Source organism: Pogona vitticeps, chromosome 1 (genome assembly GCF_051106095.1).
Source record: "Pogona vitticeps strain Pit_001003342236 chromosome 1, PviZW2.1, whole genome shotgun sequence".
NCBI lineage: Eukaryota > Metazoa > Chordata > Lepidosauria > Squamata > Agamidae > Pogona > Pogona vitticeps.
The window spans coordinates 1,667,062-1,785,337 of NC_135783.1; the positions used below are offsets into that span (position 1 = coordinate 1,667,062).

At 53.4% G+C, this 118,276-nt stretch overlaps 5 protein-coding genes across 19 annotated transcripts in view; 1 reads left to right on the top strand and 4 right to left on the bottom strand.

The window, feature by feature from the left end:
• Positions 1-18,154, bottom strand: part of SCARA3 (scavenger receptor class A member 3) — a 22,148-nt gene extending 3,994 nt beyond the window's left edge. The window contains exons 1-5 of one of the 3 annotated variants that reach the window (XM_072985912.2): positions 17,493-18,154; positions 11,553-11,606; positions 10,755-10,874; positions 5,645-5,743; positions 2,017-3,060 (exon numbers count right to left, since the gene is read on the bottom strand). In XM_072985912.2, the coding sequence (XP_072842013.2) occupies positions 2,017-3,060; positions 5,645-5,743; positions 10,755-10,874; positions 11,553-11,606; positions 17,493-17,499 (1,324 nt within the window). In that variant the 5' untranslated portion in view covers positions 17,500-18,154. Of the gene's footprint in view, positions 1-2,016; positions 3,061-5,644; positions 5,744-10,754; positions 10,875-11,552; positions 11,610-15,855; positions 16,022-17,492 lie in introns of those variants that run through there. The other 2 variants (XM_072985906.2, XM_072985919.2) reach the window with 2 other exon arrangements.
• Positions 18,155-24,746: 6,592 nt separating this feature from the next.
• On the top strand, positions 24,747-50,352 carry CLU (clusterin). Of its 3 annotated transcripts, none has more exons than XM_072985932.2 (9): positions 24,747-24,853; positions 34,729-34,843; positions 39,666-39,814; positions 42,807-42,974; positions 43,643-44,099; positions 46,006-46,119; positions 47,601-47,827; positions 49,048-49,232; positions 50,101-50,352. In XM_072985932.2, exons 2-9 carry the CDS (start codon positions 34,756-34,758, stop codon positions 50,105-50,107), a joined length of 1,395 nt encoding a protein of 464 aa, XP_072842033.2. In that variant the 5' UTR covers positions 24,747-24,853; positions 34,729-34,755; the 3' UTR covers positions 50,108-50,352. The 3 variants fall into 3 exon arrangements, with proteins under 3 accessions (XP_072842033.2, XP_078237420.1, XP_078237415.1); XM_078381294.1 differs by lacking the exon at positions 24,747-24,853 and adding an exon at positions 32,965-32,997; XM_078381289.1 differs by lacking the exon at positions 24,747-24,853 and adding an exon at positions 33,619-33,720.
• Positions 50,353-52,446: 2,094 nt separating this feature from the next.
• LOC110070658 (uncharacterized) lies at positions 52,447-88,411 on the bottom strand. Of its 2 annotated transcripts, none has more exons than XM_078381347.1 (4): positions 87,822-88,411; positions 86,387-86,732; positions 84,323-84,520; positions 52,447-54,122 (listed from the first exon to the last, which is right to left on the bottom strand). In XM_078381347.1, exons 1-4 carry the CDS (start codon positions 88,230-88,232, stop codon positions 53,908-53,910), a joined length of 1,170 nt encoding a protein of 389 aa, XP_078237473.1. In that variant the 5' UTR covers positions 88,233-88,411; the 3' UTR covers positions 52,447-53,907. The 2 variants fall into 2 exon arrangements, with proteins under 2 accessions (XP_078237473.1, XP_078237470.1); XM_078381344.1 differs by lacking the exon at positions 52,447-54,122 and adding an exon at positions 79,238-82,327.
• LOC110090542 (uncharacterized) lies at positions 61,816-76,273 on the bottom strand. Of its 9 annotated transcripts, none has more exons than XM_078381320.1 (5): positions 75,623-76,273; positions 71,086-71,381; positions 68,834-70,896; positions 66,616-66,822; positions 61,816-63,111 (listed from the first exon to the last, which is right to left on the bottom strand). In XM_078381320.1, exons 1-5 carry the CDS (start codon positions 76,232-76,234, stop codon positions 62,897-62,899), a joined length of 3,393 nt encoding a protein of 1,130 aa, XP_078237446.1. In that variant the 5' UTR covers positions 76,235-76,273; the 3' UTR covers positions 61,816-62,896. The 9 variants fall into 9 exon arrangements, with proteins under 9 accessions (XP_078237446.1, XP_078237437.1, XP_078237431.1 ...); XM_078381311.1 differs by having other exon boundaries at positions 70,960-71,381; XM_078381305.1 differs by having other exon boundaries at positions 68,834-70,707; positions 70,771-71,381.
• Positions 88,412-91,427: 3,016 nt separating the features above from the next.
• On the bottom strand, positions 91,428-107,369 carry LOC110070656 (uncharacterized). 2 transcript variants are annotated; one of them, XM_078381352.1, is made up of 7 exons: positions 107,050-107,368; positions 105,322-105,759; positions 105,186-105,279; positions 103,333-103,542; positions 96,872-99,274; positions 95,376-95,610; positions 91,428-93,537 (listed from the first exon to the last, which is right to left on the bottom strand). In XM_078381352.1, the coding sequence occupies exons 1-5, from the start codon at positions 107,119-107,121 to the stop codon at positions 99,072-99,074; spliced, it is 1,017 nt and encodes a 338-aa protein (XP_078237478.1). In that variant the 5' UTR covers positions 107,122-107,368; the 3' UTR covers positions 91,428-93,537; positions 95,376-95,610; positions 96,872-99,071. The 2 variants fall into 2 exon arrangements, with proteins under 2 accessions (XP_078237478.1, XP_078237475.1); XM_078381349.1 differs by having other exon boundaries at positions 105,186-105,759; positions 107,050-107,369.
• Positions 107,370-118,276: the final 10,907 nt, after the last annotated feature.

A 118,276-nucleotide genomic window follows, 5' to 3' on the forward strand; every position in this document is an offset into this window, starting at 1 on the left:
CTGGGGAGCACGGGCTCCCCCCCAGGAAGACCAGCTGGAAAGGCTAGGTTTCCTCCATTCTTGGAGGGCACATGGGCTTGGCTGCCCAGGGGATTCTGGGATTTCTAGTCCAAACCAGCCCGATGCCACCCCAGACCTTTCCATGTGTTCGAGGACAGCTCCGTGCTCTGGAAAAAACAAAACAAAACACCCACCTTGGCAACCCATTTCAAAACCCAGAAACAGCCGACGTTGCCAAGAGCTCTAACAGCGCTGAGATCGTTTGCTGTTTATTTTCAAGCAAGATTTTGTAGCTCCTCCAGATTTAGCGAGTCTGGAACCAAAGAAGCCAATCTGGCTCAAACAAATATCTGACTTTTTTTTTTGGCCCCCAATGCCTCTGCCACTTGTCTGTTTAGGTTTTGCAGCTGAACGGCCGGAGCTCTGAAGGTTCAGACCTGCAACCTCTCAAAACCAAGAAGGGAAACACAGGAAAGGGCCCACCCCTGCCAGAAGGGTCATCCAGGGTCGTCTGGATCTTCTGTTGGCATCAGCTGGTCCCTCTCTGGAAAACCAGCCTTCTCAGAGAAGGAAGAGCAAAAGTTTTTGAAGGGTTTGAGACCCATGACGAACCAGGTCTTGTGTAATCATTCGCTTGTCGGCTTTCCCAAATGCCATTGGGACACAGAATTGTAAATCCTGGTTCACTTGTGGCTAGGAAAGCTCATTTGGAGCAACCAGATAAGGAATCTGGGCAGGTTAAGAATAGTAATTGCACCCTGTCAAGTCAATTCCAACTTTGCATGGTCTTCTAGGTAGGGAACACTCAGAAGTGGTTCTCCCCCCCCCTTCTTGTTCTGGGAGTTCCCTGGGGCTACTGGGCAGCTTGCCCAAGCCCACACAGGTTGGCTTTTCTCTCCAGAGGCCCAGTGGGGGGGGGGAGAATCAAACTCCCCTCCAGCAGTTTATAGTAATAATAATAATCTTAGAACAGCAGAGCTGGAAGGGACCTTTCAGCTCACGGAGTCCCGCCTCTGTCAAGGAGGCCCAGGTGGGGAATCGAACTCCCAGCTTCTGTCTCTACAGTCTACGAAACCACTTAGCTCCAAGCTTCCCCCCCCCATTCCTTTTCTTATGCTTTAGGCTAGCTTCTCCCAAGCCAATGCCCTTCTAGGTGGGTTGGTTGGAACCATGACATTCCTCACCCCCTAACCAGCCGCATGTTGAGGAACGGCATGCAGTCGACCCGACGGGCACCAACCAGGCTGGGAAAGGCTCTTGGCAGTGGGAGGGCAACGTTGGCGGTCCCGGGGCCAGATTTTCTGCCCTCATCCTCCCCTTGGAGCCACAAAAACCCCTTTCTCCCCAAATACCCCAACCAACGTGTAAAAAGCACACCTGGGAAACGGATGGAAGTTTGCTTCCCGTCTTGAGAAATCAGTGTTTGTGTGTTGTTAAAGAGTGTGGGGCGTCTGACCTATAAGCTACTTTGGGTCTCAGTTCTGGGTGGGAAATCGATAAATAAATGACCTGTTTAAAAATGGAATCACTGCTCTGGGAGACTTTCAGGTGTGGCTGAACCACCCTTTTTTTTTGCTAGGATTATTTTTGGATAAGGAAGAGGGGCTGCCTGCAACCCTACATCTGTAGTTTGTTCATTTTTTTCCTTCAGACTGTGAATTACCGCAAAGTTTAAAATGCTATTTGCTTTTTATTCTGAAAGCAATTTATCAAAAATCCATCTGATTTTTGTGGATTCTTACTATCCAGGTTGCGCCAGGTCAGGTTGCTGAACATACCTGGTGTTATGCTTAGTGAAGAGGTGGTCCTCAGTCCCATCGACTGACCAACCGACCAACCGACCAACTTTTGCTACCTGCATTTTTAACCAATGCCCACGTACATACGTCACTGAAACACAGGGACTGTGAACCTAGCTTGTGACGCTGTCCCTCTGAAGTCCCCCATGCTTTGGGAGCATGCCATTGAGTAACCCTTCTCATCCTCACACCTGCCCAGCTGTGTCTTATTCCTCACCTCGTAAGATGGTGATGTTCCGGAGGATCTCCCCATGGCGAGTGTCCACGGTCTTCATCTCTTCCATGACCATGGAAAGGTTGCGGATGTCAAAGTCCAGCCGGGCGTTGAGCAAGCTGAAGCGCTCCCGCAGGCGGTCTGTGCTGCTCAGCATGCCATTGACTGATTTGTTCAGGTTATAGAGTTCCTCAGCATGCATGTGGAAGCCCAACGTGCAAGAGAGCCGTACGTCATCCAGGTACTTGAGCATGCTGTGGACGTGGCTGTCGGTGGCATTGATGTTGGTGAAGATGGTGCTGATCTCGATCTCGTGGGAGGCCATGCGGCCTTCTAAGGTCTCAAAGCGCTCCGCCGTCCGGTTCTGCGTGTACCGGGTGTGGTACTGGAGGTCGTGCATGTTTTCCACGTGGTCATCCAGGAAGGAGGAGATATTGTCCAGTTGCCACTGCAAGCTGATCACCTGGACGACCAGGTCGTGCATGCCTTCGGAGTTCTGGCCGATCCTCTGCGAAGCAACGCTCACGCCGGTCTGGAGGCTCTTGACCAGCTCGGCCGTTTTGGAGGAGGTCACCCTCAGAGTGCCAAAAAGACGGGTGTAATCCTGCCAGTCCGTCACAATCTTCTGGAGCGTCAACGTCTCCTCGTTCGTCTTCCTCTGGATGATGTGGACCCAATCCGAGGTCTGACCGAGGGTGAAGTTCATCTGCTGTACAGCCGCTTCGATGTCAAAGCGCTCCTGGGACAGCTCCTTCAGGGAGCTTCCCAGCTCTGAGGTGGTCGCCTGCCATCCCCTCACTTGGCCCAGAAAGAGACCCAAACTCTGGTTGACCTGCTGGATGGCAGAGAAGCAAGAGTCCACCTCCCTGGTGGCTTCGTTGCTGGACGAGGACAGCCGCTGTTGGGTTTGTCCAGCCTGGTCCAGCAACACGTCCTGGGCCAAGAGCTTCTTCTGAATCTCCTCCAGCTCCTCCTGGAGTTTGCTGATTTCCTGTCCTAGCTGGCCCGTGTCGTGGCAAAAAGAGCAGTTGCCCACTGATTTCTGATCTGGACGTGGGGAAAAAAAAACAGGGAGAAGGAACATGAAGAGACGTGAGGCCCATGACATAAGAGACCCTTGAGGGCTACACTTTCACCCTCCTGACCAGCCGGATGATGGAGAACTATATTCTGTTCATAAGCATAATATACATCCTCAAAGGCTTTCACGGCCGGGATCCAATGGTTGTTGTGGGTTTTCCGGGCTGTTTGTCCGTGTTCTTAAGGTTTTTCTTCCCAATGTTTCGCCAGTCTCTGTGGACAACATCTTCAGAGGACAGGAGTAGCGCTCTGTGCTCTGGTGCAGTTTGTAGGATAGTTGAGTATTTGTAGCTGTGGGATCAGCTTTTTGTCTGGGTGCCCATAACAAAAAAACAGCTTGATCACCGTAGTGACCCAATCTCCTGAAAAGGACAAAAAGCTGACCCCACAGCTATAAATACTCAACTATCCTACAAACTGCACCAGAACACAGACAGAATTCTGACTCCCATCCTCTGAAGATGCCAGCCACAGAGACTGGAGAAACATTAGGAAGAAAAATCTTAAGAGCACAGCCAAACAGCCCGGAAAACCCACAACATCCATAATATATGTTGTTGTCACTGCTGCTCTGTGTTGTTGTTTCTGACTTAATAGGTTTTTCAATAGGCTGCATTAATTATCATCTCCAAATCCCATGAGGGGCTAGTCCCCCTCTGTTCAGCCCTGGTGAGGCCTCCCCTTGAGTCTTGTGTCCAGTTCTGGACACCACACTTCAAGATGGATGCTGACCGAATGAAACAAGTTCAGAGGAGGGCGATAAGGGTGATCAAGGGGGCTGGAAACCAAGCCTTAGGAGGAAAGGCTGAAAGAAATTGGCATGTTTAGCCTTGAGACAAGAAGGCTGAGGGGAGATACGATGACACTTTTCAAAGATTTGAAAGGCTGTCTTACAGGAGAGGGGCAGGATCTGTTCTCCGTCATCCCAGAGCGCAGGACTAGCAACTATGGGCTCAAGCTACAGGAAGCTGGATTTGGGCAGAATGTCAGGAAGAACGTCCTAACTGTTAGAGCTTTGCGACAGAGGAACCCATGACTTTGAGAGGTGGTGAGGGCTTCAACATGGGAGACACTCAAGAAAGAATGGAACGACTGTTGGATCTGCTTCGATTTGGATTCCTGCACTGACAGCCAGGGGGTTGGACTGGATGGCCTTAGTAGAGGTCCCTCCCAACTCGATTATACTCAAATGCAGGAGGTGTTCAAGGAATGGTTCACCACTGCCACCCCTGAGGGGAGTCTCCACTCAGCTCCCCTGAGTTTTAATCAGACTCAAGCTCTCTCTGTTGTGCTTCACTGACCCTCACAAAGTATAAATCCCGGGTTTCCACAGGATGGAACCGCAACGCCTAATGTGGGATTAAACTCCTGCCACTGTATCGTGTGGATGCACTTCAAGGCAATACCGAGAGGTAACAAAACGGATCGTGAGGGGACCACGACAATGACGGAATTGACAACCGTTCCGAAATGTGGCCTCTGTGAGGTTATTCTGGAAGCATGTGGGTTGAGCCCCACTGTGCCTGACCCCCCCTCCCGCATGCAAAGCCCACCCACCCCTGGGCTACGGCCCCTCCACACGAGGCGCTCCCTGGACAGCTGAGAACATCTGGCGAGGCTTCTTGGTTAAACACGGCGATGGAGGAATCAGCGCCAGCCAGAGCTTGGCTCGTTAATATCGAGAAGCTTCCTCAAAGTGACTTCCTAAAATCTGCCCCTGAACTTGCTTACGGCTGCATTGAGGTGTTTAGGATTGCACTTCAGATGCCTATTTTCTTCTCTCTCCTTTTCTTTTTCCTGACCGTGAGTCATCAGAGACACTCAAATCCCTTGCAGATGCTTGTAAAATTTTGCCCCGTCTTCTGCTGACTGGGCAAAAAAACTGGCCACAATTCGCTGACTGACTCACAATCAACGTCCTCGCTTGTTCGCTCCCAGGAAGGACATGCAAGTTTTCTTGCCCAGCAATCATGCTCGCCTTTGTGTCCTTTCCCCCTCATTCACAAACTAGCGTCCTTCTCCTCGTTTAGGCGTCTGGCTCATTTATTCTCTCCCCTGGAAAGCTCTTTTAACAAAGCCAGACACTGAACAAAGGGGCAAAGTTCTTGAATGCGGCCATTCTTGCCAGACCACATACGACTGTGTAAACTTTTACGTATACTTAATGCTGAGTGTTTTTATAAACATGTAGCTTCTCTGTGGTAAAAAAAAAAAAAGCATTGTGAAAATAGATTTAAAAGCAGCAACATGCAACCGATCTCATTTAAAAATTTTAGAGAGCTTGTCATCGTAGGAAAGCTTGCCTGAAGAGAAAGGTCTTTTAGCTGCTTATAGAAGGACAGCCAAGATGGGGCCAGACTGGCCTCCGGTGGCAGGGAGTTCCAGAGTCTAAAGGAGCAGCCACAGAGAAGGGCTTCTTTCCTGTGTCCCCACCAAATGTAGCTGTGACAGAAAGGTACGCCCTGATGATCTTAGCACCTGGACAGGCTCGTGCTTCAGAAAGCATCACCTGAACACAGGTGAAATGCACTCGAGATGGCCTCACGCTTACCCAGCTCTTGAAGGTTCTCCTGAACTGACTCAAGCGTCTTCTCGTAGTATGCCTGGGCAGAGTTCACATCATCAGAGATAGAATCCATCTTCTTAAAGACTGCAAGAAGGAGGTCAAAGGTGAGCATGGAAGACGTTTTCCCACCCCACCTGCTTAGTCACAATCACAACGACAGCACCACAGCTGACAACCACTTTGCTTGCAGGGTCGAAGTGCTGGACGGAGACCCACAAGGCCTGGGGTCAACTCCCCCCCTTGGACTCTGGAGCTCATGGGGCTAGTCACACTATGGCCTCCCTTGCAGGGTTATGGTGAGATTAAAGAGGGAAGGAGCTTATTTTGGGTGGGTGGGGTGTGGTGGGATCTCAACGTCATAGATAAGTAAGGAAAACAGAGTTGTGAGCAACAGATGGGTTTTTGGAAACTGTGCAGAGGGAGGCAGCCCCAAGCGAAGAGGAAAAGACCCATTTGGTAGTTCCTTGGCCACCTTGAAATATTTGAAGGGCTCTTCCTTGGCAGCTGGAGGAAGTTTTCTTATCCAAAGGAAGGACCTGAAGCAAAGGGTCCAGTTTTTGCTTTTTTTAAAAGAGGGAGATTTCAATTGAAGACAAGGAAGAACGTCCTGGAAATAAGAACTGCTTGGCCACGGAATGAGATCTCCCAGGCGGTTGGGAGATGCTACGGCTGGGGTGGGGGGGCCCTACCTCAGCAGGGTTTTGGACTCAATGACCACCTGGGTCCCTTCCAGCTCTACAGTTCTATAGGACCCCCTTTTTTAAATTTCTGCACCCTAAGCCTTCAAGACTTCCTCCACTTTGGGACTGGATCTGGCCGGTGAGCTTTCTGCGCGAAGTCGCCAAGCATTTCTCTCTTGTTAAGAGTGTGTGCTTAAGCAGAAGTTTGGATCGCCTTCCGATTCGTGCTGTTGTTGCGTAGTGGGCGGAATAAATATCAAAAGGAAACCGTGAGAAGCAACAGCACCAACGGTGAGGCAAATACTGGTGACTCCGAAAAGCGGAGGGACGTGGCCTGCAAGGATAACTGGGAGATTTACCCTTGAATGAGGAGGAACGTTTTGGAAACAAGCAGGGCGCGGGGAGAGTAACTTTGCTGGACTACAAATCCTGTCAGGTCCCAGCTGGTTGGTTAAGGGACTCTCGGAGTTGTAGTAAACAATGAGGATGGTTTCCGAGCCCTGCCTCTGAATGAGGTCAGACTCTGTTTTTCAGGGTGGAGCATCTTCCTCCTCTAGCCAAGTGCGAAGCAGAACGGAAATATTTCCAGCCCGTCAGCTAATAACCCCCCAGAGGAGCCTTCTCTTCTCTGGACTTGCCCCCGAGTCATGTCCAGCCCTCCGTCCTCCGTGTCCCCATCACTAGTTCCTTCTCTGGGCCAGCTGGTGGTTATCTGATCCTTCCATTCCTGGGGGGGGGGTCGATTGGGAGTGAGGGGTGGGGTGGAGGTGTTTTCCTTTCCTGCCGGCAACTCTTCCCCATAGGGAGGAGGATGAAAAATCACGACACGCAGCCTCGGTGGAGATGAGATGAGGAAGATTTTTTAACAGGCCTTTCAGTCAAGCCCAGTCGCTGGCTGATACACCCGTTTCTTTCCTTCGCTTCGTGTGTGAATGCAGCCTGCCCAGTTTGAGAGGGGGGAAAAGCCTACTTTTCTGGATTCCAAGAATGCCCAGAACCAGAACAGCCACTGGCTTACGGTCACCCACGGAAGATCAGAGTTTTGCCTCTAGATTTCCTCCCAGTTCCAAGGAGGTCAATCTCTCCTCTAGGAGAGCCCGGCTGCCCTTCGGCCACTCAGGGGACAGCTTAAGGAAAATGACTTCTCTGTACTCCGACTGATACCATCCCAGGAGTAGTGGCTCCGCTCGCTGTGGGATGCTGGGAGCTGTCATCCAAAAAGGGAACCTCCCAAAATTCGGGGAACTTGGCTGAACCAGTTTCTGTTCTGGCTTCCCTCTTCTCTCTCCGTTTGTGTCGTGTCTTAGTTTTTAATCTCTCTCTCTCTCTCTCTCCGTGGAAAAACTTGAAGCACAGAAGGACGAGGCGGAGGTGGCCAAGGAGAGCCACCCTCTGCCACCCTCCCTCTGCTGTATCGGTGCTGCCAGCTTCCAAGGGCTGGTCCCGCCGATCCAGCCCAGCTGCCGGCGGAAGGCCTCCCAACCCACTCGGCTCCCCTTGGACCTCCTTGCCACTTTTGCGGGACAAAGAGCGAGGCGAAGTGAGGACTGGACTGCACGGCTGCCCGTGCATGGTTGCACAGTCCACATGTGGCACCGCCCTCTCCTCCCCCTGAAGGAACGCTTCAGAATAAACACATGCCTTGCGCTGATGTGGGCACTGATGGACTGAAATGCCTTCTACGCTGCCTTTCTCCCCACGGGGGGACCCAAAGTGGCTTACAACAGATAAAATACAAAATTTGGATGAGGGGATTGTGCTGAAGGTTTCTGTGGAAAAGGCTAAATTTAGGAGCTGAGCAGGTGGACAGGCAGGGCTCAATCTCATGCCCTTCCCAAAGCAACCTCAGGTCATGGTGGGGATTGCCCATCATGGCCTGGCGTAGAAACTCGGGGGGGGGGGCATTTTTCTCTCTCCCTTCTCCTCCTCCAAAGGTGGCCTTTTGGGAGCTGCCACCGCAGAATCTCCACAACCTGAAAGATTCTGGAAGTTGTAGAGAAACACACCAGCGAGCGCATGGAAGCATCTGCTGTGGTGTGTGCCTTTTGCTAACCCTAACCGACCAACCAACCAATCAGCCAGTCAATCAATTGTTCTTTTCGTTAATCCGTCGGCTCTTCCCTCTTCCTGATGTGCTATCCTTTCCCATAACCTTGATCTGGTTCGACTTCTTTCTGTTGTGTTTGCCACCAAGATGCGCCGATGCTGGGAAGGGAGGAGACCAAAGAGGGAGCTTTGAAACAGCTTATTGGTGTTTCGCATTCGCTTCCTGGGCTCTGCTTCCTCGAACACGGGGAACGTGTCCTTTTCTCCCTTAAAAGCATTCTCGGGTTATGTTCCCCCCATCCCAGAATCTGATCCGGACTTCCTGAACGGCTGAAACCAAACACCGGAGCTTGCATGGTGGGGAAGGCAGCGCTTCCCGCTCTGCGCCTTGTGCTGCTGGGCAAGCTCTTCCACCACCCACCCACCCACCCACCCACATTGCCGCGGCAGACTTGGGAGGCAGATGTTGCGACTCTGCGGTGCCAAACGTTGCTGGGAGCCGACCCAAACCTCAAGCCGACAGCCCTGGCCCACAACCGCAGGGCGGCTTCCGGCCGCATGATCTCAAGACAGGGCAGCTTCTCCTCACTGCCCAAGAATAACAAGAGAGGAGAAGGCACCGATCGGTCACCTTGCGAGGGCAGGAAAGCCCCACCGAGTGCTCTCGGTCCAGAGCCGCTAGCCACCCACCGGTCCCTTCCCCTTCTTCCAAGAGGCCATCGCGGGTGGCCTTAGTCAGGCTCTAGAGAGAAGGACCTTCCTGGAGAGCCGGATCCTGGCTCAGAGGCCTGAATCCCTCTGCACCCTGTCGTGGGAGCCGCCACGGAAAGCATGCAATGGAGACTCTGCAGGGGACCCTTTCCCCTCTGCCTTTTCTCTTCCGGACCGTCTCCAGAACAGCCACGGGGGACCGTCCCACGCAGGCCAGTTCTGGCAACGGGTTCCCCTGCACAGCCTTGGCAAAGATTTTGTGGGGACAGGAGGGAGCGCAGAAGAAGCCTCCTGTTCTTATCACAAAGAAGGACTCCCACAAAGGGCGCGCGCGCACAGCGGGGAGAGAAACACCTTTCCAATGACTTGGATTCTATTTGTGACTCAAAACCCGCCCATCCTTCCCTTCCTTCTCTGTTAATCCCCCCCCCCCCGCCACCGCCGCTTTTAATAGAGACTCAGCCTCAGCCTTGGGATGGAAAGACTTGACCCAGAAGAAGACGGACAGGACGAGGCCAGAGTCTAAGCCTGCCGCCCTGAACCCCCTTTCAACCATCCGCGCTTCTTGGAGTCCCCGCTGGCAACTCGTGGAAAAAGACAAGAGCCTCTCGCCCTGGGGGGGGGGCTGAAGGTTGTCAGAGGATGGGCTGCAGTTATAAAACGGGCCGATTCAAAGAGTCCCGTTTTTCTGATCACCCGTTGCAAAGGCTGGTTCGAAGCGTTCAGGGCCTTTTTTGCTCCCAACACAGCCCCTCGCTCCCTCTCCCCCCCCCACCCCCGTTTCTGGGGACTTCTACTTTTTCCAGTCTGGAACCATTCAAATGGACTTTTCCCTGTGGGATCAATTCTTTCATTTTTTGGAAGATTGGGGCGAGGGCGGGTCTGTGGGCGGTGTTTCAGGGACATTCGCTGTTGGGACACGAAGTTCAGGAGTGGGACCATGCCTGACCCAAGTTCTTCCCTCTCCTGCCAGGGTCCTTTAGTTTACAATTTTTTTTTAAAATACATGAGATTAGCGCTAGTTTACTTTCTCCCTAGCATTAATTTGCTAGTTTAGCACTAGATGGTTTTTTCTCCTCCTCCCGCCTACCCTCTTCTCTTAGTTGTTCATAAAATAACTTCTTCTCATTCCTGTCCTACCAGAAGTTGGACCACATTTTGATTTTGAAAGCCGCGGTTCTAAACGAGGTTGTCATGGCGGGCTGTAGCCCGGACACCCACTCTGGTTCCTCAGCCAGTCCAGTCACCTCATTCCTGCACTTCTGCACACACACACACGTGTGTGTGTGTGTGTGTGTGTGTGTGTGTGTGTGTGTGTGTGTGTGTGTTTGTCTTGTGCCATCAAGTCAGTACTCTCAATTACTGGAGGTTTTTAAGCGAAGCAGACCTCAGAGTGGAAGTTGCTTTCTGGGGAGAGCCTTCACCCGAGGCTATAAGGCGAGGTCCATTTTGCAGAGTCGGCTGAAAACGTTTCGTGGAAAGCAGTGAAGCCACAAACAGAAGGGGCACAGACAGAACCGTGGCGGCTGAGCCCTGGAACACCTCTGTGAGCCCGGCCACTGGTTCCAGAAGATCAGGGCATGGCTCCCTCCAGGGATGGAGTCAGGATGACCGCGGGAAAGGACTCCTCTTAGGGATGACCTCTTGACCCCACTCACCCAAAGCCGCCAGGACCACCACGGCCACCACCAGCAGGAGGACAAAGACGCCGAGCACCTTCACGGACGTCTGGAGGGTCAGGGTCTTCTCGCACTGGCTGCAGTTGGTCCTCATTCGGCCTGCAGGGAGGGAGGCGAAGAAAGGATGGGCGACTGTGGTGTGGCAAGGGTGTGTGTGTGTGTCGCCCAGCAATGTTGTGCCCCAAACAAACTAACAAGCAAACTAACAGCCCCTCCCTCCCTAGCCTTGACTGTTTCCTCTGAGCATATACACAAGACTCTTAGTAGTGTGTGTGGGGGGGGGGGGTCGGCAAAACAGATTTTCACAGCAACATTTTATTGTCCAAGGTTACCTCTCTTGTCATACAGGGTTATTTTTGGGGGGCTTCTTAGGCAATCGAGACCCCTTAGTTTTGCAAGAGATCAGTTCCTGCTGGAGACAAAAAGGGGCAGAGCTGATTTCTTGACGCAGGTCAACACAGCTGCCTGTGTTTCGGATATTCTCCCTTAGAGGCACCACTACGGGGGACTGCCAGAAAGAGCGTGCCTGTGGCCGGCCTTAGCCCTGCTCCTTTCTCCATGCTCCTCCTGTTGCAAAGCATCAAAGGGCCGGGATAGCCCGGAATCTCTCTCTGGCCGGCCGATCGCAGCCTGTTGAGAAAGGGAAGGTGGAGGGAAAGAGGGTGGGTCTCCGTGGGGCTGGGCACAAACGGAAGGGAGGCTGGAGGTTTTGCAAAGGGAAGCCGAGACCTGTCCCCAGAACCTGGAATAAAAGGGGCAAAGTCAGCCGGCTCTTACCGTTCGGCCTGAATCGGAAGGGCGGCATCTCGTCTTCCTCTCCAGCGAGGTCTTCTGCTAGAAGGCGCAACGGAAAAGTGGAAAGAATAAACCCAAGTGCCCCACAGAGCCAAAACAGGCAGGCCAGCCAACACACTCTCTGGGAAGATGGAACGGGTTTGGGTGGGGGGAGGCTGGGGCGGAAGGAAGGTTCGTCTCCTTCTCTTCCTCCCGTCTCTCCCGTGGCTTCTCTTTGCAGGAGAGCTCCTTCTCCTGCCCTCCAGACCCTGTGGCTCGTTTCAGGGCAGGCCAGGGATTTCTTTGCCAGTGGCAGGCCGGGCACACCCACAAGACGGGCAAGGAGAGGGCCCCAGCCTTCCGGAGAGGCAGACAGGTGGAGGATTTGACGAGTAGCTACTCCAGGTCCCTGGTTTTCACCGGGAATCCTGCACGGCCACTGGTGTTCCACTGGTGTGAGAGAGGGACTCTGGGGCAAAAGGGTGCTGCAAACGTGACTGGTGGCTGCAGAAACATCTCACTCTTTCTTCTTCTTTTTAAATTAAATAATAAAAAGGAAAACTGCAAATAACAAAAATAAAACTAAAATATACATTAAACTTCTCCCCCCCCCCCCCGGGACTAGGTGACCCATACGATCAATTTGTACCCCTTTCCGGCTCTTTTGGAAAGATCGCCATGGAGGTCCACAGGGGCGTGGTGCGTTCTGCCGATCAGATGCTCCATGAGAAACCCCCAGGTGGAGAAATCCAGGCGCATGGCACGGTTCAGAGGGAGATGCCGGGACAAAAATCCGGAATGGAAGCTCAGTCAAGGCCTTAGCTGTGGGCTGTGGTGGAGGAGGCCAAGCGTTGACATGGGCTTTATTGTCTAACCAGCCCACAAGGCACAGGAGCTTCCCACCATCCTGCAGAATCTGGCCACCTCTGCCTCGGTGGCTCCCGAGAAGGAGGCCTCATGTTTCCCCCTTCCTTGCCATGTGATTCTGTTGCTGGTCACAGGCGGCCTGAAGGTCGGGCCATCCTTTCATGTGGGATGGATGGGGTCAGGCGCATAAACAGGTAGGCAAAGAGCTCTCTCTGTGTGCGCCTCAGCCTCTGGCGGGCTTCCTTAGGTCAACAGTTTATGAAACTCCCGTTTTCCCTTACGTCAACACAAGAGAGCCGGTACAGGACGTTTTCCAAAGCAGGAGAATGGGCAATGGAGAAGTTCTTCCCCTCTTTCAATCATCCTGCAGCTCAGAAGGAGACTCTCAGCCAGCCGTCCTCTGAAAAGGGTCAGATGCCGGTGGCACCCCTTGGGCCCTCCAGAATTTGAGGTGAGGGCAGGCATAAGGGCCAGCCTAAGGAATGGCCATGACGTTTCCGGCAGTCTTTACGGTGGTGGCCTTCTGCGCAGCTCCTGCTGGGGAAAGGGGACCCACAGCTCTCCAGCAGGAAGACGGCCACGGTAAAGGATGAGCCATCTAGGGGAAGGGCCGTTGTTTGGGGGTGGCGGAGCGGCTCCTTTGGCTAGTGCCCATTCTAGACAAGAGCATTTCAGGTGGCAGAGACAGGAGGACGCTTTTCTCTGCTGCTCAAGATCTTGGAGAGATCATTCAGAGTTTGCTGCACCAGCGGTTTCGAGGCGAGACATGATAAGACGGCTTGCTACGGACAAACTCGGGCAGAGAGCTTCTCGTGGCAAGCCAGGTTCTTGGCTTTGCAAGCCAATGATCCTGGGCAATCCCCCCCCCCAATTAGTTAGAGAACCCACCACAATCAGCAGGAGGAGCTGGCACAGTAGGGAGCCTGAGAGAGAAACCCTTTCACCCGATTAAGCCTACTTTGGCAGGGAAACGTGGGCATGGAAGCGATGCTCTCTGAGGGTGGCATTCAGGGTGGGTGGGGGTCTCTTGACTTATGCCATCTCTCCTGGTGTGCAAACGGCTCTCCCACAGTAGCTCACCCTTTGGGAATGACTGCCCCTGGGCCAACAGAAATTGCAAGGAAAACTGAATTTATTGCCAGAACACCCCTTTCCCCAACACACACACATGATTGTGGGCCTTAAATGTTTGTGTATTTTGCATTTTTGTTCCATTTGCAAGGATGCACACTCCCTCAGCCTCTTTCAATTGCACCGACACCCACACCCATGACAAGGAATCAGATTAACCAGAGTTATATGCACACGGATGCAGCACATCCGTGTGCCTAATAAGCCTAATAGACATGCATGCAAGGTGAAATCTTAAGAAATCAGGAGAGGACACAAAGACCCCACTACTACTGCTTTTTCTGCCCAAGCCCTAGAGACAGGAGAGGGCAGAAGCTGTGCCAGAGCGCCTCTCCCCCACTCCAGTGCCCTTCAGCGAGGCACGACCAGGAGAACCTCCTGGGGCTCCCTCGGCAGGCAACCTACCAATCAATCCATTAAAAAGCAGCCACGATTCTGATTCCACCCTCAACCCACTGCAACCAACTTTCCAATCAATGGATTCTGACCCTCCCCTTCTGGCTGAAATGGAATTTATCCTATGTAATTTGGTAAAACCTGAAGGCGTCCGGGAAAGAGCGGCCGTTCTCCAGCATGTATCCATCATCCCCTTGTTCCATGATGCAAAGTTTGTTTTGATTAACGGAACCCTATTATTACTGGAGTCTAACCGGGAGTTGAAAGAGAGCCCTCATGAACAGAAGGTGGCATTTAGCATTCCCCAGAACCTCGCAATCATCCCTATCCCGACAGGATGGGACGTTAGCTCCTCTGTTCATTACTTTCGAAAGCCCCTGTTTTTGTACCTTTAGCTACAGAGTGATCCCCCTCAAGGCTACAATTACTGAAAAGGAAGGAGAGATTCTGCAATTATGGGCTGAACCTGGATTTACCCCTGGAGTGTTTATGCAGCTCCTGGGCAAAGAAAGCAACATGACCCTCCCCAAAACTCACGGGGGGGGGTGTATCTCTCTCTTCTTCTTTTCTCAGAACTAGCTAAATAAATGCTGCCATAATAGGTAGCATCAGGAAGTTTCATAGTGAAGAGACTGGTGCTCCAGGGTGGTCCTACTCATGGGGCAGGATGGGCCGTGCCCACCTAGCCCCTCAACCCCCTCCCTGCGAGGAGGAAAGGCAAACGGCACCGTCTATTCCAACTTTGCAGGGAAAGAAGCTGCACAGCAACCAGATGGAGCCGGCTGTGCTTCTGGGGTGGGGGGTGGGGGGGAAACGCCCTCTCTGTTCCACCCACCCCAGCGGGCACCTGCAGCTCCTGGCACCCTTTCTTTTCCCGATGATTCACCAGTAAGCTGGCTCAAGACGCCGAGGCAGGAGTCACTTTCTAATAATGCTGGCAGAAGACCATCACATGCATTGGTACGAGACTTGGGGGGGGGTGTCTCCTTTGCACCCGCAATAAATGCCTCCTCACTCTGGGGTCTCTCACCCTTGAGATTGGCCAGATTATGGCTCCCATCACTCTCAGCCCCCATGGCTGCTCAAGCAGAATTTGTATTTTTTTTTAAACCTGCCACCGCCTCTTTTCTTGGTCCACTCAATGGGACTAGGCCAGAGGACAGAGCCAACATGGGCTTGGGGCTAGCCCGCATCATCCTAGCTGTACAGGACAGACAGAGGCCATGCCACGAGACGCCTGGGGAGGCGGAACCGGGCCTCACCCCTTCCAGAAGGCAAGAGTGTGCCTGACCGGACAACCTCTGAGAAACAGCCACTCAGGGAATCTTCGGACCCTTTTCCAGCCAGGAGCTGACCTGTGAAAAGTTCCTTTTCTGGAGAGTTCACATCCCCTCAGCCTACAAACAGGCAGCAGGGATGGCTGGAGGGAGACCCTTCGGGGAGTGGATGCCCCGGGAAATGAACGCGGCCAAGCTCCAGCCGAGAGAGCAGGCGGGAAGACGGCGTTTCTCCGACTTCCTGGGGAAGAACGAAGCCGCACACTCCACCGCCTGGTCAGCCTGGATCCCCCCCCCCCAAAAAAAGGGAGCTGGAAAGATCTGCTTCCTACGTTCCAGGCCCGCCCTTACGGGCACCAGTGTAAGGACATGCTGGGAGGAACACGGAAAACCCAACGCCTTTTGTCTGTTTTTGTGGACATGGGTGCTGTCTGAAATCTGAGATGCAACTGCCCCCCCCGCCAGCCTCTTTCTCCCCACATTCCTGCTTCTTCTGCAGTTTCTCAGCCTCCTTAAACTGCCCCCCCCCGCCAAAGTGAGGCTTCGTTGCTTTCTATGCATCCCCTCCCTGCCCCCTCCCACTAGGGAGACACCCCCCCCCACAAGCGCTTGAGAGAGAGAGAGAGAGGACTCACTTCACGCCATGCGCAGGGGAAAGGCTGCCAGGATGAGGGGAAGCCAGCCGTCCATGAAGAAAACCCGAACAGGAACAACTCCAGAACGGCCCCTCCCTGGAAGACCCTGGAGACAGACGGCCGGCCGTAGGGAGAGGAGGGCAGGCTGTGGATTTTCATGGCACAGCCCCCCCCCCCCCCACAACACGGATTGTGTTCTTCTGCCGTCCTGTGTCCGGTCTCAGAGGGGTGCCCAAGGCCCGCTGGCGGAGGCTGTTGGGGTTCAGCCCTTCGGCGGTTCAACACCGCTTGGGACCCACAAGGTGGGATCCAGCTTGGGCAAACCTCGAGCATCCTGGCACACCAAGCAGAAGACTTGAGTGGGGGGAGGGGGGAAACACACACACACACACATACAAACACAATTTGTCTACACCCATCCACGGACACAGGACACCATCCAAATCCACCAGGAAACTCTTTTGAGGAAGCTCTGGGGAAATTTTTTTGAAGGATGTCATTGTGACAAGGATTCAGTGGAGCCTCCAAGGGGAGAGGCAGGCTATCTCTGAAACGCAGCTAGAGTCGAGGACAAAAGGCAAGAGGCTCGGTTGTGCTTCTGAACATCCCGGGAGGCCCCCCCGCCTGCCCACTGCGAGAACGTGGATGTGGAGCTAGGTGGGAAGCTGACGGATCCGACAGGTCTCCTGCCAACGCCTTCCCTGCTTGCCTCCTATTTATTTCATGGGGGGGGAAGAAGAGAGAGATGGAAGCCCCCCAGCTGAGAGAGTCGCACAGGACAACAACAGAGGACACCAGCCTGCTTTACCTGGGACTCCAGGCTCTTCCCACCTGAGGCTTCCAGACATGAGGAACCATCATGGCTGATACTGGATGAGGACGATGGAAGCCGTAGTCTCCCACATCTGGAAGACCTCCGGTTGGGAAAGCCAGGTTTTCTGGGGGGTGTCTGTGTGGGGATCTCCCCAGACCTGAGAGCTACCGGGGTTAGAACCTCCGGACGTGATGATTCAGAGGGTCCCTTCCAGCTTTGCTCTTCCAACAGAAGTATTATTCTTCCTCTCATCCTTAAACAGATGTTTACTGCGGGTCCTTCCAGCCCAGGGGTCTCTGCCCCCCCCCCCAGCCTGAGAACCTAGTCTTGCTCCAGAAGAAAAATGAAACCCCCCCTCCAGGCTCACCTTTGCCAGGGAAGCGCCAGGTTCTTGCCACCGACCCCCCCCCCCCAATTATCTGTGCCCCGATAGGATCTCAAGCTCTCTCTCTCCGTGTTGTGTTGTGTTGGGCAGGGCCCCGGGCAGAAGGGGTTGCCTTCCGTTTGCCCGCGCGCGGTCGCCCCCCTCCAGGCAAGACCTGGGTTCCAATCTCCCCTTTGCCCCCCCCCCCCGGCAAGGAACCTGCTCTTGGCTAAAACGGGCGGCCCGGGGTCTCCTGAAGGACCCTCGCCCAAGTGTTGAGTGGGGGGGGGAGAGAGGAAGCAAGAGGAACGAAGGAGGCGGATTCCCCCCCCTGCACCGGGGGTGGGGGCCGAAGTCCCTGGCCGGGCAGCCGCGACAGATCCGAGGAAGGGGCTCCAGCCCCCCCAGCCCACCTTCCCCCCCCCGAGGCGTCGCCCACGCGCTTCCTCGCTCGCTCACCTTGCATGCTGCCTGCGCGTCTCCGCCGTCGCCCGGGGGGGGGGAAGGCGATGGTCGGGCCGGCGGATGCCTCTCCTCACCCGGGTGGGGGGCTCTCAGAGGCCGGCGCCCCATCCCGGCCCATGGCAGCCACGCTGGACCCGATCGCGCCGGCAAAGGCAAGGGCAAGGGAGCCCCCCGGGCGGGGAGCGGGTGGGCCCGGCGGGCATCTGCCTTGCTCCCCCGGGGATGCCCCGCCAGCCACGTCCAGCGCCCGGCGCACCGGGCTGGGCTCTGCGCGGCAGCGAGCAAGCCCTGGATCGCGCGCACCACCGCCGGCTGCCGGCCCCTTTAACGGCCCGCCGGGAGGGGGGCGGCGCGCTCCCGCCTGGCCCGCATCCCCCGCGCGCGCCCCCGCCTTCTTTTCTCTCCCCCCCCCCCGGGGCCCCCCGCCCCGCTCCTTGGCCGGCCTCCCCCCCCCGTCCTCCGGCTGGCGCTCTTGGGCGGGGGCCCACACCCACTTCCGCGAAGTTTCGGGACGGGGCGAGGGGCTCCGCTCGGTGCCAGCCGCCTCCGCTCCCAGGGCCGCCGCTGCCCCCCCCAACCCGGGGGCCCGCGGGGGGGGAAAGTGCGTGGGGGGGGAAAGAGAGGAGCCTGCCCGGCCGGCGCGCTTCCCTCCCTCCCGAAGGCGAACCAACATCCTCCTCGCAGCGCGGGGGCGCGAGGAGGCGGAGGGGGGGGCGAGCGCAGAGGGGCAGCCCCCCCCCAAAAAAAGAAAGGTCCCGCGGCAGCGCATTCCCCCTCCCCTCCCGCGCAAAAGGGAGCCAGCCCCCTGCTAGGCCACAGGTTGGCGCGCGAGCAGCTTCCCGGGAAAAGCGGGGAGGGGGGGGCGCTGGGGGGGGGGTCCCGCGGACGGGCCGAAACTGCGGCCAGGGTGGTCGCCCCTCCGCGGCATCCTTAGGCACAACGAGCCGGGCGCTTTCCAGTGCGAACAGGGCTCCTGGGCAGAGCAAGGTGTGAGTTACCCTACTACTGGTGTGCTGCTTATATACCGCTTATATACCCACTCTGTGGGCAGTTTACCATTCCTGGGTGCTGGCTCCCTATTGTGAGTTCACACAGCTCAGCGAGCGGGGCCCTCCGTCGACCAGCCTCCGAAGGATGGAAGGCTGAGCGAACCGAACCTCCCGCCGCCTCCCTGAGCCCCGTCCGGGTCACCCTGAAGTGGGTGAGCGGAGTCTTGACTGCAGTTCTGTGCCAGCTGCACTTTAACCCTGGTGCCAACTGCAAGCCTCCTTGCCATCTTATGGCCTGAGACCTGCAGAGCTGGAAGGGCCCCTATATGGACCACCGAGTCCAGCCCTTGCCGAGAAGGCACCCCGGGGGAATCGAACTCCCAACCACATGAAGAAGCCGCTGAGCCTTCCAGCAGCTCAGGCGAAGATGGTGTACAACCCGGGCATGAGAGAAGAAGCCTACAGGCCAAAACAGCTGGAACGTTTTGTCCCTTTCTCCCAGCTGAAGAGGCACACGCCCAGGGCCTTGCCTGCAGCCTGCATTCCAGGACCACATCTGGGCATCACATCTGGCCCAGCTTTTGGGGCCATTTCCCTTCTCTCTTGCCACCCAGGTTTTATATGCTCTTTGCCTCTTGAGGAATTCTGCCTGAACTAAAAATGCTCACTGGTTTGTGCCAGGTTGGGGGCTCCGGTAAAGATCCTACCCTAGACGCACCTTTGGGGAGAGGAAGACGCCTCCCGAGGAGGAATCCCACAGCAACGCGAGATTCGGAAGGAAAGGCTGTTATGTGCAGAATATTGTAAAGCGAGCGTCACGTCCGGCTCCCAGGCTGGCTCAGGGTTCTGGGAGTAGTTGCCTAAAACAGGCCAATTTTTCCAAGCTGCCTGGGTGTGGAGGTCATCCAGACCCTGGACACCTCTGAGCACGTTTACTCACCCATGCAGCCTCTGGACATAAATGGGAATCGACACCTATTTTTTCTTTTCATTAGAGTTCTTTGCATTTATGTTTTGCTAAGTTCCTGGAAAAGGCTGTGCATTTTTTCCAAAATGAATTCAAATGTGATCGGGGTGCCAGATTGAACATTTTGGAACAATCTGAGAACATAATGGTGGCTTGTTTTCTTCCTTTCTTTGAGAAATCCTTTTGCATCACAAGCCTTTGAGATTTTAGGGGAATACAGTGGGGCGTAAAAAGCCCAGCTACATCCGTGCCCCGTCCTCGGCCCTGCCCAAGTGTTTTCACAGTCTGGTTTCGAAGGAATCAAACCTTCCTACAATGCTGGGTTGTTTCCAGTCCAGTTAACTCTGACTGTGTCCAGACTCCCCTGTCCTTAAAAGATCAGATTTAATTACATTTGCTTCACCTGCCACGTCATACGGCTTTACGAGAACACCTTTTGCTTTGACCACTTCCACTCTTTAAGAAGTCCGTAGAAATCAGGATCTTACCGTCTCGGTCAGTGGCTGATGGACCAAGGAAGGTGGGGGGAGGCACTCGCTCGGAAATCTTGGGTGTGTCTTGAGTTGCCCTTTCTTTGGTCACTGGACACTTGTGTGTGAAAGGGTGTGTTAACCCTAATAGGCTTAATGAAAGGTTTGGTTCCCGACCCTCCCTGTGCATGTTTTTCCCGTACATGGCATTAGCAAAGGTGGCATTTTTAATTGATAACTGGAGAAGAAGCATGGAAAATATAAACAAGGAGAACAATGAGCTCTTTAATATAACAAAGGCATCCTCTGAAAACAGTAGGATTGGCAAAAGCTGTGCTTTTTTTCGCCCAAGAAATATTAATCCACGAAAAAGAGAGAATTCTTAATCCATGACTCTCAGTCTCCATGGACGCTTCGGTGGCTATCAGTGGTGCAGGTTGGGCTCGGATGAGGACCAGGGCACATGCGGACTGCAGGGAAGTTTCCTGGTTCAGCCTCAGCAGGATCCAGAGAGAGGGGCATGGGAGAGACCTTGGAAAGTGAAGGCAAGGTGGAGCAGCCGTGGGGAGCAGCTGGCCCGCAGGCCTGCTCTCACCCTCTTGGACCCACCATCTGGTCAGCTGGATATCCTCAAAGTTGCCCTGTAGTCTCCCCAGGACTGCCTCCCCTGCCTGGCCGGCTGGACATCACAGTTATGGGAAAGGTGGGGGTTGACCTTCAGTGCAAGATGCTGCTGGATAAACTCGCCAAAAGGCCAGACTCTCATTAGCTCTGCCTGTTTGCTCTCAGAACAGAGGCCTTGCGGCTGCTGCCCTCTGCTGGTGAGAAAGAAGCCCCTCGGGAAGAAAAGCAGCCAGCCTTTCAAATGCTTCAGTTCTGGCTTAAGAGCACAGTTACACCGTCGAAATACATACATTGGGCGAGGGAATTGGGGGTTTTGAATTTGGTTTGAAGTCACATGACAGTCATGTGGGTTTTGGGTCGGGGTGTGTGTTTTCTTGGGAAAACTTTTAATCCATGTTTAAACTGTGTTGCATGACAGTTGCATGTGTTGAAGGGGCTGTATGGGCTTTTAGAATCATTGCATTTGAGGTTTTGACCGGTGCCTGCCCATCCTCATGCTGGCTACCTTTCACAGGTATTAGCACTGCCACTAATAATATTTTTTTTATTTCTTGCAATCTGAAATAGCACTAGAATTGAAATAGCACTAGAACTGAAATAGCACTAGAATGACAGAGAGGAAAAAATTTAAAAGGGGGCTGAAAATGAAACTGACTAGGCTGGCCAAGGAGGGAAGACACCAAGCAGGGGCTGAAATTGATCAGATATTTTGACTAGATCCACACTTGGAGGCTTGGGAAGGAGGGAAATACACATACACACCGGGTGGAGAAGGAGAGGAAGCAGGGAAGACGCACCGGTAGGTGGCAAACCCCACAGACAGAATTTAAACCAACAGAAGCATTCACACATGTCAAAGCAATTTAAAATAAATTGATTTGACATGTGAATTAAAACAAATGACCCTTAGGTGGAAGAGTAGAATACCTTGCTTGTGATCAAAACAACATGATGCCCTGTCAAAACAATTGGTGCTTCCATGTGCATCGATTAGTCACTTTAAAAAAAGTTATTCAAAACATGCGAAACCACATTCAAATATGTTTTTTTTCCGCTAGTGTAACCACAATCTTACTGTGGTTGGGTCACATGTTAGGACAAAAGGCTATTTATTCCTTTTGCAACATTATCCCTCCAGCTGCAGGCCAGGCCGGTGGGTAAAGGATGCTGGGAATTGTCATCCCCGCAAATACAGTCACCTTCAAAAGTTCTGATTCAAACCTGGAGCGAAGCCAGAAAAACCTTGTGACTGGTGCTTAAGTGCTTAATCATCACGGTTGCGCAAGGAGTGTTTTAGGCTTCAGCTGTCTCTCTTCTCTCTCCGGCCACCCTTCCATTTACTCCCACAAACCCAGTCATTGCCGTCACTTTCTCCACAGCTGGATTTTGGAGTTCAGCTACATCAAGAGAGAGCAGCCACCTCTTCCGATCTAGCTTTCTTTTGGCTAACGGAGATCCATGTGCAGAAGGGATGAATCACAACCGCAGAGAGGGCATCTCGGCAGGTGGTTAGTGGTGGCGCAAGCAGCCGTGTTCGTCCGTAGCAGCAAAAACAACGGAAAAACTCGCCACGGATTAGGGTGCCCACGGGGCTCTGCGCTGTTCGAACCACCCTGCTGCCTGGAACGCCCCTGGCCTCAGCTGTGGGAAGAGCCTTCGGCCACAGTAGCCCTCGGACGGGGCATGACCGGGTGCCTCACCCCACACATTTAGGCAGGTGGGTCCTTGCTCCAGTTATGAGCTGCCTACGGAATGGCAACAGCTGGCCACCCACTGTAGCTTCCAAACCTTGCAGTTGCCACATTAAATACGCGGCGGCCAGACTTCTCACTGGGTTGAGAAAACATCAGCATATCTTCTCCCACACTTTGGCGGCCCTGCATTGGCTGCCTGTTCGTTTCAGCATTGATTTCAAAGTGTTAATGATGACATATAAAGTCCTGAACGGTTTAGGACCTCAATATCTGGGCGAGCGCCTCCTCCCACCTAGATCTACCCGTATCACCCACTTTATTCCAGACGGGTGGCTGAGGGGCCTAATGCCGAGGGAGGCCCAGAGAGAAAGAACAAGAAACGGGGCCTTCTCGGCAGCGGCCCCTCCCCTCTGGAACCGTCTGCTCCCAGAAATTTGTCTGGCTCCCTCGCTGGGTGCTTTTAAGAGCAAACTTAAGTCCTGGCTCTTTAGGCAGGCCTTCCCTCCCGTCAGCCTCTAATCCAGTGTTCCCCAAACTTGAGCCTCCAGATGTTCTTGGACTACAACTCCCAGAAGCCTTCACCTCCACCTCTGCTGGCCAGGATTTCTGGGAGCTGAAGTCCAAGAACATCTGGAGGCCCTTCCATCTTCAATTATATTAATATTGTTGTTTTATTTTATATTGTTATTATTTTATGGATTGTTGTTAGCCACCCAGAGTAGACTTCGGTCTAGATGGGCGGGGTATGAATTAAATGGATAAATAAATAAATAAATAAATAATGTGTGTGTGTATGTTTGTGTGTGTGTGTGTGTGTTTGTGTGTACAGTAATGACTCCCATGATGCAGACGGTGTTGCCTCAGGCGTCCTCACTTACGGCATCCTTCCTTCCTCGCCTCCATGGCTGTGGCGGGCAACCGTTTCTCCAGCTGAAGCACCTCCTCCAGGTGTGCCAGCCAACAAGTCCCTCCAGGCCAGCGGTTCCCATGCTCGGGTGCCCAGATGTTCTGGGACTCCATCTCCCAGAAGCCTCCACCACATGCTGTGCCGGCCAGGAATTCTAGGCATTGCAGTTCAGGAACCCCTGGGTTCCCTAAGGTCAGGAACCCCTGCTCTAGGCCGTGTTGGCTGAGGAAGAAGGGTTCTGTAGTCCAACCTGCGCTAGACAGTGCTAGGTTTACGAAGGCGAGTTTCCAGTCCTCCCCCATTTCACCCATGAGAACGGAGCTGGGCTTGCTGTCCGAGCCGTCTCTTGGCCCCAAGAATTGCTGCCTGAGCTACGTGTGGGAATGGGGACTGAGGCTGTGCCCCTCACGCTGGCCCCAGGTTCAGCCGCAGGGAAATGGCTGGGCCAGTTGGGGTCAGAGGGCGTCTGCCCTGCTCCCACCCGGCCCCACTGGGGAAGGGTGCCCCCTGACCCTCTACCTGCAGAGGTAGGTGCTCGTCATTCCCCGCCGGTTGACCCCTTCTCTTCTCCGGAGGGCCCTCCCTGGCAGTGCCAGGCTAGGGGCGTGTTGAGCCGTGCCCACAGAGGCCCAACAGAACGGCTGGGGAGCTCTGGGGGCTAAAACAGCAAGGAGGGCGATGTTGTTTTCCGCCCCGCCAAGTGCGAGGTCCTTGCCTCAAAGGATGCACGTGGCAGTTGACGCACTCCGGCCACGAGGGGCGTCCCGGCCCTGCCTTGAAGAAGGTTGGAGGTGCCCTCTGCTTAACATTTTTGCATGGCGCGGGGTAGCTGGCTTGCAAGCAGGGAGGAAGGGTGTGTGTGTGTGTGGGGGGGTAAATTGGGAAGCGCAGGGGCTCATTCCTGCAGAAGACCTCAAACACACAGGCCATGGCGTGGTGCAGAGTCACCGTTCGGGGTGCGGCGTTTTGCGAAGCTAACGGCTCTTGATTTCTTGTTCAAGCGCGACTCATCCACAATTTATTGCCACTGACCCTGGGGAAACGCGTTCCTTTCCCAGCTAGTGCAAAGCTCAACTGAGAGGGAAGCCTGGCGTTGGGGTCAGGGTGTCCCTTCCCTGCCGCTCAGAGGGCCCTGGCACCCCGACATCAAGGGCTGCAGGCTGAGACGGCTGGGGATGGAGTCAAGGCTCCTCTTGCAAGGATTAGCGGTCCTCCCCTCATCCGGAAACCTCCAACTAGTATCCAGGACTACAGCCTCTATCATCCCCAGCCGTGGCGCCGCTTGCACGCTGGCTGGCGGCCGAGGCAGCCCCAGTCTTGGGGGGAGCCCGAGGGGGCAAGGCGGTGAGAGCAGGAGGAGGAGGAGGAGGAGGCCCCGGGAAGCCTCCCCCCCGCCCCACCGCCGCCGCCGGGTCCGGGCCATCATCCTGCGGCGGAGGCTGCGGAGCGACCCCCACCCCCCCCTCGCAGCCGCGGAAACCCGGCGGCCGTGGAGCCGGGGCGCCCCCTGGCGTCGAGTGGCCGCCGCGCCGCCGGGATGCGGAGCCGAGGTCGGGATGGGGGGGGAGAGGGGGGAGGGGAGGGGAGGGGAGGGGGAGGGGGAGGGGCTGCCCTATAAAAAAAGGGACTCCGCATCCGCTGCGCCACGGATCGCCTGCCCGAGGAGGAGGAGGAGGACGCGGAGCCGAGCCCAGCCGAGGCAAGGTGGGGAGGCCAAAGAGGGCAGGATGCGGCCCTTTTGGGAAAGGGGGGAGACGGGAGGGCGGCCAAGCCCCCCCTCGCATCTCGCAAGGACCCCCCGCCCGCTCCGCTTCTCTTGTTCCCCCAGAAGGCAGGGTGGGGGTACCTGCTCTTCCCCGGGGGGGTGTTCTTTGGGGGGGGGAAGGGGCTGTAATAAGTGCACAGGAGGCAACGGGGAGGGGGAGAGGACGCCCCTCGTTTTTAAAGACAGCGGGGGGGCCTCCCCTCCCCTCTCCCTAGCAGGGCGTCGTTCACACGTGCACCAAAGGTCTGCGGCTGCAAAGCGGGGATGCATGCCGCCGCCCCCCCCTTGGTCCGGAGGGTCCCCACCTGGTGGCGTTTCCTCCATCATCTGCCGTTTGCTTTGCATTGGGATGGCGGCGGCGGGGGCGGGGGGGGGGGGAGGAGAGGAGAGCGTCCTCATCCTCGCGGGCGCCAGGCGTCACGTGTGAGTGGCGACTCCTTAGGATTCCCACGAGGCGGGCAGCGCCCCATCTCTCGGCAGCCCCGTGTCTTGCGCCCCTCGCCGGGAGAAGGGCCGGCCATCGCGCAGCGGGCGGGGGGGGGGGAGGGGAGGGTCAGCCGAGGCTGGGACGGAGCGGGGGGGGGGCGAATACACGTGAGAACGCGCCCAGGCGCCGCAGGGATTCCAGGGGACGTCCGGCCGGGGTCGCCGGGGGGGGGGGTAGATCTCTCGGACGGGGGAGCCGTCGGGGAGCCTTTGGGAGTCAGGGGTCCTGGGGGGGTCCTTCCCCCAGGGGCCAGCCCCCTCCTCTCCCACCTCCTCTCGGGGAGACTCCTTTTCTTGAGGGGCGGGGGGGGCAGGACAGTCCCACCAAGGACCTGCTGCCACTGTGCGCCCCCCCCTTTCTTGGGCATGGGGTCCGGGGGGGGCCCTCCGGCTGTGCCAGGCCAGACCTTGTACAGAGGAGGGCTGCCCTTTCCTCTTTTTGGAAGTTGAACCCTTTCATTTCTTCTTATTTTTATACGGGGGGGGTGACACACGCCACCCCATCCTGGGGGTGAAACCTGCCCTTCTGTGCCTTCTCAAGCCATGGAAGAGCTGCGAGCACCCCCTGCGCTGGGAGAAGCACCTGCCCTGGACGTGGACAGCCCTTGGGCGAGGTGGCCGTTTATCCGAGCCCTTCTCCATTGAGCCCCCTCTAAGTTGCCCCCCACACACACCAGTAATTCTGCCTTCATTGCAGCTCCGGAACAGTTTTGTGCATTTCTTTTCTGCAGATCACCTTTCATCAGCTGTGTTTCTTTTCCTCGGTGGGCAGGCTGTACAATACAGGGCACTGACCGTGCCTCCCTCACAACAGCCCTGCAGAGTCGGCCACTCTGGGGCTCAAGCGTGGGAACAAAGGCCCTGGCGACCGTTGGGCCTCGGTGGGGACGAGAATGTGGGGCTCAGCAATCCCACCGTCTCCCTCCTCCACCACTCTGGCCTGCAGTGGGAAGGTGCTGGTTCCTAGTGGGCAGGATCCTGGCCTTCTCCTGCTTCTCAGCTGCTCCCCTCCCCATTTCACTCCAGGCTCAGGGCAAAGCGTGGTTCCCCCCCCCTCCAGGTTTGGTTCCCTGTGTGGGACCTCAGGGTGGCCCACCAGGTTTCACCGAAGCTGGAGATCAGGGCCGAAGAGGGTCGGATGAAGTGACTCGGGTGCGAATCACCCTTTGGAAGGCTAGGACAGGGTGTTCCTGACCCGACCTGGGTCCGCAGACAGGGAGGCTTCAGAAGGGGCCTTGTGCCTCCCGGGCTTCCTGCTGCTCCACTGGGTGGCTCCAGGCCTGCTTTTTCCCTACTGGTTTTTCTAACATTCCCGACTCCCCCTATCACCGGCTGCCTGCCTGAGGCTTTCCAGGAGATGCTGCTGCGGCAGGAAGATAGGTTTCTGCCCCAAGGAGCTTACAGTCTACAAATGGGCACAGGGCTGCTACAGAGGAGGAGGAGGAGGAGGAGGAGGAGGAGGAGGAGGGAGCCTGGGATAAAGCTTCAAACTCCGCCGTGTCCACGACACCCCCAGACCTGGGGGGGTGGGGAGAGAACGAACGGGCGACCCCCATGGCTCGCCTCTTCTTGCTTCCGGCTGGTCACGGGACCGGCACCTTCCATGCCTCCCCCCCCCCTTTTCCAGTAATCCTTGGAGAATCCGCACGGTGATCCGTGTCGCGTCCTCTCTGCAAACGGGACTGCTGAGGTTGTGGTTTTTTTAATTAATACTATTTTTAAAGGAGGCAGTCCTGGGTCCCCTTGTGATTGCCAAGCAGAAGGTGACTCATCACAAGCCGCTCGGGCCAGTTTCCCTCTTGGGGACGGGCGTGGGGAGGTGAGGGGTGGCGGTGGCAGCTTGTAGGGCTTCCGGGGTGGGGGGGCTCCCATGCACGGCAGGCTACTTTTTAAAAAAACCCTTTCTGTTCCTTTTGCTGGGCCATCCCGGATGCTTGGCCCTTTCTCTGCGCCGCAGCATCCGCCGAGCCTGGCAATTGTTCTAGATCTTTACCCCCCCCCCCCGCGCCAGGGCGAGGTGTCCCTGAGATGGAGGAACGCTCCGGTCACCGTTAATCACTGCTTTTGTTCTCGGGCACCAGATAGCTCTGCTTGAGAGTTCAAAGGACCCCAAGGGAAAGGTGCCAGCCAGTGGCCGGCTGGGGCTGCAGAGCGGAGACGTGGGCTGGCCTTGCGGCCTTACATGTGCGCGCATACCCATGCACCAAAGAAGCCAGCGCACACGCGGGCACTCTGGGGCGTGTGTGGGGTCCCCTTTCTTCGGAAGCTGCAGCAACGAGCTCTTGTCCTCAAAGGCTCTTAAACCTTTTCCGTCTCGGCCTCGTCTCCCTTCTGCCTGCATCGGCTGCCAATGGGCCCTGCAGGCTTCTCCCTTCTGTATGCCTGAGAGCTAGAAACTTGCCTGCTTCTTTAGAAACATGACGTTTTGGGCTGCTGGAGAGTAACAAGGTTTGGTAGACGCTTTCCCCCGGAAAGCAGCCAGCCTACAATTTAGCCGGGGAACACCCGTGGGTCGCCTTCTGGGTGGCGAGGGTGCTGCCTGGAAGGTGATGCTTGCCCTGATGGCCAAAGGCTTTCCTGACGTTGCTGCCCTGGCAGGTGCGAAGGAAGGGCCCGGTTCAGCCCCAGCAGGTTCCCCCGCGGGTTGCGGAGAAAGAGGGTGTCACCTGGCGACCGGCAGCGAACACCTGTCAGCAGCGGAAGCTGCAGAGGCAAGCGGGGGGGGGGGCTGGGGAGAGGCAGATGCTCCTTTGCCACACCTCCTGAGGAATCAGCTCTCTGGGACCTCTGGCGAAGAGTGCCTCTGAGCATATGCGGAGAGACTCGCTGAGAAACCAGGGCCTGACGATGGCGGGTTGCCAGGAAGGCTTTTCAGTCAAAGAGCCGTGAATAACATTCTCATTTTAGAAATGGGGGGGGGGCAGAGAAGGAGATGATGGCCGAGTCACTCAGAGAGGGTTGGTGATGTGGGGTCCCTGTAGGGAAAGGGGGGGGCGCTGGCAGCGGTGGTGGTGGGGGAGGCATTTGGCTTCCTGGACCGAGAACCTGGCTTGCTCCCAGACCCCTTTCGGAAGCTCCCTGGAAGGAAGGGGTCCTTGCAAGGAACTGAAGTCTGTGCGGGGCTCCGAAAAGAGGTACCTCTTTTTTTTTGGCCTACAATTCTCAGACTTCCCTCCCAGGTTTTGTAGTCCAGAAAGTAACTGTCCCCAACTTGGCAGGCACTCCGTGACTTGCAAGGGCGCCGGGTGGCACCAGACTTTTTCCAGCGGCGTCTCCGTGCGTCTCGATTGGAAGGGCATGGCTGAGTGGGAAGGGGGGGGGCGGTGGTGGTGGTGAGGGCGCTCAGGCCGGCCGTCTCAGAGTTGGCACAGGGTGAGAGTTTGGCAGAAACAGAAATAATTGCACGCCCCCCCCCCCCCGTTCCCTCCTCCTTTTCTTCCCCGTCTGGCGCCTTATCTCCAGCCGGGGCTGGTCCCCTTCCACCGGTCCCTGCCTCTTTGTCTCCTAACCTTCCCTGGGGCTCCCTGCCAGCTGCCTTGGCTTTCTCTGCCTTCGGCTCCAGAAAAGAGCAGCACCAAACCGCCTCCAGCTCTTCTCTGTGGCTGGAGCCGTTCCCGGGGGGGGGGCGATTTTTCTGAAGGGTGCCAAGTCACCTGCCCTAGGCACCCCTGCACCGACTGGCCCAAGGCACGTGCCCGCTGCTGTGGGCAAAGCAGAGCCAGCCTGGGTTCTTGGGAATGGCCTGAACCCCGAGGGGGGGGACGACTGAGGCCCCCCAAGACTCAAGGGCCCCTTATGGGCTCTAAAGGGGCTTACACTGCTTTGCTGGGATCCTGAGGGCTCCAGAGTCAGGGGGCCGGCCAGCGGTAGGAGAGAGACGAACCCGGCCGTGCTGCTCAGAGCAGACCGACAGAATCCTGCATGATGGAGAGAAACTGGAAGGGCGTTTCCCTTCCTCCCCTTTTAATCAGCATTAGAGCCATCAGCAGAGAGAAGCGGGTGGGCGAATCAGGACCAGGGAAAGAGTTTCTCTTCCCATGGTACATAGTTAAACTGTGGAACTCAGTGCCACAAGATGCAGTCATTGTCTTGCCTTTGAAAGGGGATTCATGGAGCGAGGGGCTGTCCGTGAATTTCCTCCAGGATCAGAGGACAGGCCCGCCCTTCAGCACCAGCTGCCTGGGTCACAAACTCCCTAGGTGGGTTCCTTTCTCTGTGTTTGACAGGCTTCCCCTCCCCCTCCCTTCGAGAGACACACGGAGAGGTGGCAGGGGGGCTGGAGGTGCAGCGGGTGGACTGGTGCAATGCACAATGCACAACGCGGGGTGCTTGTCTTGTGCACCGGCATTCCGCCGATTCATCGTATAGTGCTGCTGGTATTTATTAATATTTATTTTATTTAAAATATTTCTATCCTGCCTTTCTCCCCAAAAGGACCCAAGGAAGCTTACCTCATTAAAACAGTATTTAAAAGCTAAAAACAGGAAGTACACAAATATTTAAAAAAAGAATTAAACAAATATTACAGCATATTGAAATGGTAACAAAGACCAGTATTAAAAATGTTTAATTTACTGCATTTTTAAACCATGTGTGTTTAATTCTTGAGCGGCTTTGGGTATGGTGAGGGAGAAAGGCTGGAAGGGAATAAACGAACAATGCAAAAACAGAGGGGGCTTGGCAGCTAAATCAAAGCAAATCTCCAGGTGAAAGTTTGGTTCCGGTACCATTGTGAGCCTTGGGGAAGAAGGAATGCCAGGAATGGCCACTGGCCGCCGGGTAAGCCCCTCAGGCTCTGCTGGAATTCCCTCTTCCTGCAGCTATTTAAGGCACAGGAGCCCCATCCCATTTTACACATGGCCACCGCGGTAGTGCCAATACTGTACCTTGTTTAGGCCTTGGATGGGGTTCTCCTGCCTTTGGAACGGCCACCTATCTCTCTGTGTGTCTTTTCCTGTTGACCTGCTACCTGAGATCTTTCAGCCAGAGGGGCCACAGGTGAACCTGGCTCCTTATGCCTTAGAAAGTGTGTGTGTGTGTGGGGGGGGGCTCTGCTGTTGAAAGTGGGGCAGTCGGCTTGACTTTCCCACGCTGCAGAGCTCTGTGTAGGTCAAGGATTTAAATTGTTTCCCCTTCTTAGAGTTGCTGCAGGGACTTAAAAGGAAACACATTTTTCCCAAGGCTATATTCCAGCACGAGGCAGTCCGATAATCCTGGCACTCGAGCAAGGAGGCTTTGTTGATGGACCCCCCCCCCGTGCCCCCCTCCCTTCTTCCTCCCCCCCCCCCGTGAGTGGCTGCTTTGATGTTCTCCTCGGTAAGACTGCTGTGTTGCTGGGGACCTTGCCTGTCCCTGATGGTGCTGGTGATAAATGAGTCAGGAACCTTCCCCTCCATCCCCAGGAGGCTCTTCTGAACATTGTGCATTGGGTTCTTCTTCTTCTTCTTCTTCTTCTTCTTCTTCTTCTTCTTCTTCTTCTTCTTCTTCTTCTTCTTCTTCTTCTTCTTCTGTCATAAGAACCTAAGAAGAGCCCTGTGCTGGATCAGGCCAAGGGCCCCTCTTAGTCCAGCTTCCTGTATCTCCCTGTGGCCCCACCAGATGCCTTTGAGAGCACATGAGACCACGATATCCCTGTCTCCTGATCCCCCCTCTTCCCCTGCATCTGGCCTTTGGAGGTCCCTTCCTTTGAAACCTGATGATGATCCATCCCCATCATGGCTTGTCCTTCAGGAATCTGTCCAATCCCCTTTGAAAGGCCTCTAGGCGAGATGCCATAACCACATCTTGTGGCAAGGAGTTCCACAGATTTACAACCCATTGGGTCAAGAAATAGTTTCTCCCATCACTCAACTGGAATGGATGTCCCCTGGTTCTGGTATTCTGGTATCTGTCATGGAGTCCTTTATTCTGAAGGGAAGAGGAAGGCCAGTCCCCCGTCTCTCCCCCCCCCCCCGCTCAGGAATCTTTGCAAGCTGCTCTTCTACCAAGTGAGAACTTTGCTCCATCTCGTCTCATAGGGTCAACTCTGACTGGCAGCATCCAGGGCTCTCCCAGCATTTCCGACACGATTCTTTCCTCACCATAACCGGGGAGATTCCTGGTGTTCCCTGAGAATTTCCCGTCTGTTAACCAGCATTATCTCTGCTTGGCTTCCAGAATCCAAAAAAGGTGGAGTTCATGCCACAGTGTGATGGGTCTGTCATTATTGGTACGGCCGGGACTTTTACAGCACACTTTTTTATTTTTTATTTATTTATTTGATTTATACCCCGCCCAGTGGGGTTTGCTCTTTGGAAATCTTGCACAGAGCTGCAGCTTTGCTTGATTAAATAACCCGTTGAACAGATTTAAAGGTACTTTTCCTGAAAAGAGCCGCGTTGCAGACAATAACAGATTCACGACAGCATGGACTATAAACTGCAAGAGCTCACACTGTGATAAAGGTGGTTGTCCTAAACACAGCGGTGTCTTGTTCTGCTGCAGGTTGACACCGCCGGCTGTTTTACGTGCCGTAAAGTCACGTCTGACTTGGTAGCAACCCACAACAAGGCTGCACCTTGGACCGTTTGTCTCAGAGAAAGCAGCAGGATTTATAAGTACTGTACTAATATTGTTGCAATGGTTTGAAATATGGCCTAGCGTAGGAAATGGTCTGGAAGGGGACGAGTAGGTGGACGTTTCTTGGAGCATGTGCAGCAGCCTGTGGCGGCCACATCAAAAACCGCTGGTTTGCTCGCTGTCCTCGCCTTTCAGAGTCTTGTTTTTTCTCGTGTGCCATTAGGCAGAGGTGGTTGACTGACTGGAACATAGAATGAATTGCTGTGTTCCCCCCCCCAAAAAAAGACAAGGTCTTATGTTAATTTTTGCTCCAAAAAACCCATTAGGGCTTATTTTCAGGGGATGCTTCATTTTTTTCATGTACAACCATCTACATTGATTCTAATACAGTCCTGTCCTCTTCTTCTGGTTGCGGCACAAGGGTGGAGGGCGGGGTTTCACTTAGGTGGGGGGGATTTTGAGAAATGTAGTCCAAAAAGTAACATATTTGTTCTGGTGTGCACGTTGCATGTGCTTGTACATTTCAGAGTGAAACAAGATGTAGAAAATAAGGGTGGTGTTGTATATTTTTCTGCATCGCATTTCACTCCAATCCACGAATGCTTATTCCCAAAAAGAAAGAAAGAAAGAGGAAAGGAAAGGAAAGTGTGCCGTGAAGGCGTCGCAGGATGCACCTCAGCTTTTCTCTCTTCGGTTGAGAGATGTGTCCATGACACTGGGGGCCATCATCTCCACACACCTTCACAGAAGGCAATAGAAGGCAGTGAATGGATGGACGCGGTCCTGCCAGCTGCCCCCTGCCAGGGTGGACCCAAAGAGCAGTAGGTTCACTGCTTGTTTCTAGAGAGAGTTTGCACTCGCTTTGGTGCAGCAGCGATATTTTTCATCCTTCCGATTGTCCGTCCGTGCTCATCTGCATCGTTGCTCTTTGCGTGCCCTATGCAGTCCGGGTTTTCCTGCAAACTGCCGTGCTCTGGATGAGTCCCCAGCTCTCCGTGGGTCTTGCAGGAATGTCCTGATGATGTCCAGTGTGATGAAGGTACGGTGGTCCTGCCATCGGGGGGGCAGGCTGAGCCCTTGCACCCCCCCTCCAAATGCCGCCTGCTGTCTCAGAGGGTGCAGAACCTACTGGGATGATTTCCCCTTGCTCACGCATGACACCCCCCCCCCTTCCACTCTGAGAACGGCGTGTCTTTCTGCAGGCCTTGAATGGAAGAGGCGGCTGTTACGCAACTCTTCCCGAAATGGGCACAGGAGCCGAGTAATCGGAAAGCAGATTTTTTTTTCCCACGCCCCCCCCCCCCAGTCCCTCAGCCTTGTGGAATCCAGGCCGGCTGGCAATGGGGGCGAGGAAAGGCAGCCAAGACTGTTATCTGTAGCAGCCTTCTGTGCGGTACTCCAAAAGAACAGGCCGGACTCGGAGCATCTTGTTCTCCTCCTGGCCTTGTGGATTTTGCCAGCTAGCTGGCCGGCTTCTTTTGGGCGGTCCTGGGTCTCCAAGGGAGTGGGAAGCCACATAAACCACGGCCACTTCTACAGACCACAGGGGTGCCTTTCGGCCTGAACCGCTGCTTCAGCCGATGCAAAATGTTGTGCCCCTTTTGCTGAAAAGAGCAAAACGGTTTGGGTTTGCGCTCAGCTTTCTTCTGACCCCCTGGGTTCCCTGTTTGCTTGAATGGCTAGACTCCTCCGTGGGTGTTGGCTGGGGCGGCCGCGATCCGAGGAGCGCCAGGCGGGGAGTCTGAAGGGCAGAAACCGGACTGTGAGCTCACCCCTCTCTCCTGCCCAAATTCATTTGAACCTGAGCACTGGTTTATTTATTTTAATTTATAGAGCAGGGGGAAAAGCTGCTTTTGACTCAGGATGGAGCTTTCTGGCGGATACGGGTTTCCTTAAATGTTGGTTTGAGCAGGGAGGCAGGAGGATGCTGTTTCAAGCGGTGTCTTCTTTCAGAGACCGTTATTCTTCCAGTCTGAAGGTAGGGGGAACCCAGGGAGATGCTGCAGGAAAAGGAGTTTTCTGCAGATAGATGGTAGAAGCAACTGCAGCTTCTTTAGTTTGGGCAGGGAGGAGGTGTTTCCTCCTTGGGTGAAGAAAACCTTGGGTGCCCACGTGGGAAGAAGCACGTTGCATTGTTCGACTCTCACGGCAGCCCCAGGTACCGTGGCGGTGACTTCAGAGCCAAGGCATCTGGCGCGGCTGCCCCAAAGGCACGTTCGTGCATGTCCGGCGTGGTTTCGGTGGAAGCCAAATGCAACCGAGAAGGAGCGGCGATTCTTAATCTTTGGCCCTCCTGCTGATTTCCTTGAGCTTGTCATGCAGCTTTTATATAGTCTGGCCAGCTTGGGAGAGCTGAAGCCCCAGACCTCAGGAGGACAAACGCTTGAGAAAAACTGATGTAACAAGACACCCCCCCCCCAAAAAAAAACCACACTGCAAAGTAAATGGGATGATAAAGCAGCCTTGAAAACTCGAAAGCAGACGCCACCGTAACAAATAGTATTCCAGACGGTCAGGCACAACGCAAAACTTACAATCGGGAAGAGAACTCAAGTGGCAAAGGGTTCCATAGGCTCAGCACTGCCATTACAAGGTCTTGCCTGGATTCTCGTTTTTCCGTCAAGCAGATGGGTTCAGGTTTTTAGCAGTGAAAACGGGGGATAAACACACTGGGTGTCTCCTTCCCCAATTCCTTCTCACATGAAATCCAAAAGGCTGCTCTCCTTCGACAGCGAATTATTGTGTCTCTCCTGTCTTTCTGTTTCTGCAGGAACCTTGGATTCTTTCTCCTGAGAAAATGACCCCTCCTTTTCTGCTGCTGCTGCTGGGACTCTTCTTTTTTGGGGATGGGGGCCACTGTCTTGTCCCTGCTGAGGAGCTGCAACGTAAGTGTGTGTGTGTGTGTGTGCGTGTGTATGTGGGAGGGAAGGTGGAGGTGGAGGTGGTGGGCTCTTAGCAGAGGTCGCAGTGAAGTTACTTTCTCTGTTCCCAAAGGGGGGATTCTGAGACGTACCGTGCAAAAAACTGCACTTTGCCAAGCTTCAGCGGTCTCAGTCCTGTTTGTTTTTATTGCATGGGTACCAGATTTGGGATTCTTGGGCCTTCAGGAGAAGGCGGTGTCCTTTTTGAGGGTTTGGGCAAAGAATCTGGAAAACCTTTGCTAGGAAACTCTGAATGTGCCAGCAACCAGGTGCGTTTTTTTTCCCCATACGGCCTTATTCCTGGGCATGGAAACTGGAGAGAATGAGGTGAGGCACAGGGAAAAAAAAAAAAGGAGGAGTTTATTCCTGTGCCCGTAATTGATGCCCAGCTGCAGGATGCCCACTTAGGCCAAAAGCACAGCACCTCCCCAGACCCTCAGCCTCAAAACAGCCCCAGCCCCCGTTTTGTCCAACGAGGCACCGTTTCTGAAGCAGCCGCCTGGACCGTGAAGTCACTTCCCCGCACAGTGACTCACAGGCAGCTTGTGGCTTGTTGACGGGAGGAGGGGGGGATTAATTCTGCTTCGTCAGACCTCGGTGTTTTGCTCGTGTGGCCCGATTATGCAAGAGGCAAGCGTGCAGGACGGAGGCTGGCAGTTCTTGCTGGTAGGAGGGGGGGGGCAGTGGCCAAGGGGGGCAGCTTAGCGCTTCCAGAGGCGGAAGTGTTTGTAATGCCAGTCAGGAGGGTTCGGGGAAATGGCGGCAGCGGGGGGGGGGGTTGATTCGAGAAAGGACAGGACCAGCAGAAGGAGGGATCCTTCTCTTTCTGGGCCTGATTGAAATTCACGGCAATGTGGGATCTCAGCTAGGAAAGACGGCTTTTGGGAGTTTCAGCATTTACAGAACATCTCAGCCAGCAGAGCGCGAGAGCCCGTGGCCCCAAAGAGGGACAAAGAAATCCTGCTGAGGCAGAATTCTCCTCGGGGAGCATCTCTCCTTCCCTCGCTTTCTCTGCCGGATCGGACGGTTCCAAGCACAAAGTGGCGGAGGAGACACCTAGGCTCAGTGGTGGGATTCAAATAAATTAACAACAGGTTCTATGCCTGAATGGCAAATAAATAAACAAATAAATAAACAAACAAACAAACAAATAAATAAATAAATAAATAAATAAATAAATGCCCAGGACAGTGGGATCCGATGAGAGTTTCTTCTACAGTGGTCTCCCTACTGCCTATCATCACAACTACTTCTCACATGATTAACATATCTGGATAAGTGTATCTGTTTGGGCATGCCGCTGCTGTTAACCTCACCATGGGCATGTGCCAAACACACACACACAAACAAACACACACCTCACAGTGGGTGCTTATGACCAGGTTTGACAGAGAACTGACACATCTCTCCTTCCCTTTACCTCCTGTTTCACCCTATAGCTCACCAGTAAAAATTGCTTCCATCCCCTTTCCTGCTCCTGAAATGACTGTTGTTGTTACCTGGTGGCTGCCTTTGCACACCCGTTGAGGAGTTCTTCTCCCCCCCCCCCCCCCGCTTCCTTCTGGCTTGGAAGGTATGGTCTCTTTTCAATCTGTTGCCACTCCACCTCAACTCCACCACCTCAATCGGTCCAGAACACTGCCAAAGAGCCTGAAAAACCCACAACAGCCAATATCAACAAATGCTTGATTAGTATGCTCTCATGTATGTCTTTTCTGGAGAATGCTGCCTTCTCATGATGGTCCCTCCCCCTCGGAGTCCCTCCGGTCCCCCCCCCCCCCATGTTGACCTGTGGTCAAGATGCGTCTGAATGTCTGGAGAGAAGAGATTCAATTCCCCTTATCTATTGATATGTTTATGTGTTTTCCTTTCTTGGCCCTGGATATATGGCCTTCAAGAATAGTAAGTCTTACTAGTGTTAAAATACTGATAGCTGTCTTCCTCCTTCTAACAGAGTGGGCCATCTCTGTGTGCCATTTGTCTCCCGAAATTGTCAGTTTTGGGGCAGGATGAAGAGTTCTTTGTTATTCTAAATGAGGCTTGGAGGTTTCATCTCTTTGTGGTGTGAGTGACTTTTCTATTGCATACCTTGCTTGCGTGGATCAGTGAGACTGACACTGGTTCATGCATTGGATATTCTCTGGGATTTAAAAAAAACTGTTTCTAGGCAGAGCAACAGTCTTATGTGGTACCTTTAACTTGGAAAAAATCATAGTAAAACGAGGACGGTTGTTTGTTTGACTGAAGCAGTCTCACCCCAAAACTTTTTCTCTCTGTGTCCTGCCCTCATGCCTTGTCAATCACCCCCCCGCCTCCAGTGACATCAAGGACTCATCCTCCCCCCTCTTTCCACCAGTGATACCTCTGCTCTTTCCTGGGCTTTATCTCTCTCACCCATATCCCACCTCATATGGCTCAGTGTGGAGTGGGAAGGGAGGCAGTTAATTGTGCCCCCTCCCCCTCGCTCATCGCTGGTCACCTGGCCCCTCCTCCTTCATTCATCTCAGGCCAACAAACGGTTCTAAGAACCAATAGTACATTTAGGAAGCGGTTCTATAGAATAGGTGAGAACCTGCTGAATCCCACCTCTGCCTAGGCTCGGATGCCTGCCTACGGAGAGCTCTGTTTTTTCTAGCGTGCATCCCACACCCGCCACACGTCTAGAGGCTTCTCGTAGTTCTGCTCCCAAAAAGTTCCTTTTCTCGGCTCAGAGGGGGGCGTTGTTGGCTTCTCCCAAAACCGTTTGGGCGGAGCGACAGAGGCGTTGAACGGCCCACGTGCCCTTCGCCTTCAAAGGTGGCCAAGCGGAACACCTCTCAAGGGGCCTGTTCCCGTTCTTTCTTTCCAGGGCCTCTCCTTTGTGTCCCCTTTGCTAAGTTGTCCCTTGTGTGCATGTGTGTGTGTGTGAGAGAGAGGTGTGGAGTGTTTGGGCACAACCTCTCTCTTTTCCCTCTCAGCCTCCTTGGAAATGGCTTGGGAGGGGTGCCAGTCAGATGAATGTTGGCCGAGAGCCACCTGGCGCTTTTGCGCCAGCCGTGAGAGACAATTGTGTCTTTTTTTGGCGTGTTGATGGCAGCTTTAGTTGCAGTCTTTTTCCTACACACAGAGAGAGAGAAAGAGAGAGAGAGAGAGAGAGAGGTTTTCACTTTCTCGTTCCCTCGCCCTTCCTTCCTGACCACGGGCGTGCGGCACGAAGCACAGGGGCCAGCAGCTGTGGGCAAGGGGGGGCCCCCTCTGCCCTCGACAAGGGCTGGTCACCTTCTCCTGGACCCACTTTCTTAGTTCCTAAATGGCTGCACAACTCATAATAACGTCCCGCTTGTTCCTGACCAGCAATTAAAATAGATCAGGGCTTGGATGAGAGGCTTCCAGGCTTTCTGTTGAAAATGCGACATTCATTGAGTTCTGCTTGCAGCCAAGAAAGGGGGGGGGGGGCGTGCAGAGGATGCCAGGGAGCAGCCACGCTGGGATCGACCTTGCTTGGCCTGCGCCAGGCTGCGGGTCCATTGGGTCGATCCATGCCTGTTCTTACTGGGAGCAGAGCCTGAGCAGCGGCCCCTTCTCCACGCGGCCCCTTTCCTGGTGCTCTTTTTACTTCTGCGCCACCAGGCTGCTTCCAAACTTAGGGTGACTCTGCTGAAGTCCGTGTGATGTTCAAGGAGGGTTTTACCCTTGCCATCTGCCCCCCATGGGCTTCTGCAGCCGAGCGAGGTCTTGAACCCAGGACTGACATTCTCTCTCTGACACTGGCTCCTGGGCATCAGCTGCAGAGCCCTATATGACCCCATTAATAACTGCTCAAGAGGAGGTTTTCCAGCCCTTCACCTGGGATCTTGGGGTGGGTGCAAGGAGGAGCACCCATCCTCAGTTAATCATTATTTTTCTTTGAGGGGGGGGGGAATCCCAGTGTGGTGTATGTAGCGGATAGAATGATGTGCTAGGACTCTGTTCAAATCCCAACGTGGCCACAGAAATTCACTGGGGGAGTAGAACGGGTAAAACCACCCCTTAAACATCTCACTTACTTTGAAAGCTCAGTTAGGGTGGCTGTACGGGACAGAACCCGCTTAATAGAACAGAACACACACAGCGATCCTCTGAGAGACCCTCCCCCTGAAGGGTTTTTTTAATTAAAGGTGCTTTTTAAAATACGTAGTTTTAGTACTTCTGCAAATCTTGGGGCTCCCTGAGTCTACAGAGATTCCCTTTTTGTGAACATGGGACGTGCTCGGGCTCCAGAAGGACCCGCACCTTGCAGAGGAGATCACGGTTGGCCTGTTGGAGTGTCTCCCCCCCCCACCTAGGGCATTCCCAATGTGTTAAGACTACAACGCCCTTTTTCCACAACTTCTGGGCTGTGGGAGAATGGGATTTGTAATCCAATGGTTGAGAAGGCACCAGAAATTTATTTTATTTTATTTTATTTATTTAATTTATACCCTGCCCATCTGGTCTTCCGACCCCCCTTCCGAAGGGGGACACTTCTATAAAAGAGATGTGTGTTGCATTTGATTATAACCCAAGTTTGCCTTGAAGCCTGTTTCCCCCCCCCCCCCCCGATTGGGCTCAAGTAGCTCCCCGTAGCCCAGAAGGCAACAGCCGACCCTCCTCAGGCCTAAACGGTTGAACTTTTCTGTAAAGACGCTTCCCGGTTGTTGTTGAGGAGGCTCTTCTTCAGAAACTCCCTGTTGGTCCTTGATGAGGATGCTCCTTAAGAAGGGATTTGTGCCGCGGTGTGGGGCTTTTGTCCTGCTGAGGGAACTCACCCCACCTCTCCCCTCCTCAGAGCTGTCGGAGACGGGAAGCAAGTTCATTGACTCGGAGCTGGAGAACGCCATCAACGGCGTCCGGCAAATGAAGGCGCTGATGGAGCAGACCAGCAACGACCACCGGGAGATCTTGAACAGCCTGGAGGACACCAAGAAGCAGAAGGAGGTCGGTTGGTTGGTCTCTCCTTCAGCTGGGGTGCTGAGGCAAAATTCCCCTCCAGGACCCCTGCCGACCTGAGGTCCAGTTCCTCCCCAGCGTGGTCACTGCGTTTCCCAGTGAAACAGCACCGGACCGGCCCCAAGTTTGCAGGAGGATTGAATCCGTTCTGTGGTTTAGTCTGAATGTTACATCCAAGGTGTAAAGTAGGGGAGGGAAGCCTTTAAAGTTCAGACTAAAACCCAAAGCAAAAGTAGCACCCCTATGTGTTCCTGTGTTCTCAGGAAATATTGTCTCATTTTCTGTTTTATTTGCCACGGGATATGTTTCAAAATCTTAATTTCTTTTCCTTTTATAGTGGATCCCTTATCTTGCCTATTTCTTAGAACTTTTTCTCAAAATACCCTTCTCGTGAATTTAACATGAATTTCTCTGGGGAGTTTATTATTCCTGGTATATGCTGTATTAATTCTTTGTGCTGTATCTATATTTTGCTGACTTCTTCTGGTCTCTTCTGTTACCCAAATGGGTTGTTTTTTTCTTTATATCCTGGGGAGAGGGACCATGAGAGGAGAGAGAGAGAGAGAGAGCGCCCAGCCAACTAGTGACAAGCAGACCATACATTCAATAATTTTGGGTTAAGCGCTATTCATGTCACATTTATTGATGAGACCTAAGACATAGGATATAAGACAAAAGGCACCAAGAGGCCTCTCATTCATCCTTCCCATTCACTCAAGACACTTATCCAAAAGACCCTTCTCTGGAGGGTGATCAGTCTTTCGGTAAGAGCAATGGGAGCAATTCTTGCAGCGCAGTCGAAGCCCACCTGTCTCTTCCTGGGTCCTCCTTCTGATAGGCATAGAACTCCCTTGTGGGCAAGCAGGGGGTCAGACTCTGGTTTCCTGGGCAGAGACAGCCTGTTGCCATGCAGGAACGCTTCCTTTCACGTGTACAGCTTGTTCCATCAGACTGGGCTTCAGCTGGCCTGCTTCCTCTTTCTTGTCTAGACAGCTGGTCATGGCCTGCCTTCTTCCTTTTTTTCTATCTGCACAAACAAGTCCACATTTAGAATGTTCTTTCCACATCTGCGGTTCCTTACTGATCTCAAAACCCTTGCAATTCTTTGCAGACTTGTATCAGGCTCGCCATCCTGTCTTTCCTTGCAATTTCTCCATCTTCTCCTCAGGTCTGGGGTGCTGGTCTTTCTGGAAGCCCCACACACTCTGTCACACTCTGTCACTCATAACACATCTCCATAAGTGGGGCAAAAAGAATTAGTTACCTATTGCACTATTTCTTCACCTTTTTGTTCTGGAAGATTCTGGAATCTTAAGTATGAGGTTGGCTCGTTCCACTTGTATCTTTAGCAGCTTGATTTCATCTTGTTTTCTTTCATAATGTATCACTACCAGCTCTGCATTCATAATCTCCATTTTTTCCTGTTTTTTTAAAAAGGCTTTTTCTATTTTGGCTATTTCTTTTTTATTTTCTATAATTTGGAGTTTAATATCAGTCATTTGTGATTTTAAATCTTTGGTTTGTTCAGATAGCTGAGCCATTCCTCCTTATATCTGCTGTAATCCTGTGGATAACATATTTTGCATGCTCTGTTGTCAATCAATCGTTAAGTGTTTCTTGCTCCAATAATTTCAGACTTTGTTTTTGCACAGGTGAGCCTCTTGAGTTTTCTTCTTCTTCTTTTCCTACCTTCGCTGCCATTTTTCAAGTTTTTAAAAAATGCTGTTTGGTTTTTTTCATAGCAGGTGTTGCTGTTGCCTTACTTTACATTCAAGCAACACTGTTTACATTGCCCATCCAAAACAGAGATTAGCACTTCTCTCTCCCTAAAATGTTCTGGCAGCCACCAGTCAAATCAATGTGTGTTTAAAATAACAGACCATGCCTTGAGGCAACTAACATTAGCAGTTCAAGCTTTCTCTCCAGCCTCAGTAATTAGGGGTAGGCCCTTCAATCAAAGCTGTTCTGGACTACAGGAGAGGAGGGTCCCCTCCACCGCAGTGCCAGTGGAAACAAAGGTGCCTCCGATTCGGTGATGTTACACAATCTAAGACTCTTCTTAAGTTGCAAAGTTCAAAAGTTCTATTTTCTGATTCTAGCTTTCTCCATCAGCATTGTAATTAGACCATTCACTAGATTAGACTATCTCATGGGAGCGGGTCTTTGCCTTTGACTAAAACAGTTCATTCACCAAAGGACTTTCTCCCCTCCTCCCTCTTTCTCCTTCTCTTTCTTCTCCAGCCTGATCAAGGCTGAGGGATGGGGGAAGGCTCGCTTCTACTGCAGCTCAAAGAATTACAGGATCTAATCTGCTTTCGCTAACTCGTTAAGCCCAGCTTTTTCTGGGTTATTGTTTTAGGTCCATAAAGGTTTCTTTATATAAAACACATCTCTTGATTAACTGGTCAGGATATTTTCCAAAATCCTTCTGTATTCGTTCCCAGCTCTTTTTACAATATGGCTTCCTCCTCGGTTCGTGCACTCAGATGTGACTTGGGGGGGGGGGAGTTGGCTTCTGCCAACTTCCCTCCCTTTTGTGTAGTTTCTGCTGCTTTAGAAACTGCTTTTCCTAGTGGATCTTCCTTTTGTCCTCTACATTGGGGGCCTCGAAACTGAGGGCAGTTTCCTGCAGTTAGAGAACAGCCTCTTTCCCTGCTCTTCCTTCATCAGATGTGTTCCCTTTGGAAGTGTTTTCATACTTACACCTTTTTACTGCTCGAGGGAGCACTCCTTTCAGAAACAGATTTCCTGACTGTGATCTTGAACCTGGTTATACGTCCTGGGAGGAAACCTGTTGGCCACCACCAACTCTGCTTCAAGGGAACCATGTTCCCAAGCTCTGGAAACAGGATCCTACCCATTGATCTCAAGATCTTAAGGCCTTCTTGCAGCTGCGTATCCCCGACTCCAGCCTCTGCCTCCTCGGTGAGAGGCAGGGCTTTGTTTGGAAGGAGAGCTAACGGGTAGGTTTCGTCCCCAGGAGGCCCTCATGCTTGCAAAGGAGGTGGAGAAACAGCTGAGCGAGAAGGAGGTCTGCAATGAGACCATGCTGGCCCTTTGGGAAGACTGCAAGCCTTGCCTGAAGCAGACGTGCATGAGATTCTACACCCGGACATGCCACAGTGGGGCCGGGCTGGTCGGCAGACAGGTGAGCTAGCCAAACCCTGGACGGTGGGGGCGTGTCTGCGTGAGGGTGAGTTTGGTGCTTTTTTCCCCCTCCCAAGATGCGGTGAGGGCAAGAATGGGATTCTCATGAAACTGGCCATTTCCCTACCGAGACCGCAATGAGCCGATCCACGCTTTCCCCCTCTTACCTGGGAATTGGTCTCTGTGCAGCAGCTTTCCTGCCTGTTCAGCAGAGCATCGTCCCACCCTTTAAAGACCGGCGGTCAGGAACAGCTGGCGGCTTGAAGGGGAGCTTTTTGCGGGGGGGGGTGGCTCTTGTGGCAGCTGAAGGCCTAGGAGGAGCAGGTGCGATGACCCTCTCTGGGGGGGGGGGGGATATTCTTTTATTTAAAAAAAACCCTGTGAGAACCGAGAAGAAACGGCATAAAAAGAAAAAGAACGGCTGTCGAAATGTAACACTAGAAAGTAACTGGAAAAATGTGGCTGTTCCGTTAGTGCTACTCCTTGCATCGCTTTCTGAAAAGTAACTCTGTTGCCTCCAGGAGAGGAACTCGTTGCTGGGCACCGTTCGCTCGTAAGGTTCCGTTTTCATGTTCTTCTTCACGGACAAGGAGCCCCATTTTACCCATCCCCCCAAGCCTTGGGCCGTTCCGTCCTAACCTTTTGCCGGCTTGCTCCCCTTTTCTTCAGCTGGAGGAGTTCTTGAACCACTCATCCCCCGTCTCCGTCTGGGTCAACGGAGAGCGGATCGACACCCTGATGGACGCGGACGAAGAGCAGGGCCGGCGGCTGGACGACCTGGAGGAGCGCTACAGCCTGGTGGAGGACGGGGTGGACCAACTCTTCCAGGAAAGCAGCCGGGCCTACGGGCAGTTGTCTCCCTTCTTCCGCCCACCCTTTGGGGGTTTCCAGGACCCCGTCCGCAGCATCCGCATCCCGTACGCCGGCACCCGTATCGCCCGGAGCGCGTCCCCCTACCCCTTCTACCCGAGCCCGTACCACCACGTGCACCAGGATTTCCACCACTTCTTCCAGCCGTTCTACGAGATGACCCAGCGCCTCTTTGAGGGAGCGCAGAGAGCCATGGAGAGGGACGGCCAGTGGCTGGACGGGAGTACCGGGCCTTTCCTGGGAAGACTCCCAACAGGTGAGCCGGGAGGAGGGGGGAGGGGAGTCCTCGGCTGCTGAGCCTACCTGGATGGCCGAGCATCCTTCAACGGCCTCCCGCCTTGCAGATGGGTGGAAGGCACTCCCTTCTCTCCCTATATGCCAGGATGGATGGGTTTATCCCTCCAGAGTCATGCTTTCATCCCTACAGAATGACTCGGTCTAGCACAGAGGCAACCTGTGACATCATTATCTCCAGGATACTCCCCTCCCTCCCTTTTATGTGTGTGTGTGTGTCGGGGGGGCAACTTCCGGGGCCTGCAGAGGCGACCACTGCCCCCCCTTCCGTGGTGCCACAGGGAGGAGGGAGTGAATGTGACACTTTTGCACCCACCTCTTTGGAGGACAGGGTTGTGCTCGCTTGATGCTCCTGTGCAAAGCATGGACAGGCCGCTCCGTTTGCAGAATGGACTGCCATGCCCAGAATTTCCCAGGCAGCCGCGTGGCCATTGGGTGTTGTAGTCCAGGCAAGCAAGGCTTCTCAGCTCTGGTCCCGTAACCTGGGTCATGCTTTGGGATGTCTGCCATGCATGAGCAGCGGAGCAGCCGTTGGCCATGGTGCCGGCTGAGCCTCCTCTCATGTCGGTGGTGGTCCAGGAATGGCTGCTGTCCTGGCAAGCAGCAGGTGGGTTAATCACAGCCCTGCCGGGTGGATTTCATGCCTCCAGGGGACTCAGAGGCTGGTTTGGAGGTCACTTGGCCATTCTGCAGATTGATAGGAAAAGGGAAGGGTGGGATGATGGGGAGGGGAAGGAGAGGATGACAGGAGCCGGTGGCTCTGCCCGCTAATGGAATGGCAAACCCACTCTGCTTCGGGGTAACCTAGGAAGAGCGTGGAATCTCTGGTCAGCAAGTCATGGGGTGGGGTGCCAAACTCAGCTTTGAGAGAGGAGATGAAAACCCCCACCTCACTTCACAGGCATCATCTCCACTCCACGAGTCTGAGGGATCTGGCAGGGGTGGGCCCTCTCAGCCAGGGTCCTGGCAGAAGGTGGAAGCCTGGCCAAAGAGGCTGATTTGTGGTGGTTGTGGGTTTTTCAGGCTCTTTGGCCGTGTTTTGAAGGTTGTTCTTCCTAACATTTCGCCAATCTCTGTGGCTGGCACTCTTCAGAGGACTGGAGTCGGAACAGGTCCAGAGTACAGAGTTCCAACTCCTGTCCTCTGAAGATGCCAATGGCCACAGAGACTGGCAAAATGTTAGGAAGAACAACTTTCAGACCACGGCCAAAGAGTCCGAAAAACCCACAACAACCATTAGATCCAGGCCATGAAAGCCTTCGCGAATACATTAGGCTGATTTGTATCGGTTTAATACATTTATTTAAAACTGTTGCGGTTATGCATTTAAAAACCTGCCACAGTGGGTCTTAGTTATCTGAAAAATGAGTGTAACTTAAAAAGGGGGCCTGACCCGGTGGCCAAAATTTTCAAAAATGTTTTGGGGGGTTATGGGCAACCAAAACTGTCTCCCCCCCCCCGGGCTCCTAGAAGGCACAAGGAAAGAAAAAAGGGAGGATGTGGGGCAGCCCTCAATGGGATGTGGCAAAATTGTGAGAAAAGGATTTTTGAAGGGAAAAGGGTATGGGGGGGAAGTTGCTCTTTTTCAGAGGACTTGGGGGCTAGAAGGTCCCAGGAAGGGGGCTGTGGCATGCAGAAACGCCCCCGGGGTACATCGTGGTGGCTTTCCATATTGGGTTACCCTGAAGTAGAGGAAGGTGCCTAACCGTGGGTGGGCCAAGCCCGCGGTGTCCCTCTGGCTAGCCGCCGGGGCTTTCTGGGGTCCCTCTGAGCTTTACTCCAAGTGGTGCTTTAAGCTGAAGCCATGGGGAGGCCCCACTGGGGTGGGCACGCCTGGTGACCTTCTTCCTGTTTCTCCCCCCGGGCAGGGACTCCCAGTCCAAACGACAACCGCATGGTGTGCCGTGAGATCCGGCGCAACTCGGCCGGCTGCCTGCGAATGAAGGAGAAGTGTGAGAAATGCCGGGCCATCTTGGATGTCGGTGAGTTGGGGGCTCGGAAAGGGGACCATCGCCCCCCCCGTCCACGGCAGGGTGGTGGTGGAGACGGTGGTGGCCTCGGCACCTTTAGGTCATGAAGAGCCCTTGGAAGAAATCCTTTTGGGCAGGCGGAGGCAGGCCCCAGATTCCCTCCGCTCTTGTGGCCAGAAGCAGAATAGAAATGGAGCTTGTGACCTGATGGAGCCTTGTGGCACAGCGGTTAAACTGCTGTCCTGCAGCCAAGACTGCTCACAACCCAGGCTCAACCCCAGGTCGCCAGCTCGAGGTGGGCTCAGCCTTCCATCCTTCCAAGGTCGGTAAATTAAGTACCCGACTTGCTGGGGAGGATGTGTGTGTGTGTGCAATGTGTAGCGTGCATAACTCACTTGTAAACAGCCCAGCAAGTTCTTTAAGTGCCCTGGGGTGGAATATAAGCAGCACACTTTGCTTCTATGATGAGAGCTGCTTCTAGTTGGAGACTCTAGAAATGGGAAAAAGCAGAGTTTAGGTTTCCTGCTTTCTGGATCTTGGAAAACAGAAGAAGAGGAAGGGGGACCTTTGTGATGCTTGCTGGTACAGAGTTCTCTTAAGAGGCAAAAATGGAAGCATCACGCTCCCTTTAAGCCCCATACCTTTCTTAGGGTGGGTGTCCCCATGGGTTTAATGTCAAAGGTGCCGCACCACTTTCGCTTCGCTTTGCTTCCTTTTTCTCTCTTCACTTCTGTGGAGTTTGGCCTCCCTCTCGTGTCGTCTGCTCTGACTGGCAGCTGCAGTCCCTCCTTTCTGGGATTCCTCTTGGCTGAGGGTGGACAGCCTTTTTTTCCCCCCTGTGGAGCAGCCCCATGTTTTACCTGTTTTGTCACCCAAGGCGCCGCTGCCCGATGGGTTGAGTTTGGGTTGTGGGGAGATGGTCACCTGGGGGGAGGGAAAGGAGCAAATCCCAGCAAAGAGGTTCACGCCTTTTTAGGAGCTGTTGTACAGAAGGAAGGACACGTCATCATGGGCTCAAGTTAGAGGAAGCTGGATTTTTTTTGTATATCAGGGAAAACGTCCTAACTGTTAGAGCAGTACGACAACGGAACCCATGACCCCAAGGGGGGGAGGTGGTGAGCCCTCCAAGGCTGGAGGGATGGAGTTCAAGAGAAAATGGGACCACCGTCTGTCAGACCTGTTTTGATTTCGATCCCTGCCTTGAGCAGGAGGTTGGGCTCGATGGCTTTAGAGGCCCCCTTCCAACCATTAAGTCTGTGATGTCAAAGTCCCGCTCACCCTCCCTTAGTCACAGCTCTGCTTGGGAGGCTCAAAGGCTCTCTTGGGTTAAAAGGTTTGGTGTCTGCATGCCCATGTGGACCAGACGTGAGGCCAGCTGTAGAGGCCAACTTGATCTTTCTGTTGACCTGGAGGGGTTGCCGTCTCCTGCAACATGACGGGCTCTCTTCTGTCCCTCCTCTCTTCCTCCTCTGTTCGCCCTGAATCCCACACAGATTGCTCCCAGACGGATCCCGAGCAGAGCCAGCTGCGCGAACGCTTCGAAGACGCCATGCGAATCGCCGAACGGTTCACCCGGAAGTACGACGACCTCCTCAAGGCGTTCCAGGACGAGATGTTCAACACCACCGCCCTCTTGGACCAGCTGAACCAGCAGTTTGGTTGGGTGTCCCGACTCGCCAACGCCACTCGGAACAGCGACAAACTTCTGCAGGTCGCCACGGTGGGTCCCCACTTTGTACACTTGGGGGGGGCACTGCCTGCCCCTTTGCTTGGTCTTCCAGAGCCAACGTCAGGGAGGAATCTCTGCCCTTTGTTCGCACGTTAGCTTGAGTCCTCCAGGATTTTCCGTTAAAAGCAGGATCTTAGACCACGGGGCTGGGAGGGGGTCGTAAATGGTGGAGGCAGCTCCAGATGTGCAGAAGGAACATCTTCGGGAAAATGCTCAGTGCTCTTGCATTCCCTTCTTGCTGGGCTTTGGACCTCAGCACGCCTCTGCTGACTTTGGCTGCAGCCACAAGAATGTGGTCCTTGATCCAGACCAGCCTTCCGGGCCCTTTGCTTCTCCTTCTTGCCAATCTCTTCCCGTTTATTTCACGTTGAACAAACAGCGGCATCAGTCTGTTCTTCTGCTTTCTCATTCTGTGACTCCTTTTGTTCCTCAATCCATGAAAGCATTCTGGCTTTCTGGAATGTTATGTGTTTCATGGCTTCTTGGTCTTTGCTTGTCTTTGCTTGAACGTTTCTTCCTTGGTCAAGCTCCTCATCTGTGAAATTCTTCGCGTCCTGCTGTGTTTAGTTTGCTAACGTTATATGTTTATAGACATCTTGCATTTCTTGGCATAGAGGAAAGGTTATTAGGCCAGTTTGCATGGAATCCCCAAGCTGAATATGCCTTTGGAAGACATCTTGATCAGAGCCTGCTGAAGTAACATTTTTTTAGACTTACCGACTCTCAGAGCCAGAGTCAGCCGGTCTCCAGGTAGCAAGACCTTCTCAACAACCGTACGCTTGGGCATTCCTCCTTACTTTGATAAGTACACATATAATCATGTGATAAAAGGAAGATGGGTTGGTTTGTGACTGTTGGCTGTGCGGTCTGGGGGATGGAAGCTGTGGTCGAAAAAAAAAGAGTAACTTTTCCAGTCATGGATGTTGATTGCAAGGATGGTTCCGGGATTTGCAGCATGCCCCAAAGAAGGCCGGGTACGCCATCAGAAGAGGGGGAGGCGACAGGCGGAGCCCCTTGATAGCTGTCGGGGGGGTGGGGGTGCATCCTAGGAATGGTCGTTCAAAACAGACAAACGCCCTCGCCCTCGCCCCTGCTGTCCCGTCTGGATGCAAGGGAGGCCGCCCTTTCTTCCTTTCGTGGTGCGACTGTTTTCCTGAACTGCCGTGGGGGCTGAGAGCCACTGACTTTCCCTTTTCCTCTTTTCTTCCAAGGTCATTTCCAAACCTGCCAGTCCCGGGGACCAGGCGAAACCCTCTGACACTCAGGTCACCGTCCAGATCTTTGACTCGGACCCACTGACCATGACGGTGCCGGGAGATATCCCGCTGGACGACCCCAAGTTCATGGAGTTGGTGGCGGAGCAGGCGCTGCGCGAGTACAAGAGCAACAATGAAGTGTAAGCAGGGGAGCGGGACCCAGGGGTTTTTTTGGGGGGGAGGAGGGAGAAGCAAGCATCCTGTCATCAGTGGGAGAGGGTTCCAGACCCATCGCCTGACCCTAGCGGTGCAATCCTGGCAAAGCCATAGCAGACTGCTCTAGGAGATGGCAGGGGTGGGTGGGATTGGGGCCATTGAGAGTACTGTGCTCTGAAGACTTTGGTGAAGCTACAGACGCCTCTGTTTCAGAACGTAAGAAGAATCAGACCCAAACTGGCCTTCCAAATGTCCCACATTTTGTTCACCCAGCTGGCCATCCAGTGGGAAGACCCCCTGCGTCTTCTGCCTCTTGTTTTCTGTCATAGAAAAGTGATGTTGGAAGGGGCCTCTAAGGCCATCCAGTCTGCCCCCCTGCTTGGTGCAGGAATACAGATCAAAGCAGACCAGACAGAGGGTGGTCCCATTTTCTCTTGATTTCTTCCAGGGTTGGAGGGCTCACCACCTCCCGAGGTCATGAGTTCCATTGTTGTACTGCTCTAACAGTTAGGAAGTTCTTCTTGATATTCAGCCTATATCCGGCTTCCTATACCTTGAGCCCCAGGTTGCGTGTCCTGCACTCTGGGAGGATCGAGAACAGATCCTGCACCTCCTCCGTATGATAACCTTTCAAATCTTTGAAAAGTGTTATCCTATTTCCCCTGATGAGATACATCTCATGATCCCAGAAGTGAGGCGAGTAGTCCCCCTGACTCACAGCGGATGATGGCTCTAGTTTCCATGAATCCATCCAGTCCCCTCTCAAAACCATCTTGTGGCAGTGAGTTCCACGGATTGTTTCATCTAGGACAGCTCCATTTCACACATCATGATTTTGTTCTGTTCCAACAGGGAATAGCTTTGCCGTCACCTCTGGACCTCAGGCCACGAGAAGGGAGAGGGACAGAGAGAGAGAGAGAAGCCATAGCCTCCGGCCGTTCCTGCCTCCTCGCCTCAGTGCTCCCATAGAACCACGGAGGACCCTCACCCAACCAGCCCCTTCTCTGTCTGCATTCGTAGTTTACACACTGTGTTATCGCCTGCCCTATTTTTGCTGCTGGGTCTTCTTTGACCCAAAACTGAAATAAAAGATTCTAGACCCAACACTCCGGCTCTTGCTCTGTGTCTCTGTATGCACGTGTGCTCCTGGCTGTGTGAGAAAAGGGGTGGGGGGCTTAGGAACAACATGGCGTTTCTGTGGGGCACCGTTGAGTTGAAGCACAATTTAGGGGGTCTTGAGGCAACGGGGAGTGAGAGCAGATTTGATCTGTCCAAGCAAGGAACCGCCCCAAAGTTTGCTGCTCCTCTTGGGTCCGTGCACCTACCTGGTCGAGAGCCTTTTACCTAGGCACAAGATCTCCTGAAGGACGGCGAGCACATCTCTTGGACTCGCCTGTTTCTGCCCGGCTCCTGGTTTGGATCCAAAAACGTCTCTTCTCTCGTCTTTTGCCAGCAAGCCACGTTTTGGTCCCACTCATGGGAGAGGTGAATAGCAGCCCAGCAGCCCCGGGGACTCTTGATTCCTTCAGCTGTTTTCTGCTGGCCTGCATGACGGCAGGAGACTCTTCTAGCTTCAAAAACTAGCGAGCGCTGAGCCACTGAAGCCCAGGCCTCTTAAGACGTTTGTGGTGTGATAGAAAGCTGACCAGCCCTAATGTTTTTTTGTGTGATACTCAAAGGCTGGGCCCAAACCCAGCAGGCTTTGTGTTCCTGCCCCCGGGGCCTGACAGAGTCCTTGGTGCGGATGGCAGTGGGGGGGGGGGAGACCAGAATCCCCCATCTGGGAGGGACGGCATCTGTCCTCCGGGGGGGGGGCTTCTGCAGAATGGAGTCCATTTCAGCTGCCAATCCAGGGGCCCAGGTTGGAGTCCCAGACACCCCCCAGACCTCCCATTTACATCGCTGTCCTATCATAGATGTCATGAAGTAGGAAAACACCTCTAAGGCCATCGAGTGCAACTCCTCTGTTCAAGGGGAGGGGGCAAATCAAAGCAAATCGGACAGAGGGTGGTCCAGTTTTCTCTTGAAGGCCTCCTGTGTGGGAGCACTCCCCACCTCTCGAGGTCACAGGTTCCACCGTCATACTGCTCTAAGTTAGGAGGTTTTCCTGATAGATAAAGGTTCCCCCTTTGACATTTAGTCCAGTCGTGTCTGACTCCAGGGCGCGGTGCTCATCCCCGTCTCCAAGCTGTAGAGTCAGCATTTGTCTGAAGAGTTTCTGTGGTCATGTGGCCAGCCTGATTAGACACGGAACGCCTTTATCTACTCACATTTTTACATGCTTTTGAACGGCTAGGTTGGCAGGAGCTGGGACAAGCGATGGGAGCTCCCTACGCTGCGTGGATTCGATCTTACGGCAGCTGGTCTTCTGACCCTGCAGCCCAGAGGCTTCTGCGGTTTAACCCGCAGTGCCACAATGCCCCTGATACTCAACTAAAATATCCTTTAACCTGAGCCTGTGGTTGCGTGCTTTGCACTCTGGGATGATAGAGAACAGACCTTGCCCCTCCCTAAATATTTGAAAAGTGCTCTCCTGTCACCCCTCAGTCTTCTTTTCTCAAGGCTAAACGTGCCCAATTCTTTCGTCTTTCCACCTCATAGGGCTTGGTTTTCCAGCCCCCTGATCATCCTCCTTGCCTTCCTCTGAACGTCTTCCAATGGGTCAGCAACATCCTTCTTGAAGCGTGGCGGTCCCGACTGTGGTTGCCTGCCTTGGGGGCTGAGGTGGAGGGCTGGTTTGCCTCCCACTGGAGCATGAAGACCTCTCTCTGCACACCCGTTTCGGATGTGGCACATCCTGGCTGGGCCTCTCTCGGGCTTATGGGACATACCGGGTTTCACCAAGGGGCATGAAATAGACGGACTGGAGCCAGAGGGAAAAGACACAACGCTGAAGAATTAAAAGAATTCTGAGCTCCAGGAGTGGGAAGGAAGCCTCCAACCAGCCTTTGCCTGGATGTTAAGCGGTTTGGGCCACAAGCCTCTGAAGGACCACCACCTGGCCAATGACACATTTTGGATGAGGGAGAGGATTTGGGGACTCCATCATGAGTAAGAGTTCTGAAGGCAAACCAGCCGCACCGGGGAGTCAATGCTGCTCCTCTTGCCCGTCCACCTGGGGGGCAGGAACCACATGCTTCATCCTGCAGGTGGAATTTTGCCCGAAAAGCCTGTGTTCACCATAGCATTGCTCAGCTGTTCAATGATCTTTTTATTTTATTTTATATTCTCTAATGGCACCACATGCTTAATACAAAGGCAGGTAATCATTGGCTTGTATTTTACAATGACATAGCACACTTCCTAAGTTTTGCAGAAAGAGATCAAAAGACAGACAAGAACCCCAAGCTGTAGGTTGTGGGTCTGTGAAAAGAGGGGGGAAAGATCCTAACTGCCTGTACCGTACTCATGCCTGGCACTCGCCCAAACACCCCAAAACCCCCTTTTTGAGTTGCCCAAAAGTGCTTCCTGGAGAAATCATGGATTCACTACTTTCACGAGACCTGGGAGCGAATTTCTTTAGGGCTCCTTGCTTGCAGGACATCTGGCTCCATTGTTCGTATGGCCCACCCTTTTAGGGTGAAAGACGTCCAGAGTCTGAGCGCTGTACAGGCTAGCAAGCAGAGATGGGCACGAACGGCGGTTCCTACGCACGGCACCACAGGGGGTGCCCCTTCCCTTCCCTCCGCTTCCCTGGAAAGATCCCCCACGCACCAGCCAGAGCGCCCTCCTCTTGGGCTGCTCAACCAGTCCCTGGCAGGAGCGCGGGTTTCCCTGCCCCGCCTCCTTGGCGGATTACCCAATCAGACAAGGCGGTGGGACAGGCAAACCCGTGCTCCTGCCAGGGACCGGTTGAACAGCCCAAGAGGAGGGCGTTCTCTGACTGGTGTGTGGGTCAATGGCTGGGGAGACGGTGGGAGGGGGGGAGAAGGGGGTGTGCGTCACCTGTGGTGACCTGCCTACAAACTAGCATGAACCTCCAAACCGAGTTTCGTACCCATCTCTACTAGCAAGACTTATTTGGCTGCAACTCAGGTCACCGGGAGCAGCCAAAGAAGTGAAGTTTTTTTTCCTAAGGAAAGTTGCCAGCCTTCTGCGGGGGGTGGGGGGGCAATGAGTCAGTGACCCAAAGAAGGCTTTCTGGATAAGAGGGACTGAAGGAGTGGTTTTACCTGTTGTTATTCCCCCACCCCACCCTGGTGAGTTTCTATGGCTGAGTTGGGGATTCGAACCCTGGTCTCCCCAGTCCTCGCCCATCGCCCTAGCCACTCCACCACCCTGGGGACCTGCCTAACCCCTCTCTCAACCTGAAGGGAGTGGTCGGAAGTGCTCAACCCTTGTGCAACCTGGGCACAAGACAAAGAGGTGGGAGACAAGCCCTTAGAGCGGGACCCCTCCGGGACGGTCAAGAAGGTTCTCCCCCGTGGAAGGCAGGTGCTGGCCACATGCCGTGAGAGGGGGATGAATCCTGCACAGGTCCACAACAAAAAAAGACAATGATATCCTGCCCTCGTGCAAGCACCCGTGGGAATCTCCCCCTCTCTCACTGCAGCAATTTCCCATCCATGTCTTAAAAGCCCCCCCCACCGCCCCCCATGACCCTTTCCCACAGCATGACAACGCACAGGAAGGACACCCACAGCAGTTGGGAGCCCCTCCTCAGTGACATTTGGCGAGGTCCTTGATGAAGTCTGCCACATGAGTTACGGCCGCGTTGTTCATCTCGCAAGGGTAGAAGCCGTCCTGGAGGGTGAAGCGGGTGTGCACGGTCAGCACCACGGCCGGATGCCGCACCTGCTGCTTGGTGTCCACGAAGGCCCCCAGGTTGTCCTTTGGGATCAAGTGCATCACCACAAAGAGGACCTTCTGCTCACCTGGAAGAAGAAGGAAAGATGGAGCCATGAGACCATGCCTTGGGGGAGGCCAGAGAGAAAGTGGGGGGGGACACACCCTCAAGGCAGGCCCCCCAGGCACAGATCTAGGGCAGGAGGGCATGTGTGCTGGCCTCGGGGGCCCTGGCCTGTGAGCCCCACAGAAGGGGATTCTTGACAACCCAAGGGGAGACTCTGGAGTCCTTTGCTAGGGGTGACCTACAGGTGCATGGGGCTCACGCAAGGGGATCCCAACTGGGTGGCTGGGGGGGGACACAATGCAGAACGGAGGGCAAGGGGAGGCCACCCAAACGGTCTGTGCCCCCTTCGAGGCCAACGCCTTGTCTTCGGGGGATCAAAGAGAAGGGGGAACCCGCAGGCGGAGGCCTGTTCTCTCCTGGCCAGGTGTGAGAGCTGGTCAGGTAGGGAGCGGACCCGGCTTCTCTTCTGCAAAGGGCCCGGGCCCCCCTCTCTCTCTCTTCTCCCACTGGCTTGGAGACAACCTCCCCGTTTATTCTTTTGGATCCCAAGCTCTTCCTCGGGGCTACCGGGTGTGACCTCCTCAAGCCACCAATTCCACCTGCATACGGGCCAGGCAGGCAGGCAGGCAGGCAACGCCTGGTCTCAAAAGAGAACTGCATCTCCTGTGGTATAAATCAGGATAAAGGTGTCCGCCCCCCCCCCCCATCACACACAGGGTGCGTTAGTTTGCTTTCTTCATGCCAAGGGAGCAAAGGGCTCCCGGCAATCAGTCCCTGGTTATTCAGTCCTTTTCTTCTTCTTCCCTGTTTCACCTCCTCTCGTCTCACTGCGTGTTCCCCTCACCCTCCAACCAACTACGTCTGCAGCTCAGATTGGCGCTTTCCCTTCCTTCAGGAAGGTTGGGCTGCACTCCGGAAAATCTTATGCCGTAATATGTCTGAACAGGGAATCTAAAGGTTCTTGGGAGTGATACGTTTCAAAGCTTTGTCTCTACTCAGCAAGATTATAAGGAGGCCTGTGCATTTTAAGGGGAGGAACCTTTTTATTTTGCATATAGTACTTTCCATTAATAAATAATGCAAAATTAATTAATTAATGGATTGCACCATTTCTGCTCCTGTTGCTGCTCACAAAAAACAGTGCAGGTCTTTCCACTCTTTCTGCAGGAGCTAAAACTCACAGATCAGTGGTCAGTTTTTTTGTCAGACCTCTCCTTTGATCAAAACAGTGAATATCTGTGGATGCAACATTCCCCGCTTTGCCGTTGAACCAGGAGGCTACGGACGTTCCGACAGACGTGTACGCCTATCTCTCTAGAACCAACGACTCACCACTGAGGGCCTCGAGGGCGTTTTCGATGTCGGTGCCCATGCGGGAAGCTATGGGGCAGAACACTAGAAGGAGAGGCCTCAGGTTCCCTGTGAACTCCTTCACTTCTAGAGAGACTCCTTGGCCGGACAGGAGTTTTGACACATCTTGTAAAAACCGCCTCTCAGAGCCACCCGTCATGCCAGCCGTCCGGACCTGGATAATGAAGTCTGGAAAGGGAGGAGAGAGAGGAGCAGAAATCCCGTTGACATCTTATTTATTTATTAGATTTCTATCCCGCCCATCTAGACCAAAGGTCTACTCTTACATTTGAAGGAGAAACAAAGGGCCGGCCTGAATGCCACCCTCTTCCTGCCAGCGCCCAGGAGGACGGGCACACTCCACGGTTGCCCTTGGGGTAAAATGTCCACCACTAGCACATTTTGCCTCTGTGAGGGTGATCACAGGGCCTGAAGGAAGCTTATATTGGCTCCAACTTGACTCTTCCTTCGCCCCTGGTTTTGAGCTGTTGAACTGCAGGTTTCTGCAAACAGCTTCATCCCCCTGGATTCCTCAGAATGGGTCCAATGTGTTTTGTGGGCTGCATCCCATCCAGAAATCTCAGGGTACAGGACAGGATCAAGGCTATGCAAACATAGGAGAGAGACATGCTGGTGCTTTTAATCGTTCACTTCCTAGCCTGCCCATCAGCAGAGATCCCAGAATACTTGGCAAGGAGGAAATATCACATCCTGATGAGATGAGGAGCGATCCTGCACCACTTCCAACCCTGGACACCAATATCCATGGGAGCCAGACATTCTTCAGCTGTCTTCCCTCCCCCTCCAGTACCTTCACCTTAAGGCTACTGCTCTTGAATGGTTCTCTCAGCACATCCCAAATATGTCCCCCCATAAACAGAAGTGCCGCCTTCCTTCTCACTGCATGGCCAGCCAGGATCTGGGGGCAGTGGGTCTGTTGGGGTGTGTGTGTCACCCATCACCACTTGACTCCCACCACCATTGGTACCAACAGGACGTAGGGATGCCCGGTGGGGTGGGGGTAATGATACCTGTGACAGAGAGGGTGATGGGATCAGGTGCTGTTACGTGACTAGCTTCACATCGCCTGACTGCTCTTAATTATTATTATTACTGTTATCTGTGCACCGTTGAATTGACTCCAACTTCTGGTAACCCTCTGAAGGGTTTTAAAGCTCTCATGGTTTGGTTTCCAACTCCCTTCCTCTGGAATGGACCTTAACAGATGGGACACTCTTGACCTCTGAGCGTTCAGCCTGGAGGCAGGCGGTGCATCATGGCCTCCCCCAATTTGAAGAGACCCTTGTCCAGCAGGCCGAGGCAAAGAGGCAGTCATGAAAGCAGCAAAATGAGGGAGCTGGAGAGGGGACAGATTGCACTTGTCTGCAATGTCGAAGAGATCGGCACTCTCGAATTGGCCTGTTCCAGCTCATCCCCAATAAAACCCCTGGGCTGGGACCCTAGGCCACTCTGGGCAGAGCAGAGCGGCCTGCTTGTAGGCATAAGGTAAAGGTAAAGGTAAAGGTTCCCCTTGACAATTTTTGTCCAGTCGTGTTCGACTCTAGGGCACTTTGCTCATCCCCGTTTCCAAGCCATAGAGCCAGCATTTTGTCCGAAGACTATCTTCCGTGGTCACATGGCCAGTGCGACTTACACACGGAACGCTGTTACCTTCCCACCGAGGTGGTCCCTATTGATCTACTTGCATTTGCATGCTTTCGAACCACTAGGTTGGCGGGAGCTGGGACAAGCGACGGGCGCTCACTCCGTCGCGTGGATTCGATCTTACGACTGCTTGGTCTTCTGACCCTGCAGCACAGAGGTTTCTGCGGTTTAGCCCGCAGCGCCACCACGTCCCTGCTTGTAGGCATCCTGTGATGTAATTCAGAAGCAGCCTGGTCTCTCCCAGTGTGTGTGTGGGGGGGAGGAAGCTGGCCCTGGCACTTGGCAAGTATTCCTCCTCTCTCACCTACTCCAGCCTTCTCGGTGCCCCATAGGAAGGAAAACAGGTAGGGGAGATGGTGGCAGCCAGGTGGGCCAAACACCTGAGCAAGGAGAGGCTGGGAACCTCCTTGGTGAGGGCCAGGAAAAAGCCCAGCCAGGCCAGGAACCAGGCTAACAGAATTGCAGGCTAGCGTTAGCCTCCAAGGAGCCCTGAGACTCTTTCTTCGGTTGCGTTCCCACCGACTGTCCAGGCTGCCCCTCTGGAAGAAAAGCAGGCCCCCTCCTGCGCAGTTTACATGACCAGGTAGAACTTAGGAAAGCTGCTTATCTGGACCACAAGGGCCCCAATCCCTCCACCCACAGCGAGCAGGGAGAGAGAACCCAGGCTGATCAGAAGTCACCGTGGAAAAATGTACTTTCGTCAAGCTCTGGGAATTGCGAGAACGAAATGGAAATACCGTCGCCCTCAAAGAAGTGAAGGTGACGGGCTTCTGTCTCCCCGCCCCACGCGCTTCTCCTTCCCCTTGGTTCCCAGGCTCCCCTTTCCTGCTTTGGGGGCCTGTTCTCCATCCCGAAGGTCTGCTCACCTTTGGCAGCAGTTCTTTTGCGCCTGTGATACAGATACAAAGCTATGCCTGCTGTAACTAGAAAGACTGCAGTCCATTTTATTCGCGGGGATATTTGGAGCACCTGCTGTTTCTCAGTCTGGAACTCAGGACAGGAGACCACCTGTTTGGAGTAGAGAGACAAGAGAGGGAGGCAAGAAACGAAATCAAGAAATCAACGAAGGCGGGGGGGGGAGTGGGATTACGCCAAGTTCAACTTTTTGTAGGGTTTGCCCGGTCAGTCTATGCTGGCCTCTCAGGCAGAAAAGAAAGGATAATAAAAGATAAAGGAGACCAACCTGTTGTTACCCCTATGAAGACTAACTGCTATATTATTTCAAGGCGAGCTTCCGTGGACAAGCCCACTCCTTCAGGCAGGGTTCAAGACGCCTTGGAGAAGGAGGGATCTCGAGAGGTGGTTCGGAGATGGGGCTCCTTCTCCCAAGGCCATCGCTCCCCACCCAGACCCCTCGGGTTCAAGACAGGGGGCAGCCAGGTGACCTCAGAAGGACCCGCCTTCCTCAGGAGGGATGATGGCTCCCCCTGCGCACCAGGAAAGCCACGAAGGATGATGCTCTTGGCTTGGCCCTCGGCTGGACCTCCTGCCGCCCACTCAGCTCTCCTGCCTCTCCGGCTGCAGCCGCTGGTTCTCCCACCCACAGACAGACCACTGACCACCAGCTCCAGAAAGGGCGAGGATTCCTTGGTCTTCGTTGCTGTTGTTGTTTCGACCGCTATCCTGTCCCTCCCTCTGCCCCCCCCCCCCCGGTCAGCTCTATTGCACAGGCTCTGGGCCATTTATGACTTCATTGGGAAAGGAACACCTTCCCCCTCCTCCCCCTCCCCCCCCGGCACCCCCTCGCCATCAGCCACAGAACCTCCTCCTCCCACGGACCTTCAGCGGCAGCCCCCCCCTTTTAGGACACAATGTTCTGAAGGGCCGATCGGGGAGGGAGGGGGGTCCCTGGTCCGCTTGGCTGCGGGGAGGAGGGGGCTGGGGGGGGAACAGCCGGTGGGGGGGGGAGCTCAAAGGGCGACACTTTCCGTTTGGGCTGCTTTCGCTTCCCCCGAAGTGCGTAGCCTCCCCCCTCCGTTCCTAGGAAAAGACAAAGCCTCGCCACCCGCTTACTGGGGGGGGGCGGCATCGCTGCACCCCTGGGCTGCGCTCTTGGCGGTGGGTGCAAAGGTAGGGCTCTCTGCCCATGCTCAGAGGCTTCTCCCCTTGCGGCCGTCCCAGGGACAGAGGGCAGCACTTCCTTCGCTCCAGCAGGGGTGCCTCTGAGCATCCGCAGAGGGCCCCGCTCCCCACATTCCCCCCTCCCTCTCCTCTCTGGGGCGGGGGGGAGGAAGTCCAACCCCCCCCTCTTGCCACCCCCACCCCCTCCCTTCGGACCTCTCCGGGTGACCCCGGCCGGGCAGGGTCTCTCCCTGGGACTCTTCGGCCCACCTCGCGGGGTGGTTGTGGGGCGAAGCAGGAGGAGGGGAGCGAGGCGAGCCCCCTGAGCTCACGGGAGGGAAGGGTGTCTATGGGGGGGGAGGAAAAGGAAGGATGATGGGGGGCCAGAAAGGAAGGAGCAAAGGGGGGGGAAGGAGGAGGGTCGCCTTTCCGCTCACCAGAGGCGACGACGCTGCCCCCAGCCAGAGGAGCGGGAAGAGGTACCCCATAGGCTCCGTCCGCCGGCGACTCCCGCTCGCGAAGCAGCCTGGGGGCCGGCGCGGCGGGGCCGGACGTGCCCGGGGCAAAGGGTAAAATGTCCTGCCCTTCCCGGTCGCCCAGCGGCCTCCCTTCGCTGCCGCCGCCGCCCAGGGAGAGAAGAGAAAGCGAAAGTGACGGGGCAGGAGGGGGGGAGGGACCGAGGCGGGGCGGAGGGAGGGCCCGGGAGAGGGCCGGGATCCCTAGCCACGGGCAGAGTCTGTCGAGCGCCCCCCCCTTTTGTCTAGGGAGGGAAGGGTCGCGGGAAGTCCACACACACACACACACACACACACACACACACACACACACACACACACACACACACACACACACACACACACACACACACACACACACACACACACACACAGAGAGAGAGAGAGAGAGAGAGAGAGAGAGAGAGAGAGAGAGAGAGAGAGAGAGAGAGAGAGAGATCAGAAACATTGTAGCCAAACATCTTTACATATGTTACCCCATGGACCAGAGCACGCTAGGCCCTCCTGTTTTCCACGGCCTCCCACAGTTGGGTCAGATTCATTCTGGTAGCTTGGATGACCCTGTCCATCCATTTCGTCTTCTGTCATCCCCTTCTCCTCTTGCCTTCACTTTTTCCCAACATCGGCTTCTTTTCCTGGGAGTCTTCTCTTCTCATGAGATGGCCAAAGTACTGGAGCCTCAGCTTCAGGATCTGTCCTTCAAGTGAGCATTCAGGGTTGATTTCCTTTAGAACTGATAGGTTTGTTCTCCTTGCAGTCCAGGGGATTCTCAAGAGCCTCCTCCAGCACCACCATTCAAAGGCATCAATTCTTAGGCGATCTGCTTTCTTTATGGTCCAGCTCTCACTTCCATACATCACTACAGGAAAAACCATAGCTTTGACTATGCGGCCCTTTATCAGCAAGGTGATGTCTCTGCTTTTTAAGATGCTGTCTAGGCTTGTCATTGCTTTCCTCCCAAGAGGCAGACATCAAAGGTTTTACAGTTATGTAAAAGTGTAGGCATATAAGTGAAACAAAAACCAGAAGTCTTACTGTAATGTGAGAGCCTAAGCTGCAGGGAGCTGGTATCAACATAGGGAGAGCTGGTCTTTTGTAAAGCCAATGGCTCTTAACTGCCCCTTCCTCTTAAATCTTCTGTTTTGCAACAGGGACAGCTCGTGACCATAGATTGGTGGGGTGACGCAGGATGTTTTCTCTGCCTGTTACTGTGGGGGTTGCCGATAAGCTCAGGAGGAAAAGGGAAGGCAGAGCAGCCCCCCCGCTCCACCGCCCCCCCCCCAATGCCCAGGCAGCCATCTCCCAGGGAGCCGAGCTGTTATCAAGCAGAGAACAGAAGTGGCTCTTCGAGCAATCGGCTGGTCTACGCTGGCTGCGGTTTTTCAGTTCTTTGGTACTCATGATAGCCACTTGGCTGATGGCATCACACCCATGAAATAGGGTATATAAACACTGTTGGTTATACAGTAAAGTGCTGGTGCAATTAAGGAGTAAAGAAATGAGCATAAAGTTTAAAAGGATTCTGAGGCCAAGAATGGGCCGGGGAAAACGGTTGAATACATGGCTGTTGGAGGTTTACATTGTTCGAATTCAGCTTGGAGATTATTCCACTTGGAGTGCTCCCCTGGCCTTGACATTTTCTAGGTACTACAAGGTGGGGGGAGGAGATGGGGGGGTAATAATCCCCCCCCAGTAACATTTCCCCAGTTCTGAAAATGACAGAGGCCCTTCACTTTGGGGCAAAGTCTCCTTCTCTACCCCTCCATTTGGGTGGGAAAAGCTGCAGCGACTCTCCTGTGGCTGAAATGCAGAACAGAAGGACACCCACACCCACCCACCCCCCCCCCGGCCTCAGTGCAACTATTTGCATGAGTCATGGGACAAGCAGGGTGAGGAGAGGCAAGCCGTGGGGAACTGGAAAGGGCAGGCCAGACACCGGCAGGACTTCCCTTCTGCTCAGTGCTTCCCCAACAGGAGAAACAGCCATAGCTGTTCATGTTGGAAGTGGGGTTTTGTAAGGGGAGAATAAAGATGAAAATTCAGTGGCATGTTAATCGCGCAGTTGGCCTTTCCCTTCTGTCACCTATGATTTCCCCCTCTTCTGTTTTGAATCACTCACTGGGATCATAGAAGCACAGAATTTATTTATTTATTTGTTTGTTTGTTTCTTTGTGAAGTTATACCCCGCCCACCTAGACCGAAGTCTTCTCTGGGTGGCTAACAATAATAGATAAAAGTAAAAACAATGTAATAAAATAAAAATAACAGTAATAATATAGTTCAAGATGGGAAAAAGAATCAGGTGACAACAGGAGGAAAAGCCTGGCGAAAGAGCCAGGTCGTAAGTTTGCTCTTAAAAACATCCAGCGAGGGATTTCTGGGGGCAGACGGTTCCAGAGGCAAGGGGCCGAGAAGGCCCCGTTTCTTGTTCTTTCCCTCTGGGCCTCCCTCAGCGTTTGGCCCCTCAGCCACCCCTCTTGGCTAGAGTGAATGATTTGGGTAGATCTAGATGGGAGGCGGCGTTCCACCAGATATCAATGTCCTAAACCCTTTAGGAAACCAGGCGGCCAACCCACCCCTTCAAACTCAGTCCCCTCCCACAACACACCCGGAAGTGCACGCGGCCAGCTCTGCCCCGTCAGCCTGAGGCTCCAGGTGGGTCTCTCCATGCCCAGAAGAACAGAGAAGTCTCCTTCACCACGACTAGCATCCTCCTCAGCCGAAGGCATGATGCTGCCACATGGCCGGGGGGGGGGGGGAGTTGTGCACACCCCACCCTAAAGGCAAGGAAGCAAATCAAAGTGTGTTGCTTTATACCTCTCCATAGTGTTCAAATCACTATTTGGCAGTTTTCAGAAGTTAAAGGTGCAGGCTACACATTGCCCTGCCCGTCCCCCCCCTGCAAGCTGGGTACTCAATTTACCGGCCTCGGAAGGATGGAAGGCTGAGCCCACCTGGAGCTGGCTACCTGAGATTAAGCCCGGGTGGTGAGCAGAGTCTTGGCGGCAGGGCTGCAGTTTAACCGCTACGACAGAACCCATAGGAAGCCCTTCATCCCACCACACACACCCCAATGTGCGAAGTCAGGCCAGTCCCAGCATGCACTGCAGCAATCCCCAACAGCGCCTGAACAGCCCCCACTCCCTGGCTATTCCCAGAACGTGACTTCACACAAGAAGGAAAGAGGGAGAGGCTGAATCTCCCTTCATTGGTCTTCAGCCAGGGCCTTGAGGGCAGCTGCCACGTCAGCCACGGCTCTCTCATTCATCTTGCATGGGTAGAAGCCGTCCTTAAGGGTGAAGCGGGTGTGCACGGTCCGCACCACGGCTGGATGGGGCACCCGGTGCTGAGCGTCCACAAAGGGCCCTGGGTTGTCCTTTGGGATAAAGTGCATCACCACCAGGAGGATCTTCTGCTTGCCTGGAAGAGGAAGGAGAGGAACAGCCGTCAGACCAAGCCTTGGAGGAGGGCAGAGGAAAAAAAAAGGGATGAAGGACAATCAACCCCATTGAGTACCTCAGTTCCCTGATGAGAAGGGGAAATATTTACAGGGAATTTGTTTCTATATTTATTTTATCCTGCCTTTCTCCTTAGAAAGAATCTAAGGCAACTCACATAATTTAAAAGACAATATCTAAAAGCTAAAAACAGTAAGTATACAAATATCTAAAAAGAATTAAGCAAGTATTATATTAAACATGATAAAATTAATACTAAAACACATTTAAACTAACAGAGCATAACAGGACATTAAAAAACCCCTCTGAGACCATGAGTCTTTTAAGGAAAAGCCTGCTTGAAGAGAAAGATCTTCGCCTGCCTGCAGAAGGACAGTCATGACGGGGCCAGACTGGGCTCCAGTGGGAGGGAGTTCCACTGTCTCTGGGAGCAGGAAAACAGCAGGCCCTCTCTTGGGTCTCCACCAAGCGCACCTGTGAAGGATGGAGAGGAAGGCCTCTCCTGATGATCTTAACACCTGAGCAGGCTCATCATGGGAGACACGGTCCTTGAAACAGCCATTTGGGGCTTCATAGGTTAGAGCCAGCACTAACCTCCAGAAAGGTTATTGGCAGCGAATGAAACTGCCTGTTTCCAAAACATGATGGAATTTAACCACTCAGAAAAAGATCTAACATTCTGGGTTGTAGATGTGATTCTTTAGATGTGATCCTTGGAAAGCATGAAAAGTCTTTACTGAGAAAAAACAACAACAGACTGGACACCATAGCCTGTTTGCAGCTTAATGAAGAAACAAATTTCTTGCCGTTCCTTTAGCAAGCCCCTCCCCCATCTTGCTGACTATCAAATGGTCCTCGACTCAGTTACCAGCTGTATAGGAATGAAGGCCACTCCTCTGGGATTTGCTCCTGTGATCATCAGTTGGAGCCGAGATGGACCAAAGTTAAGGTCAAGGTTCCCCTTGACATTGAGTCCAGTCATTTCCAACTCTAGGTCACAATCCTCATCTGCGTTTCCAATCCACAGATCGAGCATTTATCCGAAGACAGTTTCCGTGGTCACGTGGCTAGCATGACTAGTCATGGAACACCGTGACCTTCCCACCGAGGTGGTCCCTATTTATCAACTCACATTTTTACATGCTTTCGAACGGCTCGGTTGGCAGGAGCTGGGACAAGCGAGGGGAGCTCCCTCCGTCGCATGGATCCAATATTACAACGGCGGGTCTTCTGACCTTGCAGCACAGAGGCTTCTGTGGTTTAACCCACAGTGCCACCGCATCCCTTAGATCAGTGGTTCTTAACCTTTGTTACTCAGATGTTTTTGAACTGCAACTCCCAGAAACCCCAGCCAGCACAGTTGGTGGTGAAGGCTTCTGGGAGTTGCAGTCCAAAACTCCTGAGTAACCCAAGGTTAAGAACCAGTGCCTTAGATGGACCAAAGGAGCTGACAAAGTTTTAAAAGCTTGGGGTGCATCAAAAATATTAATTAATATTAGAAAATGATGTTGCATGCATATTCACTGATACTATATTATTTGCAGTTTTCCCTTGCTTTATGTTTATAGAGATCCTTGTCCAGCCGGCCGAGGCAAAAACGCAGTACCGAAACGAGCAAAATCAGGGAGCTGGACGGGGGACAGACTGTGTTTGTCTTCAGGGTGGAAGGGATGGTCACTCTCGAATTGGCCTTCTCAGCCACAGTAGGACGCTGTTCCAAGTCCTGCATACACAGCACGATACCATAGTCTCTTGAGACTGAAGGATGCCTGCAACAACTATGTTTATAGACTAATTTATTTCTGTTTTTATGTTACATTACAGAAGAAGGCCATTTGCCAAAACACAGTGAGCTTTTTAAAAACAAGAATAAAGCCGAGCATGTCTTTTTTACATCCTGAAGCCCAGTCTCTCATCTGGAATTCGACCCATAGGTTGTGCAAGGGGGGGCACAAGGCTGGGGGTGGCCACAGCAGGAAAGGGGAAGCCACAAAACAGCCTGTGACCTCTTCAAGGCCAACACATTTTATTTATTATGAGGAGACTAAAGAGATGGGGAAACCCACAGGGAGAGACTCCTTTTCCCCCCAATTCAATCTTTGTTACGGTCATTGACCAGCGCTATTCAGCACACTTTTTCCTGTGCTCCACTTCCCTCTGATCCTTACTGCATGCTCCCTTTAGTCTCCAACCCCCTAAATCTGCAGAAAGATGAAATATTTGTTGGTGCTAGACAAGATACTTAGTGGATTACTTGCATTTCTGCCCCCCCCCCCAATACCTCTTCCTTGTGTATTTTGGAGAAAGGAAATAGTTTATGTGTGCAGATGTTTGCGAAAGGCCTTCCATTCTGTAAAAAATGGGTATCTTTTAATCCCTCTACTATTGCTGCTCAGGAAAAACAGGACTGGCCTTTCCACTCTTTCCGACAGGAGCTAAAACTCACCAAGGAGTTGTCTGTTTTATATACAGTGGTGCCTTGCATAGCGACGATAATTCATTCCGCAAAAATCGCTGCAGAATGAAAACGTCGCTATGCGATATTAAAAAGCCCATAGGAATGCATTGAAACCCCTTCAATGCGTTCCTATGGGCTTCAGGCTCACCTTTAAGCGAAGATCCTCCATACAGCGGCCATTTTCGCTGCCCGGTAAGCGAGGAATCCGTCCCAGAATACAGCGGGCAGGCATTTTTTTAACCTGGAAGCTATTTTGAAACCGCCGATCAGCTGGGGGAAAATCATCGCTTTGCAATAATCGGTAAGTGAAACAGGAAACCAATCATCACAAAGCGAAAAAACCCCATTCAGACCATCGCAAAGCGATCGCAAAAGCGATCGCAAAATCTTCGTTGCTATGTGATTTTGTCGTTAAATGGGGCACCCATTAAGCGAGGCACCACTGTATATATATTGTGTGTATATAGGATGTCTTGATGTGTCAAGACCCCTTTCTATCAAAGAGGAGAAAAATTTGTGAGTATTCATTATGTTTTTCACCCTGCTCCAAGACTGCCGAAGAATTGATGCCTTTGAACTGTGGTGCTGGAGGAGGCTCTTGAGAATCCCCTGGACTGCAAGGAGAACAAACCTATCAGTTCTAAAGGAAATCAACCCTGAGTGCTCACTGGAAGGACAGATCCTGAAGCTGAGGCTCCAGTACTTTGGCCATCTCATGAGAAGAGAAGACTCCCTGGAAAAGGCCCTGATGTTGGGAAAGTGTGATGGCAAGAGGAGAAGGGGACGACCGAGGATGAGATGGCTGAACAGTGTCTGCGAAGCAACCAACATGAACCTGACACAACTCCGGGAGGCAGTAGAAGACAGGAGGGCCTGGCGTGCTCTGGTCCATGGGGTCACGAAGAGTCGGACACGACTAAACGACTGAACACACACACACCAAGACTCTACTGCCAGACTGACAGCTACAAATGAACAGGATGGCTTCCCCACCCTCTGATTACTCACCACTGAGTCCCTCGAGGGCGTTTTCGATGTCCGTGCCCATGCGGGATGCTATGGGGCAGAAGAGCAGAAGGAGGTGTTTCGAGGTCTCCCTGAACTCCTTCACTTTTAGAGAGACTCCTTTGCGGAACGGGTGCTTTGAGACATACTTTAAGAACTTCTCCTCGCAGCCACCTGTTTTCCCAGAAGTCCGGAACTGGACAAAGAAGTCTGGAAGGGGGGAGAGAAGAGAAGAGAGAGGGGAAGGAGGGCCACAATTCTCATCTCACACCTAAAGGAAAAACCAAAGGCCAGCCTGAATGCCACCCTCTTCCTGCCAGCGCCCCAGCTGACAGACAACTGTGGAGCCTCTCTTGTGGAAGAGACGCACACCAAGATGATCCTTGTGGTGAGGTGGATGCCTCTGAATGAAGAGGATGGTCCTAAGGCCTGAGCAATGTTGAGGCTAAGCTTTAAGTCCCACCCTGAAATCTCAGGATACAGAATGGTACAGAGGAGATGCAAATGCACAAAAGGAATGCTGATATTTTTTCATATTTCCATTCCTTCAGCAGGGATCCCAGGACATTTTGTAGGAAGGAAACATCACATTCTAATGAGGCTGGGACTTCCACAAGTAACATGCACAACATCTGAACAAGGAAACAAGTGAGGGTGTCCCTAAACTGACCCCCTGACCCCAGATCCTGGTTGGGCAAACCGTGATAAATTTTATTTTATTTTGGTTTGCTTGTTTGTTTGTTTTTTTTTATTTATTAGATTTATTTATTAGATTTATATCCCAGCCTTCTAGACAATGCCTACTCAGAGAAAGAAGGTGGCCCTTCGGTTTGAGCCAGAACATGGCTGGGGATGAGCCGAGAGCAGTAACACTGGGATGGGGGGGGGGGGGAGAAGGGCTTCTGGCGATCATATGTGTGGTTGAGCTGATTCCAACTGATAGTAACCCTTTGCAGGAGTCTAAAGGTTTAAAGGTCTGAGGATGGGTTTCCCGTTCAACTTCTTCTGGGACCCTTGTGCAGCCTCCCCAAGGCCACACTGGCTGGCTGATTTCCTGGGACTTATTTTTTTATTTCAGCTTTTAATGTTGTTTCTTCCAATACTCTAGGGACCTCAGGTCCTTTTTTTAAAAAGAAAGGCAACATATATTTTAAATAAATAAGTAAATAAAATTTGCCCCACTGCTCTTAATAATCATCATCATAATAACTCTCCAGGCAGCTCTCAGGGAAGGCTGCATCGAAATCATACAGAGGGGAAAGAACAAACGGGGGAGGCAAAGATGATTGGCTTTTCATCGGTTCTTGGGGTCGCCCGCCTCCATCACGGGAGCCTCTGCAAGGGAGATCCAGTCGGACCCCCAAGGAAATGTCCTGGGCTGGGATCCAAGTCCTACACAGGAGGAGCAGAAGGTCCAGCTTGCCGGCATCCCATTTTGCCCTCCTCCAAGCTGGAGTCTTCCCAGTGGGCGGAGGAGGGCCGCCCTGGTTCTCTCTGGGCGCCCCTTCCCTCCCTTCTCACAGCCCCCCCCAACCGCCCTTTCTGTGCCCCCATGGTCTCTGCCCCCTCCCCCTCTTGGCTGGCTTCATCCTGCTGTCCCCAAGCAAGGTCTCTCTGATAGGAACTGGGGAGGAAGAGAGGGAGGGAAAGAGGACAAGAAAAGAGGACAGGAGAAGAGGAGGCCTGTTCAGAGCTGGAGCCGAAGGAAAGCCCAGCCATGCCTGGAACCCAGAAAAACAAATAAATAATGAAATGAAATGAAATGAAATGCACCTCATTCAGGAATTGAGGTACAAAGGGAAGGGAAGAGAAGGAAGAGGGCAGGCGGGGGAGATGGAGGTGGGGGGGCAGTTGTGTGGAACTTTAGACCTGGGCAAGGAGATGCTGGGAACCTCCTTGGTGAAGGCCAGGAATAAAGCCCAGCCAGGCAGGGAACCCGGTCAACAGGATTGCAGGCGAACATGAGCCTTAGGTTGCATTCCCACCGACTGTCCAGGCTGCTCCCCAAGAAGAAAAACAGGCCCCTTCCTGCACAGTTTGCATGACCCGTCTCGAAAAGGAACAGGCAGAATTTGTGAAATTCACTTTTTTTGGGGGGGGCTGCAATCCCCCAGCCAGCTTGGGGAGTGGGATATTGGTTTTTCCCAGCACCCTCCTCCTCTGTTTCCCAACCTCCCTTTCCTAGTTTGTTACCTCTTCCTCATCCTTAAGACATACTCACCTACATCAGATGTTATTCCTCTGGGCAATGAAGCCGAAACTCTTTTAGCTGTTTGGGGGGTTCCAGAGTCTCCCTGTCTATTCCTGAGCGGCCCCTCTTGCTTCAGGCGGGACACCGGCTCTTCCCGATCAGGGCGCTGCAGCTTCAGTTTGTTGTTCTCCTCCAGGTTATGGGACACAACCTCCGTCAGTGAGTCTACCTGCTCCTTCAGCCTCTGGTTCTCAGCCGAGAGTCGGGTCACCTCGTCCTGATCGTGGTCTTGTTCCTCCACCTTTGGGAACTCAACTGGAAGAAGGGATTTCAGATCCACAGGATCCTGATCCGGCTGCTTCAGCTGATGATTCTCAGTCAGGAAATGGATCACCACCTCCCACAGCACACGTACCTGCCGCTTCAGCCTCTGGTTCTCAGCCAAGAGATGGGATGTCCCTTCCTCCTGATCAGGGCTCTTCTCCTTCAGCCTCTGGTTCTCATCCGAGAGACAGGACTTCCCTTCCTCCTGATCAGGGCTCTTCTCATTGAGGATCTGTTTCTCAGCCGAGAGACGGGACTTCCCTTCCTCCTGATCAGGGCTGTTCTCCTTGAGGCTATGGTTCTCAGCCAAGAGATGGGACCTCCCTTCCTCCTGATCAGGGCTCTTCTCCTTCAGCCTCTGGTTCTCAGCCGAGAGATAGGACCTCCCTCCCTCCTGATCAGGGCTCTTCTCCTTGAGGCTCTGGTTCTCAGTCGAGAGACGGGACTTCCCTTCCTCCTGATCAGGGCTCTTCTCATTGAGGATCTGTTTCTCAGCCGAGAGACGGGACTTCCCTTCCTCCTGATCAGGGCTGTTCTCCTTGAGGCTATGGTTCTCAGCCGAGAGATGGGACCTCCCTTCCTCCTGATCAGGGCTCTTCTCCTTCAGCCTCTGGTTCTCAGCCGAGAGATAGGACCTCCCTCCCTCCTGATCAGGGCTCTTCTCATTGAGGATCTGGTTCTCAGCCGAGAGACGGGACCTCCCTCCTTCCTGATCAGGGCTCTTCTCCTTGAGGATCTGGATCTCAGCCGAGAGATGGAACTTCCCTTCCTCCTGATCAGGGCTCTTCTCATTGAGGATCTGTTTCTCAGCCGAGAGACGGGACTTCCCTTCCTCCTGATCAGGGCTGTTCTCCTTGAGGCTATGGTTCTCAGCCAAGAGATGGGACCTCCCTTCCTCCTGATCAGGGCTCTTCTCCTTCAGCCTCTGGTTCTCAGCCGAGAGATAGGACCTCCCTCCCTCCTGATCAGGGCTCTTCTCCTTGAGGCTCTGGTTCTCAGTCGAGAGACGGGACTTCCCTTCCTCCTGATCAGGGCTCTTCTCATTGAGGATCTGTTTCTCAGCCGAGAGACGGGACTTCCCTTCCTCCTGATCAGGGCTGTTCTCCTTGAGGCTATGGTTCTCAGCCAAGAGATGGGACCTCCCTCCCTCCTGATCAGGGCTCTTCTCCTTGAGGCTCTGGTTCTCAGTCGAGAGACGGGACTTCCCTTCCTCCTGATCAGGGCTCTTCTCATTGAGGATCTGTTTCTCAGCCGAGAGACGGGACTTCCCTTCCTCCTGATCAGGGCTGTTCTCCTTGAGGCTATGGTTCTCAGCCAAGAGATGGGACCTCCCTTCCTCCTGATCAGGGCTCTTATCCTTCAGCCTCTGGTTCTCAGCCGAGAGATAGGACCTCCCTCCCTCCTGATCAGGGCTCTTCTCATTGAGGATCTGGTTCTCAGCTGAGACACGGGACTTCCCTTCCTCCTGATCAGGGCTCTTCTCATTGAGGATCTGTTTCTCAGCCGAGAGACGGGACTTCCCTTCCTCCTGATCAGGGCTCTTCTCATTGAGGATCTGGTTCTCAGCCGAGAGACGGGACCTCCCTCCCTCCTGATCAGGGCTCTTCTCCTTGAGGATCTGGATCTCAGCCGAGAGATGGAACTTCCCTTCCTCCTGATCAGGGCTCTTCTCATTGAGGATCTGTTTCTCAGCCGAGAGACGGGACTTCCCTTCCTCCTGATCAGGGCTCTTCTCATTGAGGATCTGGTTCTCAGCCGAGAGACGGGACCTCCCTCCCTCCTGATCAGGGCTCTTCTCCTTGAGGATCTGGATCTCAGCCGAGAGATGGAACTTCCCTTCCTCCTGATCAGGGCTCTTCTCATTGAGGATCTGTTTCTCAGCCGAGAGACGGGACTTCCCTTCCTCCTGATCAGGGCTGTTCTCCTTGAGGCTATGGTTCTCAGCCAAGAGATGGGACTTCCCTTCCTCCTGATCAGGGCTCTTCTCCTTCAGCCTCTGGTTCTCAGCCGAGAGATGGTACCTCCCTTCCTCCTGATCAGGGCTCTTCTCTTTCAGCCTCTGGTTCTCAGTCGAGAGATGGGACTTCCCTTCCTCCTGATCAGGGCTCTTCTCCTTCAGCCTCTGGTTCTCAGCTGAGGGATGGTACCTCCCTTCCTCCTGATCAGGGCTCTTCTCCTTCAAGCTCTGGTTCTCCTCCTCCATCAGCACATGGACCTGAGGATGGAGCACCCTCTCCTCCTGCTTGTGTATCTGCTTTTTTTAGTGGAAAGAGAAATAGGAATGCAAAATATTTATTTATATTTATTTATTTATTGGACTTATATACCGCCCCATAGCGCTACAAGCACTCTCCGGGCGGTTTACAATTTAATTATACAGGCTACACATTGCCCCCCCAGCAAGCTGGGTACTCATTTTACCGACCTCAGAAGGATGGAAGGCTGAGTCAACCTTGAGCCGGCTACCTGGGATTTGAACCCCAGGTCGTGAGCACAGTTTTAGCTGTGCTAAATATCCCAAACAAACCCCAAATCAGTGAAGTGGGAAGCAGGATTTTACTCTATGGAGGAAGAGGTATTGGGATATTGCTGAGCCATTGAGAGCAGGACTCTTGCAAATGAGTGCAAGCAGGAGGTCCTCTCTCTCTCTCTCTCTCTCTCTCTCTCTCTCTCTCTCTCTCTCTCTCTCTCACACACACACACACACACACACACACACACACACACACACACACACACACACACACACACACACACACACACACACACACACACACACATATGCCTCTCCTCACCCACTTGGCCCAAGAGAGGACTTCTCCCAGGACCAAGCAGTGAGCGGAGCCCTGAAAGCCAGGGAGGAGAGGCCAGACCCGAAGTGCCAGCAGCTCCCAGGGACACCGCAGCTCCATTAGGTGCCAGGCCCCTCGAGCTGTTCCCAGCATCCCAAGAGCAGGAGGGCCCGGGGTTCAGCACCATCTCTGCTAGTCTACAGAGTCTGCTCAGATGAGTATTCCAAGCGGGGCTGCAACAGGCAGCATCAACCTGCCCGTGCAGATGACATCCCGTCGTCTCAGTGTGAAATGAAAAGATCATTTTATTTTGCCTGGGGTTCGCCTCCAAACATGACTCTCTCTCTCTCTCTCTCTCTCTCTCTCTCTCTCTCTGTAGCCTAGACATAATTGTGGCCATGTTTTCTGGCCTTCCAGGACCTCCTTCCACAGCTGGTGTTTCTCAGATTTGTCAGTGTTGTAAGTTGGCTATTTTTAGTAGGGAGACAGGAGAGGAATGCAAGAAGTGAAATCAATGATGTAGGAGTGGGATTATTTCAGGGCTCAAGACCCCTTGGAGGCTACCTAGCAGGGCTCTCGAGAACTAGTTCGGACATGGGGGTTCCTTCTCCCAAGGCCATCGCTCCCCACCCAGACCCCTTGGGTTCAAGGCAAGGCCGTGAGCTGACCTCAGAAGGATCCGCCTTCCTCAGGAGGGATGATGGCTCCCCCTGTGCACCACAAAAAACATGAGGCCTTTTTTGACTTAGCCCTTGGTTGGGCTCCTTCTGCCCACTCAGCCCCTGGTTCTCCCACCCAGAGAGAAGAGCATCAGCAGCTCCAGAAAGGGAGAGGATTTGGCGCCCAGAACCTGCCCCCCCTCCACTTTGCTCCACCAGCAGAAGAGCCCAAAAGGCCGCCGAGAAAGGGCTGGGAAAGAGAGGAGCCACCGCATGGCCCACCTGAACTGCCCCCAGCCGCTCAATCAGGTGCCAGGCAGACCAAGCCATTCCCTGCATCCTGAGAACGGAGGGGGGGGCTGGGGGTTGTGAGGTGGCTCAGCCTTTGCTGGCCAAGGGGCTGCTGCTCTGGGGGGGGGGGAGCCTTTGTCTGCTTTGGTCAGCTAGTAGCCTCCTTCCCTAGATGGACATGACATGTTTGGCAACCGGTCCCTTCTTCCTTCCGCCTACCCCCCCCCCCCCGCTCCCTTCTCTCATTCTAATTCTAGATATGGAATTGCAAATAAAGGATTGGGGTCCTCATTCAAAGAGTCGTCAGAACCGAGAAGCACCTTGAGGGCACCTGACTTGAGGGCACCTGACGGCTCCAGAGGTCACTGCCTTTACCTGGTCCAGGAAAACCCAAGAAAGCCTCATGGTTCTGCTGCAGGGCAGGGAGTTGCAGAGTCTTCTCTCTCTCTCTCTCTCTCTCTCTCACACACACACACACACACACACACACACACACACACACACCACACACACACACACACACACACACACTCTGCTCTAAGGATGATAAGGGGTCCTTTTCATCTCAGGATGGGAAGAAAGTCTTGGGTGGAGATTCAAAAGGAACAGGAGGTCACAAACCTCATATCCCCCATGCTGTTCAACATCTACATGAAACCACTGGGAGAGGTCCTCAGGAGGTTTGGGCTGAGGAGTCAGCAATATGCTGACAACACTCAGCTCTACCTCTCGTTTTCCACCAATCCAGGTGAGGCAGTTTCTGTGCTGAACTCGTGTCTGGACCTGATAATGGACTGGATGAGGGTTAATAAATTGAAACTCAATCCAGACAAGACGGAAGTGCTGTTAGTGGGTGCTTCGCCGGACAGGTTGGAGGGCCATTTCCCTGCCCTGAATGGGCTTACACTCCCCCTAAGGGACAGGGTCCTCAGCCTGGGGGTGCTCCTGGACCCCAGTCTAATTCTGGAAGCCCAGGTGGACTCGGTGGCCAGGGGTGCCTTCCTTCAGCTGCGGAAATTATATCAGCTACGGCCCTACCTGGACGAGTGGAGTCTCATGACAGTTACACATGCACTGGTAACATCTCGTATAGATTACTGCAATGCGCTTTACGTGGGGCTGCCTTTGAAGACGGTCCGGCGACTGCAACTGGTCCAGAATCGAGCTGCGCGGCTGGTGAGTTGTGGGGCCACTAGGGGACATATCAAGCCAATTCTGTATAAGTTACATTGGCTACCAGTTGCTGCCCGGGCCCAATTCAAAGTGCTTGTTTTGACATATAAAGCCCTAAAGGGCTTGGGCCCTGTATACCTGAAGGACCGCCTCCTTCCATATGAACCTACCCGGCCGTTAAGATCTAGCCAGGGGGCCCTTTTGAAAGAGCCCATCCCTCAAGGAGATAAGAGGAAGGGCTTGTAGAGAAAGGGCCTTTTCGGCAGCTGCCCCAGACTATGGAACGCCCTTCTGACTGAGATTAGTCTGGCGCCGACACTGATGACATTTCAGCGCCAAGTCAAAACCTTCCTGTTCCAGAAGGCTTTTAATTGAAATACAGTGGGTCCTGATGGCAATTTTTAGAGTATCTATTTTAATTGTATTTCAATTGTTTTATCTTTATATATTTTATATATTTTACTGTATTCAAATTGTTTTAAGCTGCCCAGAGAGTGGGTAGAGTGGGCGGCATATAAATTAAATAAAAAAATTACAAATAAATAAATGCAGAAGTTTGGGTGCCTTGGTTATGTGGCAATAAATACAAAAAGCAGGGATTGTTACAGCTGATCATTCAGCGCAACCTGCTGTAAGAAAGACAATTTGGGAAGGCGAAAATGCTGGCTGGGAACACACAGCAGACTCCTTGTTTTAAGAGTCAGGATCGTCAACCTCTAGTGGAAGAGGAGGAAGAGGAGGAGGAAGGCACTGTCTTGAAATGGGGGGTGCAGGGGGCTTACCCACCCTCCCATCCTCAGGGAGCCTTTATTTTCGATACCTCGCAGGGTTGTCGTGAGAATGAAACAGGGGTCATTTGTGGGTAGGGCACCCCCCACCCAGCCCCAGCGCCTTGCAAGACGATTGAGAGGAACCTGCCAGGCAGAAATGAAGGACTCAGCTGGGGACCCCAAGCGAAAACGGATCTGCTTTTTAGCCGGGAGGGGTGGGGAGCTCCGGGCGCCCCCTTTCCCTTTCTTTCAGGGCATTTTCACTTGCGCGGAAATGCGGAGGGGGCACCCCTTGTTCCTGGAAATACACAGGGGCGCCACCTGCTTACACGGGAGGAGGAGAGGGGAGTCCGCGGTGCACCCCAGCAGTCCAAGTGTGCGTGCACGCGGGGGGAACAGCGTTCTGCCTATGCTCAGAGGCGCCTCCCCTTTCCGGGAGCCGAGCTACGAGGCCAGGCCTTTCTTCGCTGGAGCCACAATTGCCAAGCACCAAGGCAGGAGAGAGCCATGCCTCCGAGCATGCACAGAGCGCTTTGCTGCCACTGGTCCCTCCCCCTCTGCGGTATCCGGGCCCAGAGGGTTGGAAAGCCCCCCCTCGCTCCGGAGGATCCCGGGCGGGGGGGCGCGCGGGAGGCAAGCGATGGAGCAGACCCCCGGTGGGACCTCCCGGGGGGGGGCACTTGAGACCCCGCCCCCCTCTCGGGGCTGCTGGGAGGATCGGCGGGGAGGAGAGAGGAGAGGAGAGTCGCGGCCGCCTGCGCTGGGGGGGGGGGGAGAGGGGAGGGGGCCGGGGCGCGGCGGTCCGCTCACCTCGGGCGGCCCCGGGTGCGAGCCGACCCCGTCCTTCTCGCTGGGGATCGGGGCCCCTGCCGGAGCGTCCTGCTCCCCAGTCGGCGGGGTCTCCCTCGGCGTGGCTGGACGCGGGCCGGCCCCCGCGGCGCCCTCCCGGCTGGCCTCCTCGGTCGCCCATTCTCGGCCGGCGGCTCCTTCTGCCCCCGGGAGGCCCCCGAGCGGGCCGGAGGGGCTCTGGCGGCGCTCCAGATCGGGGCTCTCGAGGCACCACCGGCGCCAGACCTCCGGCTTCTTCCTCGGAGGGAAGAGAAAGCGAAACCACCACCACCTCCCCTTCTCCAGTGGGCGGCGGCGGCCGCGGGGCGGAGACCTTCCCGGCTGGGTGCCCTTGTTCGAGGTCAAGATCCAGCGCCTCCGAGCACGGGCGGAGTCCCCCTCTCCCGAGGGGTGGGCGAGACACGGGACGGGACGGGGGGGCTCGGGACACAACCGAAAGTCAGCTCCCCGGAGGCCCTGAAAGGGAACGGCCGATCTCACCGGGGCGGGACAACAACGTGCATCATCCGCCCCTCCAGGCCGCAAGGCTGGAGGGAGGGACAGCCCGAGGAGGTTCGGGGGCCCTCTGAACATGGGCAGAGGCCACCCTTTCTTCGGGGCAAGAGCTGTGCTAGCAGTTTGAGGGGAGGAATTCTCCACTGCCCGCGCCGAAGAGGCCCGGAGCTTGACCAGCCCTTCTGGACGGAGGAGCAGCTGGTCTTTCGAAGGGCCAACGCCTCCTCGGGGCCAAAGGCAGTCCTATATGTCACAGCAGGGACGTGTGAGTGTGGAGAGAACCTTTCCTCTCTGGCTGCTGCTGGCGAGGATTCGGTCTCTTCCTTTTCCTGCCTAAGGAGCAGGCAGCCCTCTCGTGGGGGTGTGAGTGTCTGTCTGTGTGTGTGTGTGGGGGGGGGGGGCAACAGGTTGTCCCCTTGAATAAAATAAGCTTCTCTCAGAGCAAAAGGTTGGTAAGTCCTGGACATGGTTCCTTTCTCTCCGGCTCAGGGCTCCCACGCATCTGGAAACACCACCCGTCCAGGCAACAGTCAATCTACTGTATATAAAGGTGGTTTCTTACAGCAAATGTCCGCGGCCATCCAGGGGTTGAGAAATGGGTTGAAGAATTGAAAGAAGGCTGAGCCCAGGAATGGGAGGCAGAGAATTAGAAAAACCAAGTTTGGAAATTATTCAGATTGGAAAGCTCCCCTACTGCTTTCATTCATTCATTCATTCATTCATTCATTCATTCATTCATTCATTCATACCCCTCCTTTCTTAAGAAAGGATCCAAGGTGGCTTACATAATTAAAAGACAATATTAAAGCTTACTAAGGTGTGTATACAACACTAAAGAGGATCAAAGAAATACCATACAAAAACTAATCACATAATCATGGAGTTGGCAGGCGCCTCTAAGGCCACACCCTGCTCTGTGCAGGAATACAGCAGAGAGATGGTGGTAAAATTTTCTTTTGAATGCCTCCAGCGTTGGAGCACTTACCTCCTCCTGAGGTCACCAGTTCCCTTGTACTGCTCTAACACTGAAGGAATCCCAGGCTGGAAATACAGTAAGTTTGTCGGAAGAAATATCAACAACCTGCAATAAGTAGATGACACCACTCTGATGGCAGAAAGTGAAGAGGAATTAAAGAACCTTGTAATGAGGGTGAAAGAGGAGAGCGCAAAAAACGGCCTGAAACTCAACATCCAAAAAACTAAGATCATGGCCACTGGTCCCATCACCTCCTGGAAATAGAAGGAGAAGATATGGAGGCAGTGACAGATTTTACTTTCCTGGGCTCCATGCTCACTGCAGATGGTGACAGCAGCCACGAAATTAAAAGATGCCTGCTTCTGGGGAGGAAAGCGATGACAAACCTTGACAGTGTCTTAAAAGGCAGAGACATCACCTTGCCAACAAAAGTCCACATCGTCAAAATTATGGTTTTTCCAGTAGCCATGTATGGAAATGAGACCTGGACGATAAAGAAGGCTGACCGCCGAAGAATTGAGGCTTTTGAATTGTGGCACTGGAGGAGGCTCTTGAGAATCCCCTGGACTGCAAGGAGAACAAACCTCTCCATTCTAAAGGAAATCAACCCTGAGTGCTCACTGGAAGGACAGATCCTGAAGCTGAGGCTCCAGTACTTTGGCCATCTCATGAGAAGAGAAGACTCCTTGGAAAAGACGCCGATGTTGGGAAAGTGTGAAGGCAAGAGGAGAAAGGGACGACAGAGGAGATGGCTGGACAGGGTCATCGAAGCGACCAAGATGAATTTGACTCAACTCTGGGAGGCAGTGGAAGAGAAGAGGGCCTGGCGTGCTCTGGTCCATGGGGTCACGAGGAGTCGGACATGACGAAACGACTGAACAACCACTACTACCTCATAAGGCTGTTGCACGAATGAAAGGTGGGCTGTTGGGGGGGGGGAGAGGAATGAGATAAAACCTGCAAAGTATAAACTATTAAGGATTAAAGGAGTAGCTGAGACACCCCCCCCCCAAAAAGGAAAAATGCTCCACTTTTGGATCGGGGCCAGGGAGGCAAAGGGGCTGGTGGGCTGATGGGCCCAGCAAGGACGATCTTGGGCCCCAGGGAGAGGATTGCAGGCCCTCTTAGCTGTGCAGAGGAAGGAGCTTGGGGGGGGGGCACAGCCAGTGGGGGTGGAACTCCAGACACCCACTTTCAGTTTCCGTTTTCGCTGCTTTTTGCTTTCCCTGAAATCTGAAGAAGTGGGTTGTTCCTGGACAAAGCAGTCTTTCCACCTGCTTACTCGGAAGGAGGACCTATGGCTGCGATCCTGGGCTGCACCCTTGGGGTGGTTACCAGGGTACGGCTCTCTGCCCATGCTCAGAGGCATCTCCCCATTGGGCTGTCCCAGGGATAGAGGCCAGCATTTGTTTCACGGCAGCCAAGGGGACAGAAGACAGGTGTGCCTCTGAGCATGCACAGTTTCCTTTCCTCCCCCACATCTCTCTTCCCTACCAGAGGTTGGTGGGAAGTCCCAAAAGGGCTTCAAATCCTCTCTTGCCACCTTCTAGCCTTGGAGATGCCACGGCACTGCAGCGGGGAAGATTGGGGGGGGGCTCATCCTGGGGCCAGGCAGGGTCTCTCTCTGCCTGAAAATACCCAGCCCAGTTCCTAGGGTTGTGGTGAGGATGAGCGGGAGGAAGGGACTCGGTGAATCCTCTGAGCTCAGAGGAGGAAAGGGTGGGGGTAAGTATGATGAGTTAGTTGGCCAGAAAGGATGAAGGGGGGATGATGGGAGGGTGAGCCTCTCTGCTAATGTGCAGCACCCAAGCCACTCCCTGCCAGAGAAGAGGATACCCATTGGGTGATGCCCCCATCCCTGGAGATTGTCTCAGCAGGGATTCGAACCCAGGCCTCCACAGTCCTAATCCGTCACTCGATTTGCTGCGCCCCACACCGGGAACCCATTTATAGACCTGCCGGGCAAAGGTGAGAAGCCTGTGCTTCTCTGCAATTCTCCCAGGAAAGGGTCGGTCTGGCAGGAAGCCAGACCGGCCTAGACAAGCATTTCACCTCCGGGTCTAAGTCTAATTCGTTTCATTGAATAATTCCAGGCAACATCGGGCTTCTTTCTTCTACGGGTCTTTATTTCTAAATAGCTTCTAGGGTCTATTTGGATAAAGGATTCCAGAGTTGCTGTAACATCCACACAGTTGCCAGAAACATGGTAGGCGCCTGTCTTTAAATCCAAAAGCCTTACAGTTATGTGTGAAAATGCAGGCCCATAAGTTAAACAAACCCAAAGGTCTTACTGAATATGACAGCCTAAACGCCAGGGAGCCCATATCCAGCCCATATCAACATAGGAGGAGCTGGTCTTTTGTAAAGCCAAGGGCTCTTCACTGCACATTCTGGGCAAAATGCCCCTTACATCCTTTTATTTTACAGGAGGAACACATCTCGACCATCGACTGATGGGGTGGTGCAGCATGTTTTCTTTGCCCATTGCTGTGGGAATTGCCGATAAGCTCAGGGGGAAAAGGGAAGGCCGAGGCAACCATCTCACGGGGTGGGGGACCTGGTATCCTAACAAAAGTTACTCTTAGAGCAAAAGGTTGATAAATGCTGGATACAGTGTTTAATTTCTTTTATGCTCACGGCTCCCGCCTGGCTAGTGCCAGGTCACCCATGAAATACAGTGGTGCCTCGACTTACGAACTTAATTCTTTCCAGAACTTAACTTGAAATGGTTGTAAGTTGAAGGACCATTTGCCATAGGAATGCATTGAAATGCAATCCATCCATTCGAGCCAAAGAAAAAAATCACCAAACAAACACAAACAAAAACACTGCAAAAACCATCGGAAACGCAATTACAGTGGTGCCTCGCTTGACGAGGATAATCCGTTCCAGCAAAATCGCTGTAGAACGAAATTGTCATCAAGCAAAAATAAAAATCCCATTGAAATGCATTGAAAACTGGTCCAATGCGTTCCAATGGGCGAAATACCTCAGCGTCCAGCAAAGATCCTCCATAGGGCGGCCATTTTCCGGTGCCTGTAGAGCAAGGAATCCGTCCTAAAACACAGAAGGCAGCCATTTTACACAGCGGGTGGCCATTTTGAAAGCCCGACAATCAGCTGTTTTGATTGTCGTTAAGCAAAAAATCGGTTCCCGAAGCAGGGAACCGATCATCGTGAAGTGATTTTTCCTATTAAAACATCATTTTGCGACTGCAAAAACTTCATCGTTAAGCGATTTCCTCATCTAACGAGGTAATCGTTGAGTAGGGCACCACTGTAACCCGTTCCAGCTGAAGGGGTGGGAAAAAAAGCAAACAAACCATGCAAGACCCATTGGAAATTTTAAAAACAGCAAAGCAGAAAGCAAATAAACCATGCAAGACCCATCGGAAATGGGCGGGGGAACCAAAAAGCAAACAAACCCTACAAGACCCATTGGAAATGGGGAAAAAAACAAAACCCAAAACCAGAAAAACCCTGCAAGACCCATCACAGCATAGAAACATAAACCCGCCAGCCAGCCCAAAATGTTGCAAAACCCACCCAGAATGGTTTTTTAAAAAGCAGAAAGCAGCACCTTACCTTACCAGGCAGTCCGAAACCTCCTCCAATCGCACACTCTCTGACTGCTGGGGCAAAAGAGCTACAAAGCAGCAGCCTCTTTGCCGACTAACGGTTAGCAATTTAAATTCTCCACCTTTCCCCCCTGCCTTTTTCTGGTTGTAACTCGAAGCTCCGGCTGCAAGTCGAAGCAAAATTTTGCCGAGGCACCACTGTAGTGTATATCAGTGGTCCTCAACCTTAGGCCTCCAGATGTTCTTGGATTACACCTCCCAGAAGCCTTTACCACCACCTCTGCTGGCCAGGACTTCTGGGAGTTGAAGTCCAAGAACATCTGGAGGCCCAAGGATGGGGACCACTGGTGTATATAACTGTGTTTAGGTTCCCTGAAGTTCCAGGGCAGCCCAGGGGTAAAGAAATCAGCTGAAAGATTTAAAGGACTCAGGAACGGGAGGGAGCAAGGATAAGCAGAAAGACTAGGAGTTACTCTGCTTTGAGTGCTCCCCTGCCCTTCGCAATCTTCTAGGTACAATGTGGTGGGTGGGAGGATTCTGGGGAAGTAACGCCCCCCAAAATAAAATTTCCCATCTCTGAAAAGGACAGCAACCCCTAATCTTGTGGGAAAGGCCTGGTGGGAAAAATAACAGCTCCTCTCGTGTTGGTGAAATGCAGAGCAGCCAGATAAGAGCCTCCATATGCCAGCTCCACTCCAGAAGACCTTTCCCCGCCTCCTATTTGTGTGAGGGAGGGGACAAACCCTGTGAGAAGAGGCATGCCGTAGGGAGCCGGGCAGAGCACCGGAGGCCCCCGCGGGACGTTTCCTTCTGCTTGGTGTTTCTGCAAAAGGAGACACGTGATCGCTCTGAATGTGGGAAAGGATGTTTTGTATGGGGGGGGGGGGGGAAGCTTCTCTGCTGCCCAGCTCACTGGTGTTTTATTTCACATTTTCTCATGAGTGACCCGACACTGAAAATTCACCTGCTTGTAATCGGTTGGCTGTCCTTTCCCTTTCATTGCTTATCGTTCTGCGATCCCACATCCTTCTGTGGTGAGTCACCCACTGGGACCGGAGAAGCACAGAAGGAAACCAGAAGGCTGACCCGCCCAAAAAACTCAGCCCCCTCCCACCACACACACACACACACACACACACACACACACACAGAAGTGCACGTGGCCAGCTCTGCCCAGCCAGCCTGAGGCTCCTCCAGGTGGATCTAACCATGCCGAGAAGAACAGGGATGTCTTATGTCTGCCTGACCACTACTAGCGTTCTCTCCAGCTGAAGGTGTATAAATCCCACCCCACCCCACCCCCCAGTCTGCAAGGACAATCCCCATCTGTGTCTTAAAAGCATCCCCTTCTCCTACAAGATGACATCACACAAGAAGGACACGGGGAAGAGCCGGGTCTCCCCTCAGTGATCTTCAGCCAGGACCTTGAGGGCAGCTGCCACGTTAGCCACGGCCACCTCGTTCATCTCACAAGGGTAGAAGCCATCCTTGAGGGTGTAGCGGGTGTGCACGGTCCTCACCACGGCTGGATGGCTCACTTGGTGCTCAGCGTCCACAGAGGTTCCTGGGTTGTCCTTTTGAACAAAGTGCATCACCACCAGGAGGACCTTCTGCTCACCTGGAAGAGGAAGGAGAGGAGCAGCTGTAAGATTACGCCTGGAGGGATTCTAGAGGAAAAGGGTGGACCCCCCAAAAGCTGGACCTGAGGGACCCTTCTAGGGCAGGAGGAGACTCATGCTGATGAGTGAGCCCCTCAGCCCTTTGATGGCCACAAAGGAAATATTTGCAACTATGGGAGAGATTCTAAGTCCTTGACGTGGGGTGACCCACTGGATCATAGACCAGGGGTGCTGTAGGCGAGAGGAGGGAAGTGAAAGCCACAAAATGGACTGTGCCATCCTCAAAACCAAGACTATTTTTTAAATGGAAACACTCCCATATTCCTAACTTGCGGCAGTGAGTCGGAGTGGGTGGTTCACCCAAACCTTCCCTCCCCTCTTTCTTTTTCAAAATCATTTTGAGATCCCAGCTTGGACATCACCTTCCTGTTCATCTTTCTGGACCCACGTCTTGAATCAGGGCCCAGCGGCTGTGAACCTCTCCAGAGGCCTCCTCCACTTGCAGATGTTTGTGAATGGGGACAAGTAGAGAGCCAACACTTTGCTGAGTCACTCCAGGGCCATAAAGACGGATGATGCCTTCTGCCCCAGAGCCTCCTCTTTTATTAAAAGTTTCCTGTCTGTTCCAAACTCAGCTTCCGAAGCTCCCTGGTGAGCCCTTTGGGAGCTGTGAGGCCATGGGGAGCCTTTAAGGTCTGAGAACGGCTGCTGCTGGGAGTTGGGCATTAGAGGCTCCCCTTGCTTCTAATGGTTTCCCGAAGGCTCCCAAAAGCTGAATGCCCTCCTTGGGGAGCCTTGGAAACTGGGGGAAAAGGGGAGGAGGAAGCTTTACAGTGTGAGGCCTGCAGGTGATGAGGTCATCAGCCTTGCAGCCAGAGTGGATTGTCAGTCAGTGCTAATTAGCTTGCATGTCGCCAAGATAGGGAAAGGCTGCTAGCAAAAAGGTGCTTGTTATTTATCCCTTTCCCCCCAAGTTCCACTTCCCTCTGGTCTTATGACAGAGCCCCCTCCAACAGCCTACACCTGCAGGAAGATGAAATATTTCAACGATTATGGGAAATTTGGTGCTTTACTTGCATTTCTGGACTTTTCTCTTTTGGAGAAAGGACCTTTCAATCTGTGTGAAAAGACATTCCCCCCCCCAACTGTTGCTGCTTACAGAAAAACAGGGTTGTTGTAAAGTTTTTTAGTCTTTCAAATCTGCATTTGTACATCTTTATATCCTAGCATAAGGTAAGGGGCTACCAATGCTAAGAGGCCTCCGTGGTCTATTGTTATAAGCTTTTCCCGACTTCTGGCTACTCTGACATTCTGAGATAAGGGTGTCATGGCCTATGAGGAACCAACCTAAGCATATAGGGATTACCAAATTTTAAGGTAAACCTTTGCACTGTGTCAAATTGACTTTTATGCCTTACTTAGCCTTGACAAACAACAGGATAAACTCAGGAGATCTCTTCGATCCAGTTTTGTGCATCTCCGGTAGAGACAGCTTTGGACAAACACTTTGTTTGACACTTTATCTGCAACACTTGATGTTTCGTAACTAACAACCTTTCTAGGCTCCCTGAAAACTGAAAACAGGGAGGCAGGCTGATCTGGGCTTCCATAACCTGTCTGTCTCTTGACCTACATATCATTTCAATAAACTGGATTTTTAATTTTCTTTTCCATGCTGGGCATGCCTTTTTCTCTCCCTCTTACAGGGTTTCTTTGCACTAGGACCCGCCAGAGGACAACAAAACTCCATTTTTCTGCGACAGGGCTAGTCTTTCCACTCTTTCCATAAGGAGCCAAAACTCACTGAGCAGTTGTCAAATGTTTGGATGGGGTGTCTTGATGCCTCAAGAAGATTCCTTTTTGATCAAGGAAGAGAAAATGTGTGGGTATTCATTCCATTCTTCACCCTGAAGTTGCCCTAAGGGTCGGCCAACAGTCTGACAGCCAGAAAGGGACACAAGGTTTACTCCCCACCCTCAGAAGCAGCTACTCACCACTGAGCCCCTCAAGGGCATTTTCGATGTCGGCGCCCATGCGGGAAGCTATGGGGCAGAAGACCAGAAGGGGGTCCTTCGAGGTCTCCTTAAACTTCTCCACCTTCAGGGAGACTCCTTTGTGGGACAGGTGCTCTGAAACACAATTTAGAAACTTCTCCTCAGAGCCACCTGTCTTCCCAGTGATCCGGATCTGGACTGGAAAGGGAATAGAAAGGGGGGGGGGAGGACAAAATCCCATAAACATCTCTCAGCTGAAAGAGAAACGGAGGGGCAGCCTGAATGCCACCCCTTTCCTGAAAAAACCCAGGCTGACCCACAGCTGTGGAGCCTCTGCTGTGGAAGAGACAGACAGAACGGCTGTCCTTGGGGCGAGATATATGTACTAAGTGGCATGTTTTGCCTCTGAATGATGAGGATGATCACACAGCCTGAGTGATGATAATGCTTGTATTGGCTTCTGCTTGGCAATTCCCTCACTCCTGGCTCTTGCCTGTTGGGCTGTGGCTTTCTGCAGGTGGCCCCATCTCCTCGAATTCCTCTGAATGGGCCCAATGCGTTTTGGGTGGCTACCTCCTGCTGGGATACGGCAGGATCTACTTCCTAGCCACTGTGGGGCTGATGCGCTTGTCTTAACTGGAAGTCCGACCCACTTTAGAGCCAAAAAGGTCTGTCTCTCTTCCTGGTAAAAGGGGTTCATTGCTTTGGCCTGACTCTAAGAAATTCCCACACTGATGCAGATCGAGAGAGCGAGACCGAGACGCGTGTGCTCGCCTGAAGACGTTGCCTGAGCTGCCGTCGCCCTGCTTCCTTTTACTATTTGGGCATGTTTCGTTATGTAGTTTTAGTCGTTTATTATTTTACTAGGAATGTCCTGTTTATCCTTTCCCGAGAACCTTAGAAAAAAGTTTGTTACTTTCCTACGTCACTTTTGTCTCTGTGCCTTCAGTTCTTCTCACCCATCCCACCCTGAAATCTCAGGAGATAAGATGGTACAGGACAAGATAGACAAATCCGTAAAAGGAATGCTGATATTTTTAATATTTCCATTCCTTCAGCAAGATCCCAGGACACTTTGCATGGAGGAAATATCGTGTCGTGATGAGGTCAGGACGTCCACAGCTATTCGGAAGCCTTTCGTCCGTGGACACAAATATCCAGGAGAGCCAAAAGCTCCTTTTCAGCCCTCTGGCCCCCACATCACCCCCGCCCCCCCCCACACCCCTCAATGTTAACTGCTCCGGAACAGCTCTCCACAAAATGTTTTGGGCCAGGATCCTCTCTGACAGGGGGAGGGCAGAATGACACAGGCAGCTGGAAAAAGACCCTCTTTCCGTTCAGAAGCAGCCTGGTCTCTCCCAGTGGGGGGAGGAGGAAGCTTGCCCTGGCACTCTGAAGGCACTCCCACTCCACTCCACTCCCCTCCCCTCGCCCCTGCCCCTGCCCCTGCCCTTGCCCCTGCCCCCACTGCACTGCCTGCACAGCATGTTTGTTGCTTGGAGGAAAATTTATTTGATAGTAACTGGGAGGGGAGAGAGGAAGGTAGCAAAAGGAAAGGGAGGGCCAAGAAAGAAAGACAGGAAAGAAAGGAATATGAAGAAGATGAATCCCCCCCCCCTGTGCCTGACCAGAACTGGAACCCAGGAAAAGAGAACTCCAGGCTGAGTCTTACAGGTGTGAAGGGAAGGGAAGAAGAGGGGTAGGGGAGATAGAGGTGGATGGGGGGGCAGGAGAGGATGACACCTGGGCAAGGAGATGCTGGGAACGTCCTTGGCCAAGGACAGGAAGAGCCCAACCAGGCAGGCCACCAGGTCAGCAGCCCAGCATTGGCTTTCAAGGGGGCAGAAGACTCTCTCTTGGTTTTCTGGCCACTTCCTGTGCAAGGTGTTGCTCAAATAACAGGTGGAAACTCTGGAATTTGCTTTTCTGGACTACAACTCCCAGAATCCCCCTCACAGCTCGGGTGAGTGGAGCTCTCTGTTTTTCCCATCACCCCCCCTTCTCATTTTCCCTGAGCTCCCATTGTACTTTGTAATCCCTTCCCCATCCTTAAGATCTGATCACCTTTGGCAGGAAGAGCTGCTCCTCCAAATGGTGAATACCATCTGGTGGTTTGCTCGGCTCCAGAGGCTCCAGGACTCTTCTTGAGCTCCTGCACCTCCTGCTGCAGGTGAGACACTTGTCCCTTCAGCTCTTGCACTGCTTGAAGCAGATGGGACACCTGCTCATCCCTTTCTTGGAACTGTTGCTTCAGCTGTTGATTCTCAGCGGAGAGACGGGACACTTCTCTCTTCAGCTTTTCCACCTCTTGGGGCAGACGGGACGCCTGCTCCTCCTTCCCTCCGTTCTGCAACTTCAGCTGTTCCTTCTCAGCAGAGAGACGGGGCACCCCCTCCTCCTGCTCGAGTACCTGTTATTTTTAATGGAAAGAGAATGTGAGTGCAATACCGCCCCCCCCATCATTGAAGTGGGGAGCAGGATCTTACCCTCTTCGGGAATGACTGAGCAAATGATATCAGGGCTCTGGAGAACCAAAGCAGGCAGGAGGTTCCTCCCCTCTCTCTCGAGCCCACATGTCCTCACCCACTCAGTCCAAGGTGAGTCTTTTCCCGGGACTGGACCATGAGATGACCTCAGGAGGCCCAACCTTCCTCCTCAGGAGGGATGATGCCTCTGATACCTGGCTAAAGGCTGACAACTAGTTATCCTTCAGGGCAAGCTATGTAATACCCTAGCTCCAGTGGTGCCCAGACTCCAGTGGCACAGAGGGAGGCGGAAGAAGAAGAAGAAGGCGCCTCCTTGAAATGGGCCAAGGAGGGCTGCTTTGAACCAGCTGTTTGGGAGAGGAGGGAGAGGGACCTGCCAGGTGGCAAGGAAGGATGGAACCTGGAGCCCCAATGGGAAAAACAGATCCGCTTTTCAGCGGGGGGGGGGGACTCCCAGCGCCACCTTTCCCTTTCCCTTCCCTCTCCGAAATCCCGAGCACGTGCGCTTTGTTCCTAGAAACGCGCAACCTGGCCTGCTGCTTACAGGGGAGGAGGGGGATCCTATTCTGCCCGCCTGGGGTGTGGGTGCGCCCGCATGCGAGGGAGGGGCTCTCTGCAGAGGCTCAGAGGCGCCTCCCCTTTCGGTGGTCCCACGGAGGAAGGCTAACATTGAGTCCGCGGGAGCCACGCCTTGCCCAGCGGGAGGGCAGGAGAGAGCCCGGCCTCTGAGCATGCAGAGAGCGCTATTCGGCCCCGAGTCTCCTCCCCTCTCCCGTAAGCCTTCCCTCCGCCTCGATCAGCTCCCCCCCCCCCCGCGCATTCGGGACAGGCCGGAGCGTGGCCGCGGGGGAGCGAAAGATGATGGCTCGCGCTGCGTGGGACCTCCGGGGGGGGGACTGGAGACCCCGGCCCACCTCTCGGGGCTGTTGGGAGGATCGGCTGGCGAGCCGTGGGGAGGGGGTTAGAGAAGGCAAGGAAGAGGCAGGGTCGAGAGGGGGCGCCTCTATGCTCACCTCGGGCGCCACGGATCCCGAGCAGCGGCCCCCCATCGCGGGAGGCGCCTCTCGCTCGGGATCGGGGGTCCCTCCGGGTTTTGCTGCTGCCGCTCCTGCTTCCCGGACGGCGGGGTCCCCGGGCGCGGGGCTGGACGTGCCTTGGGCGAAGGGCGCCCCTCCCGGATCGCTCGGCCGCCTCCCTCCGTCCCCGCAGCCGCCCCCGCCAGACTCCGGCCGGGGCCTCTCCTCGGGCGGATCCAGAGACGAGGCGGGGGGCGGCGGGGACGGACCAGGCTGGCCGGAGACCCCCTCCCCGTCGAGGCGTTCGCTCTTGACCGGCGGTTCCCCCTCCATCCGGGAGGCTCCCGTGCGGGCAGTCGGTGCGGGGTCGCCCCTCCGGATCGAGCCCCCGGGGGAGCGCTTGCTCATGGAGGAGGTCCCCCCCCAAAGAACGACGGAGAGAAGCGAAAGCGAAAGCGATGCGTGCAAACGACCCTTGTCCCTTCCGGGCCCGCCTCTCTCCCGGCAGGAAAGGCAGGCGGCCGTGTCCCTCCCCCCCCCGGGGGTCTTGGAGGCGGAGGCCGTTGAGGGCTCCCATTGCCCGTTCAAGGCGGACCCCCCTTCCCCCCCCGCGATCCACCCGTCGCTGTGGATCCCCTCGCAGATTCCACTGGGGATCTCGCCGTGTCCCCACCCGCGGCCCCCGCGCTCAGCCGGGCCGTCGCCGCTGCAGAGGGAGCGCCGGGGAGGCGGAAGCCCCGTCCAGGGAAGGGAAGGCAGGAGGCGGCCGGCGGCCACGGCCGGAGGAGGGGGCGCGGGGGTCGGTGACCCCCCCCGCCGCCGCAAAGGCCACTCTGAGCGGTTTACGCTCAACGGGACAAGAACACATAAACTATAAAAACATCAAATCCATCAGAAGTTACAACATTCAGCAAATGATAGAGTACATAATTATACAAAATCAAAACGACAAACATACACAGTAAATAAAACCAACGAACATAACATAATTTCAAAGGCAAGGTGGTGGAACAAACGAAAGACTAGAAAGTGCAGCTGCCTTACTCCGATGGCTGGGAAAGCCAGGATCTTTTAAAAGTTCTTCTGGTCAGTGTGGATACTTACTTACTTATTTACTTATTTACTTACTTACTTAGTTACTTAGTTACTTAGTTACTTAGTTAGTTACTTAGTTACAGTTACTTACTTACTTACTTACTTACTTACTTACTTACTTACTTACTTACTTACTTATTTATTTATTTATTTATTGGGTGGATAGGCTGCCATACACAACTCAGGGTGGTTTACAACAGGATGAAAACACAATAGACTTAGATTAAAACGAGCAAAAGGCACTCAAACAGAAAACTCCCAAGCGGCGTAACCTACAAAATAAAATGTGGAATGAGAGGGGTCTAACAAACAAAGCAGCAGGAAAAAAGCCTTGCTTAAAAAAAAGGGAGGGATCCTCTGTGTAAAGCAGTGCTTTGAAATGGTTTTTAAATGTGGGGAGGGAGGGGGTCTGGCGCAGCTCCACTGCCTGTGGTTTCCAAAGGGACCACCTTTGCACCACGGCAGGGAAGGCCCCGCTTCTGGTGCGCGACTTCCTCCCCTCGTTTGGCCTGGCATCCAGAGGAGCCGCACCTGGGAGGACCAGGTGGACCAGGCAGGTGACCATGGGGAAAGGCACTCCCAAGAGGGACTGGGTCCCAATACCAGGAAGGGTTTCCGTAGGCGATCCTCAGAACCTTGAATCTGACCCAGGATCCACCAGGTGAGCAGTCCAGGCCAGCCCAGATGGGTCAGATGTGGTCAAACTGGCTTACACCCAGTAGGCCTAGCCTGGGGGGACCTCCTGGGCAGTCACCCCAGGTGCAAAATGTTTAGCAGGTGCTCCCTTCTGCTCTCTCTCCCTCCCCTCCCATTCCAAGCTGGAGGTCTCTTCAGGGGATGGATTGTGAACTCTTGCAAGAAGTGTGTGTGGGACCCGGTCTTGCCAATCCGCTCCGTGCCATTGCCTGCCCTTCCGTTCAGATTGCGTGCCAGGGCAACACAGGGGTTGTGTTTGGTTTGGTTTCCTTTTTTCTCTCTCTCTCTCCCTCTCCCTCTCATTTGGTTGGGATTCATTTCAAAGTGTCTCGCAGAGGTGCTTCATGATCTGGAGGTGGTGGTGGGATCCCACCCCTGATGGTGCCACCCTCACCTTCTCCCCCACCACAAAGCCATCCAACTCACTGCTCCTTTAATACTTTCTAACACATTGCACATTGAACAATTTAAAAAACTCAGTGAAAAAGGTGTTTGGCGAATCAGGTTTGTTAAAAGCATGTACTCCCTTGGCATAATTTCTCTTTCATCACTTATGAGTCTATATTCTGCAACCCCCTCCTTTCTGTTGTGAATCATCCACTGGGCCTGTAATGCAGGGAAAGAAATCGAAAAACCTGCCCACCCTGTAAACGCAGCCCCCTTCCATGCCACACACACAACCAGATGCCAGGTCACTGTCAGGCCAGCTCTGGCCAGCCAGCCTGAGGTTGCAGGCCGGTCTTCCCATGCCCCGTGGAACATGGATGTTTCATGTCTCCCTGGCCGCAACTGGTCCTCTTCCCCAGCAGAAGGCATGGTGATGCTACATGGTGTGTGTGTGTGTGTGTGTGTGTGTGTGTGTGTGTGTGTGTGTGTGTGTGTGCGCGCGCGCACGCGCGCGCCTCCCAGCCTGATGCAAGAACCCAGCCATCTCCTTGATGGCAGCTGCCACGGTGGCTGCCGTGTTCATCTCGCAAGGGTAGGAGTCCTCGTGGAGGGTGAAGCAGTTGTGCACGGTCCACACCAGGGCTGGGGGCCTCCCCTGACACGAGGCATCCACGGAGGTTCCTGCGTTGGCCTTTGGGATCAAGTGCATCACCACCAGGAGGACCTCCTGCTCACCTGGGAGAGGAAGGAGAGGAGCAGCCAGGGGACCAAGTCTTGGGGGAGGCCAGAGGGAACGGCGTGGGGGGAACCCTTGAGGCTGGCATTTTTGGAACTGTTGTCCAGGAAGTCACTCCTGCTCAGGAATGGGAGGCCCTGGGCCCCTGAGCCTTTCGGTCCTCTCATGAGAACAAGGGGATGATTTACATCCAAGGGAAAGCTTCAAAGTCCTTTGCCGGGGGGGGGGATGCAAGAGGAACCCACCCAACAAGGTGGGTGGATAGGTAGAACCGTAGAGGAGGGGAGGCCACCCAAAACAGCCTGTGCCATTTTCAAGGCTGACATGCTTTTTTCAGTGGATGAAAGAGAAGGGGGAACCAACATTGGGGGGGGGGGGGTGTCCAGCTCTAATAAATAACATAAAATCAGGGGGCTGGCCAGGCATGGAGCAGACCCTGCTTCTCTTCTGCAAAAGGGCCTGGGGCTCCACTCTCTCTTCTATTACTGCCCTTTGAGTCACTGGGTCGGACACAACTGTCTTGTTAATCCTTCTGCAGCCTCATGGCACCGTGGTCACACTGCACTACAGCAGCCAAAACTCTGCTCCTGATCTAGGTTCAGTCCCACCTCGTCAGCTGTGACGAGGTTCGTCTTTGGCCGGGGGGGTTGTGTAGTAAAGGCGGGAAACAAGCGCGGAGGCGAGTTCGAGTCTTGAGAAATAACAACTTTATTGGCATGAACACTTAATTCCACTGGATCGAACGGATCCTTCAAAACGTCATCGGTTAACAGGGTATACTTCTTCGGTCTAACCACTGGCTGGCACATCTCTTCCTCTACCAAGGGGCCGGGCCAAACCATTCGCGATCCGTCAGGGGTCTTAAAGGCGCACTCCTGACGGCGCAGATGGTCCCACAGCAGGGGTGGCAGGCCCAATCCTCCTCCGGGGGTTTCTGTTGGAACTTGGGGCCCGGGCGGATAACTCTCCGTCCCCCACCATGGTAGCCCACCGGGAAGACCGAGACCCTCCATTCCAAGGGCTCGTAAGTCCTACCGCGACCGCTAGTTGCAGGAGGCTCATGCAGCAGACCTCCTCCTCCCGGCAAGCTTTGGGCACCTGGGGTCCCGTCTGCTAGACTCCTGGCATCCTTCAACCAATCTGTCTGCACCCCTCTCGTGGTACATCTGCCCAGCTCCCCTTCTCCCAGCCAACTAAACTCCCGCGCAAAATCTCCTTCCCCTTTCACCTCCTCCCACATGATCAAGTCCATCTCGGCTCCGCCGTCATCCACCAAGCACACTTCGGTAGGCCTCCTCTGTAGTTCTTCCTCACTCTCTATTTCTACCAGTATCCCTTCAGTACAGCCACTCGCGTCTTTCGGGCTTTCTTCTTCTGGGGACGGCACACTGGGTCCCACTCCTTCACATCAGCTCAAAGTTCTATCAGCCTTCTAGCCTTCTGAGGTGAATAGAGTTAGTATGCAGCTTGCTGCGGGGGGGGGGCACAATGTGTAGTTTGTGAAATTAAATGGTAAATGGCCTGAGAGAGCTTTAAGCACCATGGAGTGATACGGAATAGCACACCTTGCTTTTTCGCTTTCTGGCCCAGTGGATCATCATCAGGGCCTACCTGTTGTGATCATCACAAGCCACCTACTCTGCCTGCACGTGGGGTGGGCAAGCAGGCCAAAGCTTGTTTTAAAAGGTCTGAGTTTGTTTCTTTCTTTCTTTCTTTCTTTCTTTCTTTCTTTCTTTCTTTCTTTCTTTCTTTCTTTATTTATTTATTTATTTATTTATTTATTTATTTATTTATTTATTTATTTATTTATTTATTTGCAGTATTTTTTTAGCCACACCATTACCAGTGGCTTCTGCGCCACTGGGCCAAAAATTGCATCTTTGTTGTTGTTTAGTCATTCAGTCGTGTCCGACTCTTTGTGACCCCTTTATGGATCAGAGCACGCCAGGCCCTCCCGTCTTCCACGGCCTCCGGAGTTGGGTAAAAAAAAATTTGCATCTCCAGCAGCATAAATCAGGCAGAGTGACGCACCCCCCCATCACACACAGGGTGCGTTAATCAGCTTCCTTTATGGCAAGAGAACAAATGGCTCTCGGCCATCAGTCCCTGGTTATCCAGTCCTTTTCTTCTCTGTTTCACCACCTCCTGTCTCACTGTGTTTTCCCCTCATCCTCCAACCAACTACCAACTACATCTGCAGCTCAGAATGGCATGTTCCCTTCCTTCAGGAAGGTTGGGCTGCACTCCGGAAAATACATCTAAAGGGTGATCTAAATGTTCCCTGCTGTGTTTCTTGGGAGGGCAGAGTGATACATTTCAAAGGCTTGTCCCTGGGACATTATGAGAAACCTTGTTCACTTTTTTTATTGGGAAGGGAAAAAAACACTTCTATTTTGCACATAGAACTTTCCATTAATAAATAATGTACATATAATTCATACAATGCACTTAATAAATATGAAAAAAAAATTGCATCTGTATATATTTTAAGATGTCAAGACCCCTTTTTCGATCAAGGAGGAGAAAATTGGTAGGTATTCATCCTCAAGGTGGCCCAGGAATCTGCTTATGTTCCGACAGCCACGGAGGGACAGGATGGTTCAACCCTGTTGGTATCTTCTACTTACCACTCAGTCCCTCGAGGGCGTTTTCAAGGTTGGCGCCCATGCGGGAAGCTATGGGGCAGAAGAGCAGAAGGAGGTGCTTAAAGTTCTCTCTGAATTCCTTCCCTTTTAGAGAGACTCCTTGGCGGGACTGGGGCTTTGAGAGATCCCTTTCTGGGAATCTGGATCTGGAAGCCTGGAAAGAGAAGAGAAGAGACGGGGGAGGGAGAAAAGTCCCATTCATGTTCTCAGACCCGAAGGAGAAACTGTCAGAAGAACTGTCAGAGGGTCAGCCTGAAAACGCCCAGGCTGACGGGCAACGACGGTGGAGCCTCTCATGGGGAAGAGACGCGTTCCATGGTGCTCCTTGGGGTGAGATGGGCGTTGGTAGCGCATGATGCCTCTGAATTATGAGGGTGATCCGATTGGCCCCTCCCCCCACGTCACTGCTCTGTAATGGCTCTCTTGGGTCATCCTAAATGCGTTACCCACAAATAGAAGTGCCATATTCCATCCCAGGCCAGGATCTTGGGTCAGTTGGGGGGGTCCGCTTGCGACCACTTCGCTCCCACCACCATTAGTACCAGTGGGAAACCTGACTTTGGGCACTGTGCATGACTGGCAAGGGGGGGTGTGGTAGACACCCCAGCTCTCTGGTCTGGATTGGGCCTCAAGCCTCCGACGGGTCACCCGGGCAAAATGGAAAACACAATGGAAAGCTTGAACTTCGGAGGGGCCCATTTCAACTCTGCCATGATGTGCAAGCTTCTGAGTTCTCCAGGACTCTTCATCATGGCAGGTGAAGAAAAGGTTGAAGAAGAAGAGCTTGTCCACCCACTGGTGGAATTACCGGGGGTTCTCAGAAAGATATTTCTTCCCCACCCCCTTGAATTTGCTTTGTTTTATCCACCACCAATGGCCATCATTGCTTATGGATTCCCGCTTGGCCCGTCCTTCTGCCGAGGCTCCTGCCCTCTCTGCGTCTGAGGACCTCCACGGGTTATCCCTGCCAAAAAGCTCCCGAGAGAGAGGAGGGGGAGGAGGGGGTGCATTGCTGCTCTGACCTGTCCACTTTGGGGGCCACGGGTTACACTCAGGGCAACCCACTGAGCTCGGGGGGAGTTTGGCTGCCCCTGCGCGGGTGCACCCTCTCCTCCCCGGGACCCACTGATCCCCCAGGCTGCCCCATGGGGTGGATTCTGCTGAAGTCCAAGGACCTTTCCACTAGACACAGGGATTTCTGGTGGGGGTGGGGGTGACGGTGCCCGTGACATGCAGAGTGGTGGCATCTGGCCCTTTTATGCAACTGGCCAAACATCAGGCAGGCTTTCCTTTAAATGACTTCATGACCAAGGGGATTTTTAGAAGTGTCGTTTAAAATATTGCTCTTATATATACATTTTAATATGATATTTGGTTAATTCTTTTTTTTTAAAATATTGTAATAATTTATTATTTTAGTTGTAATGTTCCTTTTAATACTCAAAGCTGCCTTAGGGCCTCTTTAGGAGAACGACAGCATAGAAATATTTTAAATAAAGAAATAAACCGACATTGCCCCTTTGCTCTTAACCAAACTAATTATATTTATGCACCATTGAGTCAATTTATTTTATAGGAACCCTCTGGGGGATATTAAAGGGTTAAACATCTGGGGATTGGCTTTCCCTTCCCTTCTTCTGGGGGGCACTTCCTGGGACCCCCTCCTGGGCCACTTGCCCACGGCCAGCCAGGCTGGCTCTTCTCCTGGGTGGCCCATCGTGGGATCTAAACTCCCAACCTCTGGCCAGAGGCCGGATTCACTCCAGGCGGTTCTTAGGGAAGGTTGTACCAAAATCATAGAAAGGGGTAGAATGACCAAGGAAGAGCTATGGGGGCACCACGAAGCCATTGAGGTTTGATTTGTCAGAAGCTCTTGGGAGCTGCAGGTGGGATCAAGGGGGCTCCAGGCCATGGGAATAAAAGGCCCATCAGGAGGAGAATGGGACGGCCTGCGTGTGTGTAATCTGTGTCTTATCTTTAAGACATGCGCACCTTTGTCAGAAGTTCTTGGTATGGACGATCAAAGCAATGGAGCTGATTTTTCTGTTGCTGTGTGCTGGATTCCAGAGGCTCCCTGGCTGTTCATATGCTCCTGCATTTCACGCTGCAAGTTGTGGACCGCATCCCGGAGATCGGAGACCTGCTTCTCTAGCACACATACCCGCTGTGTAAGCCGCTGGGGCTCATTCTGTAGATGGGATGTCTCTACCTCCTCCTGATTTTTTGTCTGAAAGAGAATAGGAATGCACACACACACACACACAAATCAGTCAAGTGGGGAGCAGGATCTTGCTCTATGGAGCTAGAATTGTCTTGCAGAATGACTGAGCCTATCTAATTTATTCATTTAACATATTTTAACCCCCAGCCCAGAGACCCAGCCGCTCCATCAGGCATTAGCCTCATCAAGCAACCTCCTGCACCCTGAGATGGGGGGGGCTGGGAGGGCTGGGAGGCAGCCCAGCCTTTTCTGCCCTAGGGGCTGCTCAGCAGCCCTCCAGTCACTTTGGCTTGCGCTCTGAGCTAGTAGCCTTTCCCCCTGGTTGGCCATCCCCTTTGCCTTGTGAAAATGGTGTCCTCGGGCGGCAGCTTTTGTGGGGCGCTGCCCACGTCCTCAGGGGCTAAGCATCCTCCCTGGTGGGACTTTCTGCCAGCCAGGCCGACCTCGCAGGGAGGGCTGTTGTGAGAATGAAATGGGGGGGGGTGTCATTTGGGGGCGGGGCTCCTCTGACCCAGACCCAGCCCCTTGCAAGAGGAGTGAGAGGAACCTGCCCGAGGCAAAGGCAAAGGGAGGATTAAACTAGGGACCGACCCCAAGGGAAAACGGATCCGCTTTCCAGCCGGGCGAGGGGGGGCGGGAGCGGGGAGCCCGGGCGGCCCCCTTCCCTTTCTTTTTCCGACCGCTTTCGCTTTCCCCGAAATGCGGAGCGGGCGCGCCTCCTTCCTGGAAACGTTCAGCCTCAGCGCAGGCTTACACGGGAGAAAGAGGGGGGGAGGGCAGCAGTCAATGAGTGGGGCGGGCGGGTGTCCGTGCATGCATGCCCCCCCTCCCGGGAACGGCTCTGTCGGCCTATGCTCAGAGGCGCCTCCCGTTCCCGCTGATGGAGAGAAGGATTCATTTCGCGGGAGCCCAGGAATGCCGAAGGTGAGGGCGGGAGAGAGCCCTGTCTCTGAGCATGAACAGAGCGCGGTGCGGTCGCTCGTCTCTGATCTCCTCCCTCGCATATGGGACCAGAAAGGGTTGGGAAAGGGTTCGGACACCCCCGCTTTGCACACCCAGGAGAGTCCCGGGGAGGCAGCGGCCGAGCAAGGGATGGCGCCCCCTCCTCGGTGGGGACTTCCATTGGGGGTGGGGGGACCCCGGCGGGACCGTTGGGAGCATCAGCGATGGGAGGGAGAGAGGGGAGCAGCTCGGCGGCCACCTGGGGAAAGGTGGGCGCAGAGAGAAGGCAGGCAGGAGAGGAGGGGGGGAACGACGGCCCCCTCACCTGGGGCGCGAGCCATCGCGATCTGGCCCTGCCCATCGCCCGGGGGGGCTCCTCTCGCGGCCGGCCCCGCCGCAGGACTTGGAAAGGCGGGGGGGGGGGGCTCTTGGCAGGCGGCGCGACAGCGGGAGCGGAGGGGGGGCCGGTGAGCAGACTCCCCTCTTCGGTGCCCCTTCTGCCGCCTCCGGGAGGCTCCTGGGAGGGAGGCCGAAGCAGTGGCCACGCTCCGGATCCTCGCACCCCGGCCGGCATCTCTTGAGCAGGACGCCCGACTTCTTGCCCCGGGGAGAAGGGAAAGCGACACCCCCTGGGGGGGGGAGGAGAGCCTTCCTGGTTCCGGGCCTTTGCTCTAGGTCAAGAAGATCAAGTGCCTCCGAGCATGGGCAGAGTGCCCCCCCTTCCCAGGGAAAGATTCGCGATGGCACCGCGGGCATCCCTTTGCCTTGCGCTCCACCTGCAAGTCGTCCCGCAGACGCCGGTCCTTGGCGGCCCCGTCGGACCCCGGGACACCTCCCGGCTGCAGAGGGAGGGGCAGGAGAGCAAAATGCACCGAATGTGAGTGGGGGGGGGGTCCCTCTGACGAGAAGAGAGGCTGCGGTTTGCCGGTGGCAAAGGCAGATTAGACGCCCCGGGGGCCGAGAGTTCTTTCAAACGTTCAGCCTGCGTGTCAGGAACTTCAAGAAAACTCTGAAGGTCCGTCCACTTTAGCAACCATTCAGAAGGTTTCGGGTTCATCAAAGGGGTTTTCTCGTACGCTGGGAAGAGTCGGACACGACTAACCGACTAAACAACAACTTGCTGCCTGCCAGATTCCTCATGAAGAACCTGGAAATGGTGTTGCAGTTCCGCCGGTGAAGAGAAAAGTCTTTCTTCTCCTTCTTTTGCTCTTAGCTGTGACTCTTCTCCGTGGTGCTTCCTCCCCTATGTTTGTTCTCTCCTTGGCATTCTCTTCCTCCGCCTTTCCTTCCTTGCTGCTCTTCCCTCTCCGGGGCCTCCATGGAGGGCAGCTGCTGCTGCTCAAGAGTTCTGTCCCTGTATAAATCACCTTCCCTTGTAGCTTCAAGTGTGGCTCCTCGCTGCTCCAGTTCTCTCGCTTTTTTTTCTAGCAATGCCACTAGTTTGCACTTCCTGCATCTGTGCGCCATGTTACCCTCAGGCACAAAGGCAAATGTTGCACAAACTTTGCAGGTCACCACAACTCCATAATCCCCCTTAGCTGTGAATGCCCTTTCCCTTTATTTTGTTATCCTGAATGTAATAAAAAGTTGATTCCTATTTGACTAAATCTAACGTGCCCTAATTTTTATTTTTTTCAGAATAAAACAATCTCTCTGAGGGGCCAGGAGGATTAAAATGAAACAGTATTGTGTATACTATATTTAATATAATAAATATAAAAACTATTGCAACTAAAAAGAACTGCACCAAGCCTCCAGGAAACACTTTGTAATCCATTTGGGGGTCATAAGCCCAGGTTAGGAATCCATGCTCTAGAACATTGCAAGGCATTTGTGGATGCACAGAATGAGCAATCGTGTGTGATTTCACAAACACCATGAAAAAATATAAAAACAGAGCTTTGTATAATGAAGAGGCCCTTGTCCAGCAGGCTGAGGCCAAGAGGCAGCCCCAAAACCAGCAAAATCAGGCAGCTGGGCAGGACAGATTGTATTTGTCTTCAGCGTGGAAGGGATCGTGTCCCTCTCGAATTGGCCTCCTCAGCCACCCTAGATGCTGTTCCAAGTCCTCCATTCAGAGCATCGTCTCTCGAGACTGAAGGATGCCTAATCTAATTTATAATATATTCCCCCTCCTCCTGTTTTAAATCACCCACTGGGACTGTAAAAGCACAAGAGGAAGCCCCCCCTACAAACTTACTCCTCCCCATGACACACACAGAAGCACAAATGGGCATCTCTGCCCAGTCAGCCTGAGGTTGCAGGCAGGTCTGCCCATGCTCAGAGGGCCAGGGAGGAGTTACATCTGCCCGACCACAACCAATGGTCTCCCCAGCTGAAGGCATTGCATGGCTTAGGAGGTGCACACATCCCATACCCTCCCAGCTCCTAAGGTGTGATCACCAGATGGTCCTGGCACAACCTGCAGCAAGCTCCATGTGTTGACACCCCCCTCCCCCAGCCCTTTCTCACAACATAACATGGCATGAAATGGACATGGGGAACAGCCGGGTCCCCCCCCCCCCTCATTGATCTTCAGCCAGGGCCTTGAGGGCAGCTGCCACGTCAGCTACGGCCGTCTCGTTCATCTGGCAAGGGTAAAAGCCATCCTTTAGGGTGAAGCGGGTGTGCACGGCTGGATGGGGCACCCGGTGCTGAGCGTCCACAAAGGGCCCTGGGTTGTCCTTTGGGATAAAGTGCATCACCACCAGGAGGACCTTCTGCTCGCCTGGAAGGGGAAGGAGAGGAGCAGCTGTGAGACCAAGCCTTTTAGGGAGTCCACGGGGGGGGGGGAAGGGGGGAAGAACCCTCAAGGCAGCCCTGGGGGGGGGACGGTTTTAGGGAAGGATGAATCCCAATGACTTGGAAGTGTTGGGCCATCGAACACCTCAGTCCCTTGATGAAAAGGGGACTTATTTACAGGCAATTATCCACCATGAAGGGGGAGATTCTGAATCCTAGACATGGAATGACCCACAGGAGCACAGAAGTCAAGGGAGCACAAGGGGTGGGGGGGGTCAGTGACAGGAGGGCGGGGAAAGCCACAAAACGGCCTCAGCCATCTTTAAGGCCCACACATTTTATTGAACATGTCCCAACATGTCACCGGCCCTACCCACGTGGGTGGCCACACACATGACCTGTTTTTTTCCACGAATGGGAGTGAGAGTGGTCCGATGGTGACTGACCTCGAGTTGGTACCCTTGTCATGGTCGGATCACCACCTGATAAAATGTACCCTCAACATGGCTCTTCCCCCCTGCAGGGAGCAGAGACCTATTGTTATGGTCCGCCCTCGAAGGCTACTGGATCCGGTTGGATTCCAGGAAGCCATGAGAGGTGTTACGGCTGACCTGGCTGGCACTCCTGTCGAGGCTCTGGTTGATGGCTGGTTCACGGCCGCAGTTAGGGCTGTAGACATGATCGCTCCTAAACGCCCTCTCCGCCGCAGAGACCGCCCGGCGCCCTGGTTTAACCAGGATCTCCGGGCATTGAAGTGGGTCAGAAGACGGCTAGAGCGCAAATGGAGGAAGGACCCGATGGATTATAACTGGATAGCTGTTAAGGTCGCCACTAACCTTTACCTGGCTAAGGTAAAGGCTGCCAGTCGAGCATACTTCTCTAACCGGATAAGCGAAACGTCCAACCAGCAGGCGGAATTATTCCGTATAGTGCGCAACCTACCCGGAATTGGTCTGAGTGACGGGCCTCCCCTTAGGTTTTCACCGGACCAATTTGCAGCATTTTTAAAATCTAAAGTGGAGGCCATCCGCCAGGACCTGTCTCCTTTTTTGAATACAGTGAGTCGAGCAGAGATGTCCAGCGCTCCACCTTGCCCGGTAAATTTTGACTCCTTTCAGCCTGCTACGTCTGACTCTGCGACCAGGGCGATTGACCACTGTCGTGCCACCACCTCCTCCCTTGACCCTTGCCTGGCCTGGCTACTCAAAGCAGCCAGGCCTACAACAACGGAATGGGCCATTGTAATAATTTATGGGTCTTTCCTTGAGGGCAGATTTCCTTCTGCCCTCAAGGAGACACTCATTAGGCCCATCAGGAAGAAACCAAGTTTGGCGGCGGACAAAATTGGCAACTATAGGCCCGTCGCCAATGTTTCTTTCCTAAGCAAGGTGGTTGAGAGGGTGGTGGCCGACCAGCTTCAGGCGCTCCTGGACGAAACAGATGCCCTGGATCCATTTCAGTTGGGCTTCAGGCCGCGCCATGGTACAGAAACGGCATTGGTTGCCCTGTGTGATGACCTACTGAGGGAGGCCAACAGGGACAAACTGTCTCTGCTGGTCCTCCTCGACATCTCAGTGGCCTTTGATACCATTGACCATGGTATCCTCCTGGGGAGGCTCTCTGAGTTGGGAATTGGGGGCCTCGCCCTGGCTTGGCTCCGTTCCTTCTTGGAGGACCGTCCCCAGAGAGTACAGCTTGGGGAGAGCGTCTCGGCCCGGTGGAGTCTCAATTGTGGGGTTCCACAGGGGTCGATTATTTCCCCAATGCTGTTCAACATCTACATGAGGCCGCTGGGTGGGGTCATCAGGGGGTGTGGAGCCCGGTGTCATCAGTATGCGGATGACACACAGCTCTACATCTCCTTTTCTCCAACTACAGGAGATGCCATTCTGTCCCTTCAGCGCTGCCTGGAGACCGTTCGGGAATGGATGCAGGAGAACGGGCTGAGGCTGAACCCGGACAATACGGAGGTACTGAGGGCAGGCGCTCCCACAGTTGGGGATTTGGGAAACTCCCTCATTTTGGGGGGAGTGACCCTGCCTGCCAGGGATGGGGTTCGTAGCTTGGGGATTCATCTGGACCCGGCGCTCACTATGGAAACCCAGGTGGCGTCCGTGGTCCGCACCGCATTTTTCCATCTTTGGCGGATAGCCCAGCTGTGACCCTACCTTGATGTGGGGGCTCTCAACACTTTGGTACATGCGCTTGTAATCTCAAGATTAGACCACTGCAATGCGCTCTACGTGGGGCTACCTTTGAGGCTGCTGCGGAAACTACAGGTGGTGCAGAATGCTGCGGCCAGATTACTCAGTGGAGTGAGAAGATACCAACATATCTTGCCCACTCTGGCCGCATTGCATTGGCTGCCCATCCGATTCCGCATTGATTTCAAAGTGTTAACGCTTACTTACCACGCCCTAAACGGTTTAGGACCTCGATACTTGGCGGAACGCCTTCTCCCACCTAGATCTTCCCGTGTCACCCGTGCGAGCCAGGAGGTGAGGCTGAGGAGCCTGACGCCGAGGGAGGCCTGGAAGGAAAAGACAAGAAATCGGGCCTTCTCGGCGGTGGCTCCTCGCCTCTGGAATAATCTACCTCCTGATATTTGCGCGGCTCCCTCGCTGGGTATTTTTAAAAATCAACTAAAAACACTGATGTTCCGGCAGGCCTTCCCCTCAATCAACTTTTGACCTCCCCTTCCTCTCCTCTCCCACTTTTTGTCCTATTTTGTTGAAAGTTTTATCTTTATGTAGTATTGTTTTTATATATATTGCTGTTTGTTTCTTGTAAGCCACCTAGAGTGGTCTTAACCGACTAGATAGGTGGGATATAAATAAAATAAATAAAAATAAAATAAAATAAATAAATAATATTTATACCGGGGAGACTCATATAGGCCTGGCTTGGGGCAAGGGGGGTGGTTTGTGCTGATGCTTCATCCCAGCCTTTGTTTCACTCTCTCTTTTTCCGAGGCACGTTGAGGTTCCAGCTCGGACGTGGCCTTCCCACGTTTATCTTTCTGGACCCACAGCTTCCACCAGGGCCCAGCCATTGTGAGCCTCTCAAGTGACCTCCTATGCCTGCAAATATTTACATATGGGGCAAGGAGGCCGGCAACACCTTGCTGAGTCAATCCAGGGACCAAAAGGGCTGATGACGCCCTTCAGTCACAGACCTTCCTCTTTCATTTAAAATTTCCTTTTCCGTCCAAAGTGGGCTCCCAAAGCTCTCTGGGGAACCCTTTGGGAGCCTCAGGACGTGGGGAGCCTTTCGGTTCCAAGAAAAGTTGCTGCCAGGAACAGTGGTGGTAGTTTTTCAGCATTAGAGGCTCCCCTGGCCCTGAGGTTGGTTTCCCAAGGCTCCCAAAGGTTCCATTCAGTCTCTAGGGAGCCTCGAAAATTGAGGGAAGGGGGGGCTAGCAAGCTTTACAGAATAATGCCGGCAGCTGATAATGTCATGCGCCCTTACGCCCACAGGGTCCCTGAACAGGATCTGAGCCAGTGACTGTAAATTATCTTGCTCATGGCCAAGACAGGGAAAGGCTCCTAGCAAAAAGGTGCTCGTTAATCAGCGCTTTCCCTTGTGTTTGAGTTCCCTCTGATCTTACTACAGAGCCCCCTCCAATCACCTCCGTTTGTAGGAAGATGAAGTATTTCAAAGATGATGTGAAATTTGGTGCATTGTTCGCATTTCTGGACTTTTGGACTTTCCCCCAATAAAACAGAAAAAGACCTCATTCTATTTTGGAGAAAGGGCCATTCATTCTATGCAAAACGTTATCTGTTTTTCCTACTGTTGCTACTCAAACAAAACAGGCTAGCCTTTCCACTCTTGTGCAGAAGCTAAAACTCACCCAGCAGTTGTCAATTTTTCGATGGTGCATCAAGATCCAATCAAAGAGGAGAAAATGTGTGGGCTTTCATGACATTCTTCCCCCCCCCCCGAGGTTGCCTCCAAAATCTGCCAGCAGTCTGACAGTCAGAGAGGGACACAGAGAGTCTACCCCCATCCCATCTCCCCCCCCTCCGCAAACCGACTACTTACCACTGAGTCCCTCGAGGGTGTTTTCAATGTCAGTGACCATCCGAGAAGCGATGGGGCAGAAAACGAGAAGGAGGTGCTCCGACAACCTCTCTGTGAACCTCCTCACTTTTAGAGAGACTCCCTCTTGGGCCAGGCGCTCGGAGACATCCTCTAGAAGCTTCATCTCACAGCCACCTGTCTTCCCAGCCATCCGGACCTCGATGATGATGTCTGGAAAGGGGAGACAAGAGAAGAGGTGGGGAGGACAACATTCCCATTAACATCTCACACCTGAAGGAGAAACTGGGGGCCAGCCTGAATTCCACCCTTCCTAAAAAAGTCCAGGCTGACCAGCAATTGCGGAGAAGACACACTTGTTCTTATGGTGAGATGTACGCCAGTACAGGGAGTTTTGCCTCTGAATTAGGAGGATGATCACAGGGCCTGAGGGAAGCTGATGCTGAGCTTGTATCAGCTCGGGCTTGGCTCTTCCCTCGGCCCCTGGTTCTGACCTGGCGGGCTGTGGGTTTCTGCTGGAGGCACCGTCTCCCCGTATTGCTCTCCATGGGCCCAATGTGTTCTGCTGGCGACATCCCTCCCTGAAATCTCAGGATACAGGACAGGATGAAGGATATGCAAACACAGGAGAGAAATGCTGTTTGTTTTGGGAAGAAGCCAGAGAATCCACCGAGGAAGGGCCAGGCCACACCAGGAAGACAAAGACGTTTGATTTGTCAGAAGCTTTGGGGGGCTGCAAACAGGGTCTTGGGATCCTCCCCAAGGGAGCTCCGGCCTCTTCCGGGGGGCCCCTGGAAAACCTCTTGGCCAGGATCCTCATCCAATACGGGGAAGAAAGGAACAGCCCTCTTGCAGGTCTCCCATGAATATCACCAGCATGTTCTTAAGCAATCCGGAGACCACTTCTTTCCATTCAGAAAAAGACACGGGTTTCTCCCAGTGGGAGCAGGAGGAGAGCTAGCCCCCCCCCACTCTGCAGGATTTCCTCCCCTCCCCTTTCCCCTCATCCCTCTCTATGCCCCCTTGGCTCCACCGCATCCTCACTCCCTTTTCCCTCATTGTTGGCTTCCTCCTGCGGGCTCCAGGCAAAGCTATTTTGCTAGGAGCTGGGGAGCAAGAGGTGGAGAGTGGGAAAGGAATGGAGAGCGGGAGAAAAAGAAAAACAGGAAAGGAGGAGGGAATGTTGCCATGCCGGAACAGAGCTGAGACCTTCCTCAGGGTAAGCCCGTGCGGTGCCTGGAGCCAGGATGGGAGAACTCCAGGCTGAATCTTTGAGGTAGGAAAGGAGGAGGACAGGTAAGGGAGATGGAGGCGGCCAGGTGGGGCTGACACCTGGGCAAGGAGAAGCTGGGAACCTCCTTGGCGAAGGCCCGGAAAAAGCCCAGCCAGGCAAGGGACCTGCCAACAAGATTGTAGACTGATGTTAGCCTTTGGGGAGCCGTGAGACTCCTACTTCGGTTGTGTTCCCACCGACTGTCCAGGCTGCCCCTCTGGAAGAAAGACACGTCTCCTCCTGTGTAGGCTGCCTGACCTGTCCTGATAAGGAACAGGCAGAAGTTTTCTCCCACTGGGGGGAGAAATCAGTATCTCTAATTAAGCAGGAGAAAGAGAAAGGGGGGAGGGGGAATAGCTGTTGCTTTCAGGGGATTCTGTTCCCCAACAGTTGAAACATTCCCTTGCATGCTTGCACTGCAGGGTTTAACTCTTAAGAAGCTGCTTGTCTGGACTACAACCCCCAGAATCCCCCCAGCCTGCTTGCGGGATGGACTCTTGGCTCTCCCAAGCACCCTCCTCCTCCTCATTCTCCCAGGCTTCCTTTCCTGGTGTGTATTCTCTTCCTCATCTGATCTGATCACCTTTGGCAGGAAGAATCCGGCTTCGGACCCATGAAAGCCATCTGGTGGTTTGCTGGGCTCCAGAGGCTTCGGGACCCTTCTTCTGCTCCTGCACCTCCTGCTGCAGAGGAGACACTTCTCCCTTCAGCGCTTGAACCTCCTGCTGCAGGTGAGACATCTGCTCATCCTTCCTCTGGTTTTGCTGCTGCAGGTGAGACACTTCCCCCTCCAGATCTTGCACCGCTTGAAGCAGACGGGACAGCTGCTCGTCCCTTTCTTGGAACTGTTGCTTCAGCTGTTGGTTCTCAGCGGAGAGACAGGACACTTGTGCCTTCAGATCCTGCACCTCCTGCTGCAGAGGAGACACTTGACCCTCCAGCTCTTGAAGCAGACGGGACGTCTCCTCCTCGTTCTTCTCTTGCCTCTGTTGCTTCAGCCATTGATTCTCAGCGGAGAGAAGTAGGGACACTTGACCCTTCAGCTCTTGCACCTCTTGCTGCAGACGGGACACCTGCTCGTCCTTCTTCTGGTCCTGCTGCTTCAGCTGTTCCTTCTCAGCAGAGAGATGGGGCACCCCCTCCTCCTGCTGGAGTACCTGTTATTTATAATGGAAAGAGAAAGTGAGTGTAACACACACACACACACACACCAATCAGTGAATTGGGGAGCAGGATATTACTCAAGGAGGAGGATGTCGACGTCTTGGGGATTCACTGAGTCTACAGAGCAGGACTCTTGAGAATTAGGGCAGACAAGGGGTTCTCTCTCCCTAACCCTGCCCTTGCCAGAGAGGAAGGGATCTTTGGTAAGGGTAGGGTTAGGGAGAGGGGGGAGGGGTCAGCGGCCGGACAACAGCCTCCTCTTCCTCCTCCTCCTCCTCCTCCTCCTTCAACAGTCAGAATAGCTCAGCCCCTCTGATGGAAGAGGAGGGAGGGAGGAAGAGGAGGAAGGCACCTCCTTAAAATGGGGGTGGGACGGGGGCCCCTGCTAATCCACCCTCCGTCCTCAGGCACCATTTGTCTGGCCCGCTGTGAAAATGAATGGGTGTCCTCAGGTGGCAGTTTTTGTGGGGCGCTGCCCACGTCCTCGGGGGTGAACCCTGGCTCCCTCGTGGGACTTCCTGCCAGCCAGGCCTCCCTCGCAGGGCTGTTGTGAGAATGACATGGGGGGGTGTCGTTGGAGGGGGGGGCTGCTCTAAACCACCCCTGTTCTTTGCAAGACGAGTGAGAGGAACCTGCCAGGCATGAAGGAAGGATTGAACCAGGATCCCAATGCGAAACGTGCTCGGCTCTGTGGAAGGACGGGGGGGGGGGGAGAGAGAGAGCTCTGGGCGCCCGCTTTCCCTCTCGCTTCGGTCTCCTTTCGCCATCCCCGAAGGCCGCCCCTTCTTCCCGGAAATGCACAGCCTTCCCCTCTGCTTACACCGGAGGAGGGGGACCCAAGTTGGGTGGCGTGTGTGCCGCGCGCAGGTGATGGCTCTCTGCTTACGCTCAGAAGCGTCTCCTCTTTCAGTTGTTGGCGGGATGAAGGCCAGACCTCATTTCGTTGAAGGCAAGATCTCTGATCATGAGGGGGCAGAAGAGACCCGTGCCTCTGAGCATGCACAGAGCGCTGTCCTGCCCCCAGCCTCTTTCTCTCTGCCGTATCTGGGACCAGAGGGTTGGGAAAGGGCTTTGACACCCCCTCCCACCGCCCCCTTCGCTCCGGAGCGTCCCCGGTGGGCCCTCTCTGGGTGGGCTTTGGGACCCCGGCCCACCTCTCGGGGCTGTTGTGGGGCTAAGCGGGGTAGCGGGGGAGGAGAGGGTGCGCGCCTGCCTGAGCTCGAGGGGGCGGAGACGCGGCGCGCAGGTGAGAGGAGGAGGGGAGGGCCGGGGGGGGCTCTCACCTGGGGGTCCAAGGGCGCCGGCGCCGGGAGCGCCTCTCCGCCCGACCGCAGCTGCGACAGGAAGGCGCCCATGGCGACGGGACCGGGCCGCCGCCACCCCCGCACGCGCCTCCCGCTGCCCTTTCTCCGTCCGGGCCTTTGGGTCAGCGCCGGCGACCTTTCTGCCTTCCCCCGGAGGCCGCCCCCGGATAGGGACCGGAGGGGGGGATGCTCTTTGCAGGCGGAGCGAGAGCGAGGGTGGCGGGCAAGCTCCCTCTTCGGCCTCAGGGTTCCTTCCTACCCGCCCGGGAGGTCCCTGTGCCGGACCCCCATCCACCCCCCGCACCGCCACCCCCCCCCCGGGGCACCTCTTGCTCGGGGCGCCCCCCCCCCGCCTCTTGCCTCCGAGAGAAGGGGCAGCGGAGCTTCTCCGAGGCAGCGGGGCGGAGACCCGGCCTCCCTCTACGGAGGAGCTCCGCTAATGGGCAGAGTTTCCCTCATGGGGGGGGGAGACGCAGACTGGCGGTGCTCCGAGAACTGGAAGGCACCGGTGAACAGCAGAGGGACGGGCCTTTTGCACAGCTAACAGCTCTTAATTGCCCATTCAAGACAAAAACACCCCCCAGAAGGGATCCTGCGCAGTCTCGATCCAGCTGCAAATCCTCCGGGGCGGACTCCCTTCCTTGGCCCCCACTGAGATCGCCCGGGTCAGCCTGGCCCTCCCCGTTGCAGAGGGAGAGAAAGGAAAAAGAAATCCACCGGTAAAGCCAGGAATCAAAGAAGACTGGAGGGAGGGACAGCCCAAGGAGGTCTGGGCTTCTGAACATGTGCAGAGTTTCTCCCTGCTTCACGGAAAGACCTATACTGCCCCATTAGTGCACACCAACAGAGACGGTGGGACTGAGAGAAAGGGCTCTCCTGGTGATCTTAAAACCCAGTCAGGCTCGGAAAGGGAGATGCCATCCTTGAGAGCGCTTGGATCCAAGCTATTTAGGGCTTCATTGCTTAGAACCAATGCTTGGAATTCTTCCTGGAAACAGATTGGCAGCTGATGGAGCTGCTGCAACGTGTGTGTGAGTGTGTGTGTGTTGTGTGATCCCTGAGGCCAGCCCCAGTCAGCCGTCTGATGGCCTTGTGAAGTGAATCAAAAAGCAGTCATTAATCTGAAGCGAAGCAGACCCGCACACACTGGGCAAGCGTCCCAGGGCTCCCAGCTTTCATTGGTCACACCTCCCTCCAGCTTCTTGGGAGAAGAGAGAGAAATAAAAAAAGCTGGGCTGAGGAATATCTAGTCGGTGTTTCAGTTAAATTGCTTATTGCCATATGTCTGTTACATGTCTTCCACTTATGCCCTTTTAGGCCTTTCCTTTTTGTTGTTGTTTAGTCGTTAAGTCGTGTCCGACTCTTCGTGACCCCATGGACCAGAGCACGCCAGGCCCTCCTGTCTTCCACGGGTCAAATTCATGTCGGTCGCTTTGATGACACTGCCCAACCATCTCATCCTCTGTCGTCCCCTTCTCCTCTTGCCGTCACACCTTCCTAACATCAAGGTTTTTTCCAAGGACTCTTTTCTTCTCATGAGATGGCCAAAGTATTGGAGCCTCAGCTTCAGGATCTGTCCTTCCAGTGAGCACTCAGGGTTGATTTCCTTTAGAATTGATAGGTTTGTTCTCCTTGCAGACCAGGGGATTCTCAAGAGCCTCCTCCAGCACCACAATTCAAATTCCTTTTCTTTTACTGAGTAGCAAAATAGGAGGGGTCTTTGCGGAGCCGGCCAATGTAAAATAACCAAAGACATGAAAGCTCATAAACACCTTTGTTTGGTGGTCCCTCCGAGTGCACCCATGGGCGTGCGTATGCGCTGAGCACCAATAAACAGCTTTTCTGGTTCAAGAAACCTGACTTCTTGCCGTCTCTTCGCCGGCTCCGAAGACTGCTCCTTTGGGAGAGTTTGAGTGACTGCCTTCTGGTGGACCAGCTGAGGTTTCTGGATACCTTCCAGAGGCAGCCCTCCAGTGGCTGCTCTCCCCCCCCCCCATAGAGCGCGTGACAGTAATCCAGCTCGGATTTAACCAAAGCATGTGTCACGTTGGCCAGATCAGCCCTCTCAAGTTCTGGGCACAGCTGGGGCATGAGTTTTAGTTCTGCAAAAGGCACTCCTGGCCACCACCAAAACCTGGGCATCCAGGCTCAGAGACGGATCCTGCAGCACTCCCCACCCCCAGCTGCGCACCTCTGTGTTACATACAGCACTGATGTTACCTGTCTGTCATGGGTTGGAGGGAAAGTTCCATCCTATGGGGAGTGGAAGGCGGGACATCAGGAGGAGGGGCTGTACTGTATATATATGTGGAGCGTGTGTGGAGAGCGGTAGGAGACGCTGGGATGTGAAGAAGCAGCAGCTGGGAAGAAGAAGCTGGTGTGGGAGTCTGTGTGTCAGACAGGGTACTACTGTGTGTCAGAGTACCAACCTGATAGGTTCAGGTGTCTGTTGGTTAGCCAGAACTGATAGGTTCAGGGTCTGTGCTTCAAGTTAAGTGTTCTGTGTGAACCAAACTGTATGCATGTATGAATGAGACTAAGCCACGTTACTATATCTTATTCACCTGATCATTTTATTTTCCCTGTGTGTTGTTTAAATAAACCTTGTTCTTTTATTTGTTAAAAATCCATCCCTGGTCTGTGTGACTTCTTATAGGGAATGGTTGGTGGCAGCTTAGTTAACGTGTGGCAGATCCCAGTAGGTCTGGGTTTGTCACATTGATTGGTGTCCAGCGTGTGGGATACGACTGGTCCAGTTGTCCAGCGGTCCAGCAAAGCCTTGGCAAGTGTGCCCAGAGCAAGGGGGGTCTAGTCAGGGACAATCTGAGGCGCGTAGGTAATCTTCTAGGTGTACCTCACGGGGAGGTGCGCTAGTGGAAGAACGTGCCAACTGGGGAGACTAGATTAGGGTGCTCTGAGGCAGCCTGTTTTTGGCGGGAAAAAAGCTGAGGCAAAACTGTGAAATAGAAGTGAGCTAGCTTGCCAGCTGAGAGGCCCAGCAGAGGGGGGTAGACTCTAGCTCGCTACAGTTGCAAGTAGTGCTGAAGGACAGCAGCAATCTATAGGGAAAGCTGGTTCTGAGGCAAAAGAAAAAAAAAGTGGTCGTTTTATTTTGAGGCTTGACTTTTTAAAGCAGCTTGTTCTGGGGGGGGGAATTATGCCCTTGACTCGAAGCCAAATGGCAGAAATGGGTGAAGTGAAAGACCCCCAGGTAGACCAAGGTTCTGAGGATGAATTTGGCTCAGTGCAGGGTGACAGCACAGGAGAGCAGAACCCAGAACTCAGAAAGATACTCCTAGCCCAACAGCATGAACTGAGGGTGAGGGAAATGGAGGAAAGGGAAAGGGAAAGGCAAAGACAATTTGAATTGGAATTGCAGAGAGAGAAGATGGCGTTTGAATTAAGAAAATTGGAAATGATGAACCAGAACAATAATAACAATAGGGATTCTGAGGGAGGCCAATTGTCTAAAGCTGACCTGAAGAAATTCCCTGTGTACCACAAGGGAGATTGTCCTGAGGTGTTCTTTTCCCTAGTGGAAAGAGCGTTTGTGGACTTCTCAGTGAGGGAAACTGAGAAGATGACCATCATGCGATCTTTAATCAGTGGTAGCCTGGCCGAAGTCTATGCCGAGATGCCTGAGGAACTGATGAAAGATTTTGCAGAGTTTAAAAAACTGGTGTTTGCAAGACATGGGATAAATGCGGAACAGCTGAGGCAAAGATTCATGTCCCTCACAAAGAAACCAGAGCAGACTTTTACCCAAGTGGGGGCCCAATTGGTGAGGCTGCTAGAGAAATGGCTATCTCAGGAGGGGACAGAGACCTTTCAGCAGCTTAAAGATTTGATAGCGCTGGAACAGTTCTATTCAGTCCTGCATGGGGAACTGAAATTCCAGGTGAGGGAAAGGAAACCGAAATCTGTGGCAGAAGCCGCCGAGATTGCAGATTTTATTTCCCAAATAAGAAAGCCCTTGGGTGAGGGGAAATCTGTGGGTAAACCCAAAGAAACCTACAGCAAGTACTCTCAGGGACCAGGGAAAAGCCAGCAAGGGGGAGGGGCCCATGGTGAAGGGAAGCCCTCAGACATGAAACCAAGACCTCAGATTTTGGAGGGAAAACCAAAACAAGATGAGAACCACTCAAAATACACCAGAAAATGTTATTTCTGTCAGGGAAAGGGCCATCTAATCTCAGAGTGTGAGAAATTAAAGCAGCTAAAAGGAATTGTGCCTCAGGATTCGAGTGGGACCAAGCCAAAAGCTGTGTTCTGTGTCCAGAAAGAGCAAGGCTCATGGTCACTGAGGGAGCCTGTTGCCATGGCTACTCAATCTGGAACAGCTACATCTGCTGATCAGGCTGAGGAAAATGGTCCTCTTGTAGAGGTCAGGCGCTGCCTACTGGTGAGAACAGATTCTCAGTTGTTTGAAACAGCAGGGGTGGACGTAGGAATACTTGACCATCAGTATAGGGGGCTGCGGGACACTTGTTCCCAGGTGACCCTGTGCCATCCAGATATTATTCCTAGGGAGTATGTAATCCCAAATGAGAGCATGAAGGTGGCAGGGATTGAGGGGCAGGTAATCTCACTGCCAGTAGCGGAGGTACCTGTGAACTTTCAAGGCTGGAGGGGAGTTTGGCGGCTAGCGATTTCATCGACTCTGCCAGCAGCCGTGCTCGTGGGAAATGACCTGGCTGAACATGTGAAACGGGTGCTAGTGATTACACGTTCACAAGCCACCACGGGGACAGTTCAGCGGGTAATGATGAGCCAGAGACGGAAGCAGAGGGGAGTTCATAAGCTGTGGTGGAAACCTTAACCACAGACAGCCGATTTGGACAAGAGCAAAAGGCAGACGCCACTCTCCAAAAGTGTTTTGAACAGGTGACAGACGCCCAGCTAACACCTGAAACCCCAGTGAGATTTCTAGAAAAAAGGGGAATTTTATATAGAGAGACCCTGAGTAATATCTCAAAAGGGGGAGATGGGATCCGAAGTCAGCTAGTGGTACCTGAAAAGTATCGCCCCATGATCTTACAAAGGGGGCACTCTGACATGTTTGCTGCGCACTTAGGGGTGAACAAAACACAGCAGAGAATCACACAGAATTTTTACTGGCCTGACATAGGGAAGCAGATCAGGGAGTTCTGTAAACAATGTGATGTGTGTCAAAGGCAGGGGAATAGCCGTGACAGGACCAAAGCAAAGTTGTGCCCTTTGCCTGTGATTGACACTCCGTTCAAATGCATAGGGGTGGATATTGTGGGACCTTTGCCCAAGGCCACAAAGAGGGGGAACAGGTTCATTCTCACCATTGTGGACCATGCCACGAGGTACCCTGAAGCCATACCCTTGACTAACATTGAAACTAACACAGTGGCAGATGCCTTGGTGGGGTATATGTCCAGGATGGGATTTGCCTCAGAAATAATCACAGATTTGGGCGCATCGTTCACATCAAAGCTCATGAAACGCTTATGGCAAATCTGTGGAATTAAGCACAAGAAAACCACTGCCTATCATCCTGAAAGTAATGGGTTAACTGAGAAGTTCAATGGGACTCTAATGCGCATGATTAGGGCTTACTTGGCAGAGAATCCAAACAATTGGGACCAGAAGCTGCAATCCCTTTTGTTTGCTTATCGATCAGTGCCACAAGCCAGTACCGGGTTCAGTCCATTTGAACTTTTATTTCGGAGAAGGGTGAAAGGGCCCCATGATTTGATCAAACAAAATTGGGAGCAGATCACCCAGAATGACCCACAAGATGTTGTGGCAGATATAGACTCTTTAAGGACTGACCTAAAGAGAAACCTAGAGCTAGCAGCAGAGACCCTGCAAGCTCAAAAGGTCAGAAAGAAAGCTTGGGATGACCAGAGAGCCGGGGAGAGGCACTTTAACCCAGGGGAGGAAGTGCTTTGGCCTAGGCCCTGTAAAGAAAATAAACTGCAGCTGGGTAGCCCAGAAATAAAATACTTGGGTCACATGGTAGGGGGAGGAGTGATAAAACCCCTGGAGGCCAAAATAGAAGCTGTTCGTGATTGGCCTAGACCCAACACCAAGAAAAAAGTCAAATCATTTCTTGGGTTGGTGGGCTACTACAGAAAGTTCATCCCGAGGTTTAGCGAGATTGCGGCTCCGCTGACCGATCTGACGAGGAAGAAGGCTGATGATCGCATCCCGTGGACCAGCGACTGTGAGGAGGCGTTCCAGAGGTTGAAGCAGGCGCTCATCAACTATCCAGTGCTGCGTGCTCCAGACTTCGACCGGGAGTTCATCATCTACACCGATGCGTCTAACAGCGGGGTAGGAGCAGTTCTGTGCCAGGAGGATGAGAATGGTGACCAGCATCCAGTGTCCTACCTGAGTAGGAAACTTCAAAAAGGTGAGAGACATTTGGCAACCGTGGAGAAGGAGTGTTTGGCCATAGTCTACGCGATCCAGAAGGCCAAGCCTTACATCTGGGGAAGACATTTCGTTCTGTGCACTGACCATTCACCACTGCAATGGTTAAAGACAATGAAAACCCACAATAGCAAACTTATGAGGTGGGCTTTAAACCTACAGGACTATGACTTTGAAGTGAAGGTGGTCAGAGGGTCAGTGAACTGTGTTGCTGACGCCTTGTCAAGAAGACCTGAAGAATGAAGACGGCGAAAGAAACATGGACTATGTATATATGTTGGTGACAAAAAGTTAAATGTACCTGTTTTTTGAACTTGGTTTGTATGAATAAAGGTAAATGGATGTAATGTATATGGTAAATGTTTAAATGCCTAATTGATATGGTTAACTTAGAATGTAAGTATAAGTAAGTATGATATTGTATGTATAACTGTTGTTGTGTGTTTTATCCAGGTTGTTTTTTGGGAAAAAGCACCTTAGCTTTCCCCCTACAAAACAACTTATAAAGAGGGGAGGTGTTACATACAGCACTGATGTTACCTGTCTGTCATGGGTTTGGAGGGAAAGTTCCATCCTATGGGGAGTGGAAGGCGGGACATCAGGAGGAGGGGCTGTACTGTATATATATGTGGAGCGTGTGTGGAGAGCGGTAGGAGACGCTGGGATGTGAAGAAGCAGCAGCTGGGAAGAAGAAGCTGGTGTGGGAGTCTGTGTGTCAGACAGGGTACTACTGTGTGTCAGAGTACCAACCTGATAGGTTCAGGTGTCTGTTGGTTAGCCAGAACTGATAGGTTCAGGGTCTGTGCTTCAAGTTAAGTGTTCTGTGTGAACCAAACTGTATGCATGTATGAATGAGACTAAGCCACGTTACTATATCTTATTCACCTGATCATTTTATTTTCCCTGTGTGTTGTTTAAATAAACCTTGTTCTTTTATTTGTTAAAAATCCATCCCTGGTCTGTGTGACTTCTTATAGGGAATGGTTGGTGGCAGCTTAGTTAATGTGTGGCAGATCCCAGTAGGTCTGGGTTTGTCACAGCAGCTTAGTGAAACTGTGGCATCCTCCAGTAGGTCTGGGTTTGTTACATTGATTGGTGGCAGCGGTGGGATACGACTGGTCCAGTTGTCCAGTGGTCCAGCAAAGCCTTGGCAAGTGTGCCCAGAGCAAGGGGGGTCTAGTCAGGGACAATCTGAGAGCGCGTAGGTAATCTTCTAGGCTTACCTCACGGGGAGGTAGGCTAGTGGAAGAACGTGTAACCTCAGATTGGTGGGACTAGATTAGGGAGCTCTGAGGCAACCTGTTTTGGCGGGAAAAGGGCTGAGGCAAAACTGAGTGAAGTAGCAGTGATCTAGCCTGTCTGCTGAGAGGCCTAGCAGAGGGGGGTGGACTCTGGCTGGCAACAGTTGCAAGTTAGTGCTGAAGGAACAGCAGCAATCTATAGAAGGCTGTTTCTGAGGCAAAAGAAAAAAAAAGTGGTCGCTTTATTTTGAGGCTTGACTTTTGAAAGCAGCCTGTTCTGGGGGGGGGATTATGCCCTTGACTCGAAGCCAAATGGCAGAAATGGGTGAAGTGAAAGACCCACAGGTGGACCAAGGTTCTGAGGATGAATTTGGCTCAGTGCAGGATGACAGCACGGGAGAGCAGAACCCAGAACTCAGGAAAATGCTCATAGCCCAATAGCATGAGGATGAGGCAATTGGAAAGAGAAGAAAGAATGCAGGAAAGGGAGAGGCAGAGACAATTTGAAATTGAATTGGAGAGAGAGAAAATGGCGTTTGAGTTAAGAAAATTGGAACTGATGAATCAGAACAATAATAACAATAGAGATTCTGAGGGGGGCCAATTGTCTAAAACTGACCTGAAGAAATTCCCTGTGTACCACAAGGGAGATTGCCCAGAGGTGTTCTTTTCCCTAGTGGAAAGAGCGTTTGTGGACTTCTCAGTAAGGGAAACTGAGAAGATGACCATTATGCGATCTTTAATCAGTGGCAGCCTGGCAGAAGTCTATGCAGAGATGCCAGAGGAACTGCTAAAAGATTTCGCAGAGTTTAAAAAACTGGTGTTTGCCAGACATGGGATAAATGCGGAACAGCTGAGGCAAAGATTCAGGTCACTCACCAAGAAACCAGAGCAGACTTTTACCCAAGTGGGGGCCCAACTGGTGAGGCTGCTAGAGAAATGGCTATCTCAGGAGGGAACAGAGACCTACCAGCAGCTGAAAGACCTAATAGCGCTGGAACAGTTTTATTCAGTCCTGCATGGGGAACTGAAGTTCCAGGTGAGGGAAAGGAAACCGAAATCTGTGGCAGAAGCGGCCGAGATCGCAGATTTTATTTCCCAAATAAGAAAGCCCTTAGGTGAGGGGAAATCTATAGGTAAACCTAAAGAAACCTACAGCAAGTACTCTCAGGGACCAGAGAAAAACCAGCAAGTGGGAGGGGCCCATGGTGAAGGGAAGCCCTCAGACATGAAACAAAGACCTCAGATTTTGGAGGGAAAACCAAAAACAGATGAGAAAGACTCAAAATATAGCAGAAAATGTTATTTCTGTCAAGGAAAGGGCCATCTAATCTCAGAGTGTGAGAAATTAAAGCAGCTAAAAGGAAATGTGCCTCATGATTTGAGTGGAACCAAGCCAAAAGCTGTGTTCTGTGTCCAGAAAGAGCAAAGCTCCTTGCCACTGAGGGAGCCTGTTGCCATGGCTACTCAATCTGGAACAGTTACATCTGCTGATCAGGCTGAGGAAAATGGTCCTCTTGTGGAAGTCAAGCGCTGCTTGCTAGTGAGAACAGATTCTCAGTTGTTTGAAACCGCAGGGGTGGACGTAGGAATACTTGACCATCAGTATAGGGGGCTAAGGGATACTTGTTCCCAGGTGACCCTGTGCCATCCAGATATTATTCCTAGGGAGTATGTAATCCCAAATGAGAGCATGAAGGTGGCAGGGATTGAGGGACAGGTGATCTCGCTGCCAATAGCTGAGGTACCTGTGAACTTTCAAGGCTGGAGGGGAGTTTGGCGGCTAGCGATTTCATCGACTCTGCCAGCAGCTGTGCTCGTGGGAAATGACCTGGCTGAACATGTGAAACGGGTGCTAGTGATTACACGTTCACAAGCTACCACGGGGACAGTTCAGGAGGGTAATGATGAGCCCGAGACGGAAGCAGGTGGGGGGAGTTCCGAGGCTGTGGTGGAAACCTTGACCACGGACAGCAGATTTGGCCAAGAGCAAAAGGCAGACACCACTCTCCAAAAGTGTTTTGAACAGGTGACAGACGCCCAGCTAACACCTGAAACCCCAGTGAGATTTCTAGAGAAAAAGGGAATTTTATATAGGGAGTCCCTGAGGAATATCTCAAAAGGGGGAGATGGGATCCGAAGTCAGCTAGTAGTACCTGAAAAGTATCGCCCCATGATCTTACAAAGGGGGCACTCTGACATGTTTGCTGCGCACTTAGGGGTGAACAAAACACAGCAGAGAATCACACAGAATTTTTACTGGCCTGACATAGGGAAGCAGATCAAAGAGTTCTGTAAACAATGTGATGTGTGTCAAAGGCAGGGGAATAATCGTGACAGGACCAAAGCAAAGTTGTGCCCTTTGCCTGTGATTGACACTCCGTTCAAATGCATAGGGGTGGATATTGTGGGACCTTTGCCCAAGGCCACAAAGAGGGGGAACAGGTTCATTCTCACCATTGTGGACCATGCCACGAGGTACCCTGAAGCCATACCTTTGACTAACATTGAAACTAACACAGTGGCAGATGCCTTGGTGGGGTATATGTCCAGGATGGGATTTGCCTCAGAAATAATCACAGATTTGGGAGCATCATTTACATCGAAGCTCATGAAACGGTTATGGCAAATCTGTGGAATTAAACACAAGGAAACCACTGCCTATCACCCTGAAAGTAATGGGTTAACGGAGAAGTTCAATGGGACTCTAATGCGCATGATTAGGGCTTACTTGGCAGAGAATCCAAACAATTGGGACCAGAAGCTGCAATCCCTTTTGTTTGCTTATCGATCAGTGCCACAAGCCAGTACCGGGTTCAGTCCGTTTGAACTTTTGTTTGGGAGGAGGGTGAAAGGGCCACTCGATTTGATCAAACAAAATTGGGAGCAGATCACCCAGGATGACCCACAAGATGTTGTGACATATATAGACACCTTGATAAATGACCTAAAGAGAAACCTGGAGCTAGCAGCAGAGAACCTGCAAGCTCAGAAGGTCAGACAGAAAACCTGGTATGATCAGAAAGCCAGGGAGAGGCACTTTAACCCAGGGGAGGAAGTGCTTTGGCCTAGGCTCTGCAAAGAGAACAAACTGCAGCTGGGTAGCCCAGAAATAAAATACTTGGGTCACATAGTAGGGGGAGGAGTGATCAAACCCCTAGAGGCCAAAATAGAAGCCGTTCGTGATTGGCCTAGACCCAACACCAAGAAAAAAGTTAAATCATTTCTTGGGTTGGTGGGCTACTACAGAAAGTTCATCCCGAGGTTTAGCGAGATGGCGACTCCGCTGACCGATCTGACGCGGAAGAAGACTGATGACCGCATCCCGTGGACGAGCGACTGTGAGGAGGCGTTCCAGAGGTTGAAGGAGGCCCTCATCAACTATCCAGTGCTGCGTGCTCCAGACTTCGACCGGGAGTTCATCATCTACACCGATGCGTCTAACAGCGGGGTAGGAGCAGTTCTTTGCCAGGAGGATGAAAATGGTGACCAGCATCCAGTGTCCTACCTGAGTAGGAAACTCCAGAAAGGTGAGAGACATTTGGCAACTGTGGAAAAGG

What these genes read in the sequence shown, in the direction of transcription:
- LOC110070658 (XM_078381347.1), bottom strand. Translation starts at nt 88,232, where the DNA reads ATGAGCAAGCGCTCCCCCGGGGGCTCGATCCGGAGGGGCGACCCCGCA. An exon ending in CGGGATCCGTGGCGCCCGAG is followed by an intron (nt 86,733 to 87,821) that starts GTGAGCATAGAG and finishes TAAAAATAACAG; the next exon opens with GTACTCGAGCAGGAGGAGGG. An exon ending in TGCCCTTGAGGGGCTCAGTG is followed by an intron (nt 54,123 to 84,322) that starts GTGAGTAGCTGC and finishes TTCTTCTTCCAG; the next exon opens with GTGAGCAGAAGGTCCTCTTT.
- LOC110070656 (XM_078381349.1), bottom strand. Translation starts at nt 107,121, where the DNA reads ATGGGCGCCTTCCTGTCGCAGCTGCGGTCGGGCGGAGAGGCGCTCCCG. An exon ending in CGGCGCCCTTGGACCCCCAG is followed by an intron (nt 105,760 to 107,049) that starts GTGAGAGCCCCC and finishes TATAAATAACAG; the next exon opens with GTACTCCAGCAGGAGGAGGG. An exon ending in CCGGATTCTTCCTGCCAAAG is followed by an intron (nt 103,543 to 105,185) that starts GTGATCAGATCA and finishes TCCCCTTTCCAG; the next exon opens with ACATCATCATCGAGGTCCGG.
- CLU (XM_078381289.1), top strand. Translation starts at nt 33,634, where the DNA reads ATGGCTAGACTCCTCCGTGGGTGTTGGCTGGGGCGGCCGCGATCCGAG. An exon ending in TGAAGGGCAGAAACCGGACT is followed by an intron (nt 33,721 to 34,728) that starts GTGAGCTCACCC and finishes CTGTTTCTGCAG; the next exon opens with GAACCTTGGATTCTTTCTCC. An exon ending in AACTTCTGCAGGTCGCCACG is followed by an intron (nt 47,828 to 49,047) that starts GTGGGTCCCCAC and finishes TTTTCTTCCAAG; the next exon opens with GTCATTTCCAAACCTGCCAG.
- LOC110090542 (XM_078381298.1), bottom strand. Translation starts at nt 76,234, where the DNA reads ATGTTCAGAGGGCCCCCGAACCTCCTCGGGCTGTCCCTCCCTCCAGCC. An exon ending in CGCACCCGGGGCCGCCCGAG is followed by an intron (nt 71,382 to 75,622) that starts GTGAGCGGACCG and finishes CACTAAAAAAAG; the next exon opens with CAGATACACAAGCAGGAGGA. An exon ending in AGGAATAACATCTGATGTAG is followed by an intron (nt 66,823 to 68,833) that starts GTGAGTATGTCT and finishes CCCCCCTTCCAG; the next exon opens with ACTTCTTTGTCCAGTTCCGG.